This window comes from Lathamus discolor, chromosome 3 (assembly GCF_037157495.1).
Source record: "Lathamus discolor isolate bLatDis1 chromosome 3, bLatDis1.hap1, whole genome shotgun sequence".
Taxonomy (NCBI): domain Eukaryota; kingdom Metazoa; phylum Chordata; class Aves; order Psittaciformes; family Psittacidae; genus Lathamus; species Lathamus discolor.
Window position 1 is genome coordinate 86,019,924 of NC_088886.1, and position 135,841 is coordinate 86,155,764.

Here is a 135,841-nt window from a genome sequence, read left to right on the forward strand (position 1 = left end):
AAAGCTAAGAGGCACCTATGGGCACACAGATATGCCCTGAGGGAAGCCAGGCTCTGAACAGTAACGCTCGGGTTTTATCCTGAGCTCCCCATTTCCCTTGGGCAGGCCTGGCTCCCCCAGCACCTCTCCAAGGACCTGACTGAGGGGTCACCTCATTCACCTTCATTTTAGCCCAGGGAGAGGAGAGTTTGCTGCTCCACCATCAGCCCCTTTGACCACAGGGCCTTCTCAGGACACCCTGTCCAGCCAAGGCCACCCCACTGCAGATTTCACCCTCCAACCCAATCCTGGCCCTCACGTTCCTATCAGCGAGCAGCCAAGGAGGCAATAAAATCACCCATGTCCTCACAGACTCATTCTCTTACCTCAGTGAGAAGCATCCTGCCAGCCTCAACCCACTCCAGTGGGCTTCACTGTGGAGAGCACCTCCTCCTCCGGGGCTACAGCCCCACATCACCCCGCACGCAGGACAGGGACCGCCCTCATCAGGTAAACCTGCTGCATCTGGGGCAGGAAGGAGCCAGGTGAGGGCTGATCCCTGCCTCCCTCCCGGTGCACCAATCTGCTCCTCACCTGGCACAGAGCACAGCTGAGGCCCATCATTATCACTGAGGAGGGGGGAACAGGCTGTGCCCTTTGCAGTGGGGAAAGGGTCCACTGTTGTTTTCCAAATGAAGGCATATAAGATTTGCTTGGGCAGGGCTGGAAGCCATGTGAAGGGTAAATCTGGCCCTCTCAGGGCCAGAATATACACAGTCAGAGCAGAAAAGTCTGTCTGGAATAAAATGGCAGGCATTTACAGACACAGAGTGCAAACCGCCCTTGTGAGGTAGCTAGGCCCTCTGTGTGCTACAGCACCCTTGGGGTCCAGCCTGGCAGGGTGAGATCGGCAAAATTCTGCTGTCTTGGCTCCCCAGCCAGGATCCTGGCAACACAGAACCATTTTGTTCCTGAAGAGCCAATGCACAAGCAGTGAGCAAATCCTGTTGTTCAGATTCACTGTGTAACATCACAGTTACAATGCAAGATGCCAAGTGCCAGCAGCAAACACACGGCTCTGCATGCAAAGGCTAATGGATATGAGCATAATCCTCCTAGACACTAGTCCCTGTGTTTATAAACCTGCCCAGCACCCCGTTCAGGGAATTTGCCTTTAACCTCAGTGGTAAGCACTTGTGCTCTGGCTGCTGAAGGCCTTGCTGATTGCTATAGTGTCTCTGTTATGTGTAACTCATTACAAATGCATCATTCATCACCAGGTTCCCTGCCCTACCACTCACAGCTGTTTTAAGTTTGCTGTGTGCTGGCTGGGCTGCAGCTGTGGCATATCAGCATGTGGTTTTAAAACAAACTAAAGAAAACTAAAGCAACACTTTTCTACCATTTTTGTCAAAGGAGCCTGTAATAATCAGCCTATCCTTTCTGTGACAGGAGAATTTTGGTTTTAATAATGTAAATCCTGCTGTGACAGAGGTTGGTGGGAGGACCCAAAGCACTATAGCATGGCTGAGCAGGCCAGCCCACAAATGCTCAGCTGTAAACACCTGAACGCTGACTACTCAAGCCCAGAAAGGCAGAGGTCTTACATGAGGTACTGAAAAGAACAGGAAATAGTGTTGTGTTTTATTCATGTCCACAGAGCAGCACATAGCTCTACAAATGAAGAGACAGTGATTTCCGCTCATCGGCCTTAAAAAAAGTACTAAATTGTAACCAAGGCAGCAGATTTCTTACCATCCCAAATTTATTGTTTTTCTATAGCAACCAACTCCCTTCTGCTTGGCTGTTGCTGCCAGATGTTCATTTCAGTATAATTTAGCCATACATGCAAGACACTGGCTTGCACTGCCCTTGCTCTGTTTTCCCCGTTAACAATTCTCTTTGCTTCCTGGTCACTATTTCATCAGCAATAACTCATAAAACAGACAGATGAGGTTGTACAAAGAGGTTTTTATTAAGCATGCTGATGGGCTGTGCTGCCTGCTGAAGCTTTGCAGATGGACAGCCTCCATGCTTCTTTGCACTGCACGGGAGTACAAGCCTTCTCAAAAGCTTTTCTCCACTGCTCCTTGGGCAGCAATCACTCGTCTCCTCCATTTTACACAGTAAACCCTGCTTCCTTAACCACTCATTGGTTAGCAACCTGGAAGGACTCTGTGCTTGTAAAGCTAGGGCAACTCTTTATCAGGAGAACCATCAGGACTTTGTTAACACACATAACAGACCCAGCTTATTTCTGTCATCTTACAATAGCTTTTCTCTTTCCCCTTCCCTCTCCCCAACTCCTTTTCACAGCTCCTTCTTGTTCCCTGCAGACTGTTTTTAATGCTTTAAAGGGATCTCACCTCTTGAGAAGATGGCTACTATAATCCATCCATTGGAGACACTTCTACATGTTTAAACTGAGCTCCAATACTATCTCAAGGAATCCAGAAACTTCTGTTCTTCATGCTCAAATGCTAGAACATGCTAATCTGTAAAGCTGAGCAGAGCTGAAAACTTGGCACAACAGTTATGAGACAGAATCTTCATTTATCAAGAAAATATTAATTAAAACCAAACAAACAAAAACCCAAACAATCCCAAACAAACAAAGAAAAAAAAAAAAAAGGACAAAAACCACAAAAAAAACCCAAACCAAACAAAAAACCCCAACAAACAAAACCTGACTGGAAGAACAGCATTGCCCTGTACCTTCAGGAGCAGAAGTACTAAAAAGGACAGTTTGCCTTGTGGCTGACCCCACTCATTAAGGCACTTTAAGGGTCCAAGCACTGCAAGGCTGAACACACTGACCATCTGCAGTGGATGCACATCAACTAACATTTGTGATTTTACCATATGGATTCTCTGGTATTAAAAGGGTTGAGCTGACATTTCAGCTTTTATCTTCCTTGCCAGCCCAAATTAGGGTTGCTATTTTCCACAAAAAACTGCAAGAATTTAATACACTAAGACTTGTATCTTATTTGAGTTTGTCTGAAGCCGTCCATGAAAATCAGAAGCTTTGTGGAGGAGAAAAAGGGAGAGGAACAAGGACCAAACTACGCAGCAGAGAAATTTCATTTGCTTTGTTTTCCTAGTATGTTAGGCTAAAACCAGAATTCTGTCCTAAACAAGTCAAGGAACAAACTTCAGGTACCCAGGACTACACCCTAAGCCCGTAGTATGGTCTGTATCATACTAACATCTTGTCAACAAGTGTCGTTCTAAACCTGAGATTTTCATGCAACATTCAGCTCATCCACATCTTACATTTGCTTTCTAACATTAGCCAGATTTACTTTCCTTAATGACCAGCTTTTACAGCCTCATCTCTACATGTATTTACCCAGCTGCTATGTATTTGCTAGGTGAGCATGTGTGTCACTTCATGTTTCAGAAGGGCTTTTAACCCTTGCCTCTGGGCAGCCAGGATTTCCTGCTCTGCAGCAGCAGGAACTAAGTGAGACAGGAAACACTGCTGGCTGCTGCCAGGGGCTGGGAGGGAGAAAGGTCAACGGCTGTGTTTGTACCTTCTCATTACTCCCACATCCTCAGGCTTGCATCTAGTCAAGATTGCGTTTATCAATGTCACTATCGATATCCAATTTGTGCATAACTGAACTTAGCAGATTGCCCTTTATGCTTTCAGTATTTGCTGAACTTCATTTAATATGTAACATCAATGCCATCCATTGTCTTCAAATGGCTCTGAATATTATGTTGCTGAGCTAACACTGACTGATGCAATAGCAACACCAGTAATCCACAGTCTCAGTGTCATGGGCATAGAGCCAAACTCTTCCAGCAGCCTGAAATTGAAGCAGCTTTATCAAAACCCTGTCTTGAGACTATCCCCTTTAGATTTTGCTTCACAGAAGCATCTCAGGAGGTCAGCTGCACTAGGACAAGTCAGATGATACTGAACTGCAAAGTTGTGATGATCACTTGACATTCTTCATCATTAGACAACAGTTTAATTTTAAAATGTGTTTTTTAAACAAAACCACTTTTCACTTATTTCCTAATTTAATCTGAAGCTCTAAAAGCATCAGCTTAAGTTTTGCAGTACAGTCACATCATCAGGTTTTTTCCATCATCTTTCTGCGTACACACAACTTCATTGCAGAGATCAGTATGCTTTATCCTTTAAGAAGGTTGCTATGATACTTTATAGTACTACAATAAATGCATTAATTTAAAAGCTGCTATGTCCCCATATGTGGGGGGACACACTACTACATACTACCATGAAGGTAGAAATAGGCTGAATACTACCCAAACAGGAATGTCATACTGGAATTGCTGAACAGTCAATTGAAACAAATTTAGCTTTATTCTGAATTAAAATGAAACATTCATAAAGTTCCCATAAAAAGTTCAATGCTTCGTTTTTCCAAAGTGCAAAACCAAATTCATAAATGAGACATTTCACAGCATTTCAGTAGAGGTACATGTTATTGCAGCTTGTATTGGTGACTATTGCAAGTAACAATACAATTTTAAATATTATAACCCACATTTCTGAAACTGAATTTTTAATTTCAAAAGGACAGCACTAGTATTTTTCAAAGACACTGTGGCAAACATTTTTGAAAGGTATCTTTGACCACCTCTGCTGCTGAGCACCACAACAAACCTTGAGGCTGAACCCAAACAAAGCAACTACCTGCCAGCTCTGGTCTCCATAAAGTGGCTAGGAAAGACATCAATTTATGTTAAAAGTAATGTGGAATCAGTGTTGGGACTACAAAACCATAAACAGTGAGCCATAGTATTTACACAGCTGTGAGTTCAGGTCTAAGTTTTTATAAAACTTACTTCTTTTAAACAAAGAGAACATTGATGGAATCTGGTTGTCATCCTGGGACAAGTATATCATCATCTAAGATCTTCAAATTGAGACTATTTATATCCAAGTAAAAAAACCCTGCATTTTTATGCTGTTAATAAAAGGGAAACACAAAATGCTTGATGTCAGGTAGTTTTTGCCTTCCTGTGAACAAGCACATGGAAGAAATTTGTATCATATTGAGAAATTGTTATAGCTGTACAAATTGAACCATGTCATTAGTTCACCTGTCACCTGCATGCTATCTCCTGTGGGTTTTTAACAATGTGCACTGAAGAAACTGCATTAACATAAGACAATTCAATAGCTCTTCAAGCAAGACATGATTTCAGCCATTTTAGCTCAAAGAGCATAAAGGCTTTATGGCAATGAAGCAGATAACTGAGAAATACCTCTTCTGCTCACACACAATGCATTTGTGCACACTGAATGAAACTAAGTAGATTCCAGGACCTGTAACAAGGAGGTTTTAAATGAGATCAACAGCAGGAGACTGCATACCTCTTTGCAGTAGCATAATACAATGGGTCTTTGAAATATGGGAAAGCTGAATCAGAAAAGGTATGCTCCTGTATCATAGTGGGAGAACTTTCCTAGAGAGGTTGAATGCGGTCCCTTTGCTGCCCAAACAGGGAATACTGAGGAAGCAAAATTTCTCAACTGAGTAGACTGGAGTTCATTTGGTCATTTGCCTTCACTGAAATTCCCTCATTTTCTCATTTTGCTTTACATGGGACACAAAAGCAAAGCTTCTATTGGCATACATTTACAAATTCAATCTCATTTCTCTCTGCAAGTGTCAAGACATTCCTAATAGGCTTCCTTAAGTAAGAGCTCACCATCAAGTTAAAGTGAACCAAATATGACAAGTTAGTAGAATGTATTTGTTTAGTTTCAGCACAGAACCACATAATTGTTTAGGCCCATCTTTTTATTAATAATATAAGGTTCTATATTCTCTTAACATTACAATTGATGTTTTACAGTTAATCTCACACTAAAATGACAGAGTTTGGCTTTGTTTGCAGAAAGTTAAGTTACCTTGGTAAACAAACATTTCCAGGATTGAGAAGCAAATTGTGTTTTCTGGATTTCAGTGCTAATGTATCCCTGCCTTTGAAATTTGTTTCAGTTAATTAACATTGCTATAGAAAAACTATTTGGCCCGGCCTCTGTTCACAGCTGTAAGGCAAAGATGACATCTCTAACTCAGAAATATACTGTAAGTTAAGCAAGAAGAGTCACGTTTTTCTTTGACTGTAAGATTTAGACCCTGGACCAATTTCTAACAGATTTTCTTCTTCCTCCTCAAAATTTTATAAAGATCTCTCTAACATAAATACATTGCACAGTCAAACCATACTCACTCTGCACCCTTCCTTCTTCAAAGAGAGCAGAATTGGAATTCATGAGTAAATAACTGGAAGTCATGACAAGATTAATTAAAACTGCTTGCAACTTACATACAGCCAAAATAGTAAATGAAAAAAGTAATGTGCTATGCCAAGATATGCTTCTGATCTGCATGGATCAAACTTCACCTCTGACCAGGCTGCAGCTAAGGGAAGTGAAATCTTTTAGAAAGAGATAGAGAATACACAAGGAAGAGTAGTGGAAGACTGGTAATGATGCATATGTATTCAGGTCTCCTAAACTTGACACGCTTCTCTACTTTGATTATGAATTTAAATGTGAAGTTAAAGACAAGTCAGCAATACACACATTTCAACAAGCTCTGACCAGTTTGTAAGACAGAAAAATATTCAGCAAGACAGCAACAGAGTGGCTGTTAATAAAAAAAAAAAAAAAAAAAGAAAATAGCCATTACAGTTGTAGTTAATCTTTTCCTCAGAGCTATCCAGTGACATTGCTTTGGGACCCTTACAGCCTGTTATTTCACCTTCCCATAGGACAATTGACATGCAGTAAAAATCTTTACTGCATTTTAAATCACTTCAGAAGCAAGTAGCTATTTAAAGGTTAGAAATAGAGTATAAGCGTTTTTTGCCCATGTATCCTTACATACAGAAAAGGGGTAAGGAAACCATAGCTAGAAAATTAAGTAGAGTTGTGTTGTACTTATGTCAAAATCATAAGAGACTGGTATTACTGAGCTGCAGCTACTTGGTTTAGTTCTATTTGTGCTGTCAATTCTGCAAAAAGGCTTCACACACTTTCTGTCAAAATTGATTCTTCATAGCTAGACATATACTTTCACTGAGGCACATAAATACCTTTCATATCTACCAACTCCTAGACAGGTCTCTGTGTCAGAGCAATACAAGTCATCAGCAAGACACCAGCTGTGGCCATGTAGTCACCATAATGCAGCATGCAAGAAAAGGAAGTCCCCTGCATAAACTTTGCTGAGACACCACTGTGTATGTAAGGAACACTTAACCACAGTGCAAAGACTCAGCTTCCTACACCAGACTACTCCTGTATTGTTCTCATTGCTGCCGAAATATGAACTCTGGGGGCCAGAAGCAAAAATACAAAATAATAGATTTTTATGTTGAAATGTTGTGAAACAAAACCCATTTGAAATAAATCCAGCTGCATTACAAATATAACATTAATATTCTGTTTTGTGACTTGTGGATCATAAAACTTTTCCCTTACGTACCTTGACAGCATGCATTTTAAAGTGGTTTTGAGTGTTCATGTTTGATCATTTAAATTGTAGCACTGAAATTGGTCTTTAAACAAGTTCAAAGTTGTCTGATATGCACTATTTTTCAAGCATTTTATACTCTTTTTAGTATATTACCAAAACTGAGAGCTAATTAGACAGTATTCTAAAATAGTTTAAAAACAAAATGCAATTTCATTTTTTCTCCTCATTAAGGGCACTACCAATACAAAAGGTGTCCAAACTGACACTACAGTTGTGAAGCAGTTGTCTAAAGAGAGGGTAGTCTGTATTTTTCCATCCTATGCAGTCATATACGTTAATTATCAAAAAGTTGGATAATTTAAGAAAAGAACCCACCTTAAAAATGGATCATGAGTATTGATAAATACTTTTACTGATTAACATTCAAGTTTCAGTGTAAAAATGTTTATTCTCACACACTACTGCTCAAAAAAAATTTCATTTTCTTAAAGTTTAATGGACAATTAAAATTGTGGCTACTTGCGAAGTGAATGATTCATAAAGGCCATAGGAAAGTGTACAAAACTAAAAAGGGAAGTCTCACTTTCAGGGTGACAGTATGTTGTCCACTTAAATGTTTTATTAAACTGTTAAGACTGTTTCAAAAGACAGTGCTGGGCAGTTTCATTTGAATAGCCAAGACATTTTTAACTGAAAAAGACTATTTTGCATCTCTGCAAAATAAACAAACAGGAGCAAAACCCATACACACTAGGACTGAAGTACAGATGAACACACAGTTTTGTTACAAACCTGCTTTCAACATACAGTGAGAAACGTCCATTGTACAAAACTTAGTGACTGACCTACAATTAATTTAAGATTATCCCAGCAATGCAAATACAACTCAGAACAGCTCAATTGTGTAAGATTTCCCAAAAGGACTACAGTGAGAGACTCCCGAGTTTTTAAACATAGTTTGACTTACATACCCTTTTTTTTTGATCAAAGCCTGCATTTGTACTTAGAGTATTGGGTGGTTACAAGTCTGTTACATACTTCGTCCTTCAGTACAGTGAAGTACTCCTTGGTGTTTTCTCATCTGTCTCTTTAGCAGCTTTCCTTTACCAAGAGGCTGGGTTGAGCAGCTGCTTCTGTAGAAAATACTGTTCAATCTTTGTTCTCCTTGCAGGGGAGGCTTTAGTAAGAAACATCGGGCAATATCCAGCACTGAAACTACTGTCAACTGTGTTGCCTAATGAAACTTGGAAAGCCAAGTTTGCATTTCCTGCTTGGTAATAAACTCTTAAACAACCCACTGGGCACAAAGTGTAAGAGCATGGTTAAGTAAAAATCCATAAACATCAACAGTGATGAGTACACTTTATTGGGGGGAGGGCAAGAAGGTAGAAAAAAAAACATAAATTCGAAGTCAGTCACTAGTTTTTAGTCTATGTTATATTTGATTACTGGGATATCAGTACAATGAAAGTGGAGGATTTTCAACAGTAATTTTGAAGAAGTTTTAGTACATCATGTTGTGCAGGGCTTTATAAAAGATTTCTGTTTCCAAAGATGTTATTGGGGTCCACATATTCTTTAACCGATCTCAGCATTCCCAGGCCAACATCAGAGATGCTCTCTTTCATCCAGCGCTTCCGCAATTTGCCTACTGAAAAAACAAAAACAAAGTGTTTCAATATATGACAGGACTGTAGGAGCCAATCAATCTTGTGACCGTGAATGAATAAACACTGTGTGATAAATGCTTTTATTCAAAAATGAGAAATGTTTTGCTTTATTTGATTTATTGAGCCCACCAGACTATCAAGCTCATTAAGCTCAGCATACTCCCAGAGGAAGACTGTGTTCCACACTGTCTACTTTCTTTAGAAACTATGAAATTTAGATGAAGTTTAGGCTGAAATCTCTATTAAAATAGGGAATCGATAATAAGTTTTAAAAAGCCACCAAACTGATTTTAAGTAGGAAACTGTACAGGGGATTACTAAAAAGAAGAACCCCTTGATTACTTTAAAGTGAAAACATAACTTAAACCAGTATTGGTTTAAATAGTAAAAAAAAAAAAAAAAAAAAAAAAAAAAGGAATGTGTTTGCTAAGCAGAAAGCTTAAAACTTACTTTTAAATATCAACAAAATATCTTACTGCATTCAAAACCTTTTACACAGGCTGGAAATTGCTCATATCATTAATTACATAAGAGATTACTTTTCCATCTAAAAATGGATATTCACAACATATACCAAATAAAAAGGAAGGCTGAAACACCAGCCATATAAGAACTCATTTCGCTAAAGTCTCACAATAGTCCTGCTAAATGGCCAAGTGTTCACTTACTAATTAACCAAGTTATCAACTCTGATTTAACAGATCATTCAAAATAAAGGACATTTTTTTCATTAAGCACACTCCAGCATTTAACTGGTCAGCCTGAAACACAATCCATTTGTCAGTATGAAGCGATATAGTAGAGGTTTGAGAGACAGATGCTTTTAAGAGTATCTGAAGCTAAATTCAAGCCATCTTTTGTGCCCTGTTCTCAGGGTAACCATCAAACTGTCATCAGAATAATAAATTACAGGGACACCTCTGGAGAACAGGGCATATTTGTTTATACCTTAAGGAATATGAGCTAGTCACATGCCAACTGAAAAGAAAATAATGTGAGAAAGAATGAAATTTGCAGTTTGCTAGAAAACTACTATTAGCAGCATATGTGTCAAGAGCTAAGATCATAACTGAAGGACAAAATAATTTGTCATGTGGTAGGAACTCTGGTTGTATTTTGCATCCCAGCTCAAGAAAAAAAAAAACACCAAAAACCCATCTGTAAATACACCATCACGACAATGTGACTGAGCATGCTGATGTAGTTAAATTTTATCTGGGGAAATTTAATACTACAGCTACAAAAAAAGAATCATGGATGTGGCTTGACCATCACCTCAGGTCACTCACACTGGCTCTTACACAAGCAGCTAAAGAACAGTCATTACCATTCTCAACTGTTATCTGTAATATAGTTTCAGTGAATGTGTCCTGTGGTTATGGATGTAATTGTCCTGAAAAGACTGCAAACAACTGCTCCAACAAGATGGAGCACATTAGAATCACAGCAGGATGCCCAACAGCTAGCATGCCTGCCTCTTTTACACCTCCAGTAATAATGCAATTCCACAAGGAACTGAACTACTGTCTGAGCAGCACCAAACAGTCGTTGCATATTTAATGAAGTCGCTCACCAAGTGCTGGAAAACAGAAGGTGTTTGGAGTGCATCATTAGTTCTGTCAAAGTGATAATTTACACATCTATCTTGTCAAATTTTCTATGGTTTATACTTTTGCAATAATAAATCTAACATACATTTGATTAGTGAACTGGAAAGAAAAAAAGCTGTACTACAGTTACCAGCAGTCCTTCACAAACATGTTCAATGAAAAGATTTTAACCCCTTGATAGCAGTAGGTTGAGCCTCTGCTCCTACTGTTCACATCAATAAGATACACATGGATTTCTCAGCTACTCAAGTTTTCAAATTAATTACAGTTAAAAAGCACTGAAGCAATCTCACTCTTTGATTCTACACTGGTCCATCTGATTAAAAATAGACAAAGTGAAGGAAAGTTTCCATGCACCTGAGAGCACCACTTAGAAAAGCAATGTTTATATTTGTTTCACTTTGGGTTAGTGCTGCCCTCTAAGTATTCTCCTCCTTCTCCACAGGATGATCCAATTAGCTTCAAGGATGAGAAGGGAAAAGGAAAAAGAAAATGCTATAATAGTAAATGACGTTACCATGAACGCAGGAATAACTCTAAGTGGCAAAGTAGCTGAACTCCACTCTAAGCCTAGCCAAAGAACAGCTCATAAGGAAGCATGAGCTTCCCCAATAATAAAAGATCTGTTAAACCTGATCTTACCACAGACTAGAGAAAACCGCCTTTCTATTTCTAGCCTACAGAAACTAGAAGTTTTAGTTTTAGGCCTAGATGATGCCATTTATCTAGAACTGACATGCAACAATGCACAGAACCAGGTTTTATCCAAGTATCTACCATTTACAGACTATCAGCCTTGTGTACTTTTACCAATTAAGTGAGACCAAATTCACCTGATTCTATATGATACATTATAATATTATTAAGGTTCTCAAATCATCATAACCTTGTACTCAATTTGTAGTAGGTTAACAAGTCAAGGTTAACTTGTCAAGTCAGCACGTACCTGCTGGCCACAAAGATGGTAAAGTGGGAGTATAGCTCTCCTGGGTCATGAAAGTTACACTTGCTCATCCTTGAAAATGCATTTGGATAGCTGCAAAACGTCTGGCTGCCAAGGATGGACCTAGCAAGCAGCAATTCCTTTTCTCACTTCTAGAATATAAAGTACTTGGGCACATGTGAACAGTCCTGTAAGGAAAGTTTTAATGTAACTGATGGAACCCAGGAGAGACTCTACACCCATGCAGAACAGATGTATAACAGTGTGTGGTCCCAATGGAAACAGGCCATAGTGGCACTGCACATGGCTCTGGACTTTCCAGCACTTTCAACTCAGAGACAGTTACTGCAGAACAATAGCTTTGAAAAAGGAGAAGCAAAAAGAGGTCATAAGAAGGATGGGGCTCTTACTGAAGCTGACTGAAAACATCTCTCTGCTCTTACAAAATGCTGAAGAGGTTATTACACTTCCAGAGAAAGCTGCAATACTGAGAAAGGTCAGTGCATTGATCTAATACTCCAGTAGTGCTGGTACATACTGGATCAGCATACCTGACATCTACTATGTAATTAATTAACAATTACAATCACTGTAACATCTTCCACATTTTCACTTGATATCTAAACAACTAAGATGTTGATGAATCAAAATTGTTTGCATTTCTTTGGTGGAAAAGGCACTGAAGATGGCTATTCTATTAAGACTTTCAACTGACTAAGGAGAAAAATACAACTGCCTTATCACATAAGGTTACCCTCCATGCCTCACAAATGTCACAGTTTAAAAAGTCTAATCAGTACAGCAAGCTCTGGCTTTAAAATCGAAGTATCTAGTTTTAAAATCAGTCTCCAAGTAAGAAGATAATGTTCCTGCATAGAGGAGAAAATGTGTTCAACTTTCCCCATAAGGGAATTTTATAATTCCAGATTTTGTAGTTTATGTGGGTTAATTACTTCAGTGTATAGTTAAAGCCACAGCCTCTTAATGATGCCAAGGCATTGCAATGTCAAACACGCAACTGAATGCAGATAAGGGGGGGAGGGGTGTTTGCTTGTTTTGGGGGGTTTTGTTGGGTTTGGGGTTTTTGGGTTTGCGGTTTGTTTTGATTTGTTTAGTTGGGTTTTTTTTTTATTTTAGGATTGTTTATTTGGGGGTTTTTTGACTCTCTTTTTTTAGTTTTTCTACATAAACTGCCAGGAAATTGATACTATACCTAAACATATGGAACCAGGCCTACCTGGTTAACCTTTACTCTGGTCAATTTGTCTAAAAGTAATAGAACTCATTTTCGTCCACTTTCAAGTGGCTAAATGGGGGTATTTTCCTCAAACTCATAAGCTGGTAATTGCTTCCTTAAGTAACCAGTTTTAGTTAGAACATTCCCTTCAAGGGAAACAATCTATCATTAATTTTTTTTATATACACCCTTCCTTTGTTTTACATGGGTGCTTAGCTTGGTAATACAGAAGAGATCAGCCCAAATTCAGCCAGCTTCCTTCTGATGCTGTACTCTTAAGGGGTTACAGTTGTATTTATACTGCAACCGTATCTACTGATACTTCCTCATCAAGTTATGTATACAAAAAAAGCATGTATTTTATGAAACAGGAATTAAAAATGCCAGGTGTGACACATCATAAGGGTGGTTTTAGGGCTTGCCCTAATGATTAGAGAATCATTTATCTAAACTTAACCTTGTATGTACAAGAAATTAGTATTCCTAATGCTGCTTTTTAAATGCTAAGTTACTAGAAGGTAACCGTGGCTCTAGCAACCCTTACTTACATGACTCTCAAATCTGAAGATACTCAATTGCCAGAAAAGCTGAAGGATCAAACTGTGTTCAGGGATATGCACTATCCCTTTTCCTAAGTGTAGGACATAGTCAAGGCAAGGTGAAAACTATAATCAAGACTGTAAAAATCTCCTGTAGGAAATGGAGACAAGGGGAATGCTTCAACTAGAATATCTGATTTTGAAGTGCCTTTCAAAAACTTCTACTAAGTCACATGGTATGACATATCATTTAGGTAAAGTGGAAAAAGGAGGCAAAAGAAACTACCTCAAAGTCACACATTAAACATTACTTTAAAACCACTAAACCTTTCAGCAGTTTGTTCACAACAAGTTTAACAACAGACCTACCACATTTAAACAAGACTGTCAGGATCATAAAAATATCTGGTATCTCCTCTGTATGGCTCAATTTCTGACATACCAGAGACTGGCTGAATTCCCCCTGTGTAGGAAGTGCCTATCTGATCAACTATGCATTTTGGGTGTATTTTTATAGCAACAAATATGCCTGATTCTTCCTAAATGTAAATTCTGTTCATTATATAATCCAAAAACATTATCAAGTGTTAAATGTTAACATTGAAGTAGGAAAACCATTCCTGCTACGACACTTACTAATTAGATTTAAATATCTGAAAGTTGAGAGTGAGAAGGACTTCAAAAGGACCATTTGATTAAAGTCATTTTAAGTTGCAGTATCATAGAAATTCTACGTAGATTTATAAAAAAAAATATAATCTGCATATTCTACCCCAAAATAGGTAATTGTTACACTGAAAGGATAAATTCATTACACAGATGTATCTGTCTGTCTTCACTACAGTTTGTATCCATGAGATGCTTTCTGTACAAGGCTGATATGATACACTTCTGTACCTTCTCTGTGGCAATGTTGTTGTTCTTACATATTGCAAGGTGTGATCATTACTGTAATCCATTAACAAAAAATGTTATGCTTCTTACAAATTTTAAGTCTCAAAATTCATCGGGGGGCTAAAGGAAGACACACATGTAAATCTTCTCACAGCATTGCTACCTTTAGAGAGTCTTGCCTGAAAGTTAAAATATTTTTCATTAGCCTTGATGAAGGGGAGAAGAGACACTGAAATTAAAACAGAAACCAAAGGAAAGTCTTTCTGAAATGACTCTTCATAAGGTTAAAAGTATCATGATTTCAGTTCTAACTGTAATTGTAGCTATGCATCTACCTACAGTTAGTATTTCCCAGATGTAATTTAGAGCTTTAACCATCTCAAACTGTCATATATGACCACTTCTTCACTCAAGGAGTGTATGAAGATTGACTTAAGCAGGCTTTGTATTTCCTATAGCCTCGAGTCCCAGACCACATCTGTTTTCTTTGATACACAAAACCAGAGTTAAAATAGCTCCATTTATCACAGTGTGATTGTAGGCAGACAAACTAGCCTGTCTGCTTCCAGATAGTGAAAACAACTGTTATTAATCACAATTACAAGACAAATACTACAAGAAATTGCACCAGTATTTTCTTTTACCCCACACAATAGACTAGTCTTAGCAGTGCCAAGAATGACAGGGCCTGAAGGTCAGTAAATAAAACTGATACTGTTAGAGTAATTCTCAGCAGCACATTTGCTAAGAACTGGAAAAAATGAATCTTGAATATCATACACTATGAACTGCCAGACAAAACCACTCAGAGCTGAAAATATTTATTAGTATAAGAGGCAGTCGTGCATACAACAGCAGCAGAAGTCTAACAAAAAGCAAGTTTCCCATATCTGTGGAGTCAGAAAGCTCAAGTGTGCAAGGGTTTTAGAATGCTATATAGCTTTTTTTCTTGTTCAACATATGCTGTAAGCAAGGTTTCATATGGTGAGGGCAAATACCTCCAAACACATGACAAGCTCCAGCTGCATGCGAGTTAATGGATAAAATGCTAGGCACAGTAAAATACAGCTGCCACAGCAGGGGAGAGCACAACAGTACATCAAGGAGGTAATTCCACACCCCATATGTGAGAATTGACTGGTCCAATGTACCACCATATTAAAGATTTAATCAGAGGAAAATAAGAGCATATTAAAAAATCCTGAAGCAGTTTTCACTCATGTTATCCTCATCTACACATCTTTCAATATCCTGACACTGCTTAACCAGAGTCAATTTCAGTTTCTATCACAAAGCTTGATGTCTGAAAACAGCCCTAGCTAAAGGTTTCAAGTCCAGAAAGTCACCCTCATGTTTTAAGGCACAGCTTCTGCCTTTCAGTTTTCACACACAGAGCTTTATTAGAATCACAGATTTTTTATCTAGTTTCATACCATTAGACTACTTCTTTGCTTTTATTTCTGTGACCAGACAACGTCCCAAGACAGGAGAGGTAAGAAATACATTAACTTAACCACTTAGCTGCACAAATCAAATTGACTTCACAAGTCCTGCACATACCCGAGTATGCAGCATTGTACAGGACACATGCAATCAAATTAGGCTATCTGAATATGTGGGAAAAGCATACATAAGGTATACAAAGCATCCCTTACATGACATAGGTTTTTAATATTAAAGCACAAAATAGCTTGCAAAGAGGCTAATAACTCATGACAAGTAATTTCCAAACTCCAAGAAAAGAAATTGAAAAATCGTAACATACCAATAATATCAATACTTCCATAACAATTATGCAACAAATGGTAGATTGCAACATAGCCCATCTCAAGTCAGTAGCTCTTCTATGCAGATACTTTCACTAAATTCTCTGGAATTAAGGCTAATGGCTTTTACCTAGCCACAGCAGCCTAAGCAGTCTTAAAACTGTGAAACTCCCAGTTGAGGTCTTCATAACTGAATACACCTATGCACAAGGATCAGAAGAAGCTGCTTAACGTAGACTGGATCAACTACATTTTCAGGTTCTGAAAAAGCTTATAGACTTCTTATAAAAGATAAGAGGCTGGTGCTCATAAATACACCACATTGTGTGATTTGACATCAAGCAAATAAGGTCTAGGGACATACACCCTGGAAATCTGGCAAAGGCACAAGAAATTCCTAGAAAGAATGTCAGAAGATGCTCTTCCCCTCCTCTCCCCCAGTAATTTCAGTTAATGCCTGCAAAATATTTTTCAAAGTTCAACTACAAATTATTTTATGTAGTCATGAATATTTAGCAATATTGAAGATACTAATATTAGACTGAGAATATTACCTCCATGGTGATGTGACAGACTACCTCCATTGGCAAGTATTTCTTCTCTAGCAGCCCTCTAAATTGGAAAGAGAAGATACTTATTCAACAGCAAATGCTCAAGATTTTTGTTGTTAGTCAAATGGTTGCTATGGTACTAATTTACACAAGTGTATGAGGTTTCAGAAGTTATCAAGGGCATGCAACCCAGGTAAGCATTTAAATTCAAGTGTGCAGATAAATTTAAGCAGGGATTTTCCAAATAAACATTATGAAAGGCAACACATTTCAAATGGCATCTGTTACAACAAATCTAACACAGCAGACCAGCGTTTACCTAGGCCTAAACAGAAATAACCACAGCAGTTAATTCTCTAAAATAGCACAAGAAAGACCCTCACATTTATTATTCTCTACACTGTTAATAAAAGATCTTGGTATCTTGATAGTTTTACCATATATTTTAAAGACTAATTGAGTAGTAAGTGAAAGAAGTAGCTTTGTAAATAGTAAAACTAAGAAAGTCTTGTTTCCCACGGATTTGGGATTTACAGTTGATAGTTTTTGCCATCCAAGAACAAACTCCAGTTCAAGCTTTCCTATACTTCACTCATAAGCTGATGTCTAACATACTCACCTGGTAGTCTTTTCTCTACTTGGTGCACTATTAGTGTGCACCTCTTTCCCTAGCTGCTAGTGATAAAAGCTTTACAAACAGACTTTGGGGATCCTTCCTGAAAAATTTAGTTAGCTTGGCCAATGGGTTCAGCATATATTATAGGATATCAGTTTCTCTCCCTCACCCTTAACTATCACTCATATATACATTACCTCAATTTGTTCATAGACATGAATAGGATCACTAATTCCTCTGTAGTTAAAGGCAAAGTAGAAGTAGACACATGCACCTGCATCGTAAGTCTGTGTCACCCTGTCAAAGAGAACTGCATTACAAACAAAGCTTTACAGTATTAAGCCAGCCCCTACATGACATTACACAATTCAGAAGATTACTTGGCTTATTTAAAAGGATGGACTTTTTTTTAAATAGTTTTGTATTCTTTTTGATCAGACTTCACAAATGACTCAATGCCAAGAGCTTCAACTCTCAGTCATAAGTCATTATACTTGAGTCTCATGAATATCAACAAGACTAAGTATCAAGACTAATCAAGTGTTACTAATCTCTTGAATTATCCACTTGTTCATGTCATCCACTTGCAGGTTAAAAAGGAAGATCAAGATTACTAGTGTCTGCAAGACCATTAATAGATGCACTTTACCTACTAGCTAGCAAGTTTGATGACCTCTGCCTTAGTTCTCTTACTAATCAAAGATTTAAAAAAATTATTTTTTAGGTTGTTGCATGGCTTACCTGCAGGTGGAAAGAGGAGCAAACTGAACACCCTTTTCTTTGCATTCTCTTACTATCCTTTCTTTTACATTCCTACAAAGGTCCAAAACCCTACAACAAAACACATTGAATATAAAAACTTACTATATTTTCTTATACAATTTCCTAAAAAACAACTTCAACAGTTTTTTCAGAAAAGTATAATCTAATAAAAACAGGTTCTAGCAGGCAATTGTCTGTTTTACCTGGCTTAGATTTTGTTCCAAGAATAGTCCTCATCAAGACTTCACTAGTATTGCTTTTTCTGTACTTCTCCTGTAAGTTCGCTCTGAGGTAGAATAGGTAATGAAAGCTCTTTTTCTCAAGGGATAGGAATCACTAGTTTGCCAGCTTGAAAAGTTATAGTTCTCATATGGCAATAAGCTATTAAACCTAGCCATAAGCCATACCTGTTTTGCTTTAGTTATTTTTAACATGGTAACATGGGCTTGTAGCCCAGAAAGCCAATCGTATTCAGGGCTGCATTAAAAGCAGCATAACCAGCAGGTGGAGGGAGGGGATTCAGCCCTTCACTCTGCATTCTTGAGACCCCACCTGGAATACTGCTTCCAGCTCTGGTGTCCACAACATAAGAAGGACACGGAGCCGTTGCAGTGAGTCCAGAGGACGCCATGAAGATGATCAGAGGGCTGGAGCACCTCCTGTATGAAGACAGGCTGAGAGAGTTGGGGTTGTTCAGCCTTCAGAAGAGAAGGCTCAGGGAGACCCTACAACAGTCTTCCAGTACCTAAAGGGGGCCCCTACAAGAAATCTGTACAGGGACTTCTTACAAAGGCACATAGTGATAGGGCAAGGGATAACTTTAAACTGCAAAGAGTTTAAAGATTTAGGTTAGATATTAGGAAGAATTTATTTCCTGTGAGGGTGGTGAGGCACTCCAACAGGCTGCCCAGAGAAGCTGTGGGTGCCCTATCCCTGGCAGTGTTCAAAGCCAGGCTGGATGAGGCTTTGAGCAACCTGGTCTAGTGGAAGGTGTCCCTGTCCATGGCAGTGGGATTGGAACTAGATGATCTAAGCCAGTCGATTAGGTAAAAGACTTTAATCTTGGACAAAAGGTTATATTTTCAGTTTTCATTTCCCTGCATTACTGGGGAAAGAAAAAACTTAAATATATTTTAATTTTTTTTTCAACCTTGACTGTGAACTTGCCTGTTTCAAATACACTGCTGATCCCACATACATGGCTGCTCATCACACAATACAGTTACTTTGACTGTTGTCCAGCTTCCTAAACTGGGTAATTTCAAGTCCAAGTTTGTTACAGTAAGCTAGCCTAAGTTGAAATATCACAGAATGCTTGCATATATTGGATTTATACAATCCTGACATTTAATTTATTAGCAACATTAGCAAGAACACACAGGTGCCAGACTTGAGGCACATCAGGGTGCCTCCAACACACATAAGGCCTAAATTAAATAAAGTTTCCCCATGAGCATGCATGAGTTAGGAATAATTTGAATGAAATCAAGTACAAGTTCTAAGCAATTCTAACGAATAATCACAGTTTACCTATCCCAAGGAACAGATGTCTCAAATGATTCTCCTATTACATAGTAATCCAGGCCCAGGTCCTAATAAATAGAAAAAGGAAATTATCAGTAACATTCAGCATCAACATCTGGAAATCTCATTTATGCTACACAGCTAACAGTTGAGGAACTTTAGTTAGTTCTTATGAGAAAAACAAAGTCTATTTAGCAAAAATACCCATCTGTCCCAGTGACATTAGTCTGTAATTATGAAAATAGGGTTGCTCTTCAAAGAAAGAGATGGCAAACATTTTGATGTCATGGCTACAGTGAGACAACTTTTCAGACTGTCAGTATGCCTACACTAATCAAATATTTGTATGGATGCAGCATCAAGCCAAGAAGTCCATTGTCCTAACCAGTATGATACCCAATAGAAATACTTATTCTACATAGATAGGAATTGCATTCCAAATAAAGACAAACATTTTGAACATTTTACATATAGCCTGATGAAATAAAGGGAAACTCGGTAATATTTCCCTGACTATAAAATCCACTTAAAAATCTATAACTCAGGATGTGCATGCTATTCTCAAAAAAGAGCTCTCAAACAGCAGGACTGAAATTCATAAGAACAGCTGCAGCAGTTCAGACTAAAGGTCAGTTTCTTCTGGAATTCTGATTCAAACCACAGCCAAGAACAGATATCCAAAGACAAGTAAGAGCTGAGTATTTCAAGTACTCTCCCAGCCTCCGACTACATTCAACCTGTAGATTTGTAAGTCTTGATCTGTTGCTAAATAAACCAATGGAAGCTTCAATCTAATTTTCTCTATCCTTATTAGGAACTATTTTTTTAGCAAGCACATAAATTTATGTTTTTACGGTGTTTTAAGATGAAGTTCCATAAGCAAACACTAGTCAGAAATGGAAAAGATACAACCTCTAGGAAAACTGAGATACCGTCCAAAGCAACCTGCATTTAGATTTCAGAGAAAGCATCTTCAAAAGAAAAACTGTTTTGTTGTATTAACCAACAAGAGTTTCAGCAGGCAGACAAAATGTGACCTACCCGAAGGTAAGCGATGACAAATGTCAGCATATATCCTCTCTGTCCATTATCTTCTCCTGCTGCCAAGCCACTGCAATTAACAAGAGTTTAATTAATTTTCCGGCAAAGCAGTCACTTGTTTCCAAAAGTAATTAGAAAATAATACTTTGATATCAAACATATGTGTACGTTTAGATGTGTTTAAACTGCATTGCAATAGCTGCAAGTAGCGGGGCCATCTTCAATAGACATGAGAAGTTACTTCAGACCTTTAACTCTTTGCATCTCTTTTTATACCATAGTCTGAAGAGATGAACGATAACAAAACATTTAATGTGATCTTAAAGTGAGTCTTCAAACATCAAAAGAGAGTGGGGAAATGGAACCAGCCATAATATATTGTTCATGTTCATTTACAGGAATACACGTAACATTTCTAAACACATTGGATCTGTTCATTTGTATGCTTACAGGTCATTGAGAGCAAGACTACTGACTTGAGATCCCAAAAGTGTAAGTGATGTGAATGGATAAAGAAAACAAAAAGGACAGCGCTTAAAAAAAAAAAAAGGAAGTTAAGATATTAAACACTGGACTAAACAGTTAACTAAGCCATAACTGAGCAGCACAAAGCACTGTCTTCTAACAGACTTCACACAGACAAGTTTCATCCCCCCTTATCAACACACCACCTTGAAATACTGAAATACAAAGGATTTACAGTTGAAGCCTTTTCTTGCATACAACATTACAATAAATAGAGTGCTCTTTAAGACAATAGCAACATTATTCTTATCACTGAATGTTAGCAAGCTGCACATATGAAATCCCACTTTTATAAGGTATTTTAAGTGGTAAAATAAAAGCACAATGAAAACAAATTTCAGAAAGGATAGCCTTGAAATGCATAAAACAATACGTATATTTCAATAGTTAATAATACTAGCAATAACTTTCTTAAAAAGAAAAAAGTATACTCTTCACAAATGCCACTTAATGGTTTTCATCAGTCATGCTTAATCAAAGCAGAAGGACAGAAGCTACCTGCTCATTATTCAGCCTGTTCCAATGAATGTTTTCTGTTCCTTTGCAACAACAGAAAACAGACTGTGGGGCAGAAATTCACTGCATTCCTTTAACTAAACCCAAAATCCTCTTGAACAAGCTTCTTGCAGTCTTACGTTCACATCAATTCTGCAAACATTTAGTATTACCCATACGATTTGTCTTCCCCTTCTGCAGTTAAAATACAGTCTAGTACTACAAAGCATTTCCATTCCTATAAGCTATTACAATGGCTAGTTTCCATTTTAATAACATTAATTCTATGTTTAGTCAAATATTTACATTTCTGCAATATATTTACTTTTCTGCAATACACAGCTGAAGTTTTCCAGTAGTTACCCATTAAGGGTTAGCACAAGCCATATATATTGAACATTCAGTAGCTAGTTGATTATTGCAACTTCAAACTAGTAAATTGAGAACACATAGAATCATAGAATAGTTAAGGCTGGAAAGGACCTCAAGATCATCTAGTTCCAAGCACCCTGCCATGGGCAGGGACACCTCACACTAAACCATCCCACACAAGGCTTCATCCAACCTGGCCTTGAACACTGCCAGGGATGGAGCACTCACAACCTCCCTGGGCAACCCATTCCAGTGCCTCACCACCCTAACAGGAAAGAATTTCCTCCTTATATCCAATCTAAACTTTCCCTGTTTAAGTTTTAACCCATTACCCCTTGTCCTGTCACTACAGTCCCTGACGAAGAGTCCCTCCCCAGCATCCCTATAGGTCCCCTTCAGGTACTGGAAGGCTGCTATGAGGTCTCCACGCAGCCTTCTCTTCTCCAGACTGAACAGCCCCAACTTCCTCAGCCTGTCTTCATACGGGAGGTGCTCCAGTCCCCTGATCATCCTCATGGCCCTCCTCTGGACTTGTTCCAACAGTTCCATGTCCTTTTTATGTTGAGGACACCAGAACTGCACACAATACTCCAGGTGAGGTGTCACAAGAGCAGAGTAGAGGGGCAGGATCACCTCCTTCGACCTGCTGGTCACACTCCTTTTGATGCAGCCCAGGATACGGTTGGCTTTCTGGGCTGCAAGCACACACTGCCGGCTCATGTTCATTTTCTCACTGACCAGCACCCCAAAGTCCTTCTCTGCAGGGCTGCTCTGAATCTCTTCTTTGCCCAGTCTGTAGCCGTGCCTGGGATTGCTCTGACCCAGATGTAGGACCTTGCACTTGTCATGGTTGAACTTCATAAGGTTGGCATCAGCCCACCTCACAAGCGTATCAAGGTCCCTCTGGATGGCATCCCTTCCCTCCAGCGTATCAAACCGGACCACACAGCTTGGTGTCATCGGCAAACTTGCCCGAGGGCGCACTCAATCCCACTGTCCATGTCACCGACGAAGATGTTAAACAAGACCGGTCCCAATACCGATACCTGAGGGACACCACTCGTTACTGGTCTCCAGCCGGACATCGAGCCATTGACCACAACTCTTTGTGTGCGGCCATCCAGCCCGTTCTTATCCACCGAGTGGTCCATCCATCAAATTGATATCTCTCCAATTTAGAGAGAAGGATGTCGTGTGAGACAGTGTCAAACGCTTTGCACAAGTCCAGGTAGATGACATCAACTGCTCTACCCCTGTCCATCAGTTCCATAGCCCCATCATAGAAGGCCACCAAATTGGTCAGGCAGGATTTCCCCTTAGTGAAGCCATACTGGCTGTCACCAAGCACCTTGTTGTTTTTCATAGAATAGTTAGGGTTGGAAAGGACCTCAAGATCATCCAGTTCCAACCCCCCTGCCATGGGCAGGGACACCTCACACTAAACCATCTCACCCAAGGCTTCGTCCAACCTGGCCTTGAACACTGCCAGGGATGGAGCACTCACAACCTCCCCGGGCAACCTATTCCAGTGCCTCATCAGCCTAACAGGAAAGAACTTCCTCCTTATATCCAATCTAAACTTCCCCTGTTTAAGTCTTACATAGTAATCACTAAAAATATGGCAATCCTGTGGGGTTTTTTTTCCTGAATGGTTAACTTTCAGTTTCATATGAAAAGGTTTTTTGACAAGCATACCCAAACTTGGTGGCAATATCATAGACTTGCTTTTCATGCTGAAGAACTTTCTCTCTGTCACCTTCAAAAAGCAAGGTAGCTACACACAGTATGTTGGGATCAAATCCTTTAAACTGCAAGACAGAAAGCTTCATGTTATATGGTGGAATACAAGTAACAAGTTCTTACTTTTCAAATACACAGCATGTGCTCTGGTTAATGAGTGGTGCTGCAAGTAAGAGGAAAGATTAGGAGAAAAAACCATCTTTCAAAAATTCACTCCCAAAATAATCTTAAGTTTGTCCTTGATAGGACCAACATTCACAAGCCAACTGAAGTAACAATTATTATCTGTCACCTTTTTTTTCCTGTTAAAAAGCCAGATAGACATAAAAACTGCCTACATGTGCTGAAGAAAGTACACGTCTTAACTGCTTTGAGCAGTTGGGAGACACTTGTATTCTACCAACTATTCCTGTGTTAAAGCAGGAAGATGACTGTGATGACCATATATGTCACTGTTCTCAAAATAGTTGTACCAGAGAATCCCTACGCTGGGAAAAGCACTATGGAAGGAAAATAGTTTCTAAACTTGTGGGAGGGAACATATCCCAGTGAAAATGGGGAGAAAACTATTAAAGGTTTAATAGTAATGCAATGAGGCTGTATGTATGGCTTTGTTTCAGGAGTAACAATCAAGAGTCATCCCTCTGCAACTAGTCCAAAAAGCACCTTACTTATTTTCTACATACCTTTTTCTTTTCCTGTTATTAATTAGCTCCCATGAACTACCACTAATAAGCAAGTTTCAGATAGAATGAAGAGGAATATAAAGTTGTAATAAAGTTTAATACTCTTTACCCTTTTTAAGTATCCTAAATAATAAATTTTTTACAACTATTCTTAATATGCATATTGACCAACAATTATTTTTTTAAAGCCTTTCCTTTCCCAGTGGCATTCATCTTTTCCAGCCTACTATGCTTGTGGTAACTTGTTACTTAAGCACCAAAGTTGTATTAAGTGACATAAATAATAAAGAGAATCAAATTCATCCTTTATGCCCAACAGCTATGCAGAGAAAAATCCCAGGTGCTTGCTATTCCTTTTATTAGTCCCTTAATGGAACAGATTTACTGTACTGGAAGTTAACTGAAGGTACCAGAAGGGTTCAAAAAGCCAGCATGGAGGCAAAGTAACAGGGTGGTTAAGTCCTCCAGCCAAATCTGCGTGTTAAGACCCAGTTATAGATATCCAAATTTCTGAAAATGAGTATTTCTGAAAAGGATACTGTATCCTACCCCCCCCCCCAAAAAAAAAAAAAAAAACCAAAACAGTACAGCATCATGAAAAACAGCGTGAAACAGAATATACCTTGGAAGGAAAAGGATCTTTTTCATTAGTTCTACAAAAACAGCATAGCTGACAATTAGGAAACTACTGTTACTACAGTGATTAACTAGAAGGACAGGAATAAGGGATGCTATTTATAGTCCCTTGTTCTAGAACCACTTGTATTTCATCTAGCATGAATCCTTTCAGCCTATTCTGCCATCTTTTGGCTGGGATGCTCAGGTAACAATTTATGGCTGTCTTTAAGAGGTAGTGGAGGAACTAGCTAGTGAACAGTCCCAAACTACATGGTAGAGTAAACATGGAAGAGAAAGACTTCATCCCTATTAAGAGGCATCTGTTGAACAACTACTCTTTTCAATAAAAGAATGAAGTGTTAATCTGGTGTTTACTCCCCTCCCCAGGGAGCAATTCACAGATGAAGTGTAAAATGGATTTGCGCATCTTGGTCCCAGAAACACTTGCAATATCAGCCTCAGGGGACGGAGCCCTGACCTAAGAGCTTCAGACTGGTCACCAACCTAAACTGTCTGGATCAGTATAACATAGCACTGTTCCTATTTCTCCATGTTTTAACTCCTGCAGAGCTGGAAGAATCTGAATTGGCATACAACATCCCTTGGTGACACAGTATCTTAAGTGGAAGCCGTGATGCTTGTTGCCAAATACAGAAACAGGAGGTATTCCTAACAAGGATTGTTTCAAACCAACAGCTGCCTTGTTACCAAAATCTTTACTACAGCAGATCTGGGAAGGCAGACAACAGTTTTGAGCTATCTCTAGAATTAATACGTATTCCCTAACAAAATAAGTCCCAAGACACATGGTATTTTCAATTTCAGTAGCTCAAGAAAAAGCAACATAATCAGTATTAGCCATAGTCTCTCAAATAAACCCATTCCTTGAAGACACTAAATATTGTAAGATCAGAATGGAACGTTTACATCTTCCTAACAGTTATCTAAAAGCAGGATAATGGTGTTTATTTGCTGAAATTTGAATACCCAGGAACTCCCTAGTTAGCTAATTTGGAAGAAAAAAAAACACAGTAACAAGACAAATTATTTAATACAAAAACCTAGGTGAAATAATTTTAGCACCAGATAATTCTGGATTAAAGAGTATTCATTAAGAGATATTCCAGAAAGACTGTAAGAACACTTCACATAGGCAATTCAAGACAAGTATCTTGATGTTCTCCTAAAATTCTAGTTCATTATAATAACAAGGTACATCATGCCGTGACAAAATCTGGGAAGAGGAAGAGATACTAAAGTGTTAGCCATGCTCCATCAGTACTAAATGATTATCAGTGGTCTTCAAGCTAGATGAACTGGTTTCAGTCTTGCTCCATTAGTGGCTCATTATTAGACAAGGCATATTAATCTCATCTACAGATAAGACCAGTGAGAACAGCTCTCGTGGAATGACTCCTCAAACATACAATCTCATTTTTGATTAAACCACTTTGAGCATCTTGAGTTATCTGATGCTACAATGTGGGATCTGTTACACTCAAACTCAGCTACATTAGAGAGAGTCTACCAGGAAGTTCTTTGACTGTATGAATAGCATGCAAAGTTCCAAACAGTATTAAACCCCCGAAGTTACCTTTGTGATGTAGAATTTTTTCAGTCCATCCAAAAATGATGTAAAAATGGAAGCAACTTGTGGTTTAAGAGCATGACCTTTGGTAAAAAGTGGAAAAAGGTGTGTTAAGGCAAACAGTGCTCTTAAAATTCCTACTTCAATGTGCAAATAAAGCGCAGCTTAGTCAAAGTTGCAAGAATTGCTTGGAGAGCTTTAATTATCATAATAAAAGAGACTTCTCTTTACTCATTTAGAAGATGATTTAGGAAAATGTTTTTATTACTTTTTCTCTAAAAGGCATACATACAACTGTGCACAAATATTCCATTTAGCACTTCAATTAAGGCTGCCCTAGTTTAGATCTTTACAAATATATGGCACATGGAAAATTTTAAAAGAGCACCTCATTAGTTTTTACACTACAAAACTAAGCAAAATCAGTGACCTTTTTTAAAGTTATGCCAAAACCACTGAAACCAATAGCTAAAAATGGTGCAAGTTGGGAGTTAAGCAATTTTTTCCTTAACGGTTATGTCACTTGTGCAAAATTTTCTACATAAAGCTAGTAATTGCTTCCTTAATCACATACAGGGAACTAAGTTACCAGGATATATAAATGATGTCTTGAAGTCTGTGAAATTAACATCTCTGCCTCAGGACTGGATTTAATGGAGATGAAAGTCTTTTACTGTTTGCTCCATTGTTTTCAGTCACAAGCAACTTCTGAACTCCCATTACTGCTTTGCTATAGCAGTCTCGCATCTGGCCTACATGCTGTGAGCCCAATTCATAAAAAAGTTATGCACCATTTACATGATACTTTGTGAAGTATTTTAGAAGGAAGTATTTCCTCCTGAATAAAGCATGAACTTGAGCAATTGATTACTCTCCTTTCCTCTTTGGCACTCTCCCTGCAGACAAAACAAATCCAGAGGAGTACACCTCCAAGCACACTTAAGTAAGCATACCAAAAAAGCACCAGATAACAAAAGGACATGAATTTATTAAGCCACAATCTGTAAAAACTATTGGATTTAAGCTTACCTAAAAATGACTACAAGAAAATTCTATATTGACACACCAGAAATTATACTTTGCAAGTGAATGTGTAAGCTGCAAGCTCAAATCAAAGGAGATTTATTTATTTGGTGTTTGGTTTAAAGCCTGTAGTTAGTCAGGCTTCTTCCCAAGTAAAATATATCTGTCTTCCACTGAACATATCTGAGAGAACAAGTGTAACACAATAGAGTGACCAAAGCAAGCAGCAACGCCTGCTGAAAGTCAAGATTCATCACTGAGGTTTCCACCCAAAGGAAGTTTCAGAAATTCTGACTTACTCAAGTAGTAGTAAAATATGAGGTTTTCAAGGTCAGTTTCATCTTCTAAGTACAATCGAAATAGCATGGTCTCTGCAAGACCTTCAAGTTCTGTTAACTGTTAGCTTTTAGGTAGTGGAACTTCAGATTCTCCTCAAGAGTACCTTGACCCAGAACACATCTATGTTCTTCCTACAGTTTGAAGTGACAGCTTTCCTTAAAAACTGCTCAAAAATGATTGCTCTGCATGTCTGATATTGTCCTATTTAGGTATTTTAACTAGTTGAAATTTCACAAAACCTTTCTGTTTAGTAATCTTCTAGTAGCTTCACTGACTTCTATACTTAAAGCCTTCAGCTTAGTTCTATTTGCATATACTTATGGCATTTACTATGTCTGAGCTTCTCTTAAAAATAGACAACTCAGTTTGGACAAGTCTGTCATCACCTCTCTCCCACCAAAACAATCATTGCCACATCAGATTATTTTCTGATAATCATCAGAATTATAATTCTCCTTCTGCTACTTCTAAGGAGACTGTTTACCATTTGTGATGCTTCTGTGAAATACAAAGGAATCAATCAACTTACCTTCAAAATAAGGTGCCCGCGTACCGATTATTTTTTTTCATCATATCCAACTTCTCATTAGAAGACTTAGAAAGAAAATGTTTCATGTATTGCACACTATAACGCAAAACTATAATCTCTGCTCCTTATGGTAAAATAGAGGAAGCACCTCCACAATTTCAAACTGCAGTAGACTATATGCCAAGAATGGAAAAGTAGCAAAATAAATTCTCGTGTATTTATATGCAGAGCATGGCTCTTTACTGACTGTTGCAGTTGATACTCTTTTCCCGGGGACAAAACCAGGCTTTTGTTTTTGAAAGTACACACTGTGGCACTATCTGGCGTTTGAAATTTGGGCTCATTGTCCTAGTTTTGAGCAACAGAATTACCACCTAAAATCGACTTAGGTGACTAAAAAGCAAAACCCTTGGAAAGAGATATTTATCTGAGAATGTCTACATACTTACCAAACTGAAACTGTGCATTGTCAACAAGGCGAATTGATGCAGGAGCACATCTCTTGAGGGCCAAGTCAGAGGAACAAGAGGGAGGAAGAATAAAAAAGGATTACGTACATCATTTTGCTAACATTCACTACAATTCAGTTTTTATTTAAAAATACAATATAAGAAAGCACTTTGATACCAGAAACCTATGGCCATCATCATAATTGAAAAGCAGTGACTATGAGCTTTTTTTCACTTGAAGAGCAACATTTATTAGGTATGTCTAGATATAATGCATTGAGAATTTTAAGTTTAGCATCAAGCCAACAAAAGTGCAGTCCAAAGACCTTTGGCCTTCAAGTATTGAGTGGTTTTCTAAATCGCCATATGCACTAAAGATGCCATACTTGATTAGAATACCAAGCTTACGTTGGTATGTAATCAAAGAAATACATACATTACAAATTCATTGGAAAAGTCTAATTCTCTACAGTTTTACTTCTGACCATGATGTTGCACAGATTAATCTGATATTACACCCCATCCCTGGCAGCATACACAGCCAGACTGGATAGGGCTTTGAGCAACCTGGTCTAGTGGAGGGTGTCCCTGACCATGGCAGGGGCAGTTGGAACTTGGTGACCCCTAAGGTCCCTTCTAACCCAAAATGTTCTATGTTTCTATGTTACTATGGTATGGAATATCCCTTTGGTCAATTTGGGTCAGCTGTCCCAACTGCATTCCCTCCCAGCCTCTTTTCTGCTTCCAACCTACTTGCTGGTGGGGAAGAGAATGAAAAATAGAGAAAGCCTTTACAGTGTGTACATGCTGTTCAGCTAAAACACTAGGGTGTTAACACTGTTTTGTTCATAAGTACAAAATGCATCACCACTTGGGCTGCTATGAAGAAAATGAACTCCGTCGCAGTCAGACCCAGTACATTAACGCTCTGCCATCAGACTGCAATTAAAATCCCTATCTGGGTCCAACCTACATTCTGCACTGTACAGAAATCTGAAAAAACAGATTGCCCTCAATTAGGCAAAGCTTCTCATCATGGATATACCCACATCATGTACCTGTGATAGCTGTGTCCAGTCATACTGACATGTATGGCCAGAGGAACATGACAAAGCCTGAATTTTAGGCTACTCTCATCTAATCACATAATTATGGAAGTATGTCTCTATCACTGACATGCTTGCCCTCCATAACATGAGTACTCTACACCTTGTCACACAATACAAAAAAAGAACACGAAGAACTAAGATATCTCACCAGGCAGGCTGACAGAAGACAGCTAGGTGAGTGGTTTTAAATGAGAACCAAACTACCCATATCCTGCAGGTTGGTTATTCTTACATTAAAAGTAGATCAATACAGACAAGAAACAGCTTTTCAGATAACAATCGTTGTAATTATTACCAAGATCAATGCAAAGGGCAACAGAAGAGGAGTAAGTACTTCAGGCTAAAGTAAGCAGTGAAACAGCAGCAGTAGCAACAGAAGCTTAAAAATGGAGCAATGCTAAGTGGCTAATAGTGCCTTTTTTTTTTTCCTTTTCTACCTAAGCCCATAGCTAGGAAAAGGACACTAGTTACTTAATTGACTTAAAATGTTGTTCAGCCACATGATTAAGCATTCCCAAACAGTCTGCTTAGATACCTTTAACAGGAAGAACAAGCACTAGCAGTAGAAGCATGAAAGAAGAACTGGCAAGTGCTGCTGACTAGCATATACATGTCATTCACATACCAGTTTGAACATCTGGCTTGGAACATTAAGTCATTAATTTAGACCAATCACTGGAAAAAATGTAAAGCTGTGTTTAGTTTGGCATTAATTAAAACATTTCTGAAATTACTTCCCCAACTCAGGGTATATTCCACCATTCATAGAAATTATTTGATACATTCTGCACAGAGCAAAGAGAAGTTAGTCTAAGATAGCGAAGAAAGAGGCTAGCCAGTGTAAGATTTGCTTCTAAGCATAGCCATGAGGAAAAGTTATTAAGCATTTTGGATATCCATGTCTGGGTTTTGCTACCTGAAAGCCATCTGATCACACTATGCAGAAGGATCTACTTAAATACTACACTGTAAGCACAATTCCACCTCAAAATATCCAGCTCACCTGAAAGTGTCACTATGCTTCAGGAAGTGTTTTCTAAACATAGGCCATATCCTTCAATTGCATAACTTTTGTTCCTTTGCCACTTCAGAACCATAAATACAACTGCCTTTTACTTGCATGCTGCAACTTAATTCCTTTAAATACTGGTTCCTTTTACATAGTCCTGAATTAATCTGAGGATAAAGCTCTCCATTGAAGGAGATGCAAAGCCAAATTTTCTGTGCCAAGATATGGAAATAACTCTCATTGAAAAAAAGATATCAAAAGGCACATCCATGGTTTGGCTCAGTACATCAAGTAAATTCAGAACGCACTCAAGCCTCAACTACATAATTTCCAAAAGCCTCACAGACCATATACACTTTATGGGGTTCATATCTCAAATCCTTGGTTATCAGTTGCCAGAAATACTACAGCATCAGCACATCACTAGTGCTAGAATCTGTGCCCTTGACTGAAGTCAACATCCAGCTTTTCTTTACCTGCTTTGCCACTTCCCTTAAGCAGGCCACCCCTCGTTCAAAGTTAGGGAAGACCACAGAGCCATACTTCTGGTATTCAGGGACTGGGCGAATCTTTATCGTAACTTCAGTAACCACTCCAAGAGTCCCTTCAGGAAGAAAGAAGAACTGAGTAAAGTATTGCAAGATGTACTTCTTGCAAGTCACCCAACTTAAATGTTTACCAGGATGTCCTAAGTTAACATAAACCAGAAATCCCAAGAGTTCAGCAGTAGGTGATTTATTCCTGACTATTTACAGGTAAACTCTCACAAGACATCCTCTAGATCACGATGTTTGTTACTAGACTTGTAGGCTAACTCCACAGATCTGTTTTAAGCACTGTTCAGAGCTGCTTCACAGTCTTAAGGTCTCAATTTATTACCCTAATAGAAGAAATTCATGCCTGCATAATGCTACCTATAGACACAGTTGAAGCCACAGCATAAAGACGGTCAAATCATCAAGCCATTACAGAAGCCAAATAAAGATGTGGTTACATTATATTACTATGTCTATACCTTCAGATCCCATAATGAAGTGATGGATATCAGGTCCTGTTGACATGCGAGGTACTTGGCAGTTTTTTTCTACTATTCCTCTAGGAGTTACCATTTTTATATGAATCACCTGTTCAAACAATATGCAACAACAATCGATATTAGCATTAAACACAATGGGTTTTTGTACAGTATTTATTTTCTGCAAAACATCATACAGTACAGCTTTGTAGACTTCGAACATCCTGTAGACAGCCCAAAGAACTTTTGGGATAATGAAAGGACTATTGCAATTACAATAACACACCACAGTTTGCCCACACAACAGATTGCTTCCAGTTCTGTAACAAATCAAATCAGCTGTTGGCTACATGCAGACAATAAAAGTTAAAACTGTTTTGTTTCTCAGTGTGGGTAGTACTTTATGAATATTAGGATTTTATTCCAGAATATACATAGTACTTCAGAGTAAAAAAAGTGAGGGTTTAAATTTTGCTTAACTTTTGCTTTAGAACTACTGCAAAGCTAATATAATTTAATTATTGTTTGCTACACAAATATTTCTATTAGTGGGAAAGACAAAAACAAGCTTAATGAAATATATTATCAACATTAAAACTGCAATAAGGCATACATATGTCAGGCTAGAAAGTTGTATATTTTATGTTTTTTAAATGTTATTACATCCAGCTTTATCCATGCACATGCAATACAGAGCCTAGATATGTTTTTTTAATCCTTTATTCTATTTTATATGAAAGAAGTGGGGGTTTGGGTTTTTATTTTAAGTGAAGCCTTTAAGCAAAGGCAAAATGACTGAATTTCAACTAATGGCTGTAAAACTTTCAAGCACAGGTAGCCAAGTAATTTTCATCCTGCTCCGAGTTATTCAAGAATTTAATTATATGCGTTTTATGAACTGTTGATTCTGCAATAGAGCGGATTTTAGGCAGCTTATGCAACACACTATTTCTAGATGTAAACTTTCCTCAGAAAGTAAACACTTCCCTGAAACTTTCTCACTGTGCCATTTAGAAACTCATGAACTGTTCTGAATCAATTTTCAATCCTATTTCCTCCCAATTAAAATTTCAGGAGCTGACGTAGCCTAAAGTTATGTTTCCATCACAGAAAAGCCTTCCGCTTCACATCTATCAGTACAAGCAAAACTACACCATTCGGTACCACTTCAAGCAGTAGTGGACAGATGACAGACACTTTGTAAGTGCTAGCAGTTTTTGTTTAGCCAGGCCTACTGAATAAAATCTGTGTAGCTCCTGCCAAGCTCAGTTCCTGATAGTAAAGTATCATGCCTGTGCCTGGAACAAATGTGTCTGTGCTATGAGCTAATGAAAAAGCCTGAGATTACAGGGAAAACCATGGGTGCAAGGGCACAAGTATGAACTACAAGAGAAAACTGGAAGTCTGAAGCAAAAAGGCAAAGTCTGAACAGCGATGATTTTAAGTTCAGTATGTTCAATATATTTGTTATAACAGAGAAGGTTGATTTTTAAATAAAAATATATGCTTTAAAAAACAAATTACCTGGGTTAAAGATGAACTATTTTAATGCTTAAAATAGGTTCAGGAGTAGAATGCTGCCATTGCTTCCTTCCTCAGTGTTCCTACAGACCATGTGGTGACATTAGATTTCACTATTGTGCTTCCACATGGTCAATTAGATCAGCCTACTGATTTGAAAAACTACTAGCCTAGGGAGGCAGGAAAAGAGAAAGAGCTAGTTTGATATCAGACTTAGATGATCCAAGTAGACTACTTCAGGAACACACAGCGTGTAGGAGAGAACATGGGTCTTTTGCAATTACCCTGAATGTTTGACAAGTTTATTACATTGGATTAATGGAGAGCACAAAAGAGTGGAAGAAGGCATCAGTCAGGAGAGGATAACAATTCCTTAAAGCTAGCCAGTGAGTACCAAAATGAAATTCACTTTTAGTATTAATAATCCTTATCACTTATCTAATACCAAAGGCAAGAAAACCATTTCAGTTAAGATTTGATGCCAAAACTGTATCACTTAAGAGAACCACAGTTTATTACCCCTTTTTCCTCTCACTGTGAGTCATTATAAGGGTTAAACTTCCAAACAGAATAATTAGAAAAAAAGTATCAGAATTATTTACCATGTCTTCAATGTTTCCATAGATGGTTTTTTTCATGCCTGATGCTCGCGTTGCTACCCATCCTCCCAGTGAGCTGAACTCCATGGAGTCTGGTTCATGGCCTGTACAGAAGCCACTTTCAGCAAGCTAAAGAAAGGGAAGAAAGTATTCTACATATAGAATACTAGCATTTGCTTAGTACTCCAAATCTCAATATCGTAGGTTTTGAGGTTGGTTTTGGGGTGGGTGTGTTTGTGGGGTTTTGGGCTTTTTTTTAGGCATCCTGACCACACCCCCATATATCCTAACACAAGTTTTGTCTTTGACATGCAAATGAAATGACATTGTGCTATGTATCAAAATATAATACTCCACCGATGTTTTAAAACTAAGACTGCTATCATTCATAAGAAGGTACAAATTCAATTATACATGGAAAAAACCCTACAACTAACTGCCAACTTTGCACAAATGATGCCAGTAAATAAGGTACTTAATCTCTTGTTCTTTCTATCCTAATGTGATATGCAGCAGGTCTGCAGAAAATGTGAGCAAATTGCCTGTACTTAATTCTCTCAAGAAGTGATGTGTTTTAATATACAGCCATCTGGTTGGGCTTCCTGTATGCAATGCGGTCAACTATTTGTGATGCAGATCACACATTCCTGTACACTAAAGTAGTCACTTGTTTCTCATTTTTCTGTATTAACTTGGCTTTGCCATCTGTACAGTACCTGAGGTTCATTTGATACCCTCAGAATTGCAACACCAAAACTGCTGGACAGGAAGAATTAAAGACCCAGTAGTCTCACATTAAGTGATAACTGTGTTAGTGCATTTGAGATGATCAATTTGTACTGACCAACTGATAATAACTGTGTAGGACATAGGTATTTAAATATACCACATAATGTGGATCATTAACTATGTTCTGTTGTACAAAGTGGCTCCAACTTAAATGATTGAAAGCCACTTCTGTGTAATGTCTATGGTGATTCATCTAGCTCACGGTCCTCTCATACCAGAGAGATCTTGTGGCTTTATATGCTTACTGGTCATATATTAGGAAAGAGTTTGAACCTGCACCCTCCTCATTCTCCAAGTTGACAAGAAATTTGCTTCAGTTACAACTTGCCAATTTCCACAGGTTGTATAAACACTTCTCTATAGAGCCCACAAATATCTGGAGTTTCCATCCAGCAGAAAAGTATCTTAATCACACGAGTCACTAGCTGAGAGACAACATGTGACGTGTACATTGCTTCTGAATGCCTCATTATAACACGTACAGCCTAACTTTTGTCAAACACCAAGTTTTCCAAACCCATTACTTGCTCAGAATTTGGCTCTTAATTTTTAGTTACTGTTATAAGGTTCATGATACCTGTAAATGAGATAACTTAAGTAACTTCAGCACCCACAGACTGAGGAATACATTAAGAGGAGCCAGTCTCTTCTCTGCAAGGTAATACCCAGATAATACTGACAAAGCCTCTTACAGCAACAGAAATTAGCCTCCAATCCAAAGCTTATTTAATACTGGCAAGCTGCAAACCAAACAAACCTTTCAGTTTTCTCTTTGCACAGTCCAAATGTAAATCTACCTCTACTTCTGTGGAAGTCTGCATTGGCATTAACTGTAATATTAAAACATAGTTACGCTCAGCTTGTACTACACAAAACAAGCACAATTTGGAGTCCTAGTTTTAATCACATCTGATTTGCCAATAATACCGGAATTCTAGAGATGTAGTTAAGTTTTTAAACTTCAGGTAGATGAGCCAATTTTGTTGTATTCTTCACACATTGAAGGAATTGCACAGAAATCCTTATGTACTCAAGAGTCACTCCGTATATGAAAAATACAGTTCACATCTATTGCATATAATGCTTACCATACCAGTCTGCATGAAAACAATCAAGAATCAAGCTAGAATTCAGTGATTTACAGAAGACATGAGGAACAGCTAAAAAAAATTAATTGAGAAATACTAAATGCTTGACAAGTTAAAAATACCTGGTTTTCCAGATCTTGCCCAACAATGCCAGCTTCCACACAAGCTGTTAAGTTTTTCTCATCTATCCAGAGAATACGATTCTGTTGAAAAGCCAATCAAAACTAAGAATCAGTGTTAAAGATTTCTATTTCCTTCCCTTTACTATTAATACAATTTCAGTTATTACAGCAGTGGAAGCTGAGCCTCCTCATTCTGTCAAACAGCTACACAACAGGCCACAGTTTATGAAATCACCACATACCTATTAGTCAATTTAGGATAGGAATGTTTACAGAACAATACAGAAAAGCCAGAAAGAATTAAATCAAAACTCTTACAGAAGTTAAGCAATACAGTGATTTTTCAAAGTTAGTGATTGAAGGTGCCTGAATCTGACTACCTGAACATTAAGTATACACCAAGTATTTTTAAACATACTTCAAGGGTTAAAAAGATCACATCCAGTTATTCCAGGTCAGCTCTTGGATTTTGATACAGTATGCTAGAAGCAAGATATACTACAGGATGACAGAGTAGATATATGCTTTAGAAATTTAAGATACTTGGAAGGATTGTATCATTTTGCCTGATGAGACATTCACTGTCCCATCAGTATATTCTACTAAACAGGAAAAGTAGTAAATGCTACAAGTTACACAGCGCACTAAGCATGATTGTCAATGAGGACAATCCATGTGAAGGAGAAACTTGGAAAAAAACCAAACATATATACAGTTTTAGCTTTGTTTATAGTAAAGACACTACAGAAGCTTCAGCTCCTTGTTCTTAGTAGGTACACTTCTGGCATACTTTATAATTTGTGCATTAATATTGTTAAGAAGGAGAATAACTTTAACTTCCCTTGCCTTAACTTTTCAACTGACAGAAATGTGGACATCTTCTAGTCCAAATTAAACCATGTTTTAAAGCAACTGTCTCCCCTCACAACTTGAGCTAATTATTCAAAGCCAGCTATTTCAAATTTATTTAAAGCTATATTCAAAATTATTCTGGGCTAATTACTCAAAGCCAGCTATTTGAGCTCCTTTCAGACACTCAGCTTCAGCATAAACTGTTTAAATAATTTAAGATGTTTATATTTTTAGGTAATGTAGACCCTACCTAAAAGACAAAAATACCCATCAGCTGCCTATTAAAACAGTGAAGCTTAGCCAATCATCTTAACTGCTCTGAGACACCCAGATTTTAACTCCAACAATGCTTCTTTTCAATTTAATTTCCTTATTTTCCCTCCTCATTAATAATTACAAGAACTGGCTGGCAGAATACAGACATAAGTGGTCCATTTTCTGACCTGGTGTACACTTTAGTCTTTAGCTGACAAAAGCATGGGTTCTGCCACCTTTGTAGAACAAGATCACTTTGTAATCAGATAAACTTGTCATTTCTCAGTGTAACAGAAGCACCACTGAGCGAGCAGGGAAAATGGAGCCAAAACCCAAGTCTTACCTTCAAGGCTAAAGGAGTTAATTAGCTCAGTCAGTGCTCAAGGGCAATAGAGCCTTACATCAAAGATGCAAAGCCGTTTCTGAAGCATCTTATTACAGTGTAGTCATAAAACTTATTTTAAAAGTGTAAAGCTCTTTCATAATGGGAAGATGAAAACCAGCACTAAATTTTACGGAACTTCATTTCTGGACTGCCTTAAAACTACAAAATTCACGTTCTCAAGATGCTATCTATACAAAAATCTAGGTGTTCTTTTCTTTAAAGTTGATCCTTCAAGTTGATTTATAGATATTATATCACCTTACCAACCTTTAAGTATTTTTAAGTCTGTAAAAAAAGTAAAATTTGCAATAAAAGGCTAGGAGGAAGTTATTTGTTATTTAACCTCACATACAAGTTCCAACAGAGAAGAATAGTAGCTTCTTCTGATTTAAAGGTGCTATAAGAAGGCTTAACAGTGTTTTTTTACTTATTAAATACCTACAGGTCATATGAAGTAGTGCAGGGCTAGCATTAGTAAAAAAGAAAATCACTTTAAACAGAAGGAGTAGCAATTTAATCATGTATGGTACAAATGAATACTTCTATCCCTATTTTATTCTTACAAAGAAAGATCATTCTCTAGTGATCACCACTCCAAGTAATCATAGGATAATTAAAAAAAACACCCCCAAACAAACATTAAAAAAATTGAGACATATACCATTTGTGATGTATCCAGTGAGACAATTGTTCTTTTCTCTTCTTCAGGACATTCAAGGGCATTAGATACACTCGTCCCTCCTGCAAATACGAGCGTAACACTCTGATCATAAAATTCTCCGGTAGCTTTTCTTCATGTAACATCCCCCTCTCCCTCCTTTCTGTTATTGAACTTAATAAAGTAAGACTACTGAAGTTAACTGTTTGAGGCTAGTGATTAGCCTTTTAGGGTTGCCTCTTCCAAACAGTTTCACAAAACCAAGGCAGCACTCCAGATGACAATGATTTAACCACACTTGGTAACAAACCACAAAATTCTGTGATCATCTCAGCTGCTTCTGATAAGTCCAAAATAGATTCTTAAAACAAGGAAAGATGAGAAATAAAGGCCATTAAAGAAACAGAAACAGCTATGGCTTATAAACAGTCTTTTGAGATCACTACGAAGTCATTATACTTCTACCTAAAAACTTTGCTTAAGAGGTCTACCTAATAATTAGTATTTGATACTTCTCTGAAAGCAAGAAATAGAAAGGACACAACTCTTAACAAAAGCCAAAAAAGGACAAAACCAAATGTCCAACTTCACCCAAGGTTTCTGATGTATCTTTGTAGGATGTCACAGAACAGCCTCCAAGAAGCCTCTGGCTTCTCAAAAGACTACAAAGGATTCTAAACAGATCCACAGGAAGCTACAAAAGAACAGCCAATGGCAAGTATGGACACAGCACCAACTAATAAAACACGCTCCAAGAGCGGTAAAGCCCATCACCTTCATTTCCAGTGGTAGGAGAGGTGGCATTTTCCTTCAATACCAACCCCTATAGTAATAACTCCAGAAGGTGACCACAGTTTTGTATAAGCATACTTGGAAAACAAACTGAATCTCTTTATCCTGGTCAGCAAAGAAAAGATAGTCAATATTACTACTTTCAGCTATACCAATTTACTAGTACCAAAACCGACTTGTTACAGAGAGTGTTACAGCTCTCCAGATACAGCTTTCTAGCTGTATATATAAGGATGATATATATACATCCTTTCTAGGATGAGAAGGTTTTAGGGAAAAGACAATACCAAAATAATAGAGCTGGTTTCAGTGACATGCTCATCTTCTCAAATAGTCTTTCCTACAGGGGCTACACTCTTATAGCATAAGCAAGTACCAACCACCACACAGATTTATCCCATAGAATTAAGAGTTCTTCACAAAAAGCTTCTCACAGAATAAGCTCATAAAAGACAATACCCCATGCTCTCTGAGCTTCAAGTCAAAACACAGTAACTCACCACTCTACCTCAGCAGGCTTAGAGGATAAAGCATCCACAAGTAAGAACCTGGTGTCCTTCAGAAACTCTCTATGCTAAGAAGGACACATATTAACACAGGCCTTTACCTGTACTCTGTACCTGGAACATTTCCCAAAAAACGCTTGTCACAGGAATCTCTAACTTTCAGACTGAATAATGTCTAAAAGGCAATCAGAATTATGATTAATGATTTTGCAATATGGTCTCTAACCACAGTTCTCCCTGGACCTATGAGCTTCAACAGTACTACGAAAAAAACCCTTATTTATATGTGGGTTTTGTTAACAGAGCACAAGTAACGCATCCAAAAACATGACACCCCTAACTCTGACATTTTAATCTCTTATTTCCTAGAAGGCTTCCAAGACACAGAGGTAGACTTCAGCTTCATACAGTCACTCCTCTTGCACATTCAATATTCAAGATGTTGACATACCTTTAATGACTTCCACTAAATTGTATACAGCAGCTTTTAATACTGCAAGATCATAAAACAAAAAAGACCATACCTAACATACTAGCAGAAGAGCCCCAACTACTGAATTATTGTTACAATATATTACCAAGATCACATATTTAAATTGAATTCAAGTAGAATACATTTTCACTAGTAGAGTTAAACAGATTTGAGATTTCTAACACTTACCGCCAAATGGTATTATGCAGAGATTGTGTTTGCAGGCTAATTCCACAATTTTAACTACATCTTCATGGCAAACTAAAAAAGTCCAAACAGTTAAAAAACAGGATTTGTGCTTCGTACTGTTATATATGCTTAGTACTAAATATTGCAGTCTGAATAAGCAGCAGCTCCATTTCTAACACCAGCAAGGAAGACATTTCAAAGAGTCGGGCACTAAATACAAGCTAGGCTCAGGAGTATCAGCCTAAAGTTTAGGCCTGAAACAATTCTACACTTGAAGAACTGAGTACAAACCTTAGTCTTCTACTCTATTCATGGACTGACACCTTCTGCAAAATTCTCAGGGCTATCAAACTATTAAAAATTAATCTAGGTACCCTGGAGAACAAATCAAGCTTAAAGCTTTTATTGAAAATTGGCTGTCCAATTTATTTTAAGCAAAAATAAGCCTCTTCTGAGCCCTGAATAACACATCCTTTTCTTCCTCGCTGACATTCAGTTTTGAAAGTAGAGTTGCTGGTGAAATTTCCTTTTCCAGAATGCATTCTGTATCTGGTCAGAGAGGGAAGCAGAAATGCTTGTGCACAGGCAAGGGAAAGGATCCAAAAAAAAATTAAGATCAAATACAGTGCGTACATGAGTTCGTGCAAACAGCAGAGAATGAGCAGGACTCAGTAAACAGGCGTATGAACCCCGGCTACTTTGCTCTTGCCATACAGAGCAGCTTTAAACAAAGGTAGTCAATCATTTCATTTCAGTTGCTTTTGGAGCTGCACAAAATAAAGCTTTGGCAAGTGCATTTCATAGTCACCAGTGCTGTCATGTCAATACCTGTCCTCAAGTAATCAGATGCATCTTATAGTGCCTCTTTTTAAGCCTCCCATATGTGATTTTTTTTTCCCCTAAATAAAGGAAGCAAAATTGAGCTAAGACTAAGCTGTTCTCAGAAATTTTAGGGTTTCTAATGCAGTGCAGCTATCAAAGTATTAGAAGAGTTATAAACAGTGAAGAGTTGGATTCATGCTGAACAGATGTCAACAGGTACTTATATCAAATGAGATTTTTGTTAGCTACTGAAGAATCACACATGGAAAAGTAGTTCCCAGTAACAAGAAACACAACTCAAGTAGAAAATTCACACAAGTGTGCAAACGGTCATATCCATTTAAGTATCTGTATTCTACTAGATAGAAGCAGGCATATTTTCTGCTACATATTATCTACAACAGCTTTAGTTACAACTCTTTAAAGTGGGCCTAGCCTGTACTCAGCTTGCACTGCTCTTTCTTCACGTCAATAATCCTTTGTGCTCTGATAAGAGTTACAGGTGTTACACTTTTTTTACTGAAGTACAGTATGTCATAAAACAAAGCTCTTTAAATGCAAAGATTTCACCAAGCCTCTATCATCAGGTACTCCTTTAAAAAAAGCCAACAAGGTTCAGACTGCAATTTAGACAACTATTCTTGGTGAACATACAAGTTCAAGTTACACTGTGGTTACCCAAGTCATGAATTTAGCTGCCAACAGAAACTTCAGCTGTATTTAATAATAAATTTGACTTCCCCACAGAATGATGGGATTTCACAGGCATAACCTGCAATCCAGATGTTAAACAATCATGATTACCATTCACGATAAAATTCCTTCGATTTCTGTAAAGACAAGTGAAGACCTTCCCCATGACAAGAAAGCACAGGAGTTCAGTAAACAGCCTCCCAGATCAGAAGGCAGACTATAACAGAGCTTACCAGGCCATACAACTATATCAGGAACTCTTTTAAACATTCCTTCCCTGAGTATAAATATCTCATGTAGGCAGTGACCTGAAACACAAACAATGAGTTAACAAGTTCGAACAGGGAAGCATCAAAAGCAACACAGTTACATAAATTAAGTTCTCTTACCATGAGCTCTGAATACCCTATCTTCTGCATCCTGTGAGTATGAGATTTTAGTGGCTCTAAGATCCTGAAGAAATTCTTCTTTTACAATGGATGGAGGTACATCATTAACATTTAAGGTTGCCTACAAGAAAATAAATTCATCAAAAGAGAGTCCCTCAAGTCTGAGAACAGGAGAACTGAAAGTTTTTTTACTACTGCACCTATTATTTTAAATACACTCTTAAAAATAAAATCAGGAGTTGCAGAAAAATCAGTTAAAATAGTACAGTGTGCTCAAAGTTCTGTCATGAAAACCTTGTTGGCAAATTAACCAATACAGGGATAATTCAGATGTAGTATCTACACAAGCTACATTTGTGACTGATCATTAACAACATTTAGAGGTTCAAAATGATCGCTAAGTGTTTGTTTCAGAGTTTTCATATGGGACACACGATCTAATAAAAATACAGTTTTAACAATAATTTGACTTCTGGAAGAGGATATGTGCTGTTCTGGCTTGCTTTAAGGACAATATACTTGAAAAAAGGTGTCAGACATCTGAGAAAAAGGCTTTTCCCTCCAACTTACTCACTTTGTCACCTACAAACAAGCAAAATTGAAGTTAAATGTTCAGGTGAGAGGCACAACAATACTAACAGATCACGATTTCAGGGGGCAGTCAGGTCTTAGATTACTGCTTTAAACTCTTACTATTCTGCTGTCAATGCAGAATCACAGTTCTGTTTGCTAACCCAAGAAAACAGAGCTCTGACAAACTTGAGAAACATAAACAAGCAAATAGGTATCAAATACAGATCTTTAAACTACTTTTAAAAAACCCTTGCTAGCTTTGCTTACATTTTCTATTTTAAACTTGTGTTTCTTCATGGATTACCACAGACAGAACTATTTCATATTATTTGAACACCAAGTGCTGAAAGATCTTTGTTTGCTAAGAGAAACATGAACTACTTAAAAGTTGTAACAATTAATTCCTTGCAGATGGTTTTAAGTATCCTGATTTTTACCTCCCTGTGACAAGTATTCAAATCTGTTAGTTTTTGTCTTCAAGATTCAAATGGTCATATTCATCTATAAAAACCTTCTGCACAAAGCCAAACTAAAATACACCTTTATTTATTCTTATGGGACTGACATATTTTAAGATTTGTGCACTGAAAGGCTAGACAGGAAGCCTGTGTAAAAATGCTCTTAACTGCTGTCCAAGTCTGAAAGACTAAAAAACATTATTATCAAGCCTCGATCATCACAGAAGCAGGTGCATTTATGGTTGTTAATTATAACAGAAAAGTTGCATGCAACAGGAACCCTCCAGTCTCACACAACACAGACAGGAAGAGATGAGCTAGAAAGACAAATGGACCAAGAGATCCCTTCCCTACTACTGTTTCTGTAAAGTTTCTTTATGCTCTGATGACAGTAGAAGGTAAAAAAACAATACAGCATGACAAACTAGAGTATAAACTAGGAACTAAGACAGACTGAAAATGAGGGACCTGCAGAAGTAGCTGAGAATAGCTATAAGAAATCCAGGTATATACTGGAGACTCCAGTGTCCTATTCTGTGTCAAGGTAGCCAGCCTGTTTCAGGTCACACCAAGAACATCAGAAAGAGAGCAGCACAATGTTAACAGGAAAGCATTCAACATTGCTGGCAGATCTCCTGGAGAACTGGTTTGCAAGACATGCTGTGGGATCAAGATACTATTCAAGATTCCTCCCTTATCCTCCACTTCTACTTCATTCTGTATGTCCCTCACATGTAGAAAGAGGACAATAGCTCTCAAGACCTCTGGTCACAGTAAGTTAATGCATTTGCCAGTTAAGACCAAGCCCAATCCTGGTTAAGGAAAACACATCAAGATGATTTTTTTCAAATGACACTGGTAAATGAAAAAACATCTTTATTAACAACAGAAGACTGAAGAAACATTCAGGTTTTTAGGCCCTATGAGGCTACCTACTTCAGAGAAAATGCAATAGTGGAACTCACTAAAGAAATGGGTAAAACTGTTACCCAAAGCAGGGTTGCTGAAGTCACTGCGCAAGCACAGCCTGCTTCCAATACTGTTTAAGCATCTATCTAGTCAGGAACCTGCAGCCTCAAAGGAAACATTGTTAGCAAGAAGTCAGCTCTCCCGACCAACACAAGTTAATCTTTTTAAAAAGCAAAATATGGGTGCTTCACAAAACCCAGAACATTCCAAATGTGGGTTTTTTTCTGAAAATATTCAGCTCAATTTTGACTATTCTGGCAGCCAGTTTTCAGCACCCAGACATTAAAAATATATATATATATATATACTGTCAAATAAGACCTTTGATTTCATACATACACTGAAAACACAGCACAATTTAACTTCACTGTATCTTCTGTCTCTGCAATCATGAAGATCATTGAAGTTGTATAAATAATTCTCCCTAGGCTAACAGTTTCCACTGTCTTGAAGAGCAACCTTCACATAAGGACAAAAACCTCCAAGTCGAAAATGTTCATTCCAGTATCACCAGTTAAAGTGAAACCACAAATTATGCAAAGTCACTGAAGGTTTCACATAGTAGTTCTACATCAATTTTTCTCTTTTTTTCCCCCCAAAAAACCCTGAGGTACCAATACACTACATTTAAATCAATTATGTGCAACATGTCCTACAGGACAACAGCTGAATTACCTTTAACAGTGTGGTCTTGACTATCAGCAAGACAAGTGTTCAAAGGAACTGGTTCAGCTATTTACTTACTCTAGAGGTAGTTTTGTGATCCAGGCTGGCTCCAAAGGTTTTTTCCATCCATTCCTTAAAAGTTGGTAATACCATACCACCTAATCTGTACCTGAAAAGTCAATATTACAGAGATTTTAGATGTTATTTTAGATTAAATGGTTGCATGTCAGATACACTTCTTTTGATTCTATGTATGCAGAAAAGTTATTTCCAATTCTTTACCTACAAGCCTGCAAACCTTCTACACATTCAGTTTTCATGTAACTGCACATTTCCTTGTATTTAACTGTTCTGTACTCCACACAAAATCAAATCATCATCTTAAGTATTACTTTTCTGCATGATCTTTGGGAATCATAGCATATGGCTTTTGAGATATCCCAAACTTCCTTCCACCCCCTCTTCACTTTCAAGGAAGGTCTCTCCCTTTCAGTAGTGTGGAAAGCAGTATCACAATTTACATGTCAGTTATAGGTAGAGGACATGTTTATGGACACACTACCATGTGAACAGCGGTCTCAGAGACCTTACGTATTGTCAGGACAAACGGTGTTAAAGGTTCTTCCCTCACAATCAGAATCCAGCCTAAGAAGTAAAGGGCAGGGTTTGATCACTGCCCAGGACAGATCAGGAGTGCAGTTTGCCACACACTCGTACTAGGACCAATTTTATATGAAGTCTTCATCAGTGATCTGGATTCATCAGTGGAATAGTCAACTAGATGAATAATATTAAGCAATTTTGTGGAGACAGATACTACACAGATAGGAACTCCGGACTTTAAAAAACCTGAGCAAACAAACGAAGATAGAAAACAATAGATAGACAATTGCAAAGCCACCCACCCACTCCAAAAAAGGCATTACTTGCGCATTCAGCAGAACGTAGTGGAGCTAGAGAGGGTTCAGAGAACAACTGTAGAGGCCAAGGGACCTCATAAGCAGAGACTAAAGGGCCCAGGATTCCTCAGCACAGACAGACAGCGGATTATGAGGACACAACTCATAATCAATAAAGCAGCAGATAGGCCAAAGAACTATCACTCACCTAATCCTGCAACACAGTAAAGGATACTTGGTTTAAAACAAGTACTTTACACAACAGCAACATGGAACTTGCTGCCATGGGATGCTGTAGAGGCAGATAGTTATCAGCAGACTTGAAAGCTATTAGACAAATTTATGGACAACAGATCTGTAAGTAGATACTAAAAGGATGAAGCATCTTCAACATCTTCGCAGATGCCTGTTCTCCTATTTCACTTCAAACACTCTCCTTTTGCCACTGTGACAAACTTTTCCATAGAAACTACAATGGTGTGGCCTAACAGGGCATTTCTAATATTATCTATCAGAGAGGCAGAATGCAGATGGGGAAAAAAACCTGCCATTCTCCTCCCATTCTAGAATAGCAACTGGTAGGTACTTATCAGTCAAACAGCAGCCTCAATGCTTCCTCCTGAAAAATAAAACAAGTCTAGCCCTTCGCTGTTTATATCTTCACACTGCCTGGATTTTCTGTGCAGCATAACCTATCCCACACAAACTAAAAAATCAGATGAAAGAATTAGTGACAAAGTGGTAAGAGTCAGAATCCTGGCAAAAGGAGAGAGATCACTATGATCTCCCTAAATATTATACAGTGAATTGAAGTGCCTAAGACAAGACTTTGCATAAGCTTCCTTCCAACCCAAACCATTCTATGATTCTATGACTGACGTGCTCAACATGCCAGTTAGGTTTTTGCAGCTTTGACTCAAAGTAGCTCAATGCTAGTTCACAAACTCAAAGACCAGGAAGGAATTTTTCTGAAGTACAGTATTTATTTCAAACTTATTTCTTTTCCCTATTCTTTTCATTGACTCTTACAAAACATGTATTTTTTTAAACCAGGGAAGACATTGCAAGACTAATTTCCAATGACACAGACAGAGAAAGTTAAGATGTCAAGCGTCAGGCCTAAATCCCCCTGAAAGAAAGATCCTCAAGTAGACTTAATTTTAATATAATTTCCTCAAAAAAAAAAAAAAAACAATTTCTCAGAAAAACAAGCTTGCTATACAAAGTGCTGAGTAGGTACTAAACCAGAAGTGTTGCCACTAAAGAATGTAAAACCAATAAGCAATTTTTATTTTAAAAATAAAAACCTCAGGGGATAAAATAGCTCTGTGCACAACAGTTAAACGCAAACTGGAAGTTCAACAAAGCAACTTGATGTTTGAGAGATTCTCAAAACTGCACAGACCTGCTGCATGTCAGTAAGGCTCTATAACATCGCACACATTATTAGTCTGATTCCATTCTCCAAGGCAAATTTAATGCAGAGTATATCAACTTAGAGAGCACTCCATTAATTTATCTTTTTAATACTTTTAATAAACCTTTCAATAAGCCACCCCATCTATTTCACTCCACAGTAGACTACTGTGTATAGAATTCAGTAAAACCCGTTAAGTGCAGAGCAATTAATGACCTATTCTATGAGATAAAGTAAGGTTTTTTGCCTTCTTTGGATCAACTGAACAGTGAATGTTTTAAATTCTTTTCAAGAAGATACTAAATAAGATATTTCCTTTATATACATTTTCAACTTGCCTTTTTCCTGTGAATTCTGCTTGACCCTTCTTATTGAAGATAAATTTGGAGTCATTATATCCCCATCCATTCCATTTCAGAAGTTCTTGCCTTAAAGGGAGAAATATATGTAAGTGAGACTGTTAGCATACTGTAAACCCATAATGATTTGCAGTTAAGAGGCTTTGGAAAAACAGTCTTATCAGATAGCAGTTGAAGAAATCAAGTACATATCCAAAAGTGTATAGCTTAATAGAGCTAAAAGGAATTCTGCAGCCATAACCATTACTTCTTCAGATTGCATCCTAAGACTTGAAAGACAGGATGCTTTATAAAAACAACCACCAGCTTAAGTCAATGCATATGGTATGGTGATACTCTCAAATCAAGAAGAGTAATATCTGAAAGATGCCTATATTTAAATTTATACATAAATACTAACACACAAATAGGTAATAGATAAATATTTTCAGAATGAAAAAGGCATTTAGCATTATTATTCTCTGTCAAGAAAATAATTTTAAATTTTAGGGTTTTAATGTTACTACTGTAATCCCACGGCACTCTTAATAACATTCACTTGATAAGGCACTCTCAGACATTTGGACTGAAAATACATTATGGAAAGTAAAAAACACAGCCAAAACCAAAACCAACCCAACAAAAACAAACCTTAAGAACTGCAGGAATAACATACCAAATACAACCAGAATGTACCACCATAAGATAGGAAACATTAAAAAACCCAAACCCACAACTGCCAAAATACAACCACAAAATTGAAATGCCTTAAGGACAACCATACCAAAACAAGAGGATCTCTTAATTACAATGAAGTCTTGAGACGTGTAACAATGTAAACCTATTTAAGACTTAGGGATACACAAAGAATAACTACACATTAACTTTGCTTAAAAAGTTTGCAAATTATTTACATTAGAAATTAAGTACCAATCTAAACCATGAGTATCAGTTATAAAAAGGCATACTAAAGAAGTCTGAAAGCAGATATTTACCCCACTCAGCTATACAGAACGTAGATCTTACACTTTGACTGTATAACATAACCAGGGGTGACCATTTCAAAAAGACCTTGGGATTCAGAGAAAGCACTGCCTCAAGTCAGTTGTAACTCAAGCATTATACACAAGATAACTGGGTGACAATTGATTAGCAAAGGTCTTTATTATAAAGATAGTATTAGCATAGATCACTGCTGTCGGTGTCATAAATATACTTGGCTTAATCAAAATTCCGCCTGCACACAAGGTTTTAATTAATCAAATGGAAAAAAGCCATGAACATGTATTTTATTACAATGTTTGAATTGGACATTTCAACAAGCCTCTGACAAACCTAGCACTTCAAGCAAGCTTTATCAAGTTTACTGTGTATTGAAACAGGTCTATACAGCTTTGTGAAATAGCCAATCTATATTGCTCTTTCACACTGAGGAACTGATTCTAAAATTTCAGCCAAAATTAAACTATTTGAGCAGACAACTGTCCAGATACAGAAGCCCCTCTGTTTGGCTGCCTTCTCTCTCCCAACAGACTTGATCTTTACACATGCAGTGGCCACACAGAAAAGGACATAGGTCTACTCATGTTTGATAGCACAGGATTGCACTGTGCTATTGTACTGACATGAGAGATTATGAAAAAGTGTTCTTAATGGACATTATTCAGGCTTGCCTTTTTTTTTTACATATTCTATATATGTAATTCTATATATGTATATTTATAAATATTATATGTATTTATAAGAAACTGCAGGAAGACGCTGAATTGTTCCCAGCTGAGAACAAGCTGACACAGAATAGGCCAACTCAGAAGCATTTATTTTATTCTTTTAAACTGTTTGCCTCAAATCCCCATCACTGCAGGCCTCCTCAAGGCAAGATTTCTCCTCTGCTGACTAAATGTAGTATTTCTATACACCCAATCTCTGTAGTTTGTTACATCCTGTGAAGTCAGGACAGACATATTACGAAATGCAATTTGAGGAAGGGTCAAGCAGCTTCCACCCCAGTTTAGACAGGTAAGTCCTCTCACAAGGCAGTGCTGAAATAAGTATACCAACTATGACGCATGAAACAGGCTAGAAAAACTAACTACTAAGCTGGAGACAATCAAGACAGACCAAGACACGGAAGACCAGGCTCCAAAGGACCTTTTGAGGTGAGACAAAACTGATAAACCACAGCTTTGAAACTACCATTAGTCCTGATACTGGTACAGATAGACACTTCCCACAAAATCCAGGGAGATACCATTAATTAAAGTACTGAACAGAGACCCAGCTACAGGGTCTTTCTGCTAAGCTGACTGCATTCCCAGTTGTTTGCTTTTCTAAAGGCCTGCTTTCCCAGGTTAGTATTAAACTACCTGGTGCTTCCATCAGGCGTTAAAATACAGAACAGAGGCTAAACAGTTTTAACTCCAGAAAGTTTATTTTCAGGTTGAGCTACTCCTGAATAAAATAAGTACACAAAGGTTTACACTGCCCAACAACATAGTTCTTGCTATTGGCATGATGAGAATAACCTAACAATTTGCACATTTTTAGAACAACAGATGCTTCTAAAACATCTCAGCTACCTTGTAACACACAGGAGATTTCCCCACCCCGCCACGCATAACAGGCAGTATTATATATTGTGACAGGTTGTCGTAGTTTAAGCCCAGCCAGCAACCCAGAACCACGCAGCCACTTGCTCACTCCCTCCTTCTCCTACCCCTGCTCCTAGAGTGATGGGGAGGAGAATCGAAAGAATGTAATTCTCACGGGTTGAGATAAGAACAGCCCAGTAACTAAGGTATAACACAAACCACTGCTGCTACCACCAATGATAATAATAATGAGAATGGAAATAACAAGGGAAGAGAATGCAACCGCTCACCACCCGCTGACTGATACCCAGCCCGACCCGAACAGTGATATAACCCTTCCAGGTAACTGCCCCCAGTTTATATAGTGGGCATGACATGCTGTGGTATGGAATACCTCTTCGGCTAGTTTGGGTCAGGTGTCCTGTCTCTGCTTCCTCCTGGCTTCCCCTCCCCTCCCTGACAGAGCATGAGGCTCAGAAAGCCCTTGGGCAGACCAAACATTACTCAGCAACAACTCAAAACATTGGTGTTATCAGCACTGTTCCCACGCTGAAAGTCAAAAACACAGCACTGCACCAGCTACTAAGGAGAAAAATGACTACTACTGCTGAACCCAGGACACAGGTAAAGACCACCACAGAAAGTTACACATTTAACTTTTATATTCAAAACTACTGAGCAAGTCTGAGGTTTCTATCTGGAGACATCTGTCTGGAGACATCTTACATTCATTCTTTTTTTTTGTTCCACCATACCACAGTAACTACCAGTTTAAGTCGCTTACGGCAGTCCCTAGCACTTCATGCCTATGTGCTAAGACCAATTTAGCAGAAATACTACACGCAGCTCCCTAAAAGAGAATCCTAATGTCCTAGTTTCAAGGATTTAAACCACAACACCTATAAAGACCAGATTTTAAATGCAAGACTGATTAGTCAGCTCTGATTTGTAATTGACAGAGCCTGCAGGAAGACCAAACTGTTTAGGTCTTCCCACATACCATTTGAGAGGTATGCTCTTCATGAACAAGAGCTGGTAAACCTCAACTGAAGAGAACTGCCTTCAGCAAAGAGGAAACAGGAATACAGAGGAAATCTGCAAGCCTCCTTGACTACTGAGGCAATGGCAATGTCATACTAGTATTATTCCAAGGCTGTAACAGAACTCTTCTAAAGTGTTCTGTATTAGTTGATGTATTATTCAGAAGTGCCAGCAGCTTTGCAAGATAGAGGCCAGGGCAGTAAGCTGTTCTTCCCCAAGTCTGTCTCTCTACCCTACCTTTCTTAAGTAATGGAAATACACTGTAACATATACCTGCTCTGCATTTCCTTGTCTTCCTAGCTTACATTTGGAAATTAAAACTGTGATTTGACAGCATAATAAGAAACAGAAGGTAAACAAGGAAAAAAGTATTTTTCTGATCTTTTCATCTTTTGGTCAATGAGAAAATGACCATGAGCCGGCAGTGTGTGCTTGCAGCCCAGAAAGCCAACCGTATCCTGGGCTGCATCAAAAGGAGCGTGACCAGCAGGTCAAAGGAGGTGATCCTGCCCCTCTACTCTGCTCTTGTGAGACCTCGCCTGGAGTATTGTGTGCAGTTCTGGTGTCCTCAACATAAAAAGGACATGGAACTGCTGGAACAAGTCCAGAGGAGGGCCACGAGGATGATCAGGGGACTGGAGCACCTCCCGTATGAAGACAGGCTGAGGAAGTTGGGGCTGTTCAGCCTGGAGAAGAGAAGGCTGCGTGGGGACCTCATAGCAGCCTTCCAGTATCTGAAGGGGGCCTATAGGGATGCTGGGGAGGGACTCTTCGTCAGGGACTGTAGTGACAGGACAAGGGGTAACGGGTTAAAACTTAAACAGGGGAAGTTTAGATTGGATATAAGGAAGAAATTCTTTCCTGTTAGGGTGTTGAGGCACTGGAATGGGTTGCCCAGGGAGGTTGTGAATGCTCCATCCCTGGCAGTGTTCAAGGCCAGGTTGGACGAAGCCTTGGGTGAGATGGTTTAGTGTGAGGTGTCCCTGCTCATGGCAGGGGGGTTGGAACTGGATGATCTTAAGGTCCTTTTCAACCCTAACTATTCTATGATTGTAATCATAATTGTAATAACATTCCTCCCTCTTCTTCATTTTCATATTGCCCTTTTGCAGCATTATTTATAAAGTCACCATTCCTTAGAAAAAGCTTTTCAGACCCCAGCTTAAGTGCAGCACTCCCACTGCACCCTGTAATGCCCTGGTGTAGCAATTAGAGCTGCCTACCAGATCAGTATCATGCACCATGTTTACCTTGGCTCTTTAAGAATGATCCAAGCTGTGACTGAGCGATCAATGTAGCCTCCTACATTTACCAAGGTTTTCATTCCCAAAAATCTCAGTGTTAAACTTGTATTCCAGAGGATTAAAAAAGGCAGAAAGAATTGCTGAGCATTGGCAGACCTAAGCACACGCTAAAAACTACCTCCACATACAAGTACTCAGTCCTGGCTCTGAGACAAAGGGACTCAAACAACATATTGATCTGCAACTAATATATACCAGCAATATACCTACCTAAACTTTTTACAAATTATGTATCCTCTAACACCCTGAAACAAAATTTCCCTTGATAGTAATGGTTCCCATCCTCATTCTTAAAAAAAAAAAAAAAATAAAAAAAAATCAATAATTGCATTGCTAAATGGTAAAACAACAACAAAACAACAGGAACTCCAAATACCCTGTACAGTATCTGAATATCTCAAAGCATGTTAAAGAGTTTCATGCCCCTGCTTGAAAAAATATGCTCAGTTTGGCTTAGTCAACCGACACATTCCTGCTACACATTCTATGTGTAGCAAAACTTAATTTATACACCCATCTACTTTTCTTCCCAGCCTCCTTTCCAAGAATATATATAGTAAAGACAGCCTCATCAACATTTGGTATTATTCTTGCTTTAAACTCTATATTACTCAACTCTGTACCATACCTGAACTGTCTCATTTAAAGACAGCATGTTTCCTATTCAGTACATTGGCTTCAACAAATTATCAAGCTTACTGACTGGTTTCATCTTTGACAGAAATATGAAACATTTTAGCCAGAAATAGTAGGAAATTACCAGTTCTTTCTTGCCTTCTAATTCAAAACGCAGAAATTCACTACTGAAAAGCAGAAAGTGCTACAAAGCAGAGGGTGTTTCACTTTTTTTAATATATATTTATATATATACACACACACAAAATGATATTGCTTGAAGGGAAAAAAAGCTGAAAGAAAACAAGTTACCACAGAAACAGTGACACTAGGAAATGAAAACAGTGTGACTAGGTTAAGCGAATTTCAATATTTTACTTTCATTACAATGCCCAACACTGAATACTAATGTGACTGGATGCAATGCAAACTTTTACAGCAAAATATGTGTTCAACAAGCCCAGCATTTTCCTGGAAAACTGACTATGGAATAACCAAGGAGACACTGGGCAGGACACTGATTAGGTCATGGCCCAAGGCACTGCGTTAAGCCCTCAAATGACCATCAGCAAACTGGGCAGAAGCTCACAAAGTGACAGCATGCCTAGACTGCAAGGGTAGCCCCAAGCCTACTGGCTGAGTAAGTGCTCCCAAGGCATCCAGTCACTCAGCTGGGCAGGTGGAAGCCTCCGGACCCACCCTATTTCAACAGAATTGTACCTTCCAGCACTCCCCACATCTTATGTTTTAGCGAGAGGCACAGTGACTGGCTGAAAAAGTTCTTGTTTCTCCCTAAGCTGAAGAACAAGCACAGGGTCTTCCCACAGGTACCCAAGCTCAGCATCCAAAGTTCAACCCAAGAGGAAATTAAACCATGGATATAATTTTCTCATAGTTTCAAATTCACATCACAGGTACATACCAGACATCTGCATACAGAATACTTAAAACTGCCAGTCAAAAAGAGTTTTATGCTACAAAAGTATTACCAAGTTACAGAGCCTTTTATTTTCCAGTGTCTAAAGCACATTGATGTTGTAACACCAGAAGTAAAAACAAAGCTTTTCACTCACGAAGTTACGAGATTATGTCCAATGAAATATCAGAACCAAGTAATGAATGACCTCCAAATGCTAGCATCATGCGATTAACACAAAAGAATGGAATTGCCTCATTACACAGACATACCATCCAAGCATAAATATCAACAAAACTTCCCGCTCCTCAAAAATAGTCTGAAGATCTGACACTTTATATACAAAACAGAGACAAGCAGGCTAATTTACTCAAAGAGCAAGTGACAGCTCCATGTATTTTCTTCAGAGAAGCAAGATGAAAGTGCAGTTCAATCCAATTGAATTCCTGTACCTCAGGTGGAGAAAAGCCAAGATGCTCACATCAGCTTCCTCACAATAACCACTAGCATTTTCAATCTGATCACCAGTTGATGCTTAGCATTAATACAACATACACATAAAATACTCAGACACTCCTCCTGTTTCATGATCCAAAAACCAGCACATTGGTGGAAATTAGTTTCAAGCGGCAGTTTTAAGGGCTACCACATGGGCTAAAGCACCAGCATTTGCCTCATGTAACAATACAAAAGTGTCTTGCAGGTTGTAGGGTTCTTGCAAAACACAGTAACTCCTCAAAGTCCACTTCAGCTGGACTTCTGGTTATCAGCTCAAACCACCAGCTTGAAAGTCAGAACTTTTTCCATGAGTGATAACAGAAAGTCACTGCTCCAGAGGGGAGGGAGAGTATCTCTGAGTTAGACAGTCAAACTTCTCAACCAAGTGGGCAAGCCACTCCAGAGCCCTTTATAAACCAGCAGTAAATTAGTTATCAGGTGCCTGGAAATAACAAAAGGGAATGTAGCCCAAGGAATCCCTCAAGAACCGCTTTATGAAAGCAACATTTATCTGAAGAAGAATGCCATGCTGCAAGCACAAAGTATCTGTTGTGTTTGTCATTCTTAGACTTCCTCCATCTTGAAGGATCTTCCCTGCAGCAAACCAAACGTAATCCTTCTCAAGTCTGAAGTCAAATAACATCTGTTTTATAAACTTAGACACATTCATGTTCCATAGCCCGCCCTTTCAGTTAAACCCCTGCAGCTGCACATACACCTGATTCTGTTTGCTGAATATCTGATATGGCAACACAAACCTTGCATTCATATTTACAGTTTAAATATAAAGAAAGCAGTAAATGCAGACAAGATTTTAGGCATAAGACTTCAAGGGTTTAAGTACTCAAGTGTGAGTTTTTTTAAACTGTTCTGATAAAAGAAATGTTAACTCTCCTTATACATGTTCCTAGCCCCTGCTATTTCATTGCTCTTTATTTCACCACATTGTAACAAAGCCCTGAGGAACAAGGAAATTGGCATTTCTCTAGTGTTCTTTCATAGAAAGCACAAGTCAATTAGGGCGAATTAAAAATTCAGGAAAGCCAAGACATTATAACTATGCTGCTCAGTGTACACTTGCCAAACAATGCAACATAATACTTTACTAGAAGCTATCTCTATTCCACCTACTACTTCACTTGACACCAGTTTCATTTTTATCTTTGAAGAGGCTGCTCTGCTACAAAATACAAGTACATGGCTACTTCCAGGCAGCAAGCAAACAAGTACTTGCAGATTTTTCAAACACTTGAGATCAATCCTTTAAGAAGTAATTTTTAAGTTTGCAACACCAGGACATCTGCTTCACTATCTTAAAAACTGAGATAATGAAGGAGCCAATTGTCTGCCACTTATTCTCTCAAGCAAAATAAGCTCAGTTCCTGGACAATACTGTTTTACCTATTGCACAGGGAATTTCTGTCATACTATGTATCAAATACATCATAAAACTGCGAAGAAAACTTTTTGGCCTATACCATCAACCCTGAAGACTTGCACGTAACAGGCTAGTTTTGGATATAAAACAACATTAAAGGCGTTATGTTTGTCCATGATATCCAGCCTACAACTGATTTTTATTACTTCGCATACTTGTTCTCTACAAAGAGGTACAACAACATTTCAGGAAAGTCTAGTTGGCTGCAACCTGTTACACTACAAGTGTCCTTACTTTACTCCAGCTCAAAGCAGCTTTTATGAAGTCCAAGTGCAAGATTATTCTCTCCAGTTTATTTAAGCAAGTCAAGTTCAAATAAATAGGTATATACACACATTCATTTTCCTGTACATAACAGTTCCAATCTCAGTAAAGACAATCTACAATTTTTTTTATTATTTTTGTTGTAATCTGTTACATGCCTTTGTATAATTCATATTGTACTTTACATATTAAGCATACTTTACACTTCTGTCTTTTATCTGGCTTTTTTCCTAACAAAATTAACAACTATATCCAGTTCGGTTTATTTGGTCTCAAATGATCTAACAATAGATATTATATTACCTGAATCTTATAGATTTCTTACATTTCAACTGCTTGATATTCAACTACTTAAGAGCTAGACAGGAATTGCTGCTGTATATGAAGTCACATTTGCTTTGAGATTATAATACTTCCTTTTATCAGACTAATGATTCCATGAGAGTCTCTTACTTTATCTGTTATCTTTATCTCTCAAGCATTACCTTTGACTAACCATTAACTACTTTGATGCAATCACAGAGCTGCCTGTGAACTGCCACACCTTCCTCAATGCAACAGGCTCTTACTCTTCTGATTTCTTAAGAGACTAGTGGCACCAGCCCTTTCCTCCCTTGCACTAAAAGCTTCCACCACCTTCAGCTCAGAAGTCAGCTATACCAGGATTCAGTTTAGTGTCAAGTATTGCTTATACACTGTTGTCTAAACAGTTAAATGTTTATAATAAACTAAAGATTGGTACAAGTATTGGAGGTAAGATATGTAGCCCCTTTGATGATACTTGTTGAATTCAAGTAGTAACAGCTCTTTAGGAGTTAATTCATGATGCTTCCTAATAGAGTCAATCATTACCAGCAACTACAGCAAGAATTGCAGGAGTCTATATGAAGATACGGTGCTATTAGCACATTACACTAAGCAACTTGAGTGTAAACTTCATACAGAGCAGGCAGCTGACTGTATACTCATTCCTCAGTTTACCCTGGATAACAGCATGACCATGATAATTAAAAGAAAGCCACAAGCCTCTCCTCATCCCACAGGAAAGAAGCTTCTCCACAGACAGCAAAATTGGGAAATCCTGCCCTGCTTTTTCTTGCTCCAGGGCAGAAAAAAAATTAAGCCTATGAGCTACTGAATCAACATTTAGTTACACTCAGCCAATGCTCCCCTTTAATAAGGATCAAATTGTTTAAAGTCTGAGTAAGTTATAATAGAAGCTACTATGGCAAGATTAACATCAGTGCATGCTCCACCTCTGAGGCACTCTTACTTTCTAGCATGCGTAACAGCTGCTTTGCTGTAACTGTGTTCTAGGGTGCCTTACTGTTTTCAAAGCAGTACAAGTTGAACACTTCATGCACTTAATCTTCAACATGACCATACGTAAATTTTTAACTCATGTCTCACCAGCAAAGTGAGCTTATTAACATCTGGTCAACAACAGTTATCAGTGTAACAGAAAAGTTCAGAAAAAAGTAATTTCAAGGAAAAGTTTTTCCAACTCAGTTTTGTTTGATAAGTTTTTCAGCATGACTATCATCCTGTTAGGGCCTCAACACACACTATATAACAATGATCCCCATCTTCCACTGCAACAGTGAATTAAAATAGGAAATATAAGCCAGGACTGCCACCAAGAAATAACATCTCTCCACTCTTCTGGCGCCTAGGATTTCCCTCAAGTGGATACTCAGAGGAGAATACAGCTGCTTGTCTTTTTTAGATGAATTCTCCCATCTTTATAACTGCCATTTTAAAAAGTAGGAAGTATCACAGAATCACAGAATCCCAAGGGTTGGAAGGGACCTCAAAAGATCATCTAGTCCAACCCCCCCACAAGAGCAGGGTAACCTACAGTACATCACACAGGAACTTGTCCAGGCGGGCCTTGAATATCTCCAGTGTAGGAGACTCCACAACCCCCCTGGGCAACCTGTTCCAGTGCTCTGTCACTCTTACAGTAAAGAAGTTCTTCCTGATGTTAACGTGGAACTTCCTATGCTCCAGTTTACACCCAAATGTATACTATGTACACCCAAGTATATTATAATCTTTAAACACACCAATCTGCAAACACATTGTTTAGCATTGAGGCATTCTTATTTGGAAACAGGAACACCCACAGACTTCCCGGTCAGTTCCACACACTCTCCTTCCTGCCCTCGCTGATGATAAATAGCATCTGGATAAGATCCTTAAAAGTTTGGTCTTTGAACGATCAACAAAAAAGCAGTGTTTCTGCAGGTCACTGTCTAGTGACTACCGGATAAGCAGCCAGAAGAAGCATTTCTCTGATCAAGACATACACCTGAAGTACTACAAAGGTGTTTTTTCACCATAGGAAGTAGTCTGCTTTGCAGACAAAATGCAACATGGCAGTGCACCTAAATCTGGTACAATAGTGTCTGTAGCTTTGATACCATTTCAGAAACTACAGGAAAGACGCAACAGGCATAATGAACCAAAATTTTGCTTAAGATACTTTTGCCAGGAAAAATGAAAGGAATAGTTCAAAAGAGGCAGAAAAGCTGAATCATCATACAGAAAACTGCAAGAAAAAAGGATCTGGGTTTGGACTGTCCTAATGTTGCTGATAGAAGCCACACAGTATCTCACAGTACCCATCTGTAGGTCAGTTATTTTTACCAGATTTTTTTCAACCAGTCTTCTAGGTGTCATGCACTCCAGATCAGCTGGAAGTCAGTAAAACTTCATCACTTGCCACCTCCAAATCTGCATAGGCAGCAATTGTCTTTTTTGCCCCCCATCACTCACTTCAAAACCTAGGTATTATCCTCAGACACAAACTCTACCTACATCCTCATATCCAAGCTACATTTAAGTACCAGAACTTTCACATGCAACATCTCAAACATATTTCAACCACATCTCAGATGTTCAGAGGGAAACTTAAGACAGAGATACAGCTCCCTTCAAGGATTTTTTGTTTCCATATGTACAAAAAGTCTGCGCTCTAATGACATCAAGAGAGTTGTATCTATCGTGTGGACCAAGCTTTACAACAGCTTCCTTACACTCCCACAGTAAAGTATCCAGCAGCTGTACCATTCTGATCACAAGCTTCTTGAAGCAATATTTATATTCTTAATTCAGAACAAGTTATTTTGAGTCAAACCAGCAATTCATTACAATGCTACAGCAACTCCCAATATGGGAGAGCAATGTCAATAACTTGTAGAAGTACAGGTGTTAAGTTCACTGTGCCTCTTCTTCCAGAGAAAGAACCTATCGTTCAGTTCACATACATCTTCACAAACACCTGTTTCTCCTGCCCTTCAAGGATAAAATAGCTGGCTGCCAAAATTACACAATAATTCATATAAAAGAAATCCCTAACTAGTTAAACTGATATATTTTTCCAGAAAAGCTGATTTCTTCCTAAATCCAAACCGAAGAAAAACTCCATGAGGAAGACTATTATTTTGGAATGATCCATTTCTTCCAGTCAGCAGCACTGTTTCACACACCACCTGCAAGAGCTTTAAAACCTCCTCAGTGAGAACTAAGGGCTTTCAAAGTTGTCAGCATTTGACTACATGCCCATTTCATCCCAGTCCTCCTAGAGCAGTCATGCTCAGCTTGTGGCCTGGGCCACAGATAGAGCGTTAGAATAATTCAGACTGTGCAGCGGAGAGCAAACCATGGGCTGAATGGAATTTCCTCAAAGGAGTAACAACTCTCCCAGTACTGCTTGCCTTATCTATCCCTTTTCTGTCCGCATACACTAACATAATAGCCTCTGTACACAGCCCAATGGAGAACAGTAGGTTTTCTATAACCTAAACCTGAAAATGGTCTTACAAGATAGCAAGCCAACATGTATACAGAAAATCCACATCCCAGAAAGAGAAAACAAATAACAAAACACAAGTCCACCCCAGCAGAAAGGTAGGCCCCATGGTAAGTTACATGAAACTGTATCATGTTGTTTTAACTGAAGCACTTAAAAGGATCTAATAGAAAATTAAACCCAGGAGACAGTGAAGCAGTGTTGAACTAGACAATTTGCCTTCCCTTGGTCTCATGTGACCTGAGATTCCTTACTACTAAATATGGCAGGAAACAAAAGAAGTAGTCAATACGCTTAAGGCTATTCATTTCTAATACACCTTAGAGTCTAATGTATGAGCACGTCTTTGGCAGCATTCACAAAAGACAAAGGTCTCACATGTCTGTGAACACATGAGAGCTGAATGCCCATACACACACCTCGTTTTTCACATCTGCCACATTCTTTACTATAGCAGCCTCAAAGCATTTTACAAACACTAAACCTCTTCTCCAGTTATTAAGAACACTATAAAGGACTTTCTATTTTAATGCAATCCCACTTACCACAGAAACAAGCAGGAGGCTGAAGACCCCCTTCCTTCAGTTTCATCCTACCCCACAGTCGTGAACCGCTCCAGCGCATCACCCGCCTCTGGGTTCAGTCTCAGCCCCATCCTTCCGCCCGCCGCTGCCTTCCCGAGCCGTCCCAGCCCCGCTGACCCGCAGCTCCCCGCACGGCCCACGGGGGCCTGGGCCCGCGCCGCTAACCCACGCCCGTCCCCGGGCGGGACCCAGACCTCTCCCCGCTACTTAGGCTGCCCTAGTCCCGACCCGCACCGGCAGCCGGTCACTCCGGGAGGTCACCCAGCCCGGCACAGCCTCCCCTCCCGGACACGGCACGGGGCCCACTGCCCGACGGGGACCCCCGCCCGCACCCACCGCTTCCTGGGGATGGAGCCGGAGGCCGGCCCGGTGGAGCCCCCCTGCGCCTTGCAGGGACTCAGGGAGAGCGCTTCCCGCTCCGGAGCCCGCGGCGAGCCCCGCAGGTGCCCTGAGATGATGCGCAGCCGCCGCCGGGCGGAGGACGGGGAGCCGCCACCGCCGCTTCCCGCTGCCTCCTCCGCCGCGGCCGCCATCGCACTTCCGTGTTGTGCCGCCGACCGCCGCCGGGTGAGAGGTCGGGCGAGCGGAAGGCGCCTCCCGGCGCTCCCCTCATATAGGCTGTCCCGGCATGCACCGCCGCCCGCGCGCTCCTCGCCGCGACCGGGCCGAGCCCGGCCCAGCCTCTGTGGGGGGGGGTGGCGAGCGCGGCCCCGCGAGCGGGCCTGCTGGGGCCGCCCCGCCTTAGGGGGCAGTGCGGGGCGCGGGTGTTGTTAGAGCTCCGGAGCCCGGCGTCCAGGAGCGGCCCTTCAGAACGGCAGGGCAGCGGTGAAGCGAAAGGAAAAGGGGCTTTACTGGGGATTGCACACCTCCGGTGCTGTGCGTGTAGCTCCGTTAGATCCCTGAGAGAACACAAAGCTGGGTGTTCTGTAAAGATGAGGATTGCCAAAGTTAATGATGAAATGCTAATGAACAGTGATAACATAGGCGGGTTACCTAAGAAACAGGTTGGTGAGGTGACGGGTGATCCTACAGGGTTTATCGTTATTGCTGACAGGGACACAATGGCCTGGTGAGTGATGGATGCCGAGCCAGGCACCTCTACCTGCGTAACCCGGCTGCGCTTCCCACGATGTACATGCACTGCTAGGGAGAGGCTTCAGGCTCCCAGTGATCCACTCCCTTCAGTAAACCTACACCACAGAATGAATGCTAACTGGCTGACTGCTGCGACTGTATCCCCTTCTGTAGCCAGCACAACCGTCCCTGAACACAGAACTGTCAATCCTGACCGTGTTCAAGCCCCACTGGGACAGCTGGGATTCACTCTGTAGCATCTCTTTGAAGAGCGAGAAGAATCAGGGTTTATGTTCTGGTGTCCTCGACATAAAAAGGACATGGAACTGTTGGAACAAGTCCAGAGGAGGGCCACGAGGATGCTCAGGGGACTGGAGCACCTCCCGTATGAAGACAGGCTGAGAAAGTTGGGGCTGTTCAGCCTGGAGAAGAGAAGGCTGCGAGGGGACCTCATAGCAGCCTTCCAGTACCTGAAGGGGGCCCACAAGGATGCTGGGGAGGGACTCTTCATTAGGGACAGAGCCTTGGGTGGGATGGTTTAGTGTGAGGTGTCTCTACCCATGGCAGGGGGGTTGGAACTAGATGTTCTTAAGGTCCTTTCCAACCCTAACCTATGATTCTATGTGATGCCAACCCCAGGTGCTGTCTGCTACTAGGAATTTACTTTCATGCACCAGAGTGCTTTGGTCAGCTTTGAATTTCTACTCAGGAAAAAATGTAGAAACTGGAAAGATTTTAAAGGAGAAGATATGAGAAGAGGTTTTGTTTTGGTTTTTTGTTGTCAGAGAATGAAAAAAGGCTGAATAAACTGAGTCCCTTAAAGAAGGCTAAGGAAGATAGGTTATCAGTCTACAAATCTGTAAAAGATGCCTATGAAAACAGCTATGAGGAGTCAGCCCTACATGTCCTGGCTGTGTTCGTGAGAAGTAATGAGCTCAAACTGCAAGATGTAACTTCAGTATTGGCATTAGAGTACTAGCCAGAGAATGAAGTCATAGAATCATAGAATAGTTAGGGTTGGAAAGGACCTCAAGATCATCTAGTTCCAAGCACCCTGCCATGGACAGGGATATCTCACACTAAACCATCTCACCCAAGGCTTCGTCCAACCTGGCCTTGAACACTGCCAGGGATGGAGCATTCACAACCTCCCTGGGCAACCCATTCCAGTGCCTCAACACCCTAACAGGAAAGAATTTCTTCCTTATATCCAATCTAAACTTCCCCTGTTTAAGTTTTAACCCGTTACCCCTTGTCCTGTCACTACAGTCCCTGACGAAGAGTCCTTCCCCAGCATCCTTGTGGGCCCCCTTCAGATACTGGAAGGCTGCTATGAGGTCCCCTCGCAGCCTTCTCTTCTCCAGGCTGAACAGCCCCAACTTCCTCAGCCTGTCTTCATACGGGAGGTGCTCCAGTCCCCTGATCATCCTCATGGCCCTCCTCTGGACTTGTTCCAGCAGTTCCATGTCCTTTTTATGTTGAGGACACCAGAACTGCACACAATACTCCAGGTGAGGTGTCACAAGAGCAGAGTAGAGGGGCAGGATCACCTCCTTCGACCTGCTGGTCATGCTCCTTTTGATGCAGCCCAGGATACAGTTTGCTTTCTGGGCTGTATTAGAACAGCAACAGTCTATCAGCTGTCACCAACAATAGAATAGCAATAGTCTACCAGAGATTATATCGTTATCAGTAGTTCTGCTCAGAGCAAGTTGATGGGATAGATGACCTACTCAGATTAATTCCAACTTTTTTCCTGTGACATGAAATACCTCAAACCATTGAAGCCAGCTCAGCTGTCACATATGACCTACTTTCATGATCAGCGTTTGCAGCTGGATGGCACCAGTCAGCTTTTTGGAAGTCTTGAAGCAGAATGCTAATATCTAAGTGATTACTAATACTTTTGTGAAGATATTTTGCCTATCATTGACTTATTAGTCAATTCCTTCCTCATACACCCCTATGCTTGCTGTGTCATGCATATGAACTAAAATCACATGCAAATTCATAAAACTCTTACCTTACCCTGTTTTGAATCTTTTCCAGTGACCTGCTTCTCCCACGAGATTTCAACACAATACCTTTCCATTAGCTAAGCAAATAGCAGAAAGTTCTCCAGGGAGCAGCATCAAGCCAAAAGTTCTCCAGGGAGCAGTATGTAGTGCATGAGCAGCGAGACTTTGGTTCAGCTCCCTACTTCCTGTGCAATATTGGTGCCTCTTTCAATCATAGCTCCACATATATAAACCAAAGATAACAGTATCTCCCTGGATAGACTAATTTGAAGATAATACACTAAGGACTGTGTGACAATACAGGATCAACACCTGTAAGACCTACTGATGAAAAGCAGCACATAAAAGCCACCCAGGTATTACTACTATTTGTTTTGCTTTTATTTTCATTGTTGTTAATTGATTTTATGTCCTTTGCGTACTTTGACTAGAAAACAGGCTGTAATTTTCCTGGGGCAGGAATCGCACTAGTTGCAGTGGGGTCTGAGCTTTAGGTTAGGTTTCTGGTATTACTGCAACATAAACAGCTGTCCCAGCAGTTTGATAGTTTGGTTCTGGAGTTAAGTTCTCCCCCTGTGAATAATTTGTGTACCACTTTCTGGATTAACTCATGCATATCCAAATTTAACTGTCTGCTACTGTGGAGACAGTCTGTAGGGAACAAACAGTCTCTCGACTGAGTTTCCATTCATGTTGTTTACTGAAGTTCTGGGTATAGCTGGGGGGACTTGAAGTCAGTTATCTAAATCTTTGCTGAATCTAAATCACATTGCTGAATGCTGGCAAACAGATACTAGATTCATGGTAGTAGGCTTCATATTTTCCTAGGATGTTTCTTTGTATCGCAGTCACTTGAAAGGAACAATAATGAGCCCATTGCCCATATATTTGATCCTAACCATAGAGAATTCAACTAGTATCTGATGAGCAGAATTCATCACCACCTCAGAACTTAATTTTTTTCAAGTGTGTATATGTCTGGAGACTTAACTGGAGGGTGGGGGAAGGCATGGTGGTATGGTTTGGAAACCAGTGACAGCCCTTGTCTTATGAGAGCAAAGGTATACCTGAGCAACACCTTGGTTTTGTGCAAGAGCAGTCTTTGCTTACAGTATGAATGCTGAGTTTCTGCTTTGCACGCAATCCTCAGCTCCCTTGGGAGGATGCCATGAAAAGAAGCAGTAACATAACGTAGTGGTGGATCATAAGGTCACTGTTGCTCATCTTTTTCCTGAAGTGAAGTACTGGCATATTTTCAAAAAATATGTCTACTTGATTCATATAAAGTCTATGTGATAAGCAGAAGTGCTGAAAAGAAAACTTAGGAAGCACGACGATTTTCAAAGTAATACGGTTGTGGCACCAAAGAGAACTGATTTCAATAAAAATACCAGCAGATCTACAGCATGGTAGTTTGAAGGATGCTAATGGCTGCCGAGCCAAAGCAGCAGTATTTGCCATTCCATGAGCTGTCCTTCCCACATACCTGAGTGCATCTGCAAGCATGAGATGCCAGCTCAATGTGACATTTGTCTTTTCATCAAAGGTCTGCATTTCCAGAATTTTCATACTGGCATTTTCAAGAAACATAGATGTAAAGAGAGTTTACAGTGCAATACAAAGTAAAGTAGCAAAAATATTTTGAACTTTCAGAGAGGTCTTCATGAAAAAATGTCTCGGAGCTCTGTTACGTAGTTGTCCCATGGGAGAGCACAGAGGGAATGTGCTGCTTAGGATAAGCACTACACTTTTGGGCAACCCATACACTGGCTGTGAAAAAAAAAGATGCTTCTGATAAATTTTATTGCCTTGAATAGAGTTCAACAGATTGTTGAAAATCACCTAATGTAGCATGAGAGCCCAGGAGACATAGGTATCAGATGTGGAAAATGAATTGATGGGATACATATCCAGCCTTAAAAACTTCAGCAACTTACAGGCTGCTGAAATAGCAACTGTACACACATCTAGAAGACAAGGTAGAGTACTATATTCACCTGAAAGTGTAAAAAGGATTTTGAAACCTGAGAAAGTTTCTGATCCCAGCTGAAACTGGCAGAAATTGTCAGTGCTGTAGTACACACCTCTGCTGTTCCTTTACTGACTAAATAGCAGATAAAGGCGGTGGGATTTTTTACTTGTTTTTCGCTTTTAAAGTAGCAGTAGGCTTTGAGTTGAGATAATACTTAGTTCACCTCATTGCTTCTGATGGCAAAAAAGAATATTATCACAATAGTATAGTAGCCAATGAGAAAATGAACTTATAAGACTCCTTTGCATTCTAGAAAGATGGGAAATTAGAAACTGATTTTTTCAAGATTCTTCATTTCATGGCACAACTTGCAAGGTTAAAACAGAAGGAAACACCTACTTGAATAAGGTGTGGTTTAGATGTTCTTGCTTTCTCCAGTTCAACTGCTATTCAGATGTGATTGACACTGAGATATTAGAACACCTTTTTGTTCTGTATCCTTGTACAAAAAGCCACCACCTACAGCAGAGGTGGGGATTTGGCTGCTTTAGATATAGGATGGGTGTGGGACACCCACAGCTGAGTCATGGGCTGAGAAGAATCTGATGAGGCAATAAATGGGGGAAAAGGGCATAAATCCTTGAGATCACCTTTGGATTAGTTATTTCTTCACCAGAGGAAAACAAGAAAAAGAAAGCTGACACCCATTCATGAACATGTCATTCAACACTTAAGTAATTCATTCTCTGGGAGTAGTTTTGTTGATACTTGATCAGGCCAAGAAGTTTTCCTAAAAGGAGCCAATTTGTCTAAGACCTACGTAGGCTTTGTGCCATTTTTATAGAGTCAGCAGAGACCCTTGGGGAAAGGCATCACATCCAGCCAGCCAGCCAGGCAGCCAGCCAGCTTGCAGGCCTCAGTGCCACAGAATGAGAAAGGCCCAGGTCTCGGAGCTTACAGTGAGAGAGAAACCTGCAGGACCTCAAGCCATTGGCAAGGATCAGCATGGATTTCAAAAGTTCTACCGGGATAGAAGGAATGGAAACTAGGAAAAAGGTGATAAAAGCCTGCAGAGCATGGGCCATGAATGGAGCCTCCTATCTAGGGATCTCCAGCTAGAAGCTGCCCTGTTTTTATATTGCAAAGGTTAGCGGGCAGCATGTTTTGTCTTTAAGCATACAAAAAATACATATGTTTTTGAACATGGTGGTCAGCTGTCTTCAGGTAAAGACAAAAACTGCCACAGATAATCAGCTGTTTCTGCTTTCAGTTAACCAGATGATCTGAACCAATTAGAAATGCTACAGCTTAGAAGTAAGTCTGTATCTGACTAAGATCACTGAGAAGCAAGTGCCTTCCACTGGTGCCCTAATGCAGAGTTATCAGTAATATATTATCTACGTACTTGTAATAACTACAGATCTGACTTTTCTGTCTGTCACACTTTGCATGAAAGAGAAATACTTGCTAGCAATTCAAGGTTGGCCTTTGCAAACTGGGTAAGATGTATATCTGTTTCTTCCGCTTGCTTCTGGTAGTAAAACCAGTTAAACTCTTATCACTAGCAGCAGTAGTGGCAGGTGTGTTTACCAATGTACATGCTTTGCAGGTTTCCAGTGAACTCATTTCACCTTCATTTTACTGCAGTGACAGTCCTGCTGCCTCCAAGTAACTGAAGGGAAGAAAGGCAAGCTTCCTAGAAGACTGTGCAGAGATACATAGCCCTGCCCAGTTTCAGCTCTTCCACAACTTATGTCAAAAACCTGTCAAGAGAAAAAGCTTCCATATTTATTTATTGAGGCAATTCAGTACACCCAAACATAGTTACCACATGTGGCTTCCTGCAGCTTTGTCAGTGAAAGTAAGCGGAATTTCACATTTACAGACAGTTAGCTTTCAAGGTGTGTATCCCAAAGGAGCTCAAGTGTGGTTTGCACACTATTTTTTACTGCCCTGAGACTTTCTCTCCTTTCCCTTTTTTAAGAGAGCTGTCAATTAAAGTGAAATGTAACTGCCCAACATGACAAGGGAGCCTCTCTAGAAATGTTTGCCTCTACACTTTCCCAGCTGTTGCAACTCCTGTACACCTGCATTTTATCTTGGTGACTTCATCTCATAACTATTTTCAGTTCTCCTTTTTTACTTTCAGAACATCTATTTTTCATTCCAGCTTTATGCTCTCCTGTGGAAGAGTCTGGCAGGAAGTGTTGCAACTCTGAAAATCCCCTTTGAGAAGGAGCGTTGCCTTTCTCAGCCTAGTTTATGAATTTCTTCTGAATAGAGTTGGTAGTTTCCTGTTGAGACATTTAATTAATATAATTATGATACTCTTCTCATTTTAAATAGTTGAGCATGTATGGAAAGGAAAGATGCCCTTCCATATTTTTCCAAAAGGTATTGCTTTGATAGCCAGCAGGCAGTAGAAAAACATTCTGTGGGGAAGTGAGGAAGGAGAAGCTGGATGTAGTAAACACTAATCAAGTTCCAACAGTTTTTCCTGATAATCCTATAGCCTGGCACTCTCCTGTCCCCTGTGCTTTAATGTGTATGTAGTGTGAGATCAATTCAGGATACTTCTAGGATCTCTATGTACATCCGATCTTCCAGGTTGATACTGGAAGCTAGATTGTATTATAGCATTTTGTTAAATAATCCATTCTAAGTATGTAGTTTGGTGCACCAAAATTCTTGCATTAAATTCTCCTAGTCTGCTGCCATTTCTCAGAATTTACAAGAGGAAGAAGAAATGACCTAATAATGCCATTTGCTTAATTCTGTATTTCCCTTGCTCCTCTCCCTAGACATATTATTGGTTCTAATAACTGCTGGTTTACTCCTAAGGGCATATAACGTATAGACTGTATTGTGGAAGAGAATGCTGTTTGGGTTTTAATTAAAAACTCAATCCCTGTGTATCCTTTTGGGAAGAGTGTAGGCATGATGAGCTCTACATCTTCTGGGTGAGAAAAAGCATCTCAGGAGGAGGAGAAGTACAAGGGTATGGAGAGGGCTGATTGTGCCTGAATGTAGTTTAAGTCTGTTGGATTTTTCTTGCTTCATTAAAATACAAAAAAGGTGCTGGTGGAAAGCCTAGTGTGTTTGTGCAGTTCTTGACTGAATCTTATTACAGAATTCTTTGCTGCTGGAAAATGGACATTTGTCAGATAACTTAGCAGAAATGTTTGACATATTTCAAAGCCATAGGACTTCGCTGTTGCGGCTAATTCAGGAAAACCTTTTGCTAGAGCAGATAGCAAGGCATCTTAACAAACAAATCAGCTACTGCAAATCCTTCCTCAGAGTTTAATGAGAAGGAACAATTTCTTTTGGTGTCTGTTACATTTTAAGACAGTTACCTGAGCGTGCTCTAGGAAATACCAAGGTATGTAACATCAGACACACAATTAAGCAATGTAATTCCATAAACACCATATTTGGGAAAGGCAGAGTGTTTGACTAGACCATGTAAAAACTGTTCCCAAATGGAGGCAATTGATCTGAATTTTTTTCCTTTGCTTAAAGTGAGAGATTTTTTTTCCATGGTTGTGAGAGAACTAGATGTCAAAATGGAATAAACCACAGAATCATAGAATAGTTAGGGTTGGAAAGGACCTTAAGATCATCCAGTTCCAACCCCCCTGCCATGAGCAGGGACACCTCACACTAAACCATCTCACCCAAGGCTTCGTCCAACCTGGCCTTGAACACTGCCAGGGATGGAGCATTCACAACCTCCCTGGGCAACCCATTCCAGTGCCTCACCACCCTAACAGGAAAGAATTTCTTCCTTATATCCAATCTAAACTTCCCCTATTTAAGTTTTAACCCATTACCCCTTGTCCTGTCACTACAGTCCCTGACGAAGAGTCCCTCCCCAGCATCCCTATAGACCCCCTTCAGGTACTGGAAGGCTGCTATGAGGTCCCCACGCAGCCTTCTCTTCTCCAGGCTGAACAGCCCCAACTTCCTCAGCCTGTCTTCATACGGGAGGTGCTCCAGTCCCCTGATCATCCTCGTGGCCCTGCTCTGGACTTGTTCCAGCAGTTCCATGTCCTTTTTATGTTGAGGACACCAGAACTGCACACAATACTCCAGGTGAGGTGTCACAAGAGCAGAGTAGAGGGGCAGGATCACCTCCTTCGACCTGCTGGTCATGCTCCTTTTGATGCAGCTCAGGATACAATTGGCTTTCTGGGCTGCAAGCACACACTGGAGCTGGCTCATGTTCATTTTCTCATCGACATCTATAGCTTAGATTAAAACTGTTAACTCTGTCTCAATAATACTTATATTATCCTTATATAATCTTATATTATTCCATAATTATCTCCCACACAATAGTACAATTGTCCTGTAAAGGTAACTGCTAAGGGAAAGTCAAAATTTTATAACTAATAAGGGAGAATTGTATTAAACATCTGAATTTACCAGGACATGATAGCTGCTTTCTGAATATGGTAGACAGAATACAACTACTGTGAAGCCTGTGCATTTGTTCTGATATACACAGGCACTCATATCCTGTCATAATTTAGGTCCATAGTCTTTCAACACACAGCTAAGAGTGAATACTACCCTTGCCATTAAGGTCTGCTGAGGTTAAGCTGTGTCCTGATGTTTTGCAGCAGATTTCGTAGTTTACAGACTAAGCTACATCCACTCTTACCCAAACAGCCACTGTTCTCCCCGTTGCTGAACTTGTATCTTAGTTCAGCCCTTGGAGATATTCACTTCCCTTCTAGTCTGTTCCCCCAGTTTCCTGCAATACTATATTGTTGTTTCTAATTGGCCCGGCTTCCCTCTGCATTGCCAAATTAGAGGTGTCTTCTGACAAATCAAAGATGCTTTCACTGTATGTACTAAGTAGATACAGGTGACCAATACAATTCACTTTCATTTTTAGAGACATGCTTTAGGATCCAAAGTTCAGAAAGACACTCAACTATTGATGCAAAGATGATAATAGATTAGGTAAGAGTCAGGCAGAGTGTAGACAGAGACAGGTGGTGGTATTAGGCATTTAATGACCTTTTCAGGTGTGATGCCAAGAGGGGATCAAGCACCCTGAGCAATTACATGGCAAGATAATGGAGGCAAACTGAACATCCAGCAATGGCTTTTTATGTGCTTGTGCCACAGAAGGCTTCAGCGGGAGACTACCAATGCCATGGATACAAGATGTTTTGTGTCCTTGTGTCATGTTACTTCTGTACCTCTGCTGTTCCTCAAGGAATGGAGAAATGGGAAGCAAAAATTGCAGTCAGTGAAAGAAGAAACAGAGGCACAGAGCTGTGAACAGGGAACTTAACCACGGGGTGATGAGTACCATCCACCATGTGGTATTGCACTCATGGCTAACCGCAGCAGAAAGGGAGTGATTTCTTGGTTTGCATTTAGCTAAATTGTCATCATGCCCATACTATACCCTTTGCATTTTAGAGGGGGCAGAAGCATGGAGTTCCCACACCTCATTTTCATTCTCCTTTTCCTAGGCGTGGATCTAAGCTCTTCAGTTTTGCCTCATCTGAGAAACAAAAAACAGAAGGAGGAGACAGGCTGAAGTAATAATAATGAGATTGAGCAGTAAATCAAGGAAGTTTGAACAAATGTAGCTAATCCTGTCATTCTGTGAAACAAAACAAATGTTGTTTCAACTGTAACTTATGCTGTGGAATCAAAGGCAGCTGAACAGAATATCTGTATGAGTAAAAGCAACATTTCTGCTCGGATGCAAATCTGTTGCAGTTTTTAAATTGCAGTTCTAACATCAGAGATGCTAGTAAAAAGGGATGGTTTTCAGGATTTTGCAAATTACAGCACAGTATATTAAGAGGAATGAGTGGCAATTTATCTGAATCTGCAAGGCTATAAACGAGAGCAGTTCAGCAGCTGCTACAATGGCAGCTAAACTGTCTTTGTGATGAGAGCGAGAGCCTCCTGGAAAAGGGTAGAGTGGACAGTCATGGGTAGGAACCATTAAAAAGCATCATTACCTATAAGTAAACAAGCACTGCTAGAGCAGGCTGAATCGTGAGAGGCACTAGCAGGCAGCCTGGCAATCTGTCTCCCTTTCACTTCTGGATTATTGGTTATTTCTTGATTTGAAGTTTTTAAAATTTTGTTTCCTTGCCAATGATGATTTAAATTCATCTGCACATTTGATTATTATATTGTAGGAGTTTAATTAAGTATGTAAAATTAAAGAATAGCTTCAACTCATCCTGCAGAATTTGCACCAGCAGGACACCTTAAATGCTCCTACAGCTGCTGCCTTGCCAGACCTGAGGACTCCAGTCTTGGGCACTGTCAAGCCAATGCTGTTCACCAGTGCTTTGTTCCAACGGAGAAATGTGATGCATACAAGGGATAACAAAGGCAGCTCCTTTTTTGAAGAACACAAAATAGATTAAGCTGGTCTCAGCTGAAAAGGATGCCATCAATTTAGACAGCAGCCTGCTCTTTCAGCTGAAAACATGGGAAATGGAGCAGCACAAATGGGTGAACTGCTTGATTCTTCAAAATATTTGTGAGATAATTAATCTCTACTGCTCTCTTTGTTTGATAGGGGACCAGCTTACTGCTCCATTACATGCAATGATATCGCTGAGGAAGGTAGGCATTTTCAAATGAGAGAAAAACAGAATTTATTTTCTCTTTAACACAACATTCTTTGTGTGTTGAGAAGTGAAAAACTGTTCCTGTGTTCACAGCTCCTCAGCACTGCAGCACTGAAAAGTTTAGGGGCAAAGGAACAGTTGTAAAACAGAAAGTGGGGGCAAAGAAAGCAGTGCCAGACTTTGAGGGAGAAAGTACTACTGTAAATATACATAATGACTACGCATAAAAAGAAGTACTGAATGATTCCTCATGCTCTTGTGAACTGAAAGCAGTTTGGTGAGAAACCTCAGGGCAATCATTCCCAAGCTTGCTGGAACAGCAAGACTCTAGGATAATAGTGCTGGCTCCCCTGCTACAGCACTCCCTCTTAGCCAGTGTATGGATTAGTTTTAAGAGGGCAGTTAAGGAAAATAGTACAGCCTTGTGATTAAAGAAAGAATAAAACAATGATAATAATTTCAGCAGAGGAAGAATTAGAAAATTGAGACATTTATCAGGACAATTATCTTGCTGTGATGATAGTAGTATTTACCCTGAACATCCTGGTGAAAAGCAGCTTGGGCCAAGAGCCTTACCCCCATTTAAATACCAAATTTCAGCGGGAATCGAGAGGCTGAGACTCCTGGTGCATAGGAAAGCAAGACAGAGCTGAAATGCCTGTTCTTGAGTCCCTAATTTGAGTTCTTCTGTGTTTGAATTTTTCCTTACATGGCTAGAGATCATTTCTGTCTTATTCCTCCAATGAGATGTTTAAATTCCTCCTTTAATGCTCAGTACTTCATTCAAATTCTCCAGCTCTCAGAGCAAAAAGCATTGCTTTTGGGTCTTCAGCGAAAAGTTCTCTGCTCTTGGAGCAGAAATGCAGAGCCATAATACATTCCTTCTACAGAAAGCTTTTTAGCAATTATTTTGTAGTCAACTGAAATGTGTACTTGTTTATCAGCAAAGTACTTTCTAAACACTTTTGTTATAGTGTCTAAATGTATTTTATTGTAGCTTCTAACCAGTTTCTAAACACCATTAAACAATTAAAAAGGAAAATTTATTTGCCTCAGATTTCTTTTCCTGGTGATACCATGGTTCCCAGAATTGCCAAGCATTCCTCCCTTCCGTAGCTTTTACTTGACTTGTACGGCATTGTTGACTGTGTTAAATCAGGCAGGCTTGACCCTTTTGCCTTGTCAGTGTTACCTGAGATTTCAGCTAGTTATGTTTTGACTGGATTGAACAGAAAAGCTTTCCAGTTACTTCTTTTCCCCTGCCAACCTTCATTTTTCACTCCATCTTACCTTGTACAGTGCTCCCAGGACTCTTTAAAATGTACTAAATAGTGGAGCAAGGCTCTGGAGTTGGCAGCCCCTGCACACAAGCGTCTTCCACACATCCAGAGTGCTGAACTGTGATGAGCTGATTCAAATCAGTGTCTCTATAACAAGCTTTTGAGGCAGCATCCTCAGCCCTGCAAATCCCTGCAGGTAGTCCCAGCACAGGCCAGACAGAACAGACATCCCTGCCTCACGCGCTGGAATGCAGAGGCTGAAGCTGTACCCCAAAATCTGGTGACATCATTTGTCCTACCACATCTGGGGACAGCAAGAATCTTACATAGATGGCATCTCTATATGAAAGCCATTTAAAGTTGCACAATACTGAGTTCTGATCTTAGCAGATCTGGTAAGCTGAGCAGGGCAGGTTAACAAGAGGTCTTCTGAGCAGACACATCCTAAACGCACCATTGGCAAAGGACTGGGGTGTGCTGTTTGTGACCTTTGCTTCCAAATGCACCAAAGCACAGCTTTCTTCTTACCCAGCAGATGGCCAGCTGCTCTTAGTAACAGAAAATAAACCCAAGCAGAGGTTTTCTTTCTAACATTTATAGCTCTGCAGATGAACACTTTAAAGGAATGGCAGCTTTGTTAAAACATAAAAACCTATGATAACTTTAAACTCAAGGCCTGATTTTTTTGTGTTCTGTGGTGGATCTCCCTTTTCTTCAGACAACTCTCCTTGAAGAGTAAAATACATCCCAGGCTTCTGGGAAATGTAGCATGTGCTCTAGGGATGTGTGGTTGTTTCTGCCATTAGTGCAAAAGGCTGCACGGCCTTTGTTGCTGTAGGAAGGCTTTGTATCCCTGGAAAAGCTTAGGAATATTAATTACAGGAGAAAATATAAATAAATGCTTTGCAGTTTTGTTCAGCAAAACTCTGTCATTCCCTGATCTTGTTCCTTCTCTGGAAGTTCATTGCTGCTCCCACGGGCACTGCAGGTTTAGCTGGATCCAGCTGCATCTGGTCGTTGCAGTTCTGCCTAGTGCCTGTGGCTGTAGGTGGTCAGAGGGTGCACCTAGATGGGAACGTGAAAGTCTCAACTTGAGCTAGTATTTTCTCCAAATCTCACATTCAGGATTAACACAGCAGCTCAAACAAGGTATTGAAATGTACAGTTACTCATGTTGGGGGGACAGGTTCAACTCACATGCTTAGAATTATCCCTAATGTTTTGTCTCCCACTGTTAACTTTTAGACAGTAGTTACCAGCACGGGCTGGCTGATGGACAGGCATCTTCTAGGATCAGTAAAGGTCTCACAATGACAAGATGAACTAGCTAATAGGAAACAGCTAGGAATGGAAAAACCAACCTTTCATCCATCGCTAGGACATTGTGCAGCCTAATGCATAATCGCAGCTGTTGGCAGCTACTCAAATGGTGGAGCATGAGGTACTTAAGAGGCTTAGACTGACCAGTCACAGGCTTTGTGAGCCCACATCTCCAGGAGCTGAGGACACAGCAGCCACCAGTTCTCCTCCCAGATCCGTCTTCTGCTTTTCCCATAACTGTTACAGGCAGCAGTATTCAATCACCAAGGAGGGATACATACTCCCCGACAGGCATTTCTGTGGTACATAAATTATAGGAAACAGTTTCCTGCTTTATTTGATATAATTTCTACCACAATTTGAATTAGTGTTTTATTATTCTCGTATGTAGTCAGTTAGTTTCTTCTGTCTGAAAGTCTCTTGCATGGCAACACAGCAAAGGTTATAAAATTAAGAAAGTATGACTATGCTAGCAAGCTAAGAAAACTGGCAGAAATCTTACAGCCAGATAAAGTAAACAAAATAGCATTAACAATCGTGGAAAAGCATTCCAGATTTTGAAATTACAAAGTCCTTTTCAATAAGCTTTTTACATTACTTAAACACTGGCTGCAGTGGGTTGTGCAAACAGCTTTAATGTTCTCCTCTTACTGAAACAGGAGGTTATGCAACCAGACCACAATACACATGTTGCCTTTGAAGACAAGTTAAAAAAGCATTAAAAAGTATCATTACAGGAGCAAAAGCTCTTTCTAATCATTCTAACTGCTCATTTTACAAGGGAGAGAGGTTGTTCAAGGCCTGTGCCATGGTATAGTACACACGTAAGCCATAAAAAGCAGCCTTGGAGAGAGACGCACTGCCTGCACCAGTCAATAAAAGATGCCACAAATGTTTGCCTTTCAGAGGTGGCAAATAATACTGCAAGTTCACATGCAAAAGTATGTGCAAATGGGCTAAGAAATGCCAAATGGGTGGAATGAAGGGTTTCTGGCATAGAAAGTAACTAACCTGAGGGGATCTTCTGAGCAAGTAAGGTCAAGTGTGCTTCTCTTCCCTGCTAACATTCTCGGCCATTCTGCCCTTTTGCCTTGGCATCTGTTACCTTGATATGCTTTTACTATTTCCTGCCCTACCTCAGGTGTCTCTAAGCTTAGTGTCTGATTTTTGGCACCCTTTTCCCTATCTTGCTTATGCTTGTTTCACGCCAACAGCAGCTGCATAGAATAAATCTTGTGGGTTTTATAGAGCCATTGTTCAAAGCTGTGTTAAGAGTGCTCCTACACATTTGCAATGGTAAACAACTATAGAAAAAAACTGGAATTAATAAAAGATGTAATAAAAAGGCAGACCTAAATACTGTTATACAGTGAAAGCAATTGGGAGTATGCATGTAGAAAAATACGTCTTTGATTAACACATTATGAAGGAATGATCCTTTTCAGAGGAAAAGCATGTAGTATGCATTTCATCCATCAAGATGCGTCACTGGTATTGTGTTTTTAATACAGTTTTGAATAAATACTGTGGGGCAGGGATGTTAGATTTGCTTTTTTCATTTTCTAAGTAAATGTCAGTGTAGGTCCTCTTTCAACCAAGTGACTAGTACTCTGGTGCATACTGGAACAGCCTCAGGGATGAGCTAGTTATGTTTGGACTACAGTTGTTCCAAAGGGAGAGAGAGTCCAGCTAAAAATACAAGTCTTCCCTCTTTTCTATCATACCTCCTTTTTGCAGAAGAGAAACATTTGGCATACAGCTCCTCTGGCAACTCCACATCAGCTCAGAGGCTGCCTTGCAACAGAGCTATTCCTTGGAGTCCACATTGGACCTTATTGCTGGAAAAAGAGAATGGCTTGGCTGTAGTCTTTTTTTCTTACTGGGTTATCCACAAATCACTAATTGAATGGATTGTTAAAACAGATGAATTCAGAGTTACCAGTGAGACTTGCTAGTTTAAGGGCTGGTTTACATTTTACAAGAAAAGAAAAAGACAGTAAACATCTTCTGATAATCTTGTATATTGCACTCATACAGCTAGCTCCTATTTTGTGGAAAGCTATATGTACAGTGTGCATCTTTATATTATCTAGAACTTCAGAACACAAGATGGCAGTGTACATACTGTAGTGATTTCAGGCTTTGAGCTGCTCCTGCTACTCAAAGAGAGCATATAATATTTTATTCAGTCCTGTATTAATCTGACCATGTACTTGCGGTATTAGAAATAAACCTAAAAGTATTTGTCAACCGCAGAAACAAATGCAATTTGTCGGTAATTGAGTATTGCATGAACAAGTGTTAGGTAAAGCTTAATTCAAGATTTTATCGTACGAAACAACACTCCAGAGACATTAAAAGCCTCTTATGGAACTCCTCAATTGCAATAACAAGAGGGTATCCCTTTATGAAGGAATGGAAGCTGGCTCAGTCGCAAGAGCTTTAGAGCAAAATTGGCTGCTGGGGAAAAGCACATAAGAGAGCTGGCAGCCTGAAATATGTGAAAAGCTCAGGGCTCTCAGAGGAGCAGTGCAGACCACTGGAGTGGAACAGGCTGAACAGTGTCTAAAATTGAACAGGTGCCTTCCTATGAAAAAACCAACAAAGCAGACAACTGTTTGGCGTGATGGTTCAGAGAAAAATAATTCCACCAAGAAGCATCAAATTAGAGGATAGGTCTCTGGCTGAGGACAAAATCGCTTAAAGAGCTACACGGAGTCGGACCTTTCTGTGTGTAAGTTCAGAGAAGGCTCATTCAGGGGCTCTCCGAGTACCAGCAGGCTAAGAGAACCACAGTAACAATCTTTCTAAGCAAGTCTTTTTTCTTGAGTTCAGTTGAGCAGTGGAAATAGTAGGTATAGCTAAAAAGTTGTCTTGGCTACTTCCTGAGCTGAACCCCTAGATTTGGTTATGCAAACATGGCCTCATTAGGAAGGCTTGATACATAGTAGAAAAACAGTAATATTTCAGAGTATAAAATAATCCTGGAAAGCATTATCCCTGTGGGATGTGAAGACTGACAAAATCCTAGGCGGTCATACTTTCTCCCTGGGAGGTGCTCAGGTGACATTGCCTCCCTGCACCTGAACTCATGGCACTAACGGGTACATCAGATGGACTCTGAAGATCAAAACTCAACACCAAGGTTCATCACTACTGGATACAGCTCTTAATTAACATAGTTATTTGGAATTAGATCATGAAGATATATGTATTTCTCTCAGAACAGGAGTATGTCATCCTCTGTTTTACTGAGCAATGGAGAACCTCACAGCAGTGTGAGTGGAGCATGAAGCATGGCATACAGAGCTTGACCAGTGTTTTTGATAGGAGGTGTAATTGGGAATGTTGGTCCCCAAGTCTGCTTTTCTTGTAGTCGTTATCTGTGTGTGAAAATACTGCCCTGTTCCAAATCCCTCAGTCACAGTAGCTCCGATGAAAAGTTGTCATATTTTTCATTGTGGCCCACTCTTGTCGTTACAATTTAATCGATTGCTGCTTGTTATCGCTTTATGTTCCCACGCATAAATCACTGGGTTTATTCCAAGACTCTTTTTTTCCCCCTCTCTCTTTCTGAGTTTGCACAAGGTTGAATTTGGCATTGATTCAAATCAAATAATTCAAAAGTCATTTTTGCCTGGTATTTAAACTGAGGGTGGCTTTGCGACTAAAACACAGTGTCTTACCTAGCAGTTTCAGTCATTTGGTCTATTTGTCACAGTGGATTACAGAAAGTGTGGCATGCACAGAATTATGCATGCACTTTTCAACCATCTAAAATGGAGGATAAATTGAACATGTCATGGTTCTAGGGCAGTAATTTATATTGAGTACAAGCTGGGAAGGGACCAGAGCCAAAACTCAGATCTAAATTACCTTGAGTTCCAGGGAAATTTTAATCCAAATAAAAACTTCACAGCTGTTCATTGTATAATTAGATGAACCAACAAGAGACCATGTCTCAGCACTCCCAAACTAAAGAATTTACAGCAGAATGGAAACTTTGTGGCTAAGTCCACAAATGACCTTACACTGACCCTTATCACTGAAGTTCCCTGTATGCATTTATTGCCTCTTGATTTCTGCATCTGTTGTAACTACTCCACGTTTCTACTGGCTTTGCGTATGCCCCTGTTCCCTGCTCTGTAAATGAACTTTTTCAGCCCGGTAACATTTCCTCACTGAAAGTGTGTTATGAGGATTCGTAAACTCAAGATTTTCTATACGTGGACTATTGAAGTTGTTCTTACGGTCTTTTCATTACAGGTGCTTATTCAAGGTTTGATTTGCAAGGGTGCCTCTTCCCTTTGGCAGCCTTGGGAATTGCCTGCCTTTCAAATTTCTGTGAATGCAGGTACCACCAGTAATGTCCAGGTTTGGGAGGAAAAAGGAAAACATTGCCTTTTCTTGCTGCTTCTGCATGGTCTTCCCCACAGACTGTCCCTTCTTTTATTTCTAGTCAAAACCCCACCGCTTTTTTTATGGCCCACAGTGAAATTCCTTCTTTAGGTAAAATAGTTCTTACTTTTCTGTACAGAATCATTCCTTATCACACCTTCCTTTACTAGGTATAACCAATTTCCCCACAATCAAAGATAATATACCCTCCTCCCACAATAAAACATAGGTGTAATAGAACACCCTCTCCAGTATTTCACAAAAGCACCTCTTTGACCCAACCCAACCCAACCCAAAATTGATTTTTTCCTCACAGACCAAATGAACTTCTCCCCAAAATAAACTCTTCTCTTGACATTAAATTGTAATGACACTTGCAAATTCAGGAAGTCATGGGGCAGCAGAATTATATTAGTCCTAGAGACACTTTAACCTTTTCACTTACTGTGAGCATCATCCCTCTGCCTTTCATCACCCCTAATGTTAAAGGCAAGGTCTAGTCTATGAGGGGATGGAGCAGGAAATGTCAGCAGGCTGGAGATTACTATCTTCTGGTCCAGCACGGACACGCAGGCGCCAGCTGGGGCTTCAGAGCTGTTCAGGGCACAGAGTGGCTGGGGAAAAGGATATTAGGAGTTATTGCTACCACTGATACATTCCCCAAGTAAACACTGACTGTAATAATGAAAGTAAAAGGCAATATATTTAAAACTGGCAAAAGTAATACGCCTGCGAAACGTGCTGGCAAATGGTATCATCAAGGCCAAGTGCTTAGCAGGATTCAGTAAAAGGTTATACATACATATTCATACATTTGTGGGGGGAATTAGATTGGGCCTGATAAAAATTCATAATGGATATAAATGTTCACAGTTCAGGGCATAAATCAGCCACCAGCCCGAGGTTAGAGAATAACTTCCCCTATAGCTGGGTTGTTACATAACTATCCATTATATCTGGAGTAGGAAAAGGAGGTTGAAGAATAGGGCAATTTCCTCGGAGGCATCTGGGAATTACTATTGGCAGACAACTAATTTAGATTTGATCTGGTATGGAAGTTCTTATTACATCAAATAATGTAATTTAGAATTAAAGCATATGATTTATCCTGTATTTCTTACTCTCCATGTAATCAAGCTCATGCCTGAGGGTAACTGCAAGCCTTCCTTGCCCTTATAAGCTGGCCAAAGTTAGTGAAATTCACTGTTTTCTCACAGAACCTCCTTTAAAACATCTTCAAATTTTCCAAGGAAGTCAGGCAGAGTCCCAGGAATTCAGTTTGTTGAAAAGCTGGCCAACTAATGCAGCTAGCTTACCGTCTGTGTTAGCAGAGAAAAAGCTGCATGCATGAACCACAGTAAAAAGCTCATAATACTCCGAAAAGTTCTCATTCTTGCTAAGTTTGCATAATAACCTAAAACCACTTGCAGAGCTCCTGAAAATCACAAATTACAGCACGTGGGCTACTCCAGGCCTGCTTTTCCTGCTTGATATTGTCAGTTCATCTCAGCAAAACATACTGTTCAGCAGACTTGTTTTCATCAAGCAGCATGCCTCCAGCTCTCTTGTTGCACTTGCTAACAGTCTGCACGCTAATGTAACACATACTGCATGTTAATAAAAACAGCCTTTGTGACCTTGCCAACAGATAGCTTGATTGAAAATCAAATTCTTAATCAATTGATTAAGAAACACTAAGTGAATACCGGGAATCGTTTACGTTCACTGCAGGGGTCAAGGGATACTAGCTGCATTCTGGTAGTTTCTGGAATGCATGTGATTGTAATTGTAATTACAGCATAAATTATCATCACAATACATGTAGGAAACTGAGGAGCATTTATTAACCGAATATCTCACCAATTTTCTCAAGGAAAAAGAATGGTACTTGGCAACAGCCTCTCTTAAGCATAATTCCTGTTTCATGTGAGTAATACTAGAAGCATGGCACAGTGATCACCCAACACCTGGAAGGTTCTAGGGCCACAATCAACAAACACTGTGGTCTTATTACAAAGAAAAATCTTGCTGTGCAAACTTGAATGACCTCTTTGGACAGGTTTATAAAAGGAATGGCTAAAGAGCAGGCAGCACATGTAACGTGGTAGATGTTTTTGAAAGGTTACAAATCATATAACATAAAAATCTTACTTGAAAAATAAATCCAAGCTGGCTCTGCTGGGAAGGGTGTGAGTTTGTTGAGGAGCCCCTGTCCCTTGATGGGGGGGTGCGAGGAAGCCCTGTCCCAGCCAGGGCTCCCCCAGCTCCGTGCCAAGCCTGTAGGTGTTGGAGGCAGGAGGTTTTGCAGGCTCTAGTCACCAGGCTGTCCTCCTTTAACATGCAGGGTCTGCAGAAGTAACACGACTGCTTTATGGCTTTCTCAACAAATAGGGCAACTCCCTTAAGCACAATTAACTCTTAACAGTGGCAGCATTATCAGCCCTGCCACTGAATCTCAAATGAGGGTTATAATCGCATGGGGTGGGCCTTGTTGGGACCATTTGACACCAGTCTTCTACCAGCTGCGTATGCAGTTTTGTTGTGTCTCCTGCCTCCTTATGTCCTCCTGCTGCTACTACTGACACCCTGCCAGCAGCAACCCATTTCCCTGTGAAGCTCTCAGGCTGCTTACAGCCCAGCTGCCTCCTTCTGCCAGCTACCAAACTGCTGCTCCAGCTCCCTCATAGGCTTCTTCCTTTCAAACATGGCTCACAGCATGCTGGAAAACTCAGTAGATACTGGGAACCTCAACACAGTGTCACAAAGACATATAGTACTTTGAACTGTAAGGAGATGTTTGGGGTATGATAGATATGGGTGGGAGGGCTATTGGGTTTTTTTTCTATTATTTTCATCAGGAAAATAAACTTCAGCATGCTGCTGACATTTGCAATTGTACATCACAAAAACCTGCAAATACCAGTGAAGAGAAAATTATAGATGGGGTCTGAAGAAATGACGGACTCAAAAAGTAATAGCTTTGATCTAGAGTGAGGCAAATTGATAAATAGCATACAAATAATCCAGACAATTTTTCAGTGGAAGAATAGCATAAAAAGCATGAATTGGAAAAGAGAATGATGGGAAACTCCTTCTTTTGCCCTGGCAGCTAGATGCGAGTTTGCACAGGATATGACGAGGCAAAAGAGCAATGTAATTTTGGACTGTGCATGAGGAGCTGTAACAGCATCAGGTTAAATAATTTTCTTTATGATTTTGGCCTAAAATACTCAGTTCTATCCAGAGCACTGTCAAAAAGACAAAAGATAGATGAGACAGAGTTCTGAAAAAAGTCAGAAAAATGACCAATGGATGGAGGCCAGATTTGTTTGGACAAACGTGTTCAACTTGTCCAGACCTCTAAGAGTGATTAAGGGGAACCCATAATGGACAACTTCTTCTGGAACAGAGTACTTCAGAATACAGAGTAGAAAAAAAGGGTCAGCAGGTCATGGGCTGACAGAGATCCCAACACTTCTTTGTTAGCTGCTGCTGACCAGCCGCCAAATTACACTAGTAGCAGGTCTCAAAAGGGTGCACAGAAGTGAGGGTTGCATTGATATTCTGAGAATCAAGCTTAGTTTTTGTTTCCTCAGAAAGTCACTTCCAGAGACAAACCTCCCTGTATTAAAATAAAAAGTAGGCACACGGTCCAGTATAGTGCTGAGGATCCCACTGCCTGTGTGATATACTGCTTCCTATTCAAGTACAGTCTCCGTCCATAGGCTCAGAGGGCTATGTCTTACACTCTCCCTACAGCAGATGAGGAGTGGCAACACCATGTACATAAATAATGACATTCTTAGGAGAGGAGAAAGAGATGCAAGTTAAGCTAGAAAGAAGAAAAAGAAGAACAAGACAAAATACTGACAGAAACACCATGACTCTAGGGTTTCTGCATTTTTGTTGCCTTCATACTGAGGCATAGAGGACAGGTTGACACTGGAAGCCAGTCTGTGCAACTTGGTGAAGGTATTACCTATGCTGCGTAGCTAGCAGTGAGGCTGCATTAGCATTCCTACGCAGCACTGGCATCTGCCCTCTTGCCTATGCCCACCCTCACGACCCTCAGCGCACTTGGACGTTAGCATCCCACCAGATGTATCAGGACAGGCTCAGCGCTGGCGGCTGCCGATAGCTAACAGTCTGCTGCATAACAGCCCTGCGGATGCGAAGCAGAGCATCTTGTGCATGCAGCTGCTCCAAGAGCAGCTCTTGCAGAACAGTGTGAACAGAGTCAGCAGGTTGCTTAGATTTTAAACATGGTAAGTAGGGACTACTTGCTGGGTATGGCACATGACAAGAGGCTGAAGGAGTAAAGAGCGTATTGCATTCCCATGTCATGTGAGTATCAGGAGGGAAATCTCAAAAAAAAAGAGACGAGACAAGGAAAAAAGTGGCAATAAATCAGCCAGTGTCTTCCATTCTCTTCGAAAATCAGAACAGGAAATAACTTGGAGCTTCCCCTATTTAGCAAATGCTTTTGTTACAGCAAACGACATACTGAGATGAGTTAGAGGATAAGGAAAGTATTTCCTAGAAGAGATTATGACTGTATCATGGATTAAACACTATTTGGGTTATTAATTCTATTTGTATAGATACAGCTAGTATACTAAAATACTTTGATAGGACAGATATTCTATCCAATGTTTGTGTTCTCTCTTGCATCATGAAAGTCAAAGAGACCTCAGTATTATTCTTGTTTTCACATTTTCTGGAATTTTTTTGGGTGCAGAAGGGGCAAAAAAATATCCATGAACAATTTTAGTTTGCATTTGAGAAATGTCTAGGCTCTCTGAGCTCCTGGGAACACTTGGGAATTTAAAGGGAAAGAAAGATAAGCAGGAGCTGTGTCAGCTCACTTATGGCATAAATGCACTCCAACACTTAGAGGTTGGTGGGGAGTTCAACAGCATATCAGACATGGGCTTCTGACTCCAAAGCACGTGATGCACTTTAGACTCTTTGTAATATGTTTCTTTATAGTTAGTCTGGCTTCAGCAGTTCAAGTCAGAAAGTCTTTTAAAACCATTCCCAGTATATTCAATGCAATGCAGGTTGCAAATGCTTCTATTCATGGAATTTAAGTTGTATTTTAGGGTCATTATTTCTGGGATAAGTTCCTTCAATATTTAATTCTAGAACAGTTACTTTATTCTAGAATTGCTCCAGAATTGTCTTGGCTCCTGAAGGTCATAGAATATCCTTGAGCAGACATACCGATGTTGTAGTATGCCCTGGGTAAAACAAGAATTAGGATTCTAGTTGAGTTAGGAGCACAGATCATATAATTTATTTTCTGCAGATGCCAGGACATTAAACCTTTCAATTGTTTTCCCACCAAACTGAATGAGGCACTTCGTTAATACAATTACCTCTGTATAATTGGAAACTAAATCAACGATGACTGCGTGATTTGAATATTACTTTAAATAATTTCATTTTTATGATGCTATTTTGTTGTACATGGTATCACCAAATAGCTTATTCATTTTCCTGCTGACTGTGATTTGAGTTTGCACCTTTCTTTGAGAAGGAAGAAGCATATTTTCGGCCTTCCTAGTTTTCTGGTATGCAGTGCACATTGCTTTAAATTATTCAGGCTGACACACATTAACACTAAGAAGTCCATAGTCCATAGTGAATGAAACAAGCGGGAAGGACCAGGCAGATTATAACTACCCTGGGAAGAGGAGGGGGCACCAGAGGTCTTTGGCAAGGCCCTTAAAGGAAAAGAAGAATGTGGGGTGACAACCAACAAAGAACTTAAGTATCATGAAGGATTTCCCTTGCTCCTTTCAGAGGCATGTCCCTAGTCACTGCATGTTCACTCTTTTGGAAAGTAGCTGTTTTAAAGTATTTGGACAGATAACAGGGATAAAAGCCACAGACTGCTCATTCTGTGTCATGGTCCTTTTGGATCTCTCAAATTTACAGGTCAATATGCTCTGTAAATTAAACTTTGTTTTATGAGCTCATTTGGAAAGAAAACAAATACAACAAACACGGGTTCAATCCCCTTTGTACAGGCTTAGTCTAGCACGTGAATTCACTAATTCAACACTGAAGTCACGATGTTTCTAACTCACAAGTTCTCTAATTCATAATTCACAATACATTAACTCATAACTTGTAACTCGTGCATCTACAAGCAAAATAATTACCTAGCCAACAGTGAGAGTGCTCATCCTTCCTCCTCTGTCATGCTGCAGGCATCGCCTGTACCACACCAGGAAGCACAATCATTAGTGTTTTACCACCAGTGTTTTCACCGTAAATCCAAAACATAGCACCGTACTAGCTACTATGAAGAAAATGAACTCTACCCCAGCCAAAACAAGCACATTCTTCACTCCTAATTCCATACCATTTACATCATGCTCAGGCCCCACACTATCCAATAGATCCTCAGTAGCCCCTTTCCCCCTTTCCATCCTTTGATATATACACAGATATCATTAGCTGATGGGCCACCCCTGTAAAATGTCCGTAAAATGTCTGTGAAGTGTCTATTCAGTTCATTAGTCCATGACTTGGGTGCTGTCTGTTACGGTGGTCACTCAGGACAGGAGAGGTGGTGTGTTGTGTGGAGTTACTTGGCCAGCTCAGGCTGGGTCACTGCTTCACTTGCACGGCCTCTTGTAAGACTCGTCCTCCACTGGTAGTGGTTCCTGCTATAATAATCCCATAATATGTAACTTGAATCATAGGTTAACAACAATTTAAAGTTATATCCATCACAATCTCTGCCTCTGATCCCTTTGGACACCACAGTGCACTTTCCTTGCTTCTGCTCCAGCATGAGCTTACTAACAGACCCCAGTCCCTTAGGGGTGGATTTGCGCCAGTGTGGACTTACTCATGGGCTACAATCCCTTCAGGGGTGTACCTGCTGTGTGGTGGACTTATCCATGGCCACAGATACTTCAAGGTGTACTTTCTCCCACGTGGACTTACCCTTGGGCCGCAGTCCCTTCAGGGGTATACCTGCTGTGGTGTGGACATGTCTGCAGCAACAGATGGATCTGCTCTGACATGGATTTATCCACAGCCACAGACACTTTGGAATGTCCTGCTCCCACACGGATTTACCCACAAGTCAAGTCCTTTCTACTCAAATTGACACTGGAGCTCCAGGCTGTCCAGCACAGCAGCACAGGAACGGCAGTGATGCCCTGGCAACTGGCCATCAGCCAGTCCATGCACATGGTCACTGCTGTTATCGAAGTGCTCCCAGGCACCGCTGGGTAAGATGATAAGACCTACAGCAAACAGCAAGAGCAAAAAGCAGCCACTAACAAGCAGCAGGCTCTAAAGTACAGCAAGGCAAGTGAGACCCATGGCAAGCAAAGGAGCCTAGTAATTAATAGCTAAACAGCTGTATCAGCTGTAAATTCAGCCTAGCAAACTCCAATCACATCTGTCGTTACCTTGAACCCTTTGAGCCCCACACTGGGCACCAGAAAGGACTGCTGTGGTTTAACCCGGCTGGCAACCAAGCACCATGCAGTCACACTCTAACTTTTCCCTAGTGGGATCTGAAAGATAATCAGGAGGGTAAAAGTGAGAAAACTCGTGGGTTGAGATAAAGACAGCTTAGTAAGTAAAGCAAAAGCTGTAGTAAAGCTGCAGGCAAAGCAAAGTAAAGAATTTGGGCACTATTTCCCATTGGCAGGCCATCCCCAGGGAAGCAGGGCTCCATTACATGTAATGGTGACTTGAGAAGAGAAACAGCCTGACTCTGAAAGTCCCTCTCCCTTCCTCCTTTTTTCCTGCAGTGCAGCTTTTACTGTTGAGCACAAAGCCATATGGTATGGAGTATCCCTTTGGTCAGCTGGGGTCAGCTGTCCCAGCTGTGTCCCCTCCCAGCTCCTTGTGCACCTCCAGCCTACTACTAAGGCAGTCTAAGAAAGAGAGAAGACCCCAGCACTAGTAAAACATCCCCGTGTTATTAACACTGTTTTCAGCACAAACCCAAAATACAGCCCCATACAAGCGACTGTGAAGAAATTAACTCTATCCCAGCCAAACCCAGTCCAGTAAATACATAAAAAATAATGTTTAGTTGACCAGAAGGTCAGCATGAAAGACACAACAAGTCCAACAACTAAGGAATGGACTTTATCTTGGTTTTTATGAAGCTAACTTAATAGAAGGTGAATTTTTAATGTGCAATAGTGGTAAAATGTGCATCCAGAATTACATGACAGAAAACTCTTCTGAAAACAGCTATCTGTTGAGATCTGGCTGCTGTTGCAAAATGAAGGACTGCAGAGTGATACTGTCACGACAGCAGCCCTTCTCTGAGTAAAAACGGGGGTGTGTGTATGTGTGTCTGCAAAGTGCCTCCACAGGCTTCTAAAATACTGCCACAAAGGGGGTAACTTGTCTTTTATGTGGTTTAGATGTATTGTTCTCAAGAACCTTTCAACTTGAAAGGAAATTAATTTCTAAGGTTAAGTCATCAAGCCATAACAAGACTGAAACTCTGACAATCACGCATTTAAAGCATTTCAGTGTCAGTTTATTCTACAGGATGAGACAAGTACCAGCAGTAGATAAACCATTCCTGATTCCTCAGAGACAAATTTAAAGTTGAACTTTCCTCAGGACGAATAAGGGTCTATATTCTACTTGTTCACACTCATGTACAAAGTCCTACCATTTCTTGTATTTCCATGGTTCCTGGGAATGAGATCACAACCAATACTTAGTATCTGTGATGTGGAAAAGGCTGCAGGCGTATAGCTACTATTTTACTAATACTAGAGACGGTGTTCTCCAAGAAGTGAAGAAAGAACCAGCTACCGTACTTTTGCCTGTAAGTTAGCCTCATCTAACTTGCAGATGGTAAGGGTGAGAGAGAGGAATTCCACCCATTGTGGCTGAGAACATACCATCTTATGCCAACAACCAAGCAGGGTTCCATGGCCCATCTTATGACTGCGCGATGTAAGAAGGGATATGCCACATGTGAGGCTGATTCTGTTGGTCCTTGGCTTACATCTCGTGCAGAGTTCTCTGTGAAACAGATGTCTCCTTATCACTGAGTGAAAAATACATTTTGCTTCACTGAATCCTTTCATCAGTGTTTTTCTACTGATGTCACAGGGACTAGTTTTAAAGTGAAAGTTCTCATTAAAAATGTAACATTGAAAAAACGCATAGTCAAAATCCCAGCTCCTCATTCACTCCTCATTAGAGCTTCAGTCAAAGTGGCCACTGGCTCAAAGTTCAGATATTCAGTGTAACTTAAGTTTACTTGGCAAGTCAAGACTTGTCTTCACCATACTTCAGAGGTTTGAAAGGTTTTATTCCAACAGATATTTTCTTCCACTGTCCTCTTGTTTGAAGGAATCCAAACTAGCAAGGTCTTTAAAATGTGTATTTTCAGCAGTAGGTGGCACTATGAAGTTTTTATCTTCACTTATTCTAATATAAAATAGTATAAAATGTTATGCAGATACATTAGAAAGAACTTCATCAGAATGTTGTTGTTAGTGCATGATCTGAAAATATGGCCAGATCTTTCCATTTTCCTAACATTTTAAAGTGTTTTCCTAAAAAGTCTAATGTGAGAGTAGGAATAATGGGTATGTCTAAAATAAAAACAGGTAACTTCAATATAGTATTTCAGCTACTTTAAATTTCCTAGAAATTATGTCTATTCATTTGCATGTAAGCTGTAATATTGTAATAATGGGTGTCAATACACATAGGCTAGGTTTGTAAGTTTTATAAGGTAAATGAACATATTCTAACAGGAATACAGCAAATGGAAAAGCATTTGGGTTTTTATGTGCCTGACCAAAAGTTCGTATTTACAGACAGAGACCAAAGCAGCATATGTGAGCTCATATTTCTCTATATATACCATATGGAGATGTTACTATATCCCAAATATACTCCAGTATTAGAAGGATGCAATGTTAGTAGAAAACATTTTCCAGGTACTTCAGGCTGCCTAATCAAGTGAAAACAACAATATTGCAGAAGTATTGCTCATACTTTGTTTGAGGAAGCTCCTAATGCCATACAAGTCCTTTGTCAGCGACATGCAGTGGGAATAGTGCAGAGATACAGCATTTTCACTAAGCTGGTTTTTAGGAGGCTGCCTGACGGTCAGAAATGAAGCACTGGTCTGCCTGAGCTCAAGGTGTGCAGATAAGGAAAGGAGAAAAGAAATCAAGCAAGGAACACAAATTAAATATATAGTCAATGCTCTTTTATCTGCCTTGGCCAGAAAGCATCCTTGCCTTTTTCTTCCACCCCAGGCTCCAAGCAAGCTGCTTAGCTTTGCATTCTATTGCTGCACTATGACAGCACCTGGGATTCACGTTTGCTTTCATTTTGCTTTCTGACACTCTGTAGTACTCATTTCGTGCTAACTGGGTCTTCTGCTTGCTGGGTCTGTTTTAACACTGGATAGTCAAAACCTGCTACTTGATAAAAACATCACTTGCAAGGAGCCGGCAGCGGCTGTACTCAAAGGCTTTCTAACTTGTGACAGCCCACTTCTGTTTCTCCGGAGCCCTTTCAGATGCATTCAGCTGGGTTCTCTTTCAGACCGCGGAATAAAGCGGTACTACAATAGCACACGCGAACACGAGGTCTTGCTGCTGGTTCCCCTTTGCCGACGCATCACTCCCCGACGGGGCCGCAGGAGCCCGGGGGCGGGCGATGTTCCCGGCATCGCCGGGCGCCGCTGCCGGTAAACGAGCCGCGTCCGTCGGCTCCCGCCGCCGCTGAGTGGCTGGGCGCCGGCGGGGCGGAGCGCGGGGCGGTGCGGGCCGCCTGCGTCCCCAGGCAGCGCCCGAGCGATAGGACAAGGCCTTGCCGGGCCAGCAGCCGCCGATCCCGGTCTCTCGTGCCTCGACCCGCGCCATGGAGATCGAGCTGCCGCCCGCCACCCAGGTGAGAGCTCGGCGGACTGCCGGAGCACCGGAGGGAGGGAGCGCGGACCGGAGCGGAGCGGGCGCCCGGCGCCCCCGGCTCCCCCCGCAGGGCCCGGCTCGGTGTCCGGGCGGGGAGCGGGGCGGGGAGGGCGGTCACGCGGCCGGAGGAGCACGTGGCACCGCCCCGCCCCTGCGAACGCGCTGAGTCACCGGGGGGGCGGGGCGGGGTCTCGAAGGCCTCCGCAGGCACCCCCCCCCCCCCCCCCCCCTCCTCCCCCCTGCCCCGCGCCGCCGGGGGGGCTGGGCCGGACCGGGCCTGGCCGGGTCTGGTCTGGGCGCTGCCGGGCCGGACCGGGTCTGGTCTGGGCACTTGCAGCCTGCGCCGGTCGCGCAGGGGTCAGTCAGGGCCGTTAGGAGCCGTCCGTCTGTGGGCAGCCTCGCCTGGGGCAGGAGCCCGGAGGACCCGGGGCGGGCGACAGGGCAGAGCCGGTACCTGAGGGAGCGGCTGGGGAGGCAGCCGCCGGCGGAGGGTCTGCCCGGCCAGGCGCACCCCCGCGCCGCTGCCCCCGGCATGCCCGAGCGCCTGCCGCTCCCCACTCGGTGAGTTACGGCCGCAGCGGCCCTTCTGTTGCAGCGCAGCCGGAGCCGGCCCACGGGGGCTGTTCACCCTCGCCCGGGGCGGCTCTGGCCTTGGCTCGGCCTCCCACACACAGCCCCGGGAGCCTAAACCTGGCTGACCCCTGCCTGGGCCTGTGCATATGCTGCTGGTGGGGTCTGCTACCGGGGCGCCCACCTCCGCCCGCTGGGGAGCCCCCGAGGGGTTTCAGCCAGGGGCTTCGGTGGGGTTTTGGTGTATGAGGGGATGAAGTCTTGGTGGTCTCCCCTAAGGCTCATCTGCTGGAGGCTGAGGGGTGTTTGGGTGTGTTCATGTCTTGTGCTCTAGTACGGCGAAGCCTGGGGAAATCCAATACTTCTGTATGGCAAACTAGTTGCACAAGAGCGGGGTGAATAACTGAATTTAGAACCCCGCTTTAAATTTATATGATCGTTACATGTTTTCCTTGGGCTTTTAAATGGAGAACATATCCTCATCAAGTAAGATTTAAAGAAGCATTACTTCTTTAATCTCTAACCAAGTAATCTAGAGCTGCTTTAATTCTTCTAATACTACAAATTTAAGACTCGAGTTTTGAGGCTCTTTCAGTGTATGTACAATATATGCTATGTAATAAGAGTTTCTTCTAATGTTACCTGTCCATCCATTAGGATATATAAGTGGTTGCTTCCTACAAGTAGCATCTCTCCAGCAGTGTTGTATATACCTTGCTGTTGCATTTTCTGTCTCAAACCACTTAAAGCTCTGCCAGGTCCACCTGTTTTTCTCACCCCGGGTAGCATGGCTGTGACTTCCACCTTGCATCCTTAGTATCTTGGAAAACACTGCACCAACAATCATGCTCTTAGCCTGTGCTGCGTAAACACACTATGAATGCCTTTTTTGCTTGTAGCATCCAGCTGTGGCAGTCTTGCTGTTACTTCTACAGGAATCGTGACAGACTGATTCCTGTGCACCTGCTTTTGTACCTTCTTGCCCAATTCACTGTGGCTTCTCTACCAGTTAACCTAGCTTTTGTTACTTGTTTGCGTACTTTGTCAAACCCTTTCTACCAAAGCCACCTGTTGTCCCTATCTGAGCTCAGCAGCTGCTGGTTTCTTCTCTTGCAGACCTAGCCTGAAAGGCACTGCGTTTGTTAGATAGTAAATGATTACCATCTTGGACATAGGGTTTTAAATGTATTTATTAAATGGAAAATTCAAATACTCATTCCCATGAAATATTCACTCAAACTGAGCAATGGGGAGCACAGTCTTCATTTAGCCCCTCAGGTTTTGCAGACCCCAGGGTATGGGAATGGTGTGCCCTTGTGCAGCTACAGTACAAGCTCTTGGTCTTTTATGTGCCTGTTAGAAGTTAATGACAGCAGTAAAGGTGAGTGTGAAGGACTAGGATTGATTTGGCTCCTTGGCTCCTTAACCAGAATGTTAAAATCAGAGTTTTCTGCTATATACTTCTGTGGGAAATATGTAGAACCCTGCAACATTCTTGGAAAAAATATTCTTTTGTTGTGCCTCTTTGCCTGGAAATAAGGATGCATGTCTGTACGCAGGGGTGAAATGGGATTTTGCTATTGCACGCTAATGACACAGACATCAAAGTATCTAACAAAAAAGAATGCGATGTGTCAAGATGTTTCAAATCACACTTGCGAAAGCATGATATTCTCTTAGTAGCTCTTCTCCTCCTTGGTAATTTTGAAGTTACTGAAATGGTCTCTTGTAACCTTGTAAAACAGCTCAACAAGCTAACCAGTTATTAAATTTGGAGCCTCACAACAAGAAGAGGGCAAAAAGCATTCATTTTCCAACACAAAGAGTGAAGGTGTGGGTTGCACTCTAGGCTGAAGGAAAACCAACTAACAACTGGCAAAGCCAAGTAAGCAGATAATTTGAATGCCTGTGTAAATGCATCTGTTAGGGGCTTTCTACCAAGAGAACGGCCCTGAAGAGTCTCCAGCTCAGTTAGTGTGAATCCCTTCAGTCTAAAGGGCTTTAATGAAGAATCACGCATACTTTTTTTGACACATTGTATTCAATTGTAAGGTGAATGGGTTTTTTTTTTATTCCCTAATGGCCTGTCATTTATAGGCAGAATGAGAGAATGGTTGTGGTTTGAAAGGACACCGGGTAGATTCTGCAGGCAAACAAGTGCACTCTGCTCAGGCCTGGCAACAAGTCTTTGGTTTTTGGTTTGGTTGGTTTTCATTTTGTTTCTTGATAATGAGGTTTAATAGCCCTGTTGGATAGGAATATCTGATCAAGGTATCTGTAGAAATATTTATCTATCTATGTAGACAAATTTCAATATAAGAAAAAATCCCCATTTCTGAATATAATGTTGTCTACTAAAATTATGGACAAGTTTGAAAGAAGTAGATGGCAGAATATGACAAGCTTTATCTTAAGTAAAAATGCATTCATTTTGACCCTCTTAGTTCTTCTGTGCTTACCTTGATATCAAGCTGCACTGATAAGAGCTTTTTTTCCTTCGAGACTCACAAAACTTATCTTTCAGTTAAGAGGCAGAGGTGATGCAACATAGTAAGCTTGGCTGAAATGGGTATAGACTAATAGGAGCTGACTGGCAGTCCCTTCAGGAGAATAGCTAATTGGATATTATTAGTAAATATCCATCAAATGAACACTGTTCTGTAGTTTGTCTTTAAAATGTGCAAAGAATTTACAATTATACTGGAAATTGATGGACATGCAAGAAGTTAATGGCCCCTGAAAAACTGATTTGAAGTTTGTGGTTAGCACTCACAAAGTTGGAGAAGAGTTTAGCTTTGAAAGCTTGTTGGGAAATCTTTGAAAGACACCAAACTGGAACAAAAAAGAGCATTCAGTGTAAGCAAAGGGCAGCTGGATGATCCCGTGTGCTTTAAAGAACTTGAGACATTTTTATGGTGCTGTGTGGGTGGTTAGGAAGGTTTGTGTACACTTCCCACTAATGGTCATGGGCAAATATAAATTTTGGCACTCTGTCAGTTTTTTCTTTTTCTTAATTGAAAAAATAGGGATGGTTTCGTGCTTACCCTAAGAAAGAATGCAGCAGGTTATGTACAATCGCGAACGACAAGGATATTGTTGAAAATGTGTCAGATTGTCTCTGTTGTGGCCCCTACATACTCTTCTGGTTTCTTTTCCTCAGGCTCTATACCTTAAATTTGCAAAGCAGAAAAATACCTGTTTGATAGATACTGCTAGTTTTGTGATCCTGACTGAAATGAATGTAGTAGCAGCATAGTGAACATATTTCATTAAAGAAGTCTCAGATACTGTTGTGGAATATGCTGGGCATTGTGAGATGTCACTGAGGACCACTAGCAGTAGAAGGACCGAAGTGAAGTATTTGTTTGCTTAGGTTCTTGGTAAAATCAGTTTTCCCTATATAGTTGTTAAAGTTTGTTATATTTGTTCCTTTGATAGAACCAACAACCCCCAAAGTAGCAAAAGCTCTCCAAGTTTTACTGAATATTTTTGGAATGCATTAGGCTTTTAAAGGAGAGTGAAAGAGTCAACTGGAGGCCCAGAAGAGGGTGAGCTTAGGGGAGAAGGAGAAAATATAGAAAGTCCTGATGATGACAGTAAATGATGCCAAGTGTGCCTACGCCTGTGACACTGGATGTCTGCTTCATTGGGAAGAAGGAATTTGTTTGATTTTTGTATCTAGGACACTACTTTATTTCCTTATTTTTTCCCCCTTTTTTTAGTTCGAAATTCTGAAGATGAGCTTTAAGACGACTAAACGATTCAGTAAAATTAGGCCAATTCGTGAAAGTGTGATGTATTTGCAGTGATTGTGTTGGCTGAGGTCAGCGCAGTACAAGTCCAGGCAGTAACCTGTCAGCGTGAATTAAATATTAATCTCCTGCTGCTGTGCTTGAATTGCAGCCAGCAAAGAGTTCTCCAAAGTCTCCAGGTTAATCACCTAGTTAAAGTTTGTCTTGGCCTCCATCTCATTCCAACCCTAAGTAAGCTATTATTTTAATATAACACATTCCTAGTGAACTTGAAAGCCTGTTCAGTTTTCTGATACAGTCTATTATACCAAAGTTGGACTTTGTGCCACAGGATACAGCTTTAGGTGAAGGGTAAAAAATACTGTGTGTAGTTCTTTTTCAGTTATAATCTAGTTTAGCTTGTTTTGGAAAGACTTCATCTGCTACTTGGACAAGTGTTTCTACATAGACCAATGGAAAGTCAGGTAGGAGGAGTTGCAAGTCGCAGCTTTGCGTGTTAACCAAAGGCAACTGATGTACAGTGAACTGAAATGCTGCTCAGGATTGCTCAACAGTAATACTTTTATGGCATATTTGTTTTATTAAGGTAAACAATTAAACCACCCAGTAAGAAATGAAGCCAGCAATGCTATCTGTGGTGTATAAAACTGCTTTAAACCATGGCGGGCTTATCTGAAACAGATACCGGCAAATACATTTCAGCTTAAGATAGGCATTATATACTATATCTTTCCTACCCAGTAACTGCTTTCTGTAGAGGAAAAGCAAAGGTAGTGACAGTCATATGTTAGTTGGCAGTAGCATGAAGTTTGCTGATTGTACAGTGCTTAAGTTTTTTCTGCAGTACAAGAACAGTATGGGTACTCTGTGCAGCACAGTACTGAAGCACAGGGACAGCTCTGTCTCAAGACTTTTTTGTTTTTCTTTTATTTTTCTTTGCCACCTTTTAGAGTAAGGAAATAAATACTTTTCCCAGGAGAATATCTTGTTTTAATATTAGCTTAGTTTTACCTGGATGTGCATAGTCCAACTGTGCCTGTTTCAAATAGAAGCAAAGTCTCTTCAGAACCATACGTTTAAATTAAATATTAATTTGGATAACCAATCAGTCTGTAGCAACATCAAGTAAAGATAAAAATGTTTAATTGTTTGACTGCTTTGGAGAAGAGGATTTGTCTTCACCTTGTGAAGCATCTTCTGTTTTCTGTCTTGAGCCATTTTGACTTCTTGGTGAAGTATTTGCTTAGTTTTCTTTAACTGACTCATTGGATTTTTTTGAATGTTATGTGTTGATACATGGACTTTGTGTTTAGCTCTTAATTTCTACTTTAATACTGACTTTAAAAGAATTAAGTGTTTCTATGTGTTGATCATGGAGATAACTGGAAAGCTAATAGGAGTTAAGAAGAGTGTGAGTAGCTCAAAGCTAGCATTGTTTTACCAGCAGAATATAACTGCTGCTCAGTGGTATATTACTAATCCCTAGCACAAGTACTAATTGGCAAGGCTGTAATAGAATGGGAATAGCTTAGAAATAATACCTAGGTGGGTGCATTTTATAGACTACAGATCTGGTTGGAGTTTTTCATTGTGTCCATTTAAATTTCTGATTTTGGTCTGATTAGCTGCGTTTTTTTGTACTGGGAAGAAGGAATCTAAAATAGTGTTTATTTTTGGCAAGTTTTTTTTGGAGGTGCTTTAAATTACATCTTTACAGTTAAACTAAACCATTTCAAGGAGTATGTCTTTGTTCTTTATGCTATTGCAGTACTGAGGGAGTTGAGACCACCCAACCTTGTACTTGTCTTGCAGAGTCTTAAGACTTTTGGTCCAACTTATGCAATATTATTATGACCACATGTATATGTGTGCAATTAAAGTAACTTTCCTTTCTCTTCCCTATTTTAAGTTTGATGTTGCAGCAACAAGTTATGTAAGACCAGTTTGAAACCACCTCTTTCAAACCTTTTAAGGAAGTATCTTCTGTATGACTATGAAATATAAAGATACCAACTTTTCCCTCCTTGCCCCCCACTTCTGTCTTGCAATTCCAGTTTTATTGCTGTTTGCTGCATTGGTTTTACATGCTGCCTCTTGTAAGTGAAAAAACATCCACTCCTGGAGACTGTTTGCAAAACAAAGTTTGCATACTTGAGAAATTGACTCAGAAAGAGATAGCCTGCCTTTAAGAAGAGGTTTGTTTTATGATTAAGGGCGTGCCTGTTTGCTGTGTTTGGAATTAAGGCTCACTAAATGTTGAAACAGTGAGTTTTCCACAGTTGAGTTATGTGACAAGATGCTGTGACTTTGATTTGCTTCCTGCTCAGATCATCACTGCCATTCAGCCGTAAGGAGCTGTGATAGAAAGATCCTGGGGGGTTGGTTGCTTTGTTTGAACCCTTGTGATAAAATTAGTGCCTCCCTACTTACTGCTGTAATTAGAGTGGAGCAGTTCTTGTGCTGCTTGGGCTGCTGGAAGATCCCCTATTCAGAATTCCCAGGCAGCACGTGGTCAGTGCAAGTCTGCCTCTCTGCTGCCTGCTCCCAAGCAAGATGGTCAGTCTTGGTCATCGTTGCACCTAGCATCTGTGTGGTGTGCTACCTAAACCTGGGCTCGGTCATTTCTCCTTCCTGTCTTCAGGAGCTGTTTGCTTGAGTTATATGCTGTTGGGTAAGAAGGCTGAATTTTGTCCTTAACCCCAGGGTATTTCCAGTTTGCGTGCAGTTATGTGATCAGATGTTCCGCAATCCCGTGGGTAAATAAAACAATGGTCAGAAGAGGGTGGCAGGCGTGGTTGGGCAGCTCAAAAGGCTGGCGCAGCTCAGCTCAGATGGGTACCAGTTTTTCAGAAGCTTCATGGCTGGAAGGAGAACATGGAGACTTCAGCTGCAGAGGTGTCCAGGATGTGTCAATGGGAGGATTCTGTCCCAGCTTGTTACACTAACGCCTGGCTTCACCACCATCACAGTTGTAGTGTCTGATACATATGCACTGAGCAGATAATACAGTCATTAAGTGTCCTTGGAACAAACGTACTATAGACCCTGGTGCAATCTTCTGTGAATTGTTTGACCTGAGATACGCAGGCATGTTTTCTGTTTTGTAATGTTGAATCATGTTTGCCCTTGTTTTTTTCCCAGTTGTAGATGGGTCTTGGGCAGATCTGAGTCAGCCATGGAATTTTGGAAGATTGCCCTACCGATATTTGTAAATCAAACCTGAGTAAATTTTTGAAACAAGTAGGATTTAAGATACGTAAGGATGAAAATGGAACTACTTCAGTAACCGAAATGGAAGTATTAAGATAGTTCTGGTTTTTCATATTACACTAAGTCATCACTTCTGACAGCTGCTCTTTCAAATTATTCGTGTTGAATTTTTGGCTATGGCAATGCACATCACGTTTAGGTGCCTCATAGGTGGGTGTGCCACAACAGAGAGAATTACAGCACCGTGATTTCTGATACTGTGCTTTCTCATTTGGTTGTAATATCTGAACTAGAGTATCATCAGGTCAATTCTTTAACTAGTATAAACTCAGTAGAGTTTTGTATCCTGTGGAATGTTTTCTAGCCTGATTTGTGATCCTTTATCATCTGCCACTTCAGGATCTACCAGTCCCAGGAATCTCTGCTCAGCTGATAACCAATGTGAACGTCTCCAGACATCTCTAATCTCTTGAAGTTTCTTTTGCTAGCAAAATGAATGGAAGCCTCTTAAAAATGAAACTGTTAGTAGAGTGCTTTAAATTGTCCTGATAAACTCTGTTACTGAGGTCAGAGCTACAGAATTATTTTAAATTCAAAATTAAGCTTGGGATGAGAGGTTTTGGTAAATAGTATGTGTATGTGGCAGAGATGATGAACAAGGTCTTATAAAATGAAAGCAGTAGTGACAGCAGTTCGTAGCTGACTCTGTAAGTAATGAGTTACCCTAACAAGATGTCTTTTATTGTCTGAATTAACTGTGGTATAGAGGAATTTTAGCATCTTACAATTTTTACTGATAATTTGCTATAAAGTGACACCCCCCCCCCCGCCCCGAGTACTTACTGATGCATAAGGAAGTGTTTTGGTCGAAGGCAGAAAACTGCTCAAGATCCAAATGGAGCATTTTCTTTGCATTCCGTATTTTCTTATTTCGTAAATGATGATCATAACCTTTTTTTCTCAACAAATTTATTCTAATTGCATCTGGAAAGCAATCAAATTTTCTGTAATGTCGTCTACTAAAAAATCAGCTGTAAATGCTGCTAGTGGAAACAGCCTGGTAAATACAGTGGACTGTATTATATGTTACCCATATTAACATGCCTGGTGTATGTTTGCTGTTTATGGCTGGAAGAGGTATATTGACATGTTTATTATTTGTGGCAGTCTTGTTTTGGCCATCATAGGTACTGGTAGAATGTATGAGAGGACACACATCAGGGATCAGCCTTTACCTTCATTCCTTAGGTACAGCTACCCATTTAATCAGAAGGCTGAAAGGGGCATCCCTGTGATGCTATGAGCCTCGTGTGTGCTCCAGGGGGAAAAACATGGAAGCCCCAGGAAAGCAGTAGGCAGTAGAGGCTCTTGATTTGGATGGAAGGATGGACACAATTACTGGTGGTTGAGGATGGGGGTTTTGTTGCTGTTTTGCAGATACCAAGAATTACTGCTTTTATATCATTTGGTAAGAGGTATAAAGCCATTCACCTACTCTGATCCCTGCCTTGGAAGATGAATTAGCTCCCCTTGCTTTCAGAATAGGTAAATTGAATACTAAAGATAAATTGAATACTACACAGGACTTTTAAAAGTGAGGGTTAAATTGCAGCACACAAACAAAGCTTTAGGTTTTGTACACAGTGTTGTTCAGTTCCTCCACGTATTTACCTTTTTTAAGTAAAAGCTGTTGTGTATAAAACCGGTAAGTTGGCCTGTGGGTGCCTGACATGTTGGCTCTTTTTGAGCTCTCTAGTGTAGTTGTTTGACTTTGCAGGACTTTTAAGTGGAAGAACTTCCTGAAACTTTTATGGGGTTGATGACTTTTAGAGGATTGGTTTTTTGCTGAAGAAATATGTGAAAAATGAGTGAAATCTATCCTTGCCTGATTCTATGGATAAACAACTCATGATGCATCCTGGTGTGGCTGGGGGAAGAGGAAAAGCTATACTAACTCCTTTTGTGAAAATTAAATAACAATTTCCGTTTCATGTAAATTTAGATCATTTTTGTTTATTAGTGTGCAGTGGAATGGTAGTATTTACTGAAGCCTTTATGCAGTATGTCACTAATGAAGGCTGTGCATGGTGGCAAGTAAACCATTTAACCATGAATTATTTGTTTGGAAAAATAGTGTCACCACAGGGAAAATTTGCCACGCTGGGCCTCCGTTCCTCAAATCTTTTACTATCCTGTTATTGTCCAGTGGTGAGCTGTTGAATAGCAGTGTATTTTTGGCCTTTTTCTTTCCCCTTGTAGAAACTAAATAACCTTTCCAAGTGTATTTGAAGTTGAACACTAAAAAGAGAATAAATAAAATGGAGCCCTACTTATTTAGTCAAAAGTGTGCGCTGACTCTGAATTCCCAGCGCTATCTGTATGTGAAAAGTGCACAGAAATTATCAGACTCTGATCCATAAAGGTACTTAACACTGAGCCCCGCAGGCTGCAGTTGATCGGTAGGCACCTGTGTAATCTACCAGGGGTGGGCTGATGCATGCTGAACATGTCACAGCTGACCACCTCTGGAGTAAGCTATTCTCTGCAATGTACCTGTATTCTTAAGCTTTTAGTCTTACAATAATGCTTCTAGGCTGATGAGGTGTTTGTGTAGCAAGTTCTCCGAGTCTGAAAGCATCCTTGCTCTTTGTTAGCTCAGCTTGGAAGTGCAGAAGAATTTCCTTGATGCAGCCTTATGGAATAGATGTCTGTTTTGAAGGCGGGCTGACGGATGTGTGCTGTCATGAACCTCGCTGGTTTCTGACCCTCATGTATTGCAGTTGCTTACCATTGTAGTTTGGCCCGTGAACAACAAAGTAAGTTGCTTATGAGGTCAATGAAGTGAAACTTGGTGAGACATGCTTCTTTGTGATACTAGAGCATGCTGCTGTGACATCCAGGCTATAGTGCAGCTGTAATGACTTGTATGGTGTCTGTCCCCATTAACTTCCCAGCCACCATCAAAATGACAGCTAGAAAAGGGGGCTTTACAGGAAGATCTCAGTGCAGTGAAAATGTGTAGTACAACAAAGGGTCTGCATAATCCTGGAGAATATTTTGAACCGCAGACGTACTGTTTGCATGATTGGTTTGAAAGACCCTCTTCCAGAAAGTATGTAATCAAAAATATCTGATGAAATCCGGTTCAAGGCCAGGTTGGACAGAGCCTTGAGCGACATGGTCTAGTGTGAGGCATCCCTGCCCATGGCAGGGAGGTTGGAGCTAGGTGATCTCAAGGTCCTTTCCATTTCCAACCTGTGATTCTATAAATCAAAATATTGGCTAAGAGGTTATAACCCAAGGTTAATACAACCTAATAAATGTGCTATTGACAGTTAGGTTAGGTTCTTTTCTCTGTTTCTATTGTTCATTCTTTCTTGCTTCCTGATTTGTTTCATTGGACATAAGAGTGTGCTGCAATTTGACTGGATCATGTTTCCCAGATGACTGAGCCATTATTACAAACAAATCCTCTTGCAGATAAACTAATGAGTAGCCTGTGGCAGTGTCCGCACACAGCGCATGCCTGGCTGGGTACAGCAGGATAGCTTGAAGATAATGATTTAACAGGTAATTGTTTTCCAAGGACTGTAGATTCAATATCTGAAATTAACTGGGACACAAAGGCTTTTTTATTCCTATAGTTTAAAGTTCAGCAGGATTTTTAGATGCTGTGTATTTTCTTATATTATTTGCTTACATGTAGGGTAAGGATTTTTTGTTGTTGTTGTTTAAGTTACAAATTGCAATTAATAATCATTTTCTTATGATGAAGTTCTAACTTGGGAGGGGGAAAAAAAAGCCCAAGCACCAACAAAGCCACTAGGACCAGCTTTTCCTGAAATGAGGTAGGTTTCTGTCCGAGATGGCTGCTATTTGAATGCCTTTGAAAATGGAGTTATGTGGTGATTAGACAACAGCTAGAGAGTCAGCCACAACAGAATCCCTCGGTTTACTTGCTGAGGCAACACAGCAGAGTTTTGTTGATGTATCAAGCATGTAAAAACCAAACAGACTGACTAACCCACTCTTTCCGAAAACAATCCCCTATTTTTGCCAACCTCCCAATGTCTTTATGCAACTTATGTAATAGATTGTAACTTGAATACATACTAACTTTGTGTGCTTATTGGCTTAATCATTTTGTAATGCTGCTGACTCAAGATAAAGTAGTAGCAAGTCAAGGGCTCTGTAAAGCTGAAAGAGGGATTCGGAGTTTGAGTAGAAGGGGCCACAACACTTCCATACCAGCCAAATACACTATGGAGAAGTGAAGTTTACTTTAATACAATATAATTAAGACCAAAAAGGGAAGAACTGAACTCGTTGAACTGAAACAGCCAAACTCTGAAAACACATAGGATTTGCTGCTTTAGCTACTGGTGGTCCAGAAAGTGCTCTGGGATGTCGAGAGATTGAGGACTAAGTTTGAAGAAGCAGGATGAAACCCATGACCATTTCTGGCTTTTGCTTAGCAGTGGGGGTAGTGGTTGTTAAGTATGGACAGAGTTAAATGTATTCTAGAGAAATTCATCATCAGCTCACAACTTCAGACCTCGCTCTGTCTTTGCTTTAGGCTAAGGCAGAAATAGGGGAATTGGGAGTAGTTACAATGCATGACCAATCTAGCCATCAATACTAGAGAATAACTTTTGATAAATCAGAGATTGTACAAAGAAAATTATCCATGTCAGATTTAAGATCTTGCTTTCCATAAGCCATGCAAATGAGATGGTGGGGATGGGCTTTTTTCTTCCTATTTTATTTTAAGGTGTTGAGGCAGGATCAGTCCTGGGACCATTCAGACCCTGGAAACCACTTACTCTATACAGAGCTGTTATTTTGAAGCTGCCTTCTAAAATGTGGATTGATCAAACAATTAAATAAAACACAGCTGCTTCTAGGGTGTCTGAGAGAGACGCATCTTCTGCAAAAAGATCTGCAGCACTGAGCAAGAATCCCTTGATCTGTTGTGACAGAAGTGGTCACCCTAAGGCAGACCAAATGTGGAGACAAAAGGAGATACATATATACACACACATATATTTAATATACATACATATATATATTTAATAGATATATTTTTAATGTAATCTCTTTGACTCCAGGCATTAATGAGCCAGAGAGGAGACTGTCACTCCTGCTGCTGTGCCCCAGGCTGGAAGGGAGTGATGCAAGGCTTTTGTACACATTCAGTGTTTCAAGGAGTGGCGGGGACTGGGGATTGATGGGATTTGCAGAAAGAGAGAAAACTTGTTAAAGTGAGTGAGTAAACAGCTTTTTATGTCCCTTCTTTCCCTTTTCTTTGTTGTCTTTCTGATGAGGGTGTTTTTTTTTCACTGGCTGTGGCCTTGCTCTACTGTTAGCGTTAGGGTTTTGCGGCTTTTGGAGTTGAACTGAAGTTAGTACACTGATGATGATAAAGGGCTTACAACAGCTATTTTTTTTTTTTTTTCAGTTACATCCACACTCATTTTATGTTGTTTAGGCTTAAAGAATCCTGTCTTTTCATGATTGTTGGAGAATATATGAGGTACGTGTTTACCCTGGCAGTTTGGAAAGCTTACTTGCCATAGGGTGTACATGGGAAAATCATCATGTTGGAAGCTGTACAGATCTTACAGCGGTACCCTTTGTTAATACCATTCCTGGAAGATGATGCTTCAGGTGAAATACATAAATCAGCCACTTCTCAGAGGAGTTATTTCTGGAGTGAGGGGTGGGAAAGTGGGTGCCTGGTGTCCAGAATTGCCCTTGTAGGGGAAGGAAGATTGTCCTTCAAATAGAGCCTTTCCCCATCTGTATCAGAATCATGCCCAGACAGCGCTTATAGTGAAACTAAGAACACTGGACAATCCAGCCAAGGAGGGTTTCAGCAAATTTAATTTATAAGAGGAGGTCCTGACAATTTGGCATTTATTAGGAGAGCCAGCTGGAATACAGGGAGGTACAGTCTGAAGTATAAGATATATGTTAGGAGAAAACAGGGGCTAAACATTTTTAGCTAATGTAATACCAGGATGACTTCTGTTCCTGGTCTGGTAAAGCATTCTAGAGATTTCTTCAGTAAGAAAATTAAATTTGCTTACAAATACATTTTGGGGACTGAACTTATCTCATGTGTCTCCATTGGGGCAGAAGAACATCCTGAGACAAGTGGTCAGCATTTTTCAACAGGCTTGTTTATATAGACATGGAGTGGAAATTCTCTAGCAACATCAGTTTTTTAAGATTATGTCTTTCCAACCCGATTAGAGTCCTTTTTCGGGTAAGTTAGCCTGCCAGGGCTTGAGAAGTTTGCTGACCAAGATACCAGGCATCCAAAGACTTGAGGGCTGGGAAGAGTAAATGACCATGAGAAGCAGAAACAGGCTGGTATAGAGCCAAGGCCAAGTCAAGTTCAGTCAGTCCAGTCACACCAGCAGTAAGTGGCACAAATATGAAAGACAGAAGAGAGAGGTACCCCCTCACACCCACCCGAGCCCCCTGTTTCCTCCTATGTTTCCTGGAAGGTGCTGGTGAAGAATGTGGGACAGCAGGCAGCTCCACAGGGAAGGCAGGGATCTGACCTTGTGCATTTACAATCACAGGTTGCTGTCACGTGGCTTTGTTGGACAGCTGTCTGTTCTGTCACTCTTCCAAGTCCTAAAGCCAGACATCTAAAATTGCTATTGTACACCTCTGCCCTCCACTATGAATAGCTTTGCCATTCTTTTTTCCCCATTCTTCCCATAAGAGCTGCTGCTTGTTCAAAGTTTTCATGTCCTCACTGTCCCTTCCACATTCTTGAGATAACTTTTGTTCTTCAGTTTCCAGTTCTAAGGGGTTTAAAATATGGGTCAGCTTTCAAAATGTAATTGCTTTTAAATGTTAAAACTATCTGTGATTCCTCTGAAACATGAGGCTTGTGTGTCCTGGAGTTTTTCTGTCATGATGAGCTGTAATTAAACAACTTACCTTGAAAAGGATTTAGAAGACAAACCACTAGATTTCAGGGATCATCTGAAAACATGAAATGATTTACAAACCATTCTTAACGCCTACTTGAACTAAATCGGCTCCTCCTGAGGATAATGTGGGGAAGATACTCAGCTATCGTGTCCACAGGCTGTGCTTTTCTTAAGTGGCAAGATGCTTCCAGCTCCTCCTCTTGCACTTACTTTATTACTTGATCCCCTCCCTTTCATTCTTGCCTTGGATTATCTCAGGTCCTTGTTTCTCACTTCCCATGTGTTTTAGTTGTGGTGTTTTGGGTATTTTTTTTTTTTCCTTGTTTGAATAAAGCAAAAATGTAAGGTTTTTTTGTTCATTCCTTTCACTTCCTGGAAAACAAATAGGAATTGGGGGATACTTTGTGATACTTTCCCTGAGTAAACTATGGTGGGAGTGTTCTGCTTCTTGTGTGATGCTGGTCTAAGCTCCCTGCTGGATGCCGTAGGCATTGATTCTGTTGCTCTTTGATTTATTCATGCTGGCGTGTGAATCTTCTTGGAGTTAGGTGCTAATGGATCATGGGAAAGAAAACCAAATCCTTGTCTGGTGAGAGATTCTGCAAGTGTTATCCCAGTTTATGTTGCAAAAGGCATGAGTTTTATGAAGTAAATGTGCAAAGGCCACGATGTGCTCTGTATTAAGAGATAGCTAATAATGGGCTGAAAGCACTGGCTGAGGTAGCAGATTGTTTCTCTGCTGGCACTTGGGTTGCTGGATGTTTCCAGTTTACCAGTGCTACCGGTAAATGTCTTCCAATCAAAACCAAACCAGTCAGATAACCCAAACAGGGATGAAGTGAAAGATGAACATTTTGTTTGAAGCCCAAAAGTCCATCTATGAGAATAACATGAAAGCCAGAGTCTCTTTCCTTTGTTTACTATACTGCAAATATGTTTGTTTAGAAGCAATAAGAGTTAATTGTGAAACTTTACAATGTAGTCAGAGATTTTCTCATAAAATGTATAACAGACTCTGCCCAGATGGCAAATGCTGGTATGTAAATCTAAACATGAAAATTTCCATTGGGGGCCAGATGGTGCCATAATGTGAATTGTTTAACATTTATGTTTATCTTATTAAAAGTGCCTTTATATGTCCAAACTAAGCCATCAGTGTGGTTGGAAGAGCATATCACTAAATGAACAAAAAAGTCAACCCTTGAGTACAAGACACCTCCTGTTTACATGCATCATGGGAAAGCAGAGCATGTCGTCCTTGGGGGAAGTTCTTTCTCTGTTCACAAAATCATGAAAAAAACATTATAAACAAAACCAAATCACTGCTTCTCTGCTTGGGAGGAATATTAAAACCATATTTACTTTCCCAGAGGCTGGAAGTGTTGGGCAATGGTGATACATTAAATACTGTAACGGATTTCCCCTCAAAATAAGTGTTGGTGTTGAGTGGGATAGAGCTGAGCTCTAGACAAGGGGGAAGCATCGCTGCATTCCTTTCCAGGCACAGTCCTTCCTCCTGCAGGGGAGGCTCTTCCTATGCCGCCAGAGCCATCATTTCCTCTGATGCAACCCAAGGCATTGCACAAGGGAGGAAAGAACAAACGGGTGCTTGTGGACTCGGTCACATGAGGCTGGCGCCTTTACAGTAAATACGTCTGATGTTAAGGGAAGTGGTTAGCGGGGCTCCAAAGGGCAGCAGCGAGCCCTTGGTCAGATGAGTCTTTCACAGGACTCTCAGTGCACGTGCCCCAGTTCGGGTACCAATCCGTGCTCTCTTGACCCTCCAGATAAATCCGAGACCGGCACATCCTATTGAGACATCTACAAATTGGAGGGTAGCTATTGCACAGCCAAGAGGTAAAATACCTTTTAATAGCTTTAGTTGAACACTGCAAGCATCAAATACATAGTTATTTTTGTGATGCTTTTACAGTGGAAGGGAAAAAATACTCCATTGATAAATATAGAGTGCCTGCCTGTGTGGATACCTCTGTGTATGTGTGTGATGGGGTTCAACAAGGCAGACAAATAAAGAGGAAGGCTGTGGGGAGGCTGAGGAGCAAAACTGCAAAATACTTGCTTTAGACTGCAATCTTATTTTTTATTTCTTTGCCATCACCTCATGCTGGGACTGTGATTCACTCCTTAGTGAATCATTGGGCAGTGTTGGCTCCGTTCACTTTGACCTGGGCTTTGGACTAAAGCCCAGAAAAGGACAGTGTTACTAACAGCATTGCCTGAAGTTATAGGTAAGTATGTGGCAGGTTGATATTTACATCAGTGTGCTCTTTGATGATATCATCTACTAGCAGGTTGAACAGAACACTTCCTCCATGCAACCCATTCATGTGAAGAGTAATTACTTGAATTGTTATTGCTGTATTTCTGCACAACTTTTCTGACTGAAAATAGGAGGGCTCTTTTCCGATTGTATCATGATAATTAAAAAACTAAACCAACCACAAACCAACCCCCAAAACCCAAACACCCTTTTGGCTTTAAGTGCCACCAGCACAACTAAATAAAAGAAGGGTGCTCCCAACAAGCATCTCTCTGGGGTGCAGAGCACACCACTGTTTAGCAGAGCTCAGCCCTTTGCCAGAGATAACATACTGGGCGAAATATGGTCACTTGGGAAGTGGTGACCGGAGCCAATCAGTGCAGTCATTTCTCAGCAAGAAATAGCCCAAGATCCTGAAAACCCCTGGAAACCAGGCAAGCATATTGATCCAAAAATGAATCCTGCTTGCTGAAGTGATAGCTGCACACACAGAGGTGGTGGTGCATAGCTGCAGCTATGGGGGCTTTTGGCCAGCTGGTGTCTCTGGAGGTCTCTCATCCCACAGATGAGGCAGCACCCAAAGCTACTTACCTTGATGATGGATATAGCCAGTAGTATGGCAGATGTACTAGCAGTGCCTGGGCACTAAGGCTACCTGTTTCTTAGGGAAAAGATGTCATGCTATCTGTATCTCATTTTTTTGATCACTTTAGTTTTTTGTGGCTTAAACTGAAACTGAGCACCAGTTCTGCTATTTCTGTGCTGTTGTATGTTGCAACTCGGGGAGGAGAACAGCTCTGCTAATTCACAGCCTCGTGCATTGCACACACAAAAAATATATCTTTGGAGCCATGTTTTTAATGGTGCCGTGTAAATGAATAATTCAGAAGTGAGCCCTAAAATCCAGATCCTGCAGTTTCATCCAGAACATATTGCAAATGCTCTGAGACTAGGAAACGGTTCCGAATCTGCTGCAGAAGGAGACAGTGAGCAGCTGGTAAACTACTGGCCCTTAATGAAGCTCTGCCATATTGCAGGAGCTCCAATTACTGCAGAACTTAATTAGTTCGTTTTAGCCTGCCAAGCTGGAAAGACCAAACATTGTCTTGGGCAGCCACTGTAGTTATTTCACTTTCTTCATTGCTGGCCATTAAGGCTGAGTTCGGTCTCTCCCAGCAAGATGTGTTAAGTTTGTCGTGGATTTGGGAATGCCTGCATTGTGTTACACACAGATATTTTATATAACTGCGTGATCTTAGAGAAAAGTAAGGGGTTTTTTAGTAATTGGTGGAAGTAGTTCATGCCATGTGTAAATATGGGTGCTAATGGTATAGAAGTTTTAACAAAGAAATGAGAATACTGAATTGATTTGTTCAAATGGGGACTTGCCCTAAAGCTTTTTGCTGTAACTGTTGCATGGAGGTAAGTGATCACTTTGAACTGAGCGTTCAGGTTACTTCGCTTCTCTGCTTGAAAATGCACTTTAGAAATAAGGGAATGTTTTAATTTGATGACAAAATAAATGTATCTCAGGTATAGAACTGCTAACGGAAGCGGTAACGTTCTGTGTAAATGAAAGGTAGTGTTAAGTATGTCATTTGTATTGTGCCAGCCTGATGAATGCCCGACACCGGACGTTATTTGTATATGCTGCCGCTAAAGGGCAGTTTTAAGACTAATGAAACATGCCATAAAGTCAAAACTGCCGGGCACCAGCCAGCAATTGTTGGCATTTACCCATCTGACAAATGTGGCTGCTAAGTATGAAAATTCTGTGTCAGCTGACAGCCAAACTGATGGGGTTTGGGTGTTAGGTCTTCATCACAGAAGAAGATAGTGCAACCCTCGGCACTTAAATATGGAGTATTTGAGCAGTGAAAACCCAAACCAATTCACTAACTCCTTTCCCCTGCCCTTATGCAATAAATTACTGAACAATCTACGAATCACCTTCCCTCCTCCCAAAAAAAAAACCTTATGAAACAAATCAAATCAAGTTGTAGCTAAATCAAATAACATTAACTGGTCTGTTTTCCCTAAATAGCAGAGTTTGTCTTCTGAAGCACTACAGGTGCAAGGGGTAGCCAGTTGCCAAGAAACCTAGGTCTTTGTTAACTGTCTGATGATGAGCCAGGGGCCAACTGATGGACAATATCTGAGACCTGTTGAGCCCTGCTTTATACTCAGCTGCTCCAAACCAAGTGCACTTAAAACATCAACTTAGACTAAGCTTTAAATGGCAATTTTGTAGTAATAGTCTTAATAACTGTGTTTAGTGCTGCAGTGTTATGTCAATTGGTGACTTTGAAACCAGGTTTTCCTCTGTGCTGTGATCTTTGATTAATATTTAATACCAGGATGGAACGTACATAACCTAAAATGCATATTGCAGCGGCGCTATGAGCAGTTACTTCAGACAGAGCCTGTCATAGTTTGAGTCAGCTTTTACGGTTTTATAAGATCATCTGAAAACAATTCTTTTCTCATAAAAATTGCTTTCTTCGTGTGGTAGAATTCATTCCTTCATGTTTTCTGTGAGTGAACTTAGGAAAAGAAGAATGTAATATTTCTGGCTGGTTCATTCATTGCTTTACACTTCTGGTTTCTATGAGCCTGTGTATGGGCTACACCAACTGAACCATCAGTTCACACACTTCAGAAAGGTTGTATAGAGTCGTATTTTATTTAGGTCATTCTATAGGATTAAGAGAATAAGCCTCAGTCTGCCTGTTTGATGCAGAAATTAAAAGCTTTGCTGTTGTTTGAAAGTAGTTTTGCTGAGGGCGACCTTTGCTTAAAAAGGCATTTCTATTACAGGACATGAACTTGATTGACATCCTTTGGAGGCAAGATATAGACCTTGGGGCAGGGCGTGAAGTTTTTGACTTTAATCAACGACAGAAGGAGTATGAACTCGAGAAGCAGAAGAAACTTGAAAAGGAAAGACAGGAGCAGCTCCAAAAAGAGCAGGAGAAAGCCCTGCTGGCTCAGCTGGAGCTAGACGAGGAGACAGGTGAATTTGTTCCTGCTCAGCCAGCTCAGCACGTTCAGCCAGAGAATACTGAGCCTCCAGTCGGTTTTTCACAGGTAAACTCCTTAATGTGTGCTTGTGAGCATGTTTAAACCTTTTTCCATTCACAGGAAGACATAATGTTAGTGGTTACCTAAACTGAATTTGCATTTGTTGCTGTAATGGAAGATTCTTCAGTTATTCAAAGATGCAGTTAACATTTGTCATAACTTTCCTATTTAGACCACACAGAGTTCAAAACCAGAGGCAGAGGCCTTCTCCTTTGATGACTGCATGCAGCTCTTGGCAGAAGCATTCCCATTTATAGACGACAATGAGGTAAAAATGCTCAATGCAGCGGTTTCACGGGTGGTCTTCTAGGGGCTCAGTCTCATGTCTTTCACTAAGATTCGTTTGCAGCATAATCCTGATGTGTGATATGATTTGGGTTTTGTCCTCAAGCTGACTCCAGCTGGAATAGAGCAGTGTAGTGGGCTTGAACTAGGGCTGTGTCTGATGGGAGGGGAGTGGAGTGGTGCTCTTGTGTTCCTTCTGCTGGCTGAATCCTGCAGGCAGGACTTGGTGTGTAACACCAGCTGACCACAGCCCTTCCAGTTACTGCAAATGACAGTGGTCAGTTTGTTACAGTGAGCTTCGTGCAGCTCTTGGGAGTCAGTGTGTTTGGTTGCTCTGTTACCATGTGCTGACCCAGACGGTTTGATGTATAATACAAAGTTGTTTTGCGAGTGGGGTTTCTTATGTGCAGGTTTCCTTTCGGTACTGTTTTGTTTGGGGGGGTTAATTTGTTGGTTTTTTTTTTTTTGTTCTAAACATTCCAGGCTGCTTCAGCTGAATTTCAGTCACTGGTTCCTGCTCAGATCAATCACGACCAAGTCTTGATCTCTTCTGATGAAACTCAGCCACCTGAATCGCCTGTTCTAGATCCAGTTACTGATGTGGAGAACATGCAGAACATAGACCAAGTTTGGGAAGAATTATTGTCCCTTACAGAGTTACAGGTAAAGGTTTTGGTATGATGAGCACCTGAAAAAAATAGTGTGATATTTTGCAGGAGTATTGTATTTCGGAGAAGGCAGTACAATAGCACCTTAACACGATAGTCATACTCACTGTGTGTTGGATCCTGCACCTGCAGGATGTCTAGAACTCAATTTAAGCTTTATTTTTTAAGAATATATGGAAAAACACATAGGAGGAAGGAAACCAGTTGTTTATCCAAGGCCTTAATAGCACGCAGTCTGTCTTCCCAATCAGAACTTCCCCACGTTTAGCAAATCACTGTTTGTCTCTGCATGCAGCCCATTGCAGCATGATCATGGTTTAATTTTCAGCTCCTTAAAAATGGACACTTCTGAATTATGGCTGCGACAGGAATTATTTCCATGAGTATTACTGTAAATGATGTTCTTTTTTCAGTGTATGGTTGTGTAAATCATTTATAGTTGCATTCAACTTTTATCTGAGGAGGAGGTTTCATTAAGATAAGAACTACTACTGTTTGTATGTGTTCAGGAAGAACTAACCATGTAATGCACATGAACCAAATATTCCAAAGGAACAAAGGAATCACTTTGCTGCATCCCCGAGCTATGCGTTACAGAGAACATCCAGGGTTTGGTTTTTTTTTCTCCTATCCTCAGGTTTCTATTTATATATTCCTTAGATTTGACTATAAAATTGAATAAAGTTACCACAGAACAACATCATGCTTCAGCATGATGCAGCTCTACTTTATGCTGTTAACAGAAGAGATGAATGCTCAGTAGAATGCCTCTAAACTGAAAACACTGAAAAACAAATGTTTGCTGGAAGCAAGAATGGTTTTGGGCCTCTACATTTTCCCTTCAATTTCTTGTACTTTTCCAAGTGTCCCTACTTCCCCAGTCTTACTACTCTTTTAAGTTCAAAAGCCCCACATAAGTAACAAGGGCAATTGGCTGTGGAGGAGCAGCAGCAATGCTGAAACTGCAGTAAGAGACCAGACCGAACAATCTGTTGCAGTAATTCTGAGTAGTGATGGAATAGTCTTCTGAAAGCAGTGAGATAGTTCAATTGAGGGCATCACCTTTCACAAATTATGTTTGAAGAGAAGGGAAAAAAATGAGATCTCGCTTCAAAACCTTAGCTTAAGCTTTGGACAATCTCTGGTTAAATAACCAGTGTGTGGTCCCTTCTCAAGAGAAACAGAATCATTTTGGTAATGGCCTAATTCTTCAGGGACAGTGGGCCCTCTTATGTCAGCTTCAGTGCAGAAACTGCCACCCCTTTGGAAAGAACATGGGTCTTGTAGCCAGTGAAAGCTGTAACAGTCTTGGGTGCTCATGCTGTTGTTAGCCAGCCTAACTAAAAGTGTGTGTGGTGAGTTAATGTTTGCAAGGCTTCATGTTAGTGCTCTTTACTTCATTGAGAGTTATGCTTCTCTACACTGAGCAGCTGCCTCTTTCAGTACATCCTAAAAGAATCTTGCTCTTTGAGGAAATCTATCACATAGTATGAAATTAAGAGTGCTGAAAGTAATTGTTTGCTAGAATTGCTCATAAAGTCTATTTCAGTAATTTTACATTGACTATATTCATGCCATTCCCAGCAGTGGTGCTTGTGAGATGTTCAGACTGGGAGCTCCAGGATCCCCATGAGCAGTTTACCAGAGCAGGAGGGCTCCATGCAGCTTCCATGTAGTGTTGGCATGGGTCTCTTAAGCATCTTGCCAGGAGTTCGAGGGGCTCTGCTCTCTGAATCTAACTAGCTTTGTCCAGAATGCATTGCTTCATGCTCTTGCTTAGGTATCTAATCTTCTTCCTAGTAAGCCTCCCCTTAGTAAAAGCGTGTTGTAGTCACCTAGGTTGTCGCAATGTTGTAAGACTCATGTTAAGTGCATATTGACTGCTAGAGTCTTTAGTGTTTGTGGGTTATAGAAAAAGGCTTTATTGATGGGAGATGTGTTGCTCAACTTCTCTTTTGCATTTCCCATGCAGTGTCTTAACATTGAAAATGATAACCTGGCTGAGGTAAGCACAATCACAAGCCCTGAAACCAAGTCAACAGAGATGCACAGCAACTACAGTTACTACAGCTCATTACCCACCATGAGGAAGGACGTTGACTGTGGTCCAGAGTTCCTGGATAGCATTGAGGGGCCCTTTTCTGGCATTTTACCACCAGAAGACACCAGCCAGCTGAGCGTGAGCTCTTTAAATGACATGTCCCCCTCAAACTCTGATTTCTGTGAGGATTTCTACACCACCTTTATCGACACAAAGGAGAACGGTGACACAGCAATGACAAACACTGTCAGGCAATCACTTGCAGAGATTCTAAGTGAACCTATTGATCTTTCTGATTTCTCACTGTGTAAAGCTTTTAACAGCAACCACTCAGGAACTGGACCAGAATGCAATGATTCTGACTCAGGTATTTCATTGAATGCAAGTTCTAGCGTAGCATCGCCTGACCACTCTGTGGAATCGTCTGCCTACAGAGATAAGACTTTTGGCTATAGTGACTCTGAAATGGAAGACATGGATAGCGGTCCTGGAAGTGTGCCGCAGAGCAATGCTAGCATGTACTCACTGCAGTTCAAGGATCAAGTGTTCTCTTCCATGGGGCCAAGCACTGAAACACCAAGCTTGCAGGGTACAAACACAAAAAAGAAGGAACCCCCTGCCAGCCCTGGCCACCCCAAAGCTCCCTTCACAAAGGATAAATCTTCAAGCCGCCTCGAAGCTCATCTCACACGAGATGAGCAAAGGGCGAAGGCTCTGCAGATCCCTTTTCCTGTTGAAAAAATCATTAATCTCCCTGTTGATGACTTCAATAAAATGATGTCTAAGGAGCAGTTCAACGAAGCCCAGCTTGCGCTCATCCGAGATATACGCAGGAGAGGCAAGAACAAAGTGGCTGCTCAGAACTGCCGTAAAAGAAAACTGGAAAATATAGTGGGACTGGAGCAAGACTTGAATAACCTGAAGGATGAGAAAGAGAAATTGCTTAAGGAGAAAGGAGAGCACGACAAGAGCCTTCGTCAAATGAAAAAGCAGCTGACCACCTTATACCTTGAGGTCTTCAGCATGCTCCGTGATGAAGATGGCAAGTCGTACTCTCCTAATGAATATTCTCTGCAGCAAACCAGAGATGGCAATGTCTTCCTTATTCCTAAGGGCAAGAAGTCTGAGACTAAACTCTGAAGGGCAGCACAGCTGGCTACTGCTCTCAGAGCTCTTATTTTTGTATCATCCTCCTGATAGTTTTTACTGTGAGGTGGAACGCAGAATTAGGTAATATTGTTTCAAGTAACGCTATGTAATGATGATTTCAAAGTTAATGATTAGTTCATGGGAGATGCAGGTTTAAAACTAACAGCGTAATGCAGATGGAGGTATGCAAGATTTGTAATCTCACTTTTATAACAGACATTTCCTTCTTATAGCACCACTTTGACTAGTTTCCATATATATGTAAATATTTAAAGATACCATATTTATATACTGTTCCTATCTCTTGTTATATTCATAGATTGATTTGATATATATAAAAAAATGATTTTAGCCTTCTAAATATAATTTCTGGTAAGACAAGCAGCATGGTTTCTGATCCTTTTTTATAAATATGCAATAGGGCTTGCTTCCCATTTTTCTTGCACATTTATACTTGCTGAATATTTAATACTATTTTAATATAGTATAAAAGTTGATACTTAAAGTTTGATTTTACCAGTTCATTAAACCTTTTTTTTAAACTCTACTTCATGCACATTTATTTCCCTAACGAAGGGAATTCCTCCCTAGTTTTCTGAGGCTTAAGTCTTCATGTAACTTCATGTACTGAATAACCACAGAGACATATTGCACAGCACTGTCAGCATTACTAATGCCTTGTTCAGCTTAGTTCTAACTGCCCTTTGGAAGGATTGTGTAGCAGCGTTTTGCGTTATGCTAGGTTTATGTCATTTGTGTTTTGCCCTTTGAACACTACCTAAATTCATTACGAGATCTTTCCTCCAAAGCCATTTAAAACCCGTGAATTCGGTCACTGGCGGCATTAAGCGTTTTTCCAACTTAAGATTCCATACACTCTCAAGCAACTGTTCTGGATGTGCACTGTGCGGCTCTGAAGGGGCCTGGCTTGGGTCAGAGTTGGTCACTCCCATCACGTCAGAGCACATAGAAGGCAGCGCACCAGCAGCCAACCAACACTGCTGCCTGCACCCTGTGCTCAGGAAAGTGACGTGAGCTTAAGTTAGGATCTCTAAGAGAATAACAAGTGGGACGATCACTGGCATTGCATTGTCTGCTCTTCACATAGACTCATACTTGATCACTGGGGACTTTCTGAATGCAGGAAAAGCATCATTTGTAATTTGAAATCCACGTGTAGATCTGAACGTTAAAAACTGCATCATCTTCCCTATGACACTTACAGAAGGTGTATCTCATCTGAGTTTTTTTCTCTTGCACTGATGCTTTATATGATTTTCCAAATCTTTTCTCTATAACAATATAACTTCATTTAGTATAATAAATACCAAGTTGTTTTGCAACACCTTCTGGTATTTATTTCTCTTAAGAAGGAAAATGGTAGAGTAGGACTCAAACTGTTGAAGGAAAAAGGGTTTAAAGATGGACATCAGCTCAGGAACCCAGCCTTGCATTATTAGCTTACTATTCACAAAGTCGGGGTAACGCTAAACAAAATGATAGCTGCTGGTGAATTCAGGCTTGAGATTTTTGTTTCTCTAACTTTTCAACTGTGCTGGAGCTGCACACACACAGCAGAAACCATCTCACCTCATGGCTGGCCACAGAAGCCCAAGAAACACTTTTAATTAACATAATCCCAGTTCCACACTATCTTACATTTTAGGGATGTCCTGAGTGACATACAGAACAATGGAGTTGTGATGTGACTGTAACGGATGCTGTGGAAGGGCTCCTGTTCTCAACTGCTGTGTGCTGTTTTCTGTTTTCATGCAACTCGTTGGGCCCTCTCGCTTGAACAGCATCAACTCCTTTGCAGGCTACGATTGTTGTGTACCAGGTTTGGATTTCCCTCTATACAGAGAATTTCAAGTGCTATTTTATTGTCCAGCTGGTCACAGTAGGATCAGTGTAACCACAAGTTTTTATTGCCCCCAAATAATTTTCATTTCTGATCTTTGTCACTTGCCGTTCATCTTCCTGTTAACTCATTCACCAATTCTGAATAGCAGAGTAGAGACATCCCTCTCACACTTTACCTGCAGCACCACCTTAGCTAACCAGAGTAAAGCAGGGGAGGAAAGCAGAGCAGTGACAACAGCTTCACCAGGAAGGGAGTTCTTGCTGCAGGGCAGCATGCCAGGAACCACAGACTATCTCTTCTTTAAAAGGCAAGTGTAGTGGCCAAGCGCCAGTACCAGAAGAAAGCCTTTGGCACCATCAGGTGTTCCAGCCCTGACATTAAGTACTAACATTTGTGGTGCCGAAGACAGTGAGATATGTAAACCCAGGTGACCCTGCTTGCACTGTGAGGCCACTTACCTTGTTTATACTGACCTGCGTGTTACCTGCCTTTCAGTCCATCCCACTGCACAGCCCTGCACATGCTCAGAATGCAAGGACATGCCTTCTCTTGGGAGCTAATGGACAATACCAGCAGCTGAAAACCCAGACTGGATTTGATTTCGTAAAGGACAGAGAACCTGAGGAGCTCCTGGGTTCCCCCCCACCCCACCCCATTACCCAGGCTATTAAATGCCTGACATCCGAGATGTTCTCTCTAGCTGCAATATAAATACTTTAATTACAAATTGGGTATAAAACAGAGACCTCAGTAACCTCCTGCTTTCCGCTTTGTTCCTTTAGTGCTAGTGCAAAAGCAAAGGACAAACAGCATCATTAGAACCAGCCTTTGCAGGAGCTGCTGTACATGTACTACCCACATGGTGAAAACCTAACACTGGGATACTTATTCCATTACCAGGATGAAAAGGGAAACAACAAAATACCTGCAGTTAATGCAGAAGCCTTGTTCAAATTCCCCCAGGCAAAGGATCAGTCTGAAGTAACTCACGCTCAGTTTAAAACTGTGTTTTTTGTATCACCAGCACAGTGAATGTTGTATTCACATCAGAACACCCACATCAGCAAGGAAATATATATTCCATGTTAAACTTGGTATACGCAGAAACAGTGGATTGCAAACTGTATCCTTCACTTTATTATTACTAAGTACAGAGTATATTCCCGAAGCTGAGAGCGACTGTGACACTGCCATGTCTAACGCATCCCAATGCTGACCTTATACACCAACTCTCCATGCGGAGACCACTTGATCAGAACATTGTTTTACAACCATTAAAAGCAAAGCTGAGGAGTGGGGCTGAGCCACCAGTCCCAAGCTGCAAAGCTGATCCTCTAACTCAGTGTGCTGCAGTGAGTTAGGACCGCTTTGTGTTCTGCACAGCACTTGGAAAAAAAAGGTGATGTCAACACATTTTAGATGCAAGTCATTTGACAGCATACGCTTTATTCTGATACAAAATGGAAATACTTTAAACAAATTTCAATCCATTATGGATTATACTGAAAACTTAAAATTTCCATACTATTTTCAAACTTGTTTAAGCACAAGTTCTAAGATCTCAGCACACTGGCACCATTGCTCTTCAAGTCTTTGCCAGTTATTATAACACATTATTCTGTTTCCAATCTTGCGATATTATCTTCTATATGAAGGCCATTTTTCTTCTACGGAGATACTTGGGTTACTTTAAGTTCAGGAAAAAGCTAATCTTAGACAGAGATGTCAACCTGTAGCACCCACAGCAGAAAAAGAACCATCCATCAGATACCCGAATTTCAGAGAGACTCAAGATCTTTCATGCTCCACAAAGTTTAAGATACAAACACCCGTCAGAGACCACAGACCGATACGTAAGTGAATATTCCACTGTGGTGCGACAGTCTTATGAAAACACATTCATGTCTTGAACACAGGAACCAAAGACAGCAAGTCAGTACATCACAAAACCAGTGCCTGAAAGACAGGAGCATTCCCCTTCCCACCGTCAGTATTTAAATGATACCAAAGTTAAGATGCTGTGTTTAATTTCAGGGTTCTACAGTAACAAAATATCACACCCACAACCTGGGCCCCTTTTGGGGAAATACATTTTTACTTCTTGGAAGTAGTGTTTGCTTTTAGATTAAGACACAGGTTTAAGCAGCAAATAAACTTCTGTAGAACTGCAGCTTAGGGACCAATGCGTCATTGACTTTACATCTCCATTTACAGCTATTTTCAGTAGCAGCCACTGTAGAAAAACCTATACACAAACCAGAATTCTTAACTCTTGGAAGCGCCTCTTGGGCAAAGATACACGGGTTTACCTTTGACAAGGTTTACTTCTGAACAAATTGGGGTATGAACAATTGAAATTAAGCAAATTAGTCTAAAAGTGTTATAAACCAAAGGATGAAAACAGTTCTGACAGTGACCATCTAGTTCTACACATGGTGCAAAAAACCCTCTCCAAAGCACAGAATGAGTCTGCAGCAACATGGATTCCTCTCACGCTAAGGCTGAGCTGTGCTCTACACACGGGCCTAGTAATGGGATGCAAAGCAGAGTTTTTGTTAAAACGTTTTCAAGATTCTGCTGTTAAAAACCAGGAACATTTCCCCTCTCCCCCATGAATAGAAGCCTTTGCCCTCAGCAGAGACACACTGCTGCTCTTCCCCACTTACTTGGTGCCATGGACAGGTGAGCTCAAAAGGAAACCCTGCCTAGCAGAGGAAAAGCAATGGTATCCCTACCCTAGGCATAAGACAGCAAGCTGTCAGCTCGGCAGCTCACTGCCAGCACACTATGCTGCACTAAGGAGACTGTGACCTTACTGCACCAGATTCACATTCTGGTTCAGCCTCTGCTAAACAAAAACTTTTGTCAACATTTGTCAAAAACACAAACGGTCATTGTGAAGTTTCCATTAAGTAGCTCCTGATTACATGAAAATCTCAACATCTATCACCACTGTAAGTTACTTTCAACTTAATTCTAAGTTACTATGTCAAGAGTTTGGTTTCCGGATCTTTACTGACAGCAGGTAACAAGTTTAAATACTTGAGTCAGTCTCCGAACATGCCCAAGCTCCAGGTTAAGCTGAAATGCAGGGGTTCTGTTTGACTATCTTCTCCGTAACTGAAGCATAACCCATGCTAAAATAGAAACTGACTTCACAAAACTAATGCAGACTCAAAAATTTATTGCCAAGTTTAAATAGGTACTAGGCTACTCTAAATATAAAAGGAGCTAATAATACTCCAGGCCTGTAGCGACCAAAGATGCAGAAAAGGAAATACATGTTCCAAGAGTTAAGAACCGATCTGCATTAAAACACGTTGATGAAAGTTTCCCTTAATGCCATTCATCTGTGTAACACAGCTGTGCTTCCAGCCAGGTTTCACATGGCAGCATCAGCCACCACTGAAGCCCCCTGCCTGGAAGCACTGCACAAATGCAAACCCAGAGACAAGAAATGTTTACTAGGGAGGCAACTCACTGCCCTGAGCAGCGCAAAGCACCATGAGACCTGGCATGGATCGCTTCCCATCTTCCCTGGCTGGGTCTCTGCAGGGCACCTCTTTCCATCAAAGGGAAAACAACAGCTTCTCCCCCCGCTCCAGCCCTCCTCCCCGAAGCACCCCAGTAACTTTTACAGCACACAGTTCAAAGCATTTCTCATTTCTCTCTCTCTTGTTGATCTCAGACACACGCCAGCTTTGTACCTGCCAGGAACAGAAGATTCTTGAATAGCAATGACACCAGCAAGCAACCCTCAGCCAGAACAGGGAGTGCTGGATGATGGATGCTGGAGTACTTGCTCCTTAGTACTTAAGGCTTTCCTTGAGGCTGGCAAAGGAAAGCCTAGAAGGAAGTAAGGGTTAAACAAGTGGTTTACTATACACTACAAATCTTACCCAGTCAGAAACCTTCAACTGAAGAGGATGTGCAAGACATTCCCCATTTTGTCAAGCAGGAGCTTCTCATTCAACCTGAAAATTAAAGAAATTACTCTTACCTTGTTCAAAAAACCCCCGCTACTCTTTTATAATTCATGAAAAATTTTAAAGGCAAACCTTACCTATGCTCATTGCCCTTCCTTTCAGGTCTAAATGCTAGACCTATTGATTTTGAGTCAACTCAAGTAGCTATCACTCAAGGAGGTTCCAAAGGGTGAAGAACTCTTGCTAGACTTTCTTCGATATTTCAGCTGTGATAAGCAGATTTAACTAGCCTTTGGGAAGCTGCTCACTATCAGCACAGTATCTTATGCCTTCACTTTTCTGGAAGTTGAAGCTGTTGCTCCTGCTGCCTCGTCATTCTTTAATTATGCTGACTTCTCCATACTCAATAGGCTGCTGAAGTCCTGTCTTAAGAGTCTCCTTAGCAAGTATGGGTCAGAGGAGTACATCCTAGGTTCTTTCAAGCTGGTTAATCACTGTCCTCACGGCTTACACTTTTCCACGTTCACAGACAACATCTAAGCTACCCCACCCACCTACAAAGCCGTCACTTACATCATCTCTTAAAAGGTTGCATACAGATCTTGTTCATAAAGTTTATTATGACACTATTGTTCAAAGTTAACATTGTTGTCACAGTACAGCTACAAGAGGCCCTGTTAAAAAGAACACTGTCAATACATTCTAAAAAATTTAGAAATACCAGATCAATTGTCAGAAGGGACATCAACCCCATCCTTGTTGTCCCTGCAACCAGGTGCAGGCCCCAGGTACAAGTCTACACATCTTCTAAGCGTAGTAATGTACAAAGCAAGTCGGCAGTTAGGTGGCTCACTCCCTAGTGAGTTGCGTTTTAGTTTCCATGTTTTCAAACTCCAAATGGGTTGTTTAAAAAATGCCTTTATTGAAATACAGCCTCCCTCCCACCCCAAGCCCAAATTAGTATGTACAGCAACAGAAGCGTTCACTAAATCACCAATTCTTGCTTTAGCTTTAGAGATGTTTTAAAACTCCACAGAAAAGAATAAGCAGACTTTTGAAATCCAGTTTGGAGGCTACCATCTTGACACCAGTTCCTCGTTTTAACGTACTGCAGTCTAAATACACTCCAATAACAGTGTTTAAATAACATTGTTTAATTTTTTTCAAACAACACACTCATTATTCTACTACTTCTTAAAATTATAATTCATTATTAATATGACTGATGATGCCTTGAGCCATTTCATACATCTTTGCAGATTCATTCCTACACTGGAATTGCATTTACCTTATACTGCACATTGACCCAGAAGTGAGACAGGTGTAATTCCATTACCACATTGCCAAGTGTCTGAGCATTTCTTCTATTGACTGCATCCCTACTCTTCTGAGTCTGAATGGACAGAAAGCACTGTCCTGGCAATGGTGGAGAGAATTGGCATCAGATGAGAAAAGGACAGGCTGCAGTGCCTTAATTTGGAGGTCAGAAGTGAGAATGAGGTACAATTTCTAGCCACATGTGCTGATAAGATTTGCTACTCCAGTGCAATAAAAAAAAAAAAAAAAATATAAAAATCGAGTTGTCACACACTATCATTCTACCTGTGGGAACTCCAGACTGTACCATTCTACATCGTGGCAAGTGTTTCTGGTCAGTAAATTACAACTAGATCATGTTTTGTTTCACCTTTGAGCTCTCAGCTGAGCGCAGACATTCACAAGGGCAAAGGCTTGAAAACTATACTACTCAGAGCCCGTGGTGAAGGGGCTTTTGGAACGCGTTACCTGGGACTGTCAGTGATTACACCTGTGCTACCCTTGGCTCCCAGTCAGAAGAATGTGTCCAGAAAATTGCCTAGGGTGCATGCAAGAAAGTATATAGCCATTAAGTTATTGAGGAACACACCTATTACTCTCACTATGACACCTTATTTTATCGCAACAGTGCAGTCTGGTGTGAGGGAGAGGGAACCGGAGACAAAGGGGATGAAAATTCCAAACCACCCTCCCCAAAGTATAGTTTTATTGAAACAGAATCATTGTATATCCCAAGGAAACAGGCACTTGATTCCCCCCACCTTAACCTTCTCGGGAATTACAATAAATATAAAGGTAAAAAGCAAGTTTCTTTTTCTCTTCACCCAAGACTTAAGCAACTGCGGTTATCCCTTGTACATCTCAAATGAGACGGGAGACAGCTTTAATTTGTCTAAAGTTGGTCTTGTTAAAATATTTATCATGCCTTATTTTCTTGAAGCGCTAGTACTAATACAGAACTACAAATTAAAAAAATATGCACAAACCAAAAAGTAATTTGAAATTTTCATTAAGGTAAAGCTTAGTTCTATAATTCACAAACACTAATTTGAGTAACTCAATCCTAGTTATACATCTAAACAAACTATAATGCAACATACAGATGTTCTCCCTCTGTATGCCTATGTAACTCATGTCAATGACAGTTACATATATACACTGAGACTAGACCCCTTAAGACTGCAAATCAATAGGTGTTTCTATTGTTAACTTTAAATTAATACAAAATAGTAATTGAGAAAATGCATTAATCCTCTCTATTAACTAACAAGGAAACACCCTAAACTACATTTTATTTCTGTTATAGAGTTCTCTGTACTAAATGTGGAAAAACTGAACTACACAAATACTGAAAAGTTAAAAATTCCTTAATTTGTTTATTCCTGATACCACTACCACAATTTACAGGGCAATATACCTGATGTAATGGGAAAATAAAAAGAAAAAAGAAAGACAAAGCTACAACAGATAAAGACCTCAGGAATGTACATCTAATCGACACTACATTGCATTAATCAATAGCTGCACTTTTTGCAAACTGTGGCTATGACAGTCCTGAACAAGAAGGGTTTCCTGTTTAAGCTGCAGTAACTTTTCTGACTATGGATCATCGCTCCTTCTGTGGCAGATTTTACAGTTCCTCTAATGCATTTGGGACGACTGTCTCAAAGTAACCTGCAGCTTTCCTGACAACTCCTCGCTCTCTCTCCTGCTAAGAACTGTAGCCTGTTGAATACAGGATAAGAAAATTATTACTCTCAGTGAACAGTAGTACATGATTAATCATCATTAGAAATATACATTACACCTACCCTTTTTCTGGTAGCGTTTTTAGAATCTTCTACCACCATAGCCCCCACTTCCACTTCCAGATCCATAACCACCTACAAATAACAGGGTGTATATTGAAGTACAAGAAAGCCAAGAAATTTTAACTAGAAAAAAGAATATTGTTTGTATAAAATCTTATTTACCACCGTAGGGACTGCCTGAACTTCTGCCACCAAAGCTGCCACCACCTTTCATGGGACCATAGTTGGACTGCTGCTGTCCACTGTAATTACCAAAATCATTGTAGTTTCCACTTCCACCATAATTACCTGAAACAAATACAGATTTATAAAGCCATTTCTGTTCAACACTTAGGATATGAAGCTTGCCAAATTATGACACTCAATGTTAATTTTAATAATTTAAAACCATTTAAAATAGAATTGTAAGCATTTTGCACACTCCCTCTACTTGCAATGCACAAATGACAGAAAACCTCTTAGCATTTTGAAGATTAGAAACTGGTACTTCATTGTAAATTAAATACATCACAATACTAGAAAATTTATAGATTTGAGTAGGCAATCTGAAGTCAACACAACAGACTATATTTAAGGCCTCCAATTCATAGAAGCACATGAGTTTCACTGTCATTCTTCCACTGCTCAACTCTTTGTATGTATGACAATAATGTAAAGTACACAGAATTTATTTGCTCCATTAAGTGACAGAACCACAAAAGCAATGCTGCATATACACATCAGAGGGTATAATGAAGTATGCATATTTTGCAGCTTAAATCCCCACACTTGGGGCAAACAATTAAAAAGCTTATATAAACCTTGATTTATAGTCCTCACAAGGAGGATGTCATCTACACAATGTGAACTGGTATCTGACAGCAACAGCATTCTTCAGTCAAAAGCCTCAAAATTCTCCTATTCTACAGATTTATAGCTGCTGCTTTTTGCAAAATAAGTTCCAGGCAAAACAATGTTGTATATAGTATATCAAAGCTGATTCAGATGGAAAAGAACCTTCCTTATGTTAACATAGTATTCTACATTAAGACCTCACTGTACAACTCATTTTAAGCAGTATCACACTCAAGGCACTGCACAACTCAGACATATCTGAAAAAACGCCTAATGAAAACAGGCATCTTACCACCACCGAAATTTCCTCCTTCATTGTAGCCATCATATCCTCCTCCTCCACCTCCATATCCACCACCTGGGTTTCCATATCCTGGTCCTCCACCACCACCATAACCTCCTCTGCTGCCATAGCCAGGACCCCCTCCATAGTTGCCCCCTTGGAATAAAAGAAGAATCAAATTGAACACTCCGAAGTTAAACTGGTGAGGAAACGTCCATTTAAAAACAAAAGAAAAACCAAATACAGAGTAAGACTGTCTCCTCCCAATGTTTTCCCTGTATTATATTAATTGCAGCTGTATCACCTATCTAAACTATTTAACCCAAAAAAAAAAACAAAACAACCATTCATTTATGTACACACTTGAAGAATGATACTCAGAAGTTCATTCTGGCTCACAGAAAATACACACTGTTACCACCACTCCCCCCACTACATGCAATAACTGCCTCTTTACACAAATGGCTTTGTCAGTATTGTGTATCATCCTCTTTATTCTTCTGAATTAAAACGTCTCATGAAGGTAAGATCCTCAGAAGGATTCTTGTTCACAGTTTTTATCTAGGCCTACAGCTTTATTTACATGCGTGTCAAAGCTCCTGAAAATTCTTTTTTTCCAATCACATAAAAGTGTATCTGAAAGACAGTATTCCAGAGGCTGACCTGGTCTCTGACATTTTGATGGAGTAATCCCAAACTGGGGAATAGTTCCAAAGAACTCAACATAACTACATTTATCTGCTTATAGATTCAGGACATCAGTAATCACACGCTACTTTCCCCATTTGTGCACACACACCCCCCCCGCCAAGAACCCCACTATTTCCACAGCCATTTGGTAATTTCCACAGTTCTCTTCACATGCACTTTGGACGCTCATTCAAACTTCATTATAAAAAAGACACTACTGAGCCATGAGAAGAGTTACAGTTGACTGAAAAGATTTTTCTTATGATAGCAGGTCACTGCGTTATTCAGTTTTAGTCATCTCAGCTGACAGCAGAATCTTCATTTAGTTCTCAATTATATCATGGACAGCTGCTGCATGAACTTTTAAGTAACCTCATGTCACAATGTAAATACAGAGGTGGGTTTTTTTCCCCCCACCCATAATTTTGTGGGGAAAAAGAAAACCCTTTAACTCTTCACAGCTCTACGATGTAGAAACATTACCAAAGCAGACTTTGTTTTCAAAGCAAAGGCAAGACTTACAGCTATCTACAACACTTGGGAGGGAAGGGGAAGTGAACAATACACTTACCATCACCAAATCCATTGTATCCGTCACCACCCCCAAAGCTTCCTCTGCTCCCACCACCGCCACCACCACCCCCATAGCCTCCTGGAACACAAAACAGATAAGAATGTTTTCCTGAACACATTGAACATTCAGTGTTTAAGCCAACTGACACAGGAAATAAAAATAGGAATCACATTCTGTGTAAGCATTCCAGTTATTTACCTCTTCCACCAAAGTTTCCTCCTCTGCCAAAGTTCCCTCCACCGCCTCCAAAGTTTCCACGACCCATGAAGTTGCCTGAGCCACCCCCACGACCTACAAAATATTTTACTTCAATTACATTAATTGAAAACCAGTTCCATACAATACTGATGTATAACTCCAAACTCACCTCTCTGAGAGCTAGCAGTCTGCATCTCTTGTTTTGAGAGTGCTTTTTTCACTTCACAGTTATGTCCATTTATAGTATGGTATTTCTGAACTAAAGAAAAATGTGAAATAGGACAGTTAGAAAATAAAATCATTGAAAGCAATACGCTGTAAAACTGTCATAGAAAGGCACGATCACACTTTTAAAAGGAACATTAAATCTATCCCTTCTTTTACAATAGTAAAACAGTTGATTATGCCAACAGCTTACATTCCACACACCGCTATTCTGAAATCTAATGTTACACTTTTATCCTGTAAGCCATTTCTCACTGAAGAGCTACATACCAACAATTTTATCAACTGTATCATGATCATCAAAAGTTACAAAAGCGAAGCCTCTCTTCTTTCCACTTTGCCTGTCTTCCATGACTTCTATGGTTTCAATCTTGCCATACTTTTCAAAGTACTCCCTTAAATTATATTCTTCTGTGTCTTCTTTAATTCCACCAACAAATATTTTCTTTACTGTGAGATGCGCCCCAGGCTTCACAGAATCCTACAACACCAAAAACTCCATTCAGTGTTTTAAATTATTAGGTAAAGATTAGGAAATTAGGTTAACTTAAAACACTTAACTTACCTCCCTTGAAACCGCTCTCTTTGGTTCAACCACGCGTCCATCAACCTTATGAGGTCGAGCGCTCATGGCAGCATCCACCTCCTCCACACAAGAATAAGTCACAAAGCCAAAGCCTCTGGAACGTTTTGTTTGGGGGTCTCTCATCACCTGCAAAAAATACAGGGGGTGCTCTGCATTTTCTGTACTAGATTAAGCACTTCTATCCTTCAAAAGCACAAACTAGTATTTGACACTTTACCACACAGTCCGTGAGTGTGCCCCATTTTTCAAAGTGCTCTCTCAAGCTATCATCTGTTGTTTCAAAGCTCAGACCTCCAATGAACAGCTTTCTCAACTGCTCTGGCTCCTTTGGCTCATGGCCCTACAAAATCAAAAATCAGAAACGTATTTTGACTATAAACCAGAGTTAAAATGTCACAGAATTACAAAAAAAATTATCCGTGCACATTATAACTACAAATAGGTGGAATACATTTACATAAAAACAGTGACTTCTAATGGGCTTAGACAGCAGCATAGTAAACACAATGAGGTGTGATTTTAATTAAAACACTAACTAACTAAGTGCTCCAATGCACATATCAGTAAAGAGATTTCAATATACTAAATAATCTGGTCTCTCCCCACCGCCCCAGAAGTATGTTCATTTTATGCCTTTCTTATGTTGTTGCATATTGCTGTGTAGGGATTAGCAATGAAGCCCTGCTAGGTAAAGGGAGGCTCTAGCACTTTATGAAACATATTCGTGAGGAACTATAAAAAAAATTTAATACCATGTGAAAGAAAAAAGGTTATCGTCCAGAGTGTCCAGTCCTTCGGGATATCCATTGTGAAAGGTTATTTTTACGCATTATGAAAAAATTTATCCATTTTTAATTCCTTAAATTTGTAAATTTTCTAGTCTGATAATTTTGTAAGCTGTATGGATGCAAGCAAGAAAGCAGAAGTACATGTGCAGTTTTCAGTGTTATGGGAAACACCTCTCAAATGTGACTCAACGAGGACTTAATTCTTACAAATGATGTCTTGCGTAATGACCAATCAATGACCAGTAGCGGATACAATTACTGCAATAAGACTGGTACCTTAACAAGCATAATAAACCAAGTATAATTGAAGCTCTCGAGAATATCACCTAAATACGACCAGCCACTTCATAAAATGTGCTATTTTAAAAGCCCAGTTTTATACATCATAATTAAAGTGGGCTTAAAAGTGTGTTAGTGTTTCTGATATTTTAGTGTTGCATGAGGATTTTTTTTTTTTAGTTAGGCCAGGAATATCCTCATACACTGGAGTTTATGAAAAAATATTTTATAGCTTTCTCCCATCCCCAAGACAGAGAAGGCTTATCTAAAAACACCAGATTAAAATATTATTTAGCCAGCTGGTACTTGTGTGCATGTAGAACACTGCACAAGGTGCTGGCCAGCTCACTGCTGGCTAGATACGCTGCATATGACTTTAATTCTGCAGCATGAATGCACAGTAAGTTTCACCATTTCTGCTGCAGTGGGTTAACCCAGTCCAGACGCAGCATTAGCCTGAATGCTGAACTACATAGAAGTAGCCAGACTGCTACATGCAGATGTCTTGCTTCAAACCCTAAGGTGAAGTGCTTTAAGCTCTGCCACAGTTTAAATAAAGGGGGGCTGGGTTTTCTAGGGTTGGTCAGAAAAGTGTATGTCCCCTTGACTGCAACACAACCACCCTGAAGAGCAATGAATACTGTGAAGCAATATATGGCAAAATATAATTTCTGAACTACATACTGCTTTAGGAAACACTTGGTTTATGATGTTCCACTTGTAATACAGGAAACAATGCCCAAGATTATGAAAAGATGGCTAGGAGGTAACCCCTGACCTTATTCCTGCGAAGCTTCATACAGAAGAGCACCAGCATTCTCAGTAGCAACTTTTTATTTAAGGCACTAACTTTGTAACTACAGAAATATTATATAAATGACACTTAATGGTCCTGTGACTACAAAGTAAAGCTTCTTTTCCACTGTCTTCCAAGTGGTCTGGACTACAGAAGTATAATTAAAAAAATCTCTCTTCCAACTATATGTTAACTTAAAACCTTCTAGAGTTCACATCTACTGTATATAGAAACTTGCTTTAGGTTAAGTAAAATACTGTTTTCTGTTGCTAATGGCATTGTTTGGGCTTTTTTTTTTTTTTTAATCTATTGACAGTACTTCATTTTTATCTGGGTTACATTAAAGCTGGGACTACTAAGCATTTCAAACTCTCTTACGGACTAAAGGAAATCTATTATCTGAAACTGCAGAATTTGGACTCATCCGAAGCCAGAAGCCTTATGAGGCAATACTGGACAGACTTTCTGCAGTTCTCTTGGCACCCCTCCAGGCTATGGGGCTTTCAATTAGCAACTCAGACTACTTTTGCCTTAAACGGATGACCAAAAAAACTCTTCAGGTCACTCCTGCAAGGAAAAGTGAAGTCTTTTTCTGCTTATTTTTATTATGTGCATGTGAACTGCCATTTCATACGGGAGAAGAAACATTTGCTGTTACAGCTTCTTTATCAGAGAGAAATTAGCCCCAGAACACACCTATGTTATAGGAACTCTTCACAGACACAAAAGGTAACATTTTCTTAGAGCATTAATTGGGTTTTCTTTTTTTTTTTTTCAGGTAGTTTGTTCTCACTGGGGATAAGCATCTCTAGGATTTCCAAGCACTGTCCTCTATCACACACAACATTATTTCTCAGTCCTTCTGCTGAAGCTGGTTTTAACAGCAATCTCTTGCGGGCAGCAAATCTTGCACAACACATCTCTCCCTTCCTCCCTAGTGTATCTATCATAGTACTTCAACAAGACCAGCAGGGTCCCTCCTACTCAGCTAATACTGCGGGCCAGCATGCCATTCTGCAGTGCTCCTTCGGTTGGGGGGGGGAAGCGGGGGAAGGAGGAGGGGCAGCGATAAGAATGCCCAGCTTGCTTGCAGCCAGCAAATAGCTTTGTTTCTCCCCCTAAGCTGTTTAAGCGGCCCCCCAAACACATTAATGGGCTCTGAGAAGGCCGGGAACTTCCTCTCCAGCTGTGATTAGCGACTTCCTCAGGCCAAAGCTCTGAGCGGCACCGACCGCCTCCATTTTGTGAGCAACTTCGTCTTCTCCACCCTCAATATGGAGCCGGAGGGCGGGGCTCGCAGGAGCAGGAAGGCGCATACAGCAGGGATCACCCCACCACCCACACTGGCGCCATGGGAGTGTCCGGCAGCCAGGGCTGGGGTCCGCGAGCAGGGCAGGGGGAAATGGGGAGCCCTGAGCTCACCCTTCGTCCCCATCAGACCTGAACTTGTGGCTCCTGTGTCCTACCTAAAGCCCCAAGCACTCAGCACAGCCTAACTAAGCCTTTCTCATAAGAAAAAATGGCAACTGTCCCCCCTCCCCCATGTAAAAATCCTAATCTTTGCAGAAGTGACAACACTGCTGCAGACATACACTGCTTCTATTCCGAGTCTGCTATATGCTTAACTTGCATATGTTCAGGGTTTTGAACAGCCTTTTAGAACTAGTATTTCTCTCTAATGGCACTGTTTTGAAGTGGACTGTACCTCTGTGAACACCAGCAAGTGCCCACAAAGTGGCTGGCACCACACCTACACTCATCTGCAGGTAGACCTGTAAGACAAGACTGCTCCGTCTCCCAGATAGCCCAATCCTAGACTGCCTCCCTAAACAGAAAAGCCTACAGACAACTGGGGCTTCACCAGCTTTACCTGTGAAGTATTTTCTCTAGAAACTTATTAGCTTTTAAGTACATTCCAGGACAAGCTACCTTTCCAAACTAAAAGAGCTCATTCGGTAGGCAGCTGAGCGACCCCAGCTGCATTCTATCCAAAGTCCAAAGCAGTGAGACAGTTGCAACATTCCTTCCAGAAGGACTTTACACACCATACTTCAATACAAAATAACCAAACACTACCAAGATACATGCAACTCAGACAAGATTTGTTCTTAATTCAAGTACACAGGCCCTCCCACATTGCAGTATGTATCATTCCCGAAAAAGTTGAAATAGCTAAAATATTCAGGCACCCTGGAAAAGTAATGTTAGAAAGCAAACAAGTCAAAAGAAACAATCAGAAAATGTCTCAGTTATAAGCTATATAAGAATCTTAAATACCCTCTTTGCTGTCGAGTTTATTTTCTAAAGGGTATCAAGACTTTCCCCCCTCCCACTTCCACACCCTGCCCCACAGTAACTAGCTCCCATCCTCCCAGAACAGCCCCAACATCTTCTCTATACTACGCACCTTATTCAGTCTACGGTATTTCTGCTAGAAGCAAAAGAAAACAGTTATTTTTACTTAGTACAGCCTCGCTTTCATTTGCAGTGACTATAAGGCAACCATTTTTAATTGAAAAAAAGAAAGAAAAAAAAGATGAAAAAAAAGATAAAAAAGGAAAGAAAGAACCTGTCTTCATTCCCACCAAAACCAGCATTTTGAAGATAGGAAGGAATCAAATTCCTGCTGATACTCTGAGGATACACAAATTTCTTAATAATTACACCTTGCTTTTATCACAAACATACATTTAATCAGTTGTTAGAACAGAAAAAACTATAAAAGCAAAATTTCCCCACTATGCTTAACACCCCACCCCTTAAAATTGTATGTAATACACTGCAACTTAAAGTTACTCCGTCAGTACAGGGATGAAGAAGGTAGGAAAAAAAAAAAGCTATGAATTAATACATCAGATAGAAATGGTTAAGTCGTGGGTTCTCTCATTTTTTCCCCTTAAGCTACATTTATATATATATAAAAAAAAAACCAAACCAACAATCCTCTCACCTGTGAGGATCGTCTTCCTTTCCTCTTGTAGTCTTCCACCTCTCTCTCTTCCTTAAGAGCAGCCATTTTGGAAGGGTACTCTAACTCAGCCTTTCTTTTAGCTCTAGGAAACCTAGAAAACAGGTTGGATAAGTCAGTACTTACCCCAATTCCTGTGAAGCAGGGCCTTCTCTGGCTGCAGCGCATGGGTGTGGCTTTACAGGTGGAAACAGGTGAGGGGGGAAGTAGAAAAAACCTTAAGAATTCAAAAGGGGAGAGTGAAAATCCTGCCTATTTTGCTCACAATTAAGAACTGCAGAAGGAACATTTGCTATCCCAGTAAAAGCTTTTTACAACTGTCAGAATACCTAGGTACAAGCTAATGCTAGAACTGGCAGAGAACAGCCTATGTTGATTACCGTCTTCCATAACTATTAACTGGTAAAGGGCAAGCAAATCCCACTTTTTTTACCCAAATTGGCTGCATAAATTCTACTTCTGTAGATTTTAAACCATGAAATATCTAAGATTTTGCAAATATCATTTATTAAGAGTTCTCTCATGTCTAATCTACTGCATCTGAGTTATCCAGCAGCCTGGAAATCTAGAGAATATATTAAACATTTTCTGTATTGAAAAATGTCTTCCACTAACACCAGTGCAATAATCCCTTATTGATTCTACTCTTGCAACATCATGAATGTTAACAGTTGATCCTCAGCAATCTGTAGCACTAGTCATTTGCATTACTTTTCCTTCCAAGTGATGTATTTGATTAGTACCCTATTATTTAAATGCCAAACTTTTCACATGAACTTTTTACAATAACTGTTAACAAAGTCATATGCATATTAGTATAAAAATCAAGTATTTCACAAGTTCAATGAATGAACCCATAGAGAAACATTCAAACTAACAAAAAAATCATATTCCCTTTAGCCTTTATTTCAAGTTTTCCGAGATCAGTAAGTTATCTGTCTCACTATAATGCATTAGTATCCTTGGTTACAATTCCACACAACTTTGGATGGTTCTTGAAACTTCATTACAGTAGCCAAAATACAATAACTAACATGCTTCTGTAAAATTACACTTGTGCTGCATCAAAATCATTGGTATTTACAAGATTAGGTGTATTTCTGTGACAGGTTTGTTTGGGTTATGGGTGTTTGAAGAAAGTTTTATTCCTGCAAACACTGCATAGGGCAAGGCAAGCAGGTGTCTGCTAATGACTGATACATACTGTTATTCAGAGTGGAAATTATTTAAGGTAATTCATGCTAAAATCCAGCTTCAAATTAAACTCAACTGTGAAATCATGAGTACCATGATTTAATGCATTAACAATTTTACCTGGTTAATTATGTAACATCAAAGCGTTTTTATTACCTTCAGTTATGCTTTACACCATGCTAAACCTGCTCCTGAAATCCTTTAAATCAAACATCAGTTTGACTTAAAGAGATATTACACACAGGACACTGTGTGTTTCAACTGAGCTGTTCGATTCCTGAAGTCATACAGGAGAGGTATGAAATAGTAAATTAACAATTCAAGAGGTTTTTTTAAAAAAGTAGCTGTATGGCAAAATAAAACTTTGGGAATTGTTAGGCAAGCAAGGGATACGCTTAAGTAATGAAAAGTATGCAGTCCCGTCTGATTTTGTCACCTGCTGCTTTCCCAAAGGAGGCTCCATGCCAGCCACCTTAAAGCTATCCAACGTGTCTGTGCCACAATGGCCTCTGAAGGCCAGGATGGTCAAAACAGAATTGTCTCCTTGCTATTGCACACCGTCAACTGAAGTGGAACACAGCCCTGGTCAGCCCTATTCCTACTTTGCCTCATAGAATGTTGTTAGAAAAAGCTGTCAATATCAGTCTTTCTGTACTGAGCAAAATATTCAACTCTAAATAAAAATATTCAGAACACTTAGCTGAGTTAAACTAGCCTTGAAAAGGTTGTATACTACAACCTAGCTACAGAACTGAAAGCAATCTCAGAACAAACCTGTTATAATGAGACAACGAGTCAGTAGGAGATGCTTCATTACTCAAAAGAACTTGTAGCACTACTGTATCTCCTACAGGGACAAGAAGTTAATAGAAACAAAATAGACATTCCCAAGCTTGAAGTTTACCTGTCCACTTAAGAGTATACTATGGAGATGTACTGGTCTTTTCTCTAAATAATTACAGTTGGACCTAACATGCATACAGTGTATCATGCCAAATCTAAGAGTTAAAGTAGCAAGATAACAGATTTTCAGCTCTAAGTGCGTGGGGAATTTATTCCCAAAGCTAACGGGAACGTCTACTGGGAGAAAAAACAAGATATTAGGTTAATAACTTGTATGACGGGTTTCCAAGCTTTACTGAAGCTTGTTCAAATGCTTTGAACTCATCATCCCCCTCAGTTGTTGAGCTAGTCAACAACCCTGAAGCAGCTAAAACAATTGCTTACATGGAAAGGTTATTTTTAGCTGTTTTGCTAAGGGATCCAGTTTCTTGTCTGCTTTTAATGTCGGCACAAAACCTACTGTGACCTGTTGGTTTCTCTGTTCTCAATTTTGTAATGTTTCCGCTTGCAGTGAAGGGGGTCAAAATAAAAAAGCCACACACAAAACCTGCACCATTTTTGCTCACCATACTCTATTTAACTGAGGAAAAAAAAATAAAAACAAGAAGAAAAAAAAACCCAACCAAACAAAAAAACAAACTTCTGTTTTCAGGAGGAAAGAAAAGCAACGGGGAATAATCATGAGCGTATTTCCCTCCAAGCAGTGTGTGGGTGACTGCTGGAGTGCACGTTTGATCTCGACTTCATTCAAGCTGTGAAAAATTTGAATCAAGGTTTGTGCAGGACTGCTTCTTCGTGTTTCCCACCAAGATCATGGCGGGGTGCCACCGAATGTCACGGCCCTTATGCATGTGTGGTTGGGGGAGTGGAGAAATGGAAGTGAAGAGTGCTTTGCAGTATGCCTACCCCTACCTCCCCGGCCAGCAAAAGCTCGCTACACGTGCTAGCCTCCACGGAATGGAATGAGGGGACAAGGACACTGGGGAGTTGCTGCAACGTCTACCAGCATTCCTCAGCGAGAAGCACGAACACAATGCTTTAGAAGTCCGTTTCCAGGAAAATTTGTGGGATAATACACCTAGCGCACTACTCCAGGTAGCTTACATGGGAGGAGGTGGGGGCGGTCAGGGAGGACAGAACAATGACACACACATACACGGAGCTCACTTCTCCCCACTCTCTCTCGAATCTGCACCTAAATGTTTCGGTGTCCCCCAGAATAGCAGAGGGCGCCTCTGTTACCCAGAGCTCTGTGCCAACCAGAAGGCCAGGCCTCCCCCAGCCGCAGGCTGGAAGCAGCGAAATGGCGGCCGCAGCCGCTACGCCCGAGGGGCCCACGGCGGAAGCGCAGTCTCTCCCGCATCCTCCCTCTTCCTGCCAGCAGCCGCCATTGCAGGCTAATGCGCCATGTCTCAGGGGAAACGAGGCCTGGAAGGCGGCAGAAACGCTGCAAGGAGGCGGCGACCGCTCCGGTACACCAGCCGAAACTGCGAGGGGCACCATTACGTGCCTCCCCCCCACCCCACCATCACTCCCCGCCCGGGGGGCTCTGCCGGGAGAACTGAAGCAGCTCTGCCTCCGCGGGGGAGACGGAGGGGTAGGGGATCAGCGGTGGGAAAGGAGACCGCTTCACGTCACTTTCCACCCCTGCCTCAGCTGAGGCTCACGGGCCCCGCTCCCTCCACGCGGCAGGCAGTTACCTCCATTTTGTGCTCAAGCTCGCCCGCTTCAGAACCAATATGGAGCCGAGAAGAGGAGGCGGAGGGCGGAGAGGGGAGCCACGTGACGGGAAGGCGGGCTCCGGGCACCGCGAGACACGGTGGATGCGGGGGGAGGAAGGGCTGAGTCGGGAACAGCGCGCGCGCAACGGCCGTTACCGCTTTCTCCTCAAGAGGCGGCCGCCCCTCCCCTATCCCCCCCGCGAGCCCTGGGCCGCACTACGGCGGAGCGGCCCTTTCCCTTCCCCCGAGCGGATCGAAAAGGAAGGGAGCGAGTGTAGCCGGAGCGGAGGAGGGAGGGTGCGGGAGGTAGGATAGCAGAGGCGAGAAAATAAGATAAGATATAACCGTGCCGGCGTTCAGCTCAATCGCCTTCCCGCCCTCGTCGGTCCCACGCCAGCAGCCGGCCCAGCTTACCCACCGCCGACCCGCTGTGGGAGTGGCCGCTCCTAGCGCGCAGCCGCGAGTGGCGCGCGCAAGCCGGCCCCGCCTCTCCTCGCCACGTAACACCGCTCGCGGCTCCCGCCCCGCCCCTCGCCCGCCTCATGAGCAGCGCATGCGTGGCGCTGCGTCCGTCGTCGGCTGAGGGGGCGGGTGTGAGGCGGTGGCGGTCGCTGGTCTGAAGGAACAAAAGCGCTTGTAGGAAAGGGAAGAAAAGACAAGTGAAGGAGTGAAATGCTTACAGAGGATTCCTTCAGGGGTGTCAGGGTTTACTTGAGGCGCCCA

At 40.6% G+C, this 135,841-nt stretch overlaps 3 protein-coding genes and 1 long non-coding RNA gene across 18 annotated transcripts; 1 reads left to right on the top strand and 3 right to left on the bottom strand.

The window, feature by feature from the left end:
• Window positions 1-5,747: 5,747 nt before the first annotated feature.
• On the bottom strand, window positions 5,748-61,210 carry AGPS (alkylglycerone phosphate synthase). Of its 3 annotated transcripts, none has more exons than XM_065670268.1 (20): window positions 60,955-61,210; window positions 47,554-47,643; window positions 44,978-45,068; window positions 42,234-42,354; window positions 42,078-42,152; window positions 40,330-40,401; window positions 38,374-38,453; window positions 36,221-36,301; window positions 34,225-34,350; window positions 32,102-32,210; window positions 31,563-31,690; window positions 28,969-29,020; window positions 26,635-26,711; window positions 23,692-23,804; window positions 20,605-20,674; window positions 19,570-19,631; window positions 18,019-18,108; window positions 17,475-17,574; window positions 16,665-16,722; window positions 5,748-9,099 (listed from the first exon to the last, which is right to left on the bottom strand). In XM_065670268.1, the coding sequence occupies exons 1-20, from the start codon at window positions 61,149-61,151 to the stop codon at window positions 8,981-8,983; spliced, it is 1,911 nt and encodes a 636-aa protein (XP_065526340.1). In that variant the 5' UTR covers window positions 61,152-61,210; the 3' UTR covers window positions 5,748-8,980. The 3 variants fall into 3 exon arrangements, with proteins under 3 accessions (XP_065526340.1, XP_065526339.1, XP_065526342.1); XM_065670267.1 differs by having other exon boundaries at window positions 5,748-9,102; XM_065670270.1 differs by lacking the exons at window positions 47,554-47,643; window positions 60,955-61,210 and adding an exon at window positions 46,007-46,088 and having other exon boundaries at window positions 5,748-9,102.
• Window positions 61,211-74,450: 13,240 nt separating this feature from the next.
• LOC136011097 (uncharacterized) lies at window positions 74,451-85,481 on the bottom strand. Its single transcript, XR_010611201.1, has 6 exons — window positions 85,465-85,481; window positions 81,449-81,644; window positions 79,743-79,911; window positions 76,624-76,737; window positions 74,941-75,196; window positions 74,451-74,644 (listed from the first exon to the last, which is right to left on the bottom strand). It is a non-coding gene; the product is annotated as an uncharacterized LOC136011097 (long non-coding RNA).
• Window positions 85,482-90,044: 4,563 nt separating this feature from the next.
• Window positions 90,045-115,564, top strand: NFE2L2 (NFE2 like bZIP transcription factor 2). 4 transcript variants are annotated; one of them, XM_065670273.1, is made up of 6 exons: window positions 90,045-90,214; window positions 102,875-103,027; window positions 109,815-110,084; window positions 110,251-110,346; window positions 110,847-111,026; window positions 113,004-115,564. In XM_065670273.1, the coding sequence occupies exons 3-6, from the start codon at window positions 109,818-109,820 to the stop codon at window positions 114,210-114,212; spliced, it is 1,752 nt and encodes a 583-aa protein (XP_065526345.1). In that variant the 5' UTR covers window positions 90,045-90,214; window positions 102,875-103,027; window positions 109,815-109,817; the 3' UTR covers window positions 114,213-115,564. The 4 variants fall into 4 exon arrangements, with proteins under 4 accessions (XP_065526345.1, XP_065526343.1, XP_065526346.1 ...); XM_065670272.1 differs by lacking the exon at window positions 90,045-90,214 and adding an exon at window positions 90,724-90,795; XM_065670271.1 differs by lacking the exon at window positions 102,875-103,027 and having other exon boundaries at window positions 90,046-90,214.
• Window positions 115,565-117,511: 1,947 nt separating this feature from the next.
• On the bottom strand, window positions 117,512-135,590 carry HNRNPA3 (heterogeneous nuclear ribonucleoprotein A3). Of its 10 annotated transcripts, none has more exons than XR_010610684.1 (14): window positions 135,464-135,570; window positions 131,343-131,454; window positions 130,800-130,823; window positions 126,747-126,869; window positions 126,509-126,655; window positions 126,214-126,424; window positions 125,888-125,977; window positions 125,719-125,826; window positions 125,518-125,598; window positions 124,266-124,412; window positions 123,302-123,427; window positions 123,140-123,211; window positions 119,985-120,059; window positions 117,512-117,815 (listed from the first exon to the last, which is right to left on the bottom strand). XR_010610684.1 is itself a non-coding variant. In XM_065670277.1 (13 exons), the coding sequence occupies exons 2-12, from the start codon at window positions 131,406-131,408 to the stop codon at window positions 123,159-123,161; spliced, it is 1,176 nt and encodes a 391-aa protein (XP_065526349.1). In that variant the 5' UTR covers window positions 131,409-131,454; window positions 135,533-135,590; the 3' UTR covers window positions 120,612-123,053; window positions 123,140-123,158. The 10 variants fall into 10 exon arrangements, 8 of the variants coding, with proteins under 8 accessions (XP_065526349.1, XP_065526348.1, XP_065526350.1 ...); XR_010610683.1 differs by having other exon boundaries at window positions 117,512-119,792; XM_065670277.1 differs by lacking the exons at window positions 117,512-117,815; window positions 119,985-120,059 and adding an exon at window positions 120,612-123,053 and having other exon boundaries at window positions 135,533-135,590.
• Between the last annotated feature and the right edge of the window lie 251 nt (window positions 135,591-135,841).

Excerpts from the sequence above, each read along its gene's own strand:
- AGPS (XM_065670267.1), bottom strand. The coding sequence starts at position 61,151 with ATGGCGGCCGCGGCGGAGGAGGCAGCGGGAAGCGGCGGTGGCGGCTCC. Across the intron at positions 31,691-32,101 it reads CTTCATTATGGGATCTGAAG|GGACTCTTGGAGTGGTTACT; the intron begins GTATAGACATAG and ends TTCTTCCTGAAG. Across the intron at positions 16,723-17,474 it reads ATGTCTATGAACAAATTGAG|AGGGCTGCTAGAGAAGAAAT; the intron begins GTAATGTATATA and ends TTTCCAATTTAG.
- NFE2L2 (XM_065670271.1), top strand. The coding sequence starts at position 90,185 with ATGGAGATCGAGCTGCCGCCCGCCACCCAG. Across the intron at positions 90,215-109,814 it reads AGCTGCCGCCCGCCACCCAG|GACATGAACTTGATTGACAT; the intron begins GTGAGAGCTCGG and ends TTTCTATTACAG. Across the intron at positions 110,085-110,250 it reads CTCCAGTCGGTTTTTCACAG|ACCACACAGAGTTCAAAACC; the intron begins GTAAACTCCTTA and ends TTTCCTATTTAG.
- HNRNPA3 (XM_065670277.1), bottom strand. The coding sequence starts at position 131,408 with ATGGCTGCTCTTAAGGAAGAGAGAGAGGTGGAAGACTACAAGAGGAAA. Across the intron at positions 130,824-131,342 it reads AAGGAAGACGATCCTCACAG|CAGAAATACCGTAGACTGAA; the intron begins GTGAGAGGATTG and ends TTTTGCTTCTAG. Across the intron at positions 123,428-124,265 it reads AGGAGGAAATTTCGGTGGTG|GTAATTATGGTGGAAGTGGA; the intron begins GTAAGATGCCTG and ends TATTTGTTTCAG.